Raw genomic sequence first — 144,179 nt, 5'->3', positions numbered from 1 at the left:
GGTACAGTTGTATGGTCTTGTATCCCATGTTTTCTGTGTAGAAAAAAGCTTGAGTCTACCAGGAATCAACCCTTTTACACTGAATACATCTACTGAAATTTTCATTCAGTGAAGTATAAAAAAGGTACAGAGATACAGCAGAAGTCCTGACATATTTTTGGAGATTTCCATATTTAGGCTGCAGCTACCCTCTGAGGGGAAAGGAGATGATACACAAGAGAGAGCGTGGTTTTAATAAGACGAATACAAAACAGGAGTTGGTTAAGTGTGAGTGTGTGCGTGTGTGTGCCTTTGCATGTTGTACTTGTGCTAATTTGGGGCGGTTTGCCTTTGTGTTAGCATTTCTTTATTAGATTTGGTGAGGGAATCTGGTTGAGAACGAGAGGTTATGAAGTCACAAACACAGGGATGGATACAAATAGAAATGCAGGGCGGAGGAGGGATGATAGGGATAGTTAAAGAGAGAAAGCCTTTGTATCCCTGAGGATTGCAGAAGATACAGACCTGAATATTAACTCACAGAGACCCTATAGAGCTTTAATTATTGATTACCGATGAGCATTCACAGCCAAAGCCAACACGTACTCCATGAACAATCATCTGAAAGGATATTATAATGCAAGGGCTCTGACGTGTACAATACCTGGAAATAAAAAAAAAAATCATTCCATATACTGTACATTTTTTACATAAGTCGTAAGAGACCCAGAACGTTGAAATCTTGAAGCAAAACCTTGTGTAATCCTCAAAGGGAAGCTTTGAAAGAGAAATGCTAGGAGATGGTAAAATAGCACTGCTCAGGTCAGTTTTTATGACGAGCATTTTTCTCAAGGTTAGATTACAGCTTGCTGTAGTGGGGAAGACGAACTAAAGTAGCTCTGGAGCAAAATACAGTAATAAACGGAAGAATATTTCTGTTCTGTGCCATGTGAGACACCTGTGACTGTCTTCATCTGAGAGTTTTGCCTCTCATTAGCTTACTGATTCCGTCACACTGCATTTTGGTGGACGATTACTAACGTTTAATCTCATTTGTCTAATTGGAAGCTTGCTCTCACACGCTGCAAACGTAGGCTGAAAGCTATTGCAGTGGCCCCGAGGTAGCTCAGCGATAACCTCTCCATTTTTTTCCCGTGCTGAAATTCAACTTAGCTCCAGTGACTTCATTTCACACTCCATCTCCCTTCCAGTCACATATACTCAACGGACGCGGAACGCACAACCAGGCACACAGATACACAAGTGCAAAACACACAGGTATATTGACGTGGACTTGAGTGCGCGGGCGAGTCCGATTACAATCGAAGACATTTTCAGAGAATATTTGAATTACAAACAATCAACCTACACAAATTAGGTTGCCACGCATGGAGGAGCAGAGCTTGATGTATGCGTTATTACATTCAACAGCTGTGAGTGTATTTTTCCTTTCTAATATTGTATGATTGCTTTTGCATTTTTTTCTCCAATTGAAATGTAACACTAACAGAGTGACAAGAGCTATTTCAGCTGCTTGAGCACATGGTGTACAAGGAAAATACACGATGGAGTGTCAAACTTTGATTAATTTGGCACGGCACGACAAACCTACAAACTGGGAAACCCGCAATGCTGCGTAGTTCCATCCCATCTGTTAGCGAGCTCAGAGTAGCAGGCACTTGGACTCCATCTCTGTCCTCATGGTGCTGAGTGGCCGTGCAGCGCAGTGATCATGTTCAGCCTGACCTCAGTGTGGCCATATCAGTGTAGATGGCACTTTACAGCACAGAGCCACTCAGAACCCTGAAAGCCTATAACACGTAAAAAAAACACAGGACAACGTTTGAGGGTTGTGGCCATAGGAGAGAGCACAGATGTAATATGTAATAATGTCTCTACATTGAAAGGCTTGTTATCATTCAACAGACTCATCCTTCTCTCAATTACATGTGAGACTCAGTGACAATGACAGACCAGTGAACCTGAGCTACAAATTATTGTTACAAGATGACTCAAGAGTGTTGAGTGATTACTAATCCACCAGTAGGAATAAACTTGCATTTGCTGAAGCTAAATACTGTGTGCGTAATAAAGAAAATGAAATGTTGAGTCATAAACAATCAGAGTTGAATAATGAATATTGGGTTTATGTGTGTATAGGTAATTTACTTTTTTTTTCTATTTACCAAGTTGTAACGATTAGGAAAAACTTGTTAGGCTCAAAACGGTTTTTCTTCTTGTTCCTTCAAGTTGGATGCTTCCTCTTCACTGTGCAGAATGATGTATGTTCAGAGTTTGACACTTCAAGGCTGTTTTCATATCAATCTCAACTTATGGACAGCTAGTGTCCATAAATTAAACATTTAAAATGCAAAAAATATTTACATTTTTATAGATTCTGGATTTTTCATTGAGGTAGACGGAGTACAGGTCATTCGAAGAAATATTAATAATCTGAATTTTAAAAAATCAAATCAATTCTTGTTTATTTCTGTTTGATCAATAAATGCATTACTGAAAACTGCACAACAAAAGAAAACCTATTTCTGATTGGTATATGGCGATAGAAATTTACATACACACACTTTTAACTTATCTAATAGAAAACACTTCATTTTATTTTTAACATCATGACAGCTTCTTTGTTTAATATTCAGTTCAATTTGTTTTGAGTTCATACGACATCAATCTCATCATTATCTCCTTACTGCAGTTTGGATTTTTATTACAGCTACATTACAGACTGAAGAACATAATTTACTGCATCTCTCTAAGAGGTTATTTTATGTGAGAGAAAAAAAAGTGTTAGTGGAGCTTTGAGTTGAGATTATGTTGTCACAGTACAGTCAGGTAGTTGTGTTGAAGCTGAGCTGCTGCTGTCAGCAAGTATGCCGCTGTTCCAATTGCAGAATGACCTACTGTGTCCTCCCATCCTCGGAAGTTTGTACTTCTGAGTCAAACTTGCCGAACTAGCAAGTACGCAAGTCCAAACTTGGCATACTTGGTATTAGAAAGGTCCTATGATTGATTTTGTGTGTGTGTGGGCGCAACAATTGATATACAGTATATTCATGAATATATGGTGCATACAATTGTTTGTAATGATAAATCTCTCTGTCAAAGAAGACACCATATATTTTTGTCCCAGGTGCGATTTTATTGTCCCAGTGAAAATGGGACAAACTTAATTTCAAGTGCTACACAGACCTTTAATATTGTTAAAGAAAAAAAGAAAAGAATGAAAAACATGTCAGTGAGCCTCACTGTTGCACTGGGTGACATGTTCTTTTGTCCCTGAAGAGAGTGATTATCATAGCTTGTTTAGAAACAGCTCCAGAGTAAAAACAGATAAGATTATAACACTGAAGAGTGAGGTTCCTCGTATGGCAGACTGCATTTCCACACACGTGCTGGGTTACAATCTTATCGCTATTTTAACTCTCTGGAGCCGTTTCTAAACAAACTACAGTAGCCACTGTCTTCGGGGACAAAGGAATATGTCACCCAGTGCAGCGCTGTGGCTCGTTGACGAGTTTTTAATAGCTTCTGGACAACAACGGAGCCCTACTGCACAGAGGAACAAGATATATCAATGTTTGGATGCATGCACACTACTTTCAAGTAGCTGCTCCATGCATGAGATTTGCTGACAGTAAGAAAAATATAGAAAATCAACAGCCAAATCCTTTAAAGGAATAGTTTGACATTTTAGCTTATACACTCATTAGCTTTCTATCTGAGAGTGAGATGAAGAGATTGATGCCACTTGCAAGTCTGTTATGTATAACACTATACTGTAGCTAGAAGGTGATTAGCCTAGCTTAGCATTAAGACTCAAAGCAGGGACAAAACGTTTAGCCTTTGTCTCTCCAGAGGTCAAAACTCCGACCAGCACCTCTAATGCTGACTAATTAACATTATCATCTTGTTTGTTTGAGCTGTACTGAAACGTGAAAATGAGAATATGTGGTTTTATGGTTCCTTAGATGTTGTAACTATATTTCTTGGCATTAATAAGTGAGCTTGAGGTGTTGGCAGGCAGCTTTTTTTGTTTAAACTTTTGGAGGGAGCTAGACTATTTCCCCCCCTGCTTCCAGAAAGTGAATGACCACATTTCCTTTAAGAGGAATAAAAGGCATAAACTGTATCTTAAGTGAACTTTTACTATATGTTCCAAATGCTCTGACCCAGCAAATTAAGCTTAGAGGTGATGAGTAATCACTGAAAGCTCAATCTTGATTAGCCATTAACAGTTTAATACAAAAGGCTTTTAAATGTGTTGGGGTGGTGGGGTGAGCTTTAAAGGGAGTCACATGGTGCCTGCGGTGTGTGTGTCCTTCAGGCAGTCTGTGTGTGTGTGTGAGTGTGAATGTATGTGTGTGTGTGTGTGTGTGTGTGTGTGTGTGTGTGTGTGTGTGTGTGTGTGCGTGCGTGCGTGTGTGTGTGTGTATGTGACACCATCTGTGGCCTGGTCACCCGCCCAGTTTTTCTGCCAACGGCTCCCTTGGAGGAAAGATGTTAAGAATGCATGTTGAGACTCATTGTTGACCCCCCCAACACACATGAGCAGGTACACAGATCATATATTAGGAGGATATTTCAATACATTTTAAGGACAGCGTTTCTGTTGACGTTAATTCCATGCGTGCTTTTGACATCAACTATCATGACGACTTTTCAAATCATCTCCATGGCACAAACATTCAGGGCTAAAGCTGTTTAAGAAGCTCGTATTTACTTCTTAATGTCCACCCCCCGCCCACCACCCATTTATTCCTCTCTCTCCCTATTCTCCCCTCTCTCTCTGTTGCGTGCCACCAAATCCCGGAGCAAGACGGAAGAGTCGGGGTTTCACCCAACTGTTCCTATCAGATCAAAGAGATGAATATGAGCTTTTAAAAAGGGCTCAGTCTCTTCAATCCCATTCAGCAATGCAGTTTTCCTGACAGCTGTGAGGCTGAGGAAGGGTTTTGCTGAAGAACAGGCCCCAGAAATCACTCTAATGCTGTGTCTGCTCATAAATAGTGGAGCGCTATAAACTTATCTTTTTTACTGTTGGGGGGAGAACATTTACAGTATTTCATTATGGATGTTAGAGAGAGAACAGATATCAGTGTTATGATGTGACTGAGCTTTTGCTGCTGGAAATGAGAGAGAGGTCCGTGTCGAGTGTTGAGTTTGCTACAGTATGGTAATGGCCATCTGTTGGTAGTGCAGCAGTGCAGTAAACTACCTCTGATAGTCAGACAAGATGAGACACGCACACACACAAATCTAAACCTTGGAAAACATACATTCCACAAAGATGACCTCTCTAGTCAAAATGATACATGTGTTTTCCAAGGGTTGTCTATAATGCTCTGGGGTGAGTCAGACAGGGGACAGAAAGGGATTGAGCTTCGGCTTGAGGATGCTCGTGAATTCACATTGTTGACATCATAAAAATGTTTAGAGGACACACACACTCTGTATGTTTGGCCTGCACGGGCAACTGTGTCTCCAAGACATTATGTTTATACACTACTCATTTGCAACAGCAAATTAAGTTTTGGAGGAAACATGATGCAGCCGAATTTATATTACCAGTCCACCACTTTGGTTCAGACTGAAATATCACAACAGTTATTGGATGGATTGCCATGAAATTGTGTATAGACGTGTATGTTCTTCAGTCAACTAGCTCCCTTTTCCTCTGGGGCCACCAAAGTTTTGATATGTCGTTTTTGACAACATACCTGCAAAATTAATGCCACTCCAATTAGCTTCGCTGTGTTTAATGCGAATTAGCAAATGGTAACATGCTAAACAATACACATGCTAAACAAGAGCATGTTAGCAGGACATTCAGTTCAAAGCACCGCTATGCTTACAGCCAAACAGTGCTGCTATAGCAGTAGACTCCTCGTCTTGTTAATCAACAATAAGAAAATACTATTTATTAGAAAGTAAAGCATGATTCAAGCTTTCTATAAGCTTTTGTTTTTTTGCTTTGATTCTGAAAAAGTCAAAAGTGACTCGAGGCATTAGACACAACATGTTAACTTTATGGTCGTTTTCCCAAAATCATAATGGTTCCCTGCCTTTGGGCTTCTGTTGGAAAAACTTGCGTCCTGAACCGTGTGTAACCTCTCTGTGTGTGGAAGAACATGTTGCCTCTGGATGTATGATCCAGGTAACATTAACATGTCCTATTAAAACATAATATCCTAAACAAATTGGTGTTATTGAAATGTAATTTCTTGGGTCGGCACAGGTCTCCAGACAATTCTGCTATGTCTATCAACAGCCTTAAAGTTAATCAGGTCTTAAGTAATGAAATGAATTTCATGACATGCAGTAAACAGTAAAATGTAATAAGCAGTAAAAACAACCAAATTGATAAGATATAAAAGCCATAGACATGCACATACTTGAAATTAACGCTGTAATTACACATGTACCTCTGTTCCCTTCTTTGTTTTACTGCATTTTTGTTGTAAATTTTGACACTGACAGGTTTCTACAGACCAGACTATAAAGTACTGTATATATCTGTTACTAACAGCGAGTTGTGTTACACTTCAGCGTGCTTGACCTTTTTATTTATCTTCTCTGATGGTGTTGAACAGCTCAGGGTTATAAGCATTATTAGTCAAGACTGCAGCTGTTATAAATAGCGGCAGAGACCTAAAAGCAAAGTACAAGTCAGCAGGAGTACAGTTTAAAAGATAAATATGTAGGACTTTAGACTATTACTACTAGAATTTCAGCTTTCTGAATTAGTCCTAAATGTTTAATTTTTTTTCAGAAATCCAGTGAAAACAGAATTTGGCTACTATTAATAAAGCCTAAACGTCTGCAATTCTGCCCCAGCGCAACTGGGTCTAATGGTATTGATGAATACTGTATTGTATGTATTTATGCAGAGTATATAACTTACTTAAAGTCATATCATACACATTATAATATATTCAAATTCAGATTTACTATTAGTCATCACACACAATATTAAAATTACAATACATGTATTACAATGTATAATAATACAGATCATTTTGTCCTTAAATTGCTTCATCTTACACACACAGACCTGCTGCACAGATATAATTATAGTTAACAGTCCTCTTGAAGAAGGTTAAATGTTAATCTAAAATCATTCACAAATGTGTGACAATGAGTGACAAAACAAACAACCCTATATCCAAATGGGAAGGGATGAGACAAAACAGCTCATTAGAATCATTTCTGTCTTTTCTTTTCTTCCATTCAATCGCTGCAAACTACAAACACAAGAACGTCATTCATCAATTTTTTTAATGAAACACTTCACTGCATCTTGTGGTGTGGAAAAAGCAGCTGTTAGCCCAGCTTCATTAGTAAGAAGTCCAGCACCAGAGATACATTTCTTTAGTAACAAAAGTGTATTTCCACAAATGCAGAAAATGATTATAAGTAGCAGACGCAGTGAGACTAAAAATGAAATAGGAATCAGCAAGGCTATGGCAGCAAATTCGACGGATATACTAAGTGAGATATTAATGTGTTTGTACAAATAGTAAATTATACATGGAATTAAGAGTGTCAAGTTCAAATTCATATTCATACTGTACATAGCCGGTGTTATACTGTGAAAGAAAGCCATTTATCCTGCTCATATTTAGAGGTTTGCTGTGTCAGAGAATGTAGCCGATTTCTCTCAACATGTACTCTGAATATCTTTCTACATGATGATACTGTACGGCTGAGACTGTGCTTTACCGATATAAAGGGAACAACTGAATTACAAACAGTTTCATCAGATACTGTCATGCGGTCTCCATGTATGCAGTGTACAGCATGAGTGAGATTGTGAGCATAAAAGAAAGAACGAGATCAGCTCCTACCGCTTCATGGCATTTGATCCAAAATACTCAAGGTCAATTGGAAGTGTCTCACAGCTCTTCTGTATCTGTAGCCTTCAGATGGGAGGGAAAGGACTATCGCTTTGTTCTGATTCACTTCTTCAGCTTTTGGACCGTGAACTCTGTATAGACAAATCCCTATTATTAGCCCTTTGATATACTGTAGCTTGGCACTTGCCAGAATGTCATGGCGGTTTTGCTGAACAGTGTGAAGTGACATGCATGCAGTGGGATGAGATGAGAGTAAAAAAAACAAAACAAAAAACACATCAAAACAAAAAACATCAAACAAAAAAAAAAGCAAAATCATGCACACACTCGCACGCACTTGCTCATGGAGACACATACGTGCATACACAAAAACACAAACACAAGCCAAGGAGCAATATTTAGATTTTGAGGCTGATGTTATTAAGCATATTTGGAGCATTTGTACACTTTACTTTATGCCACTCTGTTTTCTGAGGGTAACTGGCATCTTTTTTTATATAAAATGAAGAGATGACTGTCTCCATGGGCAAAAGTACACCAGGGCAGCAGAAGAAGAAATGGAGGCAAGTGTGAGTCTAATTTCCCATGGTGTACAACCCTGTACTCTGTGCTGTGCTGGTTGTGGTGGTGTTGACTGATGAAGCCTGACTACCTATGATGGCCTTCACACCAAGGTCCTGAGCACTCCTTCCCCCAGCTCTAACACACACAGACCACATGCTTCATTATAACCTCACCACATTTTTCAGCTTCCCTTTATTTTGACTCCAGATTCCAACTTCTCACTCTTCATGTATACCAAGATACTTTCCTACCTCCTAGTCCCACTATCATAACTAGTTTTTATTTTTTTTATTTTATTTTTTTTAATTGTGAACAAATCTCATGTGCAGAGCCAAACTAACACTATATTTGATTCCCCTGTGCCACTGAAAATGAGCCACAGTGTTACTCTGGGAGACATGTTTTTTCACCACGAAGGCAATGGCTACCATAGAAATAGCTCCAAAGACTAACAACAGTTGTAACACACATTTTCAGGCTCCTGATAGTAGTTATGTGTATAGCAGATGCTGCTGAGCATGCCAGGGAACACAATTTCGTTAACAGAACTTCACAACCTCTCTGTACTGGGAAAATTAGTGTAACATAAAGTCAAGAGGTTGTAATATTTAGCACAACAAGCTAGCAAAGCTCTGTTTACTGATCTGAACAAGCAGATCAAAAAAACCAAAATAATTACAAAAACAGAAACCGCCAATAAAATTCAAGAAAAACAGGAAAAGTTATCTGATAAAAGTATGTTTTATGAAGAGATTTAAAAGAGGTGACGGATTCTGCTGACCTGATTTCCTCAGGCTGCTCGTTCCATAGCTTCGGCGCTCTGACTGCCAATACTCTGGGGTTATTTTGATGGTCAGAGATAAGTTCAGAGAACCACTGTGCTCTTGTATTCTTTACCATATTATTACAGTGGAGTAATAACTCCTTTATAGCCTGGAGATCTGATTTCTTTCATCTCCGCTATGCTCTCTTACACTCAGACTTACAGCTACGAATCCCAAAGCTGCCATTTCTAGACACCCATACTCATGTAAAGGTTGACTGTGTAGAGGAAATCAGACCACCATCTCAATTTCAACTCATGCCACCACTTTCAAAATAAAAGATCAATTGGAGAACCTTTCTACACAGAACGGAACAATTACACAACACTTACCACAACATTCAACATATTAAGATCTCTGCTAGTGCACACTAAAGACAGGACGCCCGCGGAGAGAACTACTGGATGGTGTATGACATCCACATCACACACAGCATAAACATTATATCAGTGAAACAGCCAGGACCTCGGGCAAGAGACTAAATGAACACCAGAAACAGGCACCATCGTCAGTCTGTGAGGAGATCATAACTGTTCAGTTATATATATATCCAGTTAGAAATCAGTGTTAATTGTTGGTTTGATCAACAAAAGAACCATAAACATCTTTATTTATTTATTAGAATGTTTTTTTGTTTTTTTTTAATGTTTGTTTTCATGATCTGTTTCCACCATTAACTTTTATTATAAACAAAACTAAAGTCAGGGAGCGTCTGCCTGTCTGTCAGCAAGAAACACATATTAAACACATTTACATTTTACATCATTTAGTGTCATTTCCATTCAGTCACATGTGAGGCTGAAAATCCCTGATCGTCGGGTTTGTTATGAGTTACATAATTTCCATTTTCGCTGAAACGTTTAGCCTAATAGATAATTTCCAGAGTTTTCAAAGGACACTCAAATCATATTCTGGATTATTAAATAAGGAATTTACAATCAGAATATCAATAAATACAGGCACAAATAATTAATAAATAATACAAACGTATTCTGCCAGTAGAAATGATTCCTGTGCTTCTGAGCAGGATACAGTATAGATACAGAATGCAAGAGTTTTATTCATATGCAGGTGCTTGTGAAACAGGTAACAGGCTTTAGAGAGAGAACCTCAGCTCTGGCGGTGATAACTGTGTTAGCACAGTGCATGTGTACAGCCACAAACTCTATCAAAAGTGTGTTGAGCTGTCAAAGCTGACTAACAGCTGATCCAGCTGTGATCAGCTGCCGCCATCATCATAAACTGATGTCGCTTCACATGATAGAAAGGACATCTCATTTCTCTGAAACATATTGCCTTGTTTCTTCTCTAGTCACATGTTTTCTTGCGTCTCTCCACGCATTATTGGTAGGAGGGATTAAGACGCAAGGAAAAGACACAGTTGAGGGAAATGTGGATGCAATGAAAGGGAACTGAGATGAGTGGACAGCCACACAAAGGTCATAGAAGCTACTCTCATCTGATGTTAGAGAGCATCTTTGAACAGAGAATACAGGTTATTACCCCCTGCCCATATACGAACACCTTCTATTAGGGGTGGGTGATATGGAAAAAATATCATACTGCCATTTTTAAAGCAAGGCCACGAGCCACGATCTTATCGCGATTTTTTTTCATGTTGGTTTACTATTTTGCAAGTTACTGAGAGTGCTCACGATTCAAAAAACATTATTGACTATCATATAGTAACAGAAATTTGTCTTGGGTTAGAGGCTCACAAACAACATAAAAACATGCCCCACTGAAAGACTTGCATAAAATTACATTAAAACACAAACAATTCCATAAATAAACTAGAGCAGGTGTGCAAAGCTGCAATTAAAAAGCAGTGACAGTGTATTTGGACTTGTTTGAAATGGATATTGCAGTAAAATCAAACTAATTTCACAGCTGAAAAGCAAACAGTAAATAACAGGTCCGCTCTCAACAAAGTCTTAATATTAGTATAAGTGCAAATGTGCAATGACAGCAATATTTTTCTACCCACCAGCAGCAGTTTTTTATATTTTGTAAATTAACAACATGACAAAATAACAAAAAGGGGAACTCACATACCTGTGTAAAACACATAAAAGTCAGTACAGCGACCTCTTATGACCAGTCTAGAAATGCACACCTTTAAAAAGAAGGGTACATAACAACAAACTGCATCAGAAACGGTCTCCACGCTCTGGTAGCCTAGCTTAAAAACAGCGACCTAACCCGCTACTCTGAAGTGCTGTACATGACAAATAAAATAAACATTCACACTAGAGCAAACATTATACTAATAAAATATAACATATGTGACCCATACAAAATATAATTTGTACTTATATTTAGCGTTTTTACATTTTTACACACTATTAACAAGAACTCGTACTTACCTCTCCTCTCCAGGGCTAGAAGCCGAGTGAGGAAAAGTACCGCGAAACAACAGGAAGTGACGTCGCCGAAATGTCAAAGGTCACACAATAAAAAATAAAACTAACAAAATAAAAGGTCCCCAAAAGAAATACAAAAACGGGATTTTTACATGAAAACTAACCGCAAAACGTGAACAGAAATATAAAATTGGCTTTTGGTGAAATATAAACCATCTTATTTATACATTGGTTACACAAATAACTTACTGGTTGGACAGTCTCACAGTTTATTACATCTGATGTGTAGAAGCGTTGATAGTTTGCCCAACATATCACACCAGAGCTGACATTAGCTAGCTAGCACCATGAAAGAAGTTAGTGCTACCAGTTAGCAGCCGAGCTAACAGCTAAACAGTTTAACTACAGCTCAGCTGTCAGATTAACATGATGTGAAGCAGCTGAACTTCCTAGCAGGACATTAAAACTGTTGTAGATTTCCCGACCAAACTGGAGATGGTAGAAGGTTGCCGCCATCTTGGTGTTGTTACCTGACTCCTGCTAGCAGACAGCACTGTGTCACAGAGCTGAGCTGATACAATGTGCACTGTAGAGCAATCCTAACGATCTCTCTGTAAAGGCAGATCATGGAGACATTTCAATCGTTCACAATCTAATATCACACCCTTACCTTCTATCAACATGACAACACTTATTTGACAACTGACCAAACTCCATCTGCTGAAGAAGACTGTGATTGTGGTCAAAAGTCGTCGAAAAAGCATACAAGTCATACATAAAACAATATAATAATAAATATATATACTGTATACTAAATTATAAATAACACATGCAATATTTGTGTATGTATAATAAATAAATAAAAATATAACATAAATAAATTAAACACTGAAACAAAACTCTCAAGCACATCATGAATCATCACTTGAATGGTTTCAGTGTCTGTGTTCATATCACTTATGTAATTTGCCCAACAGTCAGTTCTCCTTAAAACTCATATTCCTTTAATGTATCTTGTCCTGTTAACAGAGTCTGCTGAGAAAATACCACAGATGGTCAGTCATCACAACAAAAGCAAAAATGAAGTGAGATGATGCTTGAAACACTCTGTAGACACTATGTAATTAGGAATCAGGCCGTCAAAAGAAAATGAGGAATAAACTAAAGGTGTCCCATCAGCCAGCACCAGTCCTCTTACAGTAAATATTCCCGACTTCTCTCTGACAAGAGCAATTATGCATTTATAATCACTAGTGTTATGCAACTAAATGGGTTACTGGTACATGAATAATTTGTATTTGATACTCAGCCATCGCCCGAGTTCTCTTTTTTGCCATAGTTTTAATCCCATTTCACAAGTTCCCACTTTACTGTTTTTCAAATGGTTGTGTTATTATTTCAAGAGGTATGGTAGTATTGGTATTGGTCACAGTTGCAGACTGATTATGAACTGTAAAATACTCAAAGCCATCCTTTCAGCAATCTGGGTCTCACTGTCTCAACTACTTAAACAGCTTTGTATAAGAAGACACTGAATCACTTTTGTTTTTATTCAAATCCAGGTGTGTGTGTGTGTGTGTGTGTGTGTGTGTGTGTGTGTGTGTGTGTGTGTGTGTGTGTGTGTGTGTGTGTGTGTGTGTGTGTGTGTGTGTGTGTGTGTGTGTGTGTGTGTGTGTGTGTGTGTGGGATTAAAGAAGGATGTGCAGATAGTCAGTTTGCTGGTTTTACTACATACTGTGGATTGCAACAACACCATCAACAGCCTTTTCTACTGTCATTACAGTGACTACCTTTAAATTAATTAATAAAACTCTATGCTGCCCTCTTTTTCAGAGGGCAGCATAGAGTTTAATTTTGATTAGTTACAGAAGGTACAAAGGAGCGCAGGGCCAACAAGCCAGACTCCTTCTCTGTTCATTATTTACACTTTAAATTATTAATTTAATAGCAATATTGCACAAGAACATGCTTTAAACTCATGATTAATATTAGCTGGTTAACTAGCCTGCACTGATGATTATTTAAGTAAAGAAAGAACATAGTATAACTCTTATAGAGTCCATTTCAGACCTGTAAATTTGTTTTGACAAAAACAAAAAGCTAACACTGTTACTAACAAGTGGGAAACAGTTTAAACCAATAATGCTAAAGTCACTTTAAATTAGGAAATTCTAATTCTAAGAGGAGGCTGTGTGTAGCAGGCAGGGTCAAATACAAATGAATACAGAAAAGTGACTTTTGTTCAGATATAATTCAGGCTAATAGAAAACTGAAACACTTAAAAGTCATCCAATCTCAAAACTCTAAGGGATCATATGGCTGCTATGAGCTTGTCGACCTACTTAAATTGCTAAATTATAATCTTACACAAGAGAGAAAGACTAGTCTAGACTGTGGGAATAACATCCACTGACCAGCGGAGGAGAGTGAGACCACCCACTTCTGCGCTTGTTTGCAAACATTATACTTTAAAAAAAATGATTTTATTCATCAACACCCAAAAAGCTGATGTGAAAACATGAAAGAATGCATAAAAATAATAGACACGGGCGCTGTGCTGCATTGAAAGTAATTCCAAGTCAATCCTGCTAAACTCAGCTGAAAAATATCACACTCTAACAGATTCCCACAACCTTGCCTCATAGGTGTTACTGCTCAGTGTAATTTTACTATATTCTCATTGTAGTCCTATTTCAGGACAATTTGATGCAATATCATGACAATACCATTTAAATTGATATTTTGATTTATTTTTTTAAATTGAATGTTTTCATTAAAAAACTTTCAATTTCTTCCTGACAGCAAAATATACCACTTCACTTTAGCTTGCTGTTTACATGAGTGTAGCATATACATGTGTTATGCATGAGGACACCAAATGTCTACGTGCATTTGTTATGTGTTTATCTTTCTGTGGGTTTGGACTCTAATGAGATGTCCAACTGTGGCAGGCATCTTAAAAAGTTGCTCCCTTTATTATAGAGATGTGAGGGTGACAATTGTAGCAAAAAGACAAGTGTCAGCAACACACACACACACACACACACACACACTCACACACACACACACACACACACACACACACACACACACACACACACACACACACACACACACACACACACACACACACACACACACACACACACACACTCTAGGTTTTGATTGTGTAGTGTGGGAGCTGCCCCTCTCCCTCTGCAGTATGTAATTAGCAATGCCATCTGTATGCTGTGGGCTGTCAGAGACTCAGAGGTGAGGACAGCACAGGAGGAGCACGGCTGTCCATCCTCATTTACACTCAAATCATCACTTCGGCCTATTCATTGCCTTTTTTCATTACTCCTCTGCTCTTTTCTCTGGAAAATGTTCTCTCAGATTATGTCATCAACTGCAAACTGCTCTATTTCCTCTGTAGTGGCATGCTATCTCTCTGTCCTCTTTGTGAGGTATTCAACCCTTCAAATGTCAATTCACAGCTGGCTTTACTTCACCGTGCCACATTCTTCTTCTCTGCTCAGCCTCATCCATCACATTTTCATGCATCTGGTGATTTCACATCTTTCTCTTTCTGTGTCATGTTGTCTGTCATTCCATCTCTGTCCTCCTCCTCCTGTCTATATCTGTCTTTAAGTGTCTCTGTACTTCTCTCTCTCTCTCTCTCTCTCTCTCTCTCTCTCTCTCTCTCTCTCTCTCTCTCTCTCTCTCTCTCTCTCTCTCTCTCTCTCTCTCTCTCTCTCTCTCTCTCTCTCTCTCTCTCTCTCTCTCTCTCTCTCTCTCTCTCTCTCTCTCTCTCTCTCTCTCTCTCTCTCCCCCTTTGGGCTCCAGGCAGCAGTGTTGGACTCTCAGAGGAGAAGTACAGGTTTAAATGACGGGCTTGTTAACGGGGTCACTGATAATTCTGCTAATTAGCTGCCATATCACCTTGAGCTGCAGTCCCAGCAGCCAGATAAGGCAGACAGTGAATGAGTGAGAATGAGAGAAGGAAGATGGAAAAGAAACAAACCCTCAAATTCTGGCAGCACCTAAAAAGACCATCACTCCAGCCGAGAGACAATCTAATCTACAATATCTATTAAATATTATAACAAATGCAGCACTGTACTTTCACTTCCCACTGTAACATTAAATACTGCATATTTTCAAGTTTTACAAAAAGTTAATTATGTCTGTAATGACAAAATTGTATGCAGTATTTCATTTTTAAGTTGTCTCTGAGAAAATAATGAACCAATTTAATCACCTGTTATGAAAAAAATTGTACAAAAAACACTAATTTGCTTTAAATCAAATTAGTGCCATATTAGATTTAATGCTGTAATGAACACTAAAACACACTCCCGCACAGTGGCTGTTAATGATATTGATATAGTTATTTGTGTGAGTGCTGACAATTAGCATGGGTCTCTAAAAAAAATTGACAAAGCTTGTCGTTTGGCTGGAGGGCAAAATCATCACGTAATTAACCTGTTCAAAATCAATACACAGCAGGCTGTATGCAAAATGAGAAGACATGTGCCTTATTAGCAGCAGATTTCAAAGACTGCTTATTCCATTGTGCTATTGGCCGCTCAGGGAGTCAACAGACCTCCTATTGGTCCGTGCAACTTGTTAATGAGCTTCAGATGTCCACTTCACTCAGCGGGATTATCGAGGTGTTTAATATTGATATCAGCCGTACTAATTACATCCTATTAATTATGGAATAAATAATTGAAAGCAAAAACTATACTCCAGTTAGTGTAATTAAAGAAGACTAATTAATGCATTAATTGATTTTATGTTAATCTAATTTTCCATGAAATTGAAAGAATCTTGGGAGAATGACGCAGAGTGAAGTACGGGCCCTTGGACAAGGTCGACGTGATTTGATTTGATTACAAATACTCCATGAAGTGGCAGCGGTGTGCACGCTCGCACTAACAAAGCAGGAAAAGTTGAAGAATGATGTTTGATTAAAGAGTGATGCGGAAGTTCATGTCAACTGGGGCTGTTCTAAAGGCACACTCATGTGGATACTCAACGAGCATACCATTTTTTCCCATTTCTGCCTTGTACTTTTTCCTAATTGGGGAGCACGGTAAAACCGGATGGCGCCCTTTCATCAATTATACTCCGGAGAGCATCCTTCCCAACCGGAGGGATTTTATCTCATAAACCCAAAACACAGAAATAGTAGAAAATGGTGGAAATGCACAAACGAGTGGAATGGAGGCACATATCTGAGGGCTAGATGAGCCTTTGTTCTAAAAAAGAGAAAGAAGATGAAAAAACGTTCCTCGTCTGGGATCTGGGTCAGAGCTCTGTGTTGCAGCGCCGAGTGTTTCTCTGTGGCTCTGTACCGCACGCTGTAATAACTGTATCTGTCTCTGGATAGGCTATGAGACGAATCTCCCTGGCAAAGCAGCACTGACTAGATCAAGTACCCGGGATTCTGAGTCTACTACTGTAATATGCAAACAGCAATCAGAATTAAAATTCACACACTCGCACGCACACACATGCTCAGCCTGGGTCATAATATGCTGTTACACAGAGCCAATGAGGCGAGCAGACATATCAGGTTATGAGACAGTGAGCAGGCCAGCGGAGGCAGAAGGTTCCTGCTTGCCTGATCTGTTTTCCCCCTATAACACCACAAGAGGGATTCTCAGAGTCAGCAGCGACACAGACTTCTCCTCTCCTTTAAGTTTCACCTTCCAACTGGACTCGGCCTCGCCTGGCATCAGCATGAATGAGCGCTATTAGATTAGCGGCGCTGTGAGCCGGCCAAACCCCCTTCTCCAAACTGCATTATGAGGAAGCTTGTCTTAGTGCGACTTTGCCTTCGCAGGTCACTACACTCATTTTTGTGGGCAAGGACTGAAACACATACACATTTAATTCCCTAACATATGCTGTCAAATAATACAAGTACTCAGGACGCACGCACGCACACACACACGCACACACACGCACACGCACACACACGCACACACACACACACACACACACACACACACACACACACACACACAAGAAACTGCTGCAGTATAACAGAAGAAACAGAGGTGTTTGATTGACATTAGCGACGCGACTGTAGATCTAATTTTCTCGGTTTGGTGGAGAGGAACAGCGATGGAGAACACAGCAAATCAGCCTGTCAGTCAAAGTGGCTACCTGCCCCTGCTCTGCCGCCACACACCAGCGTTCCCTGCAGCAGAGCCGGAGCAGGAAAAACAGCAGCACAACAGGTACGTCAGTCGTGTCGCTGAAGCAGAAACGATTAATCCACATGTTGTTATCACTAATATATTGTTTTAATTGAACCAATCATTTGCAGAAATTATAATGAGGAATAATTCGGTGAATGGGAACAAAAATGGAGGCTTTATTGTTCCCATTTCAAAGCTATTGCATTTGCTATTGCATTTGCAGTGATCCGGTTCCTTGACTTTTTCCAAGTTTTGCTGATAAAGAAAGAAACACCCACATGTTGTTAACCTGATTGTTGCCGTAAATAGCAACAGTGTCTTTTTTTTCTCTCTCTATGACATGAGGTTATCATCAGGCTTTAAGTTTGAATTGATTGCAAGTAAAGATTGTCAGTTGATTCTTAATCTAACAAATCCTTTGGGGAGGGGTTAAACAAGGTGTATCTGATCGATTTAGCTGCTTATAGAGGAGGACGTAGTGAGGAGGAGGGGGGGCAGTGGGGCCCCTGAGGCAGACAGAATAAGATTTCAGTGCTAGGTATCTGCTGTAGCTCGGCTTGCGGTAAGGAAGCAGGTGTCATATAGGCTGTTATCAGCAGAGTAGGACTGTTCCCCTGCATCTCTGATATCTCAGTTTTATCATCAGTATAAACAAAAGGCCCTTTGAACAATAAAAAAAATGCCTGAAGGTGAGAATGGCCATCTTACTGGCTTCGTCTTCCTTCATTCTCTTTTCCTTTTTATTCCTCTTGGTTGTCACAGTACAAGGACTGAAAAAGGAAATGTAGCCACTCCTCACTGACAGCCCACACAGATTCTAATCTTTTCTCATTTGTACGTTCCTGTTTAAAGACCCTTTGTCACAGGTGACCACAGGTGAAGGACATCACCGTCTCTGCTCTATCTCGTTTTTCCCCCCTCTTTTTCCCTGTTAAGTGATGAAAGGTGAGACCCTGAAAGAATACCATACAGGGGTTTTGAAATCTAATTTAAAATCAAATTTTCTGTCGCCAGCTTTAAGAGGATCCCGAAAAAGCTCAAGACTTTATTCAAAACTAAAGAGATGCAAGGGTATGTCGTTTGAACTGTGGGCTGAATTGGGCCACCAGAGCAGACCGGTGTACTGTAGGTGAACTGGACTGAATGATGGTGACTCAATACTTGGTGGATGGATGGTTTGAATGGATGTAAATACTTTGGCTAAACAAGCATCTTACTCCCTCATTTACAGTAGTTTGTGCTGGGAAGTAGCACTTTCCTTCGTGTATAGATATCTCCTTGACTTCTGCTTTCATTAACCTCTCAGTGCGCTCCATCAGACAGAGGGGAATGTGCTACAATAATATCCCAGTGACGACACATGGGTCAGGACCCCTCTGATCCTGCGAGGGGAGAATATCTCATTAAGAGCGAAAGCCTCTGGGACACTAAAGCAATTTGGCTTGCCCTCTGTTCTCAGGAACCAATTAAAACATTAGCCTAAACTATCGCGGAGCTCACAGATGTTGATACGTGGCCATGACAGTTGTGTGCATAACACTGAAAAGTCAAAGCTGTAGCAGTGACTCCCAAGGCTAAAACAATAATCAGAGAAGTTGACAAAAACATTGCATAATGTAAATTAAAACAGCTATCGGGAGAAAATGAGAACTGCACACTCACTATGCATCTGATCCATGTGTTTTGGATTGTGTGACTTTTTGATTGTTTGTGTGGCCATATAGTGTGTATGTACTGTATATCCTTAAGCCAAAATCGTCAAACTTATTAAACTTATTATGCATCCACCCTTTTTATATTCAAATATGAGGAGAGTAACATAAATCCAATGAAGAAACCTCAGTTCAGAACCTAAAAGTTGCTTCCTGAATGCTTTCTCCAACAGAGTTTTCGCTCCATTTTCCATCCCAAGATTTGATTCCAGTCTATTAAACTGGCTTCCAGGCCAGCTGAGAAAGTCTCAACAGCTTCATTCTGTGCTAATGAAGCGCAGCCTGTCCATAACCAAATTTCAGTCTATGAAATTTCTGGATAATGCTGCCCTATGTGGAGACTGGTCCTCAATCTTTCCCTCCAATCTCTAACTCAATTCAACAATTACATGCAAATACTCCACAGATTCAGATCACGGACGCATAACTGTGGAGAAAGTAGAAAGTTAAAATCAGGATCAGAAATGTAATGATCATAAAAGAGAATAACTGAATTGATACATGCAGATTTTGTCATTCATCCTTTTTCTTGCACTACAGCTTGGAACATTTACTTATGTCTTCTAAAAGTTTTCACATTTATGCCAATAAAATCTAACATTTGAAAGACTTCATGTCCATAGAATAATTGTAAAAGTCTACACTATAAAGTCTGTATCATTTGATATAATCTTTTCAGTCACACAGCAAAAAACCCATCAGGTGCTTGAAATTCAAAAATCTCTCAAAAAATCTGATTACTCATGAACACTCCTTCAGAGGTGAATATGCTTCGCTGCTGTTCCTTTATGATCTATAATCAGAGGTGAATCTGACCTCCCCTGGAAAATTACAAGGGGATGCAGAATCCTTGACTCAAGCTCCGCTACCAAACCATCAGTATGTTCTTCCTCATGTCAGAACAATATTTACAACCATTCAGAAACATCGCTGTCAGAGTGCGGCACAGAGAAAAACATTTAAGCATCACCTCTGACCGTGGGGTGCCTCCTAGTTGATATGATTGACAGGAGATGAGTGCAAATATGCTGAGTCCACAGGGCATCTCCATGACAATGTCACTGCGAGATCATGTGATGACAGTCCAGAGTTGTGGGTCGTCACCCCATGACCCCCGAGCTGAATAAATTGAGGAGATTCAAATTGAAAACCTGCAACTTGCTGGAGTGAATGACAGACAGAGGCTGAAGCATCAAACATCAAACACATGAACCCAGTCAAAACGTTGCAGTGCCATGCTATTTTTGACTTTTTACCATTGCACTACCAGAGTCAGGCCTCCATTTCACCCATAGCACCCAACATCACTGCCAAAAGCATGTCTTTGTCCAAGACCCTTAACAGCTACAGATCAGTGCTCCAGACACAGTGATTTCTGGCTGACCCAGTGTACTGTGACCCTGCAATGGAGGATACATCTATGTGTGTGTCTGTGTTTGTCTCACTAAAAGAGTATCAATGTTTTTTTAACAAAAAAATCATTTTTAATTGCATTTGTTGTTTGTTTGTTTTTCTTTTACAAAGACACATCATTTAAACCAGGCATACACTACATTGGTTAATACTTTGTTTTACTAGAAAAAGTAAGAATACACTGTAATCATTATCAGAAAAACAGTATTATACATTCATTCCAGCAGCTCTGTGAGGCTGTACAAAGGTGGCAGTAGTACGATTTGCTGTCAGCCATTGGTTTGCATCGGAGGCAGTTTGAAGCCCAGAGATGTAGTTTATGGTTGGCGCTATCTTTTCCTTTTGGAGCCAGGAAATTCCAAATTAAGAGTGCAAAGTGTTGCCATTCATATTATGAAAACACGCCTGCTACCTTGGACCAAAACAAATGCTAGTTTACTGGGAACACTTGGTGCAACTGAGCTAAACACTTGTACTGTGTGTACTGCTAACATTACTTTATTTAAATTGTGATAACAGGGCATGTATCATAATCAAGTGACATTAAACTTAGTGAACTATTGCACCAACGTGTCTGACTCCTGGAGCCAGGGAGAGCAGGAGGTGATCCAACCAATCCTTACCTAATCACAAAAAAAATATCAAGGTAGGAAACAGTCAGTGAATCACCAGAGTCTGTACCAAATTTCATAGCAACCCACCCAACATTTAAGATATTTCAGTCTGGACCACACTGGTGGACCAACCGAAAAACATAAAATGAACATATAGTTGTATACATTTAAATGAAAATTAAAAGGTGCAGTGTGTACAATTTAGGGGTATCTAATTCAGGGCGCACTCACACTAGGCCTGGTTGGCTTGAACCATGCCAGAGCACAATTGTCCCCCCTCCCCACTCCACCGCTGGTCTGCGCTCAAACTGTACAGTATATATAACGATCTGGGCCCGGGCACGCTTTCATCATCACAGTGCGATTTGTTTTTGTGTTGGTGAAAAAGCTGTCACCGTTTTACTCCTTTTGGCTTACTTTGAGTCATTTTGGGCGAGGCAACAGATGTTGAGGGAGGAATTTGCAGCTTTACTCGCCGACTACAATTCACGTTCATCAACAAGGTGAGACCCAGACCCATTATTAATTATTATGCCGGTTTGTTGCTATGGCGACAGTCGCAAAATTGAAGTCATGTTCAACTTTCTGTGCCCGAGTCCAACTGAACCGTGCCCAAGCACAACTTTTCATCCGGGCCGGGCACGGTTCAGCGTTCCGTGCCCAGGCACAGTTCGGAGCGATCACACTAGTCAAATGAACCGGGTTTCAGGGCTCAAACGTGCTCGGGCAACGGCACGGATCACCTAGTGTGAGTGCGCCCTAAAAAATACTTATGAATATTATATTCCATTTCTGCTAGATTCCACTTAATTTTACTCACTGCACCTTTAAATAGAATTCTAGTTACTTTGTCGTCTTATCAAATGATTTGTATTTCCTGCAGAGAGAGTGGCTCTCCATATGAAAGACAATATTAAAACCATAATTGGGTATAATCAGTTAATCTGTTGTGTAACTGATACAGGCTCACGTGATGGCACACACACACATACAGACAGAAAAAACCCACGCAAACATACACATTCATACACCCTAACACATTTACACACACGTACAATCATACACACAATACGATCCCTCTTGGCTATCTATGACCCAAATCCTCTATGAACCCCTCCCTCTTGGCTCCTCCAGTTCTGTTTTCTCTCAGTCTGTCTTTCTGGCAAGGGATTGGGACCTTATACATTCACTCATGATTTTCTTTTTCAGTGTCAATTTTATACAAACCTAGACGCAAGCACACATTTCATCAAAGTACAATAAACATTTTTTTCCTCTCCCTAATTTTTCTTCATCTACTATATCCCTGTTGATGTGACGGAAATAAACTCACAAATTCGCGCTCTGTTGTCTAGTCAGTCAATAATGTTGTTCAACTCCATCTTTCTCATCTCTTTTCAGAAACATCTTGTAACACTGTATCACTGCTCTCACCTCTGACTCTGCGTGTAGAAGAAGAACCGGTGTCCAGGAGGGAGAGAGGCTGCTGGGGCTACAAAGGGTTAAATGCTGGCTCTGACCCCGACTGATCACCCTGCTGAGTCTATAATGCCACCCATAGACCGAGGGCACGGGGAGACACACATGGCTCTGCTTTGAGAATATAAACTAGGAGAGACTTCTGTGGGTTGCAGGGGGAAACATAGAGAAGGGATTTCAAAGAAAGTCTTCTGAGAGCTGCCATATGCTCAATAAGCCCTTTAACGTCTGCACTCTTTACCATTAACCATTACCGGGATGATATCCACAGAACGAATAGACATCTCCAGCCTTCAGAACTTTCCTCTTTGACTGCTTTAAGTGCCCGTACAAGATACATTTTCTAAAGCATTTGAAAGCAAGATCCAAATGTCTTGTTTTTAGTTTTCTTTTAATTAAAATGAAATTGCTTGTTTGCTTGAATGGTTATTATGAATGTACAATACATTGTACGTGTGCCACTTTAGTGATTGAATGCTCACACACAGTAGGCCTCTACAAACACAATGGCACAAAGGTCAGCGTAAATCAACACGATGACTCACAAGCAAACACGACCAGGATAGACAACAAAGCTCTAATCAGCTGCTCATCCTTTCTGGAAATTACTCTATTACATGAGCAACTCTCTGATGAAGTAAGGAGACAAGCAGCAGGGAGATAATACACTCTTGCTCACTATTGCGGGGTTACTAATATCCACTCTGGACTGGCATTGATGAATGAGACTCCTTGGCTATTTGGAGGTGTATTGAGCGTGAGGTAAGAGAGAAAAGAATGCGGAGAATGGAATAAGGCAGTTGGGTGATTATCCAAAGGTTTGCTTAAATGGCTCCTCTGATAGTTATTTCAAATATCTATTGTTACACCGGGCGCTGTACAGTGTTTGAATGTAGGATCTTTTATTATTCTCATGGCAGATATCCAGAAACTCCAGGAGAGGGAGGGTATTCTTTCCCCAGACATTGTTTCACTGGGCGATCTTTTCATGCATTGCTCTATTATTACGTTTTTGTTTTTTTGAGGTTTCAACAAAGCTGTTGTTTTATATATCCTCTCAGCAGCAGTCAATATTTTATCACTCATCTGAATTAAACCAAGCCATGAAATCTGCATATGCACAACCTAGACTAATGCAACTACTGAGGGGTTGAAGTACCTACATTTTGTGGTACGTTCAGGCCCCCTAAGTATTATATAGCTTGCTATAAACAGTTCAATTATTCACAGGGAGCCAGAAGTGGAAAATAACTAAGTACATTTACTCAAGTATATCTCTGTGTGAGATATATTCAGTTCACTTCAGTAAAAAATTTCCTCACTCAACTTCCCCCTCAGATTTATCTTGTGACAGATTGGGAACCACTGAATTAAACTACTGAAGTAGTTAAAATAAGCTTCACCTCGACCAGCCTCAATGTAAAATGCTACTGACACATTGTTGTTTGTTATCCATAATTAGGGTTAGGTACTGAGGTCGGTACTTTTAAACATTTGAACATCATTCTACTAAACTCAGTCATGATGTCATCATGTGTAACTCTATAATAGCGCTACAGCTACACAGATGCATTGTGGGAAAACAGGCCTAACAACAGCAACACATGAAGAAATATGATTAGAAGAAATATGGTTAATAAAGGCTAAATAAACCATGTAAATATATTGTTATATATATTTTGCACTTTTATATATGTTTTCTCACATTTTCTTTCTAATAATTGCACCCTTCATATTTATATATATCTTTATTGTTTTGATTTATTTTTTATGTGTTTGAAATGTATCTTTGCTGGACAGGTACCATGAACATTTCACTACACATTTTACTGTGTATAATTGCGTTGATAATTATAGTCTATTCTTATATGTTCATATTTTAATACTTTTATATTGTTTTTAAAATGTTCGAAATAAATAGTCAACAAAATTTAAAGTACTTACTTTAAATTTTTTGAAAAAATGTTGGGACTTTTTAAGTACCAAAATTAAGTACCATTGAGTACCGATACTGATCACCGAGTACTGGTATCGGTTAAAATGTGAAAGGTACCCAACCCTATAATAGTAATGGAATATACAGTACCAGTTTGGTTGGTTGGTTTGGACATATATCACATACAAGTGAATGGGAAGGTATGTCCAAACTTTTAATATTTAATATTGAATTTGATACTTTAAGTACATTTTGCTGATAACAATCTTTCCATTGTCGTCTTGGTGCTTTTACTTAAGTAAATAATCTGATTACTTTTCGCACCATTGCTTTGTTAGAATAGGAGAGACAATTATGTGTCCCAGATGCCAGTTAACATTAAGGGCCCCATTTTAACGATCTATAGCGCATGGCGTGAAGCGTGTTGCGCAAGTGCCTTTGGGGCGTGTCCAAATCCACTTTTGCTATTTTAACTGCGGAAAAACGGTCAATGCGCCAGGCACATGGTCCAAAAGGGTTGGACTTGAGTCCCCTCATTAATCATGGGTGTGTTTTGGGCGTAACATGCAGTAAACCAATCAGAGTGTTATCTCCTATTCCCTTTAATATCCAGTGTGTGGTTATACTGTAGCAACCACCTGGTGTCATTATCTGATTTAATAAACAGTGAGTGGCTGTGCGTAATGGCACTGCGCTCTGTGCAGCATCTCAGAGGCTGCAGACTTATCAACATATCAGTCCTACAGTATAAACAGCTGTGGATAACAGACTCTGTAAGAACCGCCCACATTCATTAACAGATTAATACAGATGTTTTAACCACAGATGTTCAGATGATTTTCTTGTTGATAAAATCAATAAGTGGAAGCGGAGCGGCTTTTCTCCAGAAGCAGACGTGGTTCTGGGACCCATTCTCCACAAAAACACAAAGAACTAACTTTGTGGTGCATATTTTCACGTCTCCTCCTGTCAGGTCACCGTGCATGCAGCTGCACAACACACAGACATTGTGGCGCTTTGTTTTTATTTGTTTATCTTTTAATTACAGTTTTAGTTCTCTTTAAAATTTGTTTTGTTCAGTCATGGAGTAACAGGTAAACTCAGCAGGGTTTTAATTCTTGAAAGTATGGAAACCTGATCAATGACACCACCAATGCGCCTGACCACACCTCATTTTGAGATCAACATGCCTATGGGCGCACAGACCGGTGCAAGTGCATTTGCTACTTAGACAACGCGGGCGCAGGGCGAGAAAATGACAACTGCGTCAGGGAAACTAACAAAGACACATGCATCACGTCCACCATCCACTGTGCACCGACCTCAAGATAGGGCCCTAAACCTCCAGATTACATCAGCTACTATCATAATAACTAAGAGGCTATAGGGATGCATCTACAGACACTTTGCATTATTGATTCATCTATGGGATTTTTTTTTTTTTTTTAAGTCTGAAACATTTAACCAAATGTTTGACCAAATCAGCATCTGTGTAAAAAAGGTCAGTGTAAATCAACACAATGACTCACAAGCAAACACGACAGGACTGACAACAAAGCTCTAATCAGTTGCTCAGCCTTTCTGGAAGTGACTCCATTACATGAGCAACACGGTGAAGTACAGAGACAAGCAGCAAGAACATAATACACTCTTAATTAATAATAGAACATAGTAAAAAAAAAAATCCTTTCAAAAGCTCCCAGAGCTCAATAGACATTGTCTTGTTTTGTTGATCCAACAGCCCAAAATACAAAGATATTCTATTTACAGTGATGTAAAACATTTCATAGATTAATAAATTATTAATTTTCTGTATTGTGACAAACCCACTTATCAAGAAATGGTTTGAGTTGTACAATAACACGTCATTGTTTGTGTAATATAGTACATAGCTGGTTTTCATAGCAGCTCTGGGACAAATAAAATAAAGTATCTTCCAAGTTCCTTCAGAAGGTGAGTAATACACAATACCTCAGAGTAGCAAATTAAAGAAATCTGTCATTCATGCCATGAATGTTGGTGCATTACAAAGAAGAAAGAACATACTGTGTGAGGTGCGGCATATTTTATACTTCTGCATGGCACACTTCTGCCTGTTTAAAGTAAAGCTCTTCTCAATTTGACCTCATGGCTATTCTAAGGATGTGAGAGCACCTTCTCAGATCTATAAATGGGTGTCTCATAATGAGTATGATGACACCAAGCAGAAATACTCCTGTGTTTCATCAGGGAACTCATTCAATCTGATTTATTCTATTCTTCTGTGGCAGATGCACTGTAGGAATGTCCTTTGTTCAAAAGGATTGTTAAATCACCTTTGGAAAAACTCAGATACTGGTGTGGGAAAGTCGGACTTTCAACATTCCAAACATTTCCAAATCCTTTTTTGTTTGATATGTTGCATCTTTCATAGTCACTATAGAGTATGTTACATCATCATTAGCCTTGTTACAGAAGGTTGTGAGATTTTAAAATGTTATTTTTTTGTACTGAATGACAGGTTAACAATTTTTCAAGTATGTCTTACAACAGTCTGCTGCTCAAATGAACATTGAAACAGGTTTTCCTTGCCACAGTCATTCTACTGTTCATACTGTATTACCATTAGAAGATCTCTTCATAATGCACATAAAATGTAAGTGATGGGGAACAAAATCCACACTCGTCCTACTGTGTTTAAATTAATTTAAAAGTCTAAAGCTAATATGAAGCTTCAGTCGTCCAAATTTGTCAAATTAATCTTTTTAAAGCCAAAGTCCCTCTTTTTGTTACTATACTTCCACCAAAGGTCAACAAGGAAACTCTGTCAGAGGAAACACAAAGAGGGAATTTAATGCTAAAAAGACAGTAAATGTGGCAGGTATCCACTTGATATGACTAACTCAGACTGCTGAAGCCTCATATGAGCTTCGCATCAACTTTTAAATGCATTTTTACATAAACAGACTGTGGACACACTGTGGTTTTTGGCTCCCATCACTTACATTTAAAGAACATTTGAAGGGGATCGTTTAACAGCCAGTGTGAACAGGAGGAATGATTACAGTAAAGAAAGTGTTCATATGGGCACCTGACTTGTTTTGAGGCAGACAAAATGTGAACCCTGTTCTTTAAAGGTGCAGTGTGTAGAATTTAGTGGCATCTAGTGGAACAGACACAGCAGAAATTGAATATTTACAAGTATGTTTCAATTAGTGTATAATGTATAATGTAATATCTACATACCCAATCCACAGAGCCCACCATGTTGCACCATTATGTTTCTGCAGTAGAAAACTGTTGTTTGGTGTTTTTTTGCAAGTTTTGCAGCCACCAAAGGTTGTCCTACACACTTAGAGGGAGAGGGTAGGTGGGGTATTCAGTTTGTTACAATCTGAAACATCACTGCTAGATGTCACTAAATCCTACAGACCTTAATACAAAACATATTCAAATCTACAAAAGGCATACAAAGTTTTCTTGGGTTTTATTTTTTTTTTGCTAAGTCGTAGTCGACCTGATTATCACTTAAATAACTGAGCAACAAATAATAATAGATTTTGTTCTTCTGAATAAGCATCACAGTGTGTTGTATTGTCATTACTGCAGCTTGTGCATGGAGGAAAGTTATGATGATTAATATTGCCCCTGCATGAGCCTGAGTGATGGAGCTTGACATGAATGCTCCGCTGCACGTCGCCCCTGGTTAACCCTACAGCCATACAGGTTGTGACAGAGAGCAACTGCAGACGGGCTAACAGGCCTCTTCAATGCTCCAGGTTTTCCCTGCTTCTGCCACATGCTGTTTCAAGTCTAAATGTTGAGGGTTTTGAGGGTTAATTCTTATAGTATATAAAGTACCATCAACAGTTTCAATACTTAGTATTACACCACATTTTTAAATATACATGCAAAAAACAGAACAGAATGTAAATGCCAGAAAATGTTAAGAGTTAAAATATGAAAATAAAACGGTAGGAGCACTAATAAAGAGGATGAGATGAAGGCTGACGGAAAGAGGATTTTGAATAAATAATGACACTGCAAGATCTGCTTCTACTTTCACTTCTTTAGAGGTTTCACCTCATGGCTGCCACCCACTATTATACCAGCTTTAATAAATCACTATGCTAATAAAGTGAATAATGCTGATAATGGAAACACAGCCACAGGAAGGCAGAGTGGTGTTTCTGATACATTTGCTTACATACAGATACGTACTTTTACTTGCACTCGATTATGAAAAAAATGTTCACAATTTTTCAACCTGTGTATTTCTGTTTTTTTAAATATTGATTTGTTCCCCAGCAAAGCTAAAACTCTAGCTTTCTGTTTGAGGAGTGTGTTGAGTATGTTTTTTAGTCTAATAACTTACAAAACCGATCCATCTAGCACTGAGCATCGCTATGGCACTTTTTTATACTACCTAACTATGTTATACTGCTGTATGCAACAAAACTGTGTGCAAACACATGAAAGAGAATGTCACTGTATGTTCACACAAAATAAAAAGTGAATTTGAGGTGGCACGACTGCACAAAAAGTCAATGGGAAGATGTGAGTTGGAGCAAATTTGCCCATAGTGAATTGATGCAAATTGATGCAAATTGATGCAAAGATGCGTTTGCACATATCCCACAGCTTTAAGACTCTGCTTTATAAACGTACAGAAACTACAAGGAAAAGGAGAGAGACTAGAGGGCAATAACAGAAAAAAACAAAGTTTCTGATTAGTTCTGCGTTCAATTAAAAACTGATCTGGACATGAACACACAGGCACTTTCGCACAGATATGACCAGTGAGTTTGTTGCTATCTATCTTACAGTTACTGCTGAAACAAGTTATTGTTACATTATATTGTTAATAAATTATTTAAATTTGACAGGAAGGCCTAAAGCCTGATTAATGCTTCTGCGTCGGAACAACGGCGTAGCTACGCCGTCGGGCACGGTTGTTCCGACGCTGTCGTTGACCTTTTCGAAGTTCTGCATCAAGGGAACGCGTTGCTCTGCAATTTACCGCCATGCCGCTATGGGGTGTGACTGTGTGTGTGTGTGTGTGTGTGTGTGTGTGTGTGTGTGAGTGTGTGTGTGTGTGTGTGTGTGTGTGTGTGTGTGTGTGTAATCCGTTTATCTTCCGGTCACAGTAGACAATGGCGACCGAGGTAGAGCGGGTATGTTTGGAGTTGGAGCTCATCGATATCATAAACTGTATATAAGAAATGGACGTAACATCTGTGATCTGGATTGTGGACTGCTGCTCGGAAGCCAAATGTGTCGGATCTGAGCAGTGCCATCTTGAAAATTTCAGGTGCATGCCGGTAAAAATAAAAACACAGATTCTACTTATATGGGCATCAGGAGGGGCATGAGGTGCCCTCCTGAACCTGTGAACCAATCAACCTGTCAAACACGACGTAGCCACGCCCTAATGCATACCCTGCTTTATCGTCAAATATAAAATCAGGGAGGCCAGAATTTCACAAATGAACATCATAATGCATTGAAGAAGGCTTTAAACTAGCAATTGAGACCTTAAACACATTTTGAAAACGTTTACTGAGGTTAGAAATCAAGTGAGAAGTTGATGAATTCTCCATTGACTTGTATTGAGACGGAAGTCCTTTTGACAACAAAACGCCACCCCCTGGTGGCCTTTTGATAGAATGCAGTTTTAAGTTAATTCCGCGTTGGCATCATTTCAGAGGACCGCAACTCCCCGCCTGATCGATATTGAAGAACAAATCATTTTATTGCAAATGTTGAGGGGCAGGCGACAGAAAAGACGTTTGAGGAGGTGGTCTGTAGAAAAAAAACAGGATAAAGCAACTGCCGGAGGAACTGACGTGTTGAGCAAACCAATCACAGCCCTTGCGGTCTACGTTGCTGTGACACGTAGTTAGGATTTTTTGGAGGTGCACGTCAGGCTACGGCGTAGGGGTCCGAGTCGACGCAGAGGGCTACACGTAGCTACACCGTCGACGTGACGCAGAAGTATAAATCAAGCTTTAGTGTGGTACACTGCAAACAACTGATGGAGATTATATCACTCATGACTAGTCAAAAAATGGCATAAGTATCTGTGCTAAAAGGACACAAAAAAAGATTGACAACCGAATGGAATCGTGACCTTAAAATCGAAAATGTAATCGAATCGAGGATTTGGAGAATTGTGACACCTCTAATTATAACATATTTTGAAATATTCCACCAGTTTAAATTTTTATTCATAGCAACAATGTGACAAACTGGGTATTCTTCGTGTGTTGCTTTCGACTCATGGTTGTGTAGATGGAGGTAGCAGGAAGAGCGCCAGGGTTTAGAGCCAATTTTGACATAGTGGTCAAACCGTGTAATTACATGATGCTACTGGGCCCAAAAATACTTTTTCTCATACACTTACATAGTAGAAGAGGCATCTGTAAATCATCATGTTTTGTTGTTTTTTTTAGAGCATCACACCCCCCAGGAAATGGTTAATTTCACTATCAGAATTTGATGTATTTGGTTCAACTAAAACTAGGAAGTCTTTAGTGAGCATGCTCAATGGGCACATTTGGCACATAGAGCGTGTACAGTATAAATTCAGTAAGTGGCTTTTTTGGCTTCTTTGCCATTGAGCAGCTTTCAGAGGAACGAGCATCGGCCTCCGACGCTGTATCCAGTTCTCTGTGTACATCCATGCGGATGGAGGACAGCATCTAGCAGCATTGCTCTCTGCCACAGTGAGACAGTAGTATTTGATGCTAACACTTGAGGGCACCAGATTAAAAATTCAAAGTATAAACAGTGTCTCTAAAGTTGAGGAAGTTTTAGCATGTTAAGCAAATTTTTATCTTGGTTAAAGAAGTTCTGTATATCTTAGTGATGTTACTATCATTACAAATAATACATCTTTTGGTGAGGTACAGACAATAAAAAGCCGCAAGCGGCGGTGGCGGGCCCTCGCTCACCCATGCCACCGCGGGGCCTGAGGCATGGCGGGGCTGTGGCGTGAAGCAGAAAGTGAGAAAAAACCTGGAAGGAGGCCAAAAATGCAATGTTTCGTTCATCCAGTAGGGGGCAGTCACAGGTAGTTACACATATGGTCTGGTGTGGTCTGGTGTGTTCAGGGCGGCCACTCATCAGTCATGTGAAGTTTGGAGTGAATTGGACAAAGCATGAAGGAGTTATGAGAGGTTGATGGTTCATCCACCAGGGGGCAGTCAGCACATGTGGTGTGGTGCGTTCAGGGGCGGCCCCTCATCACTCATGTGAAGTTTGGAGTGAATCGGACAAAGCAAGAGGGAGTTATGAGCATTTGATGGTTCATCCACCAGGGGGCAGTAATGGGATGCGTGCAGGTGTGTTCAGGGTCCCTCATCACACATGTGAAGTTTCGTGGAAATGGGACAAAGCATGAGGGAGTTATGAGCAGTTGATGGTTCATCCACCAGGGGGCAGTAATGGGATGCATGCAGATGTGTTCAGGGTCAGTCCCTCATCACACATGTGAAGTTTCGTGGAAATCGGACAATGTTGATGCAAAAAATGGCACTTCCTGTTTCCACTAGGGGGCGACATGAGCGACACCCCTATCAGATGGAAGAGGTCTCCACCCTGGACCTGTGTATCAATTTTCATGATGATACGTGTTCAATAAAGCCATCAACAAGCCAAACGTATTTTCATGGCGAGGAATTGATGGTAGCCACGCCCCCACAGGGACGCCATTACTCGTAGCTTCACAGTGTTCATAATGTAGCTTCACCAACTGGTTCTGCATGTTTTAGAAGTAGAATGAAGTTGATGGGGTCAACTATGTATTTTTCATGAATTTAAGTTCACTTCCTGTTACCACCGGGGGGCGCTATGAGTTACGTGAGAAGTTAATATATCGGGACGTTCAGGGCGGAGCCATCATCATGTCCAGCAAGTTTGAAGCTGATTGGATGAAGTATGTGGGCGTGAGAGCCACTCGTATGTACATGGCGAGCACGCCAAAGTTAGTTGAGCCCTGGCAGACACACCCTTTGACCTACGGATGCGCAGATCACAACTTAAGCTCAGCTAGGTCTGGAGATGTTGCGTACCTAATTTGAACTTGATCGGGCGAACGCTGTGGGAGGAGTTAATTTTAGGCGGGAAAAATCAAACCCAAAATGGCCGACTTCCTGTTGGGTTGAGGTCATGAGGTCAAGAGGCTTTTTTGCATATGTGGGTATAATACATATGTGTACCGAATTTTGCGAGCATAGGACAAAGTTAGCAAAATTCCCTATGGGCATTTTTGGACTTTGTAGGGGGCGCTATTCCACCATTCTGCGTCGACCATGTGCGACCACCCAAAAATATCGAATTTCGGATGAGGCCGGACGGCCGTGCAAAAGTATAAGCATTTTCGCATTTGGGAAAGGGGCGAAATTGGGGCACAAAATGTCGGAAGAATAATAATAATAATAATAATAATAATAATAATAATAATAATAATAATAATAATAATAAACATTACAATTTCAATAGGGCTTTCGCCAGGCGACTTGCAGTCGCCGCTCGGGCCCTAATAATAATAATAAACATTACAATTTCAATAGGGCTTTCGCCAGGCGACTTGCAGTGGCCGCTCGGGCCCTAATAAACATTACAATTTCAATAGGGCTTTCGCCAGGCGACTTGCAGTCGCCGCTCGGGCCCTTATAATCACATACCCTACATGCATTTGTTATTGTATGCATGTCTTAAATATAATTTTTGTATTTATGTTGATCACCTTATACTGATGCCACAAGTCAGAACATCCTTGAGCAGATGACACTGTGTATAAAGGTCTGATTACAGGTCATGTTATCTTCCTCTGCCCATGTATATGCCTTCGTCATCCAACTCTTACATGTTTTCTCCTCTTCATTGGACATTTCCTCAGTGTCTTTCCATCTCTTGCGCTGCAGTCGTTTGTTTCTGGCTGTCTTTGATCATGAGCTGAGGAGGACAGTAATCTACTGGAAGCCAAGTGTTTATATCTAGGACAGCTGAGAATTGGGTCACACATGATTTCTGCTGCCCTGGGCCCACATGGGCGCTACCTCAAAGTTTCCTAATGATTGTCTCCTTCTCTACTGTGCTCAAGTTTGTCAACAATGACTTGGCAGAATGGATGTAAATGTCCAGCCAAGTGTCAAGGTGAGACCACGATAAAAGACAGATGTTCTGCATTATTCTCTATGCGCTATTTAAATCAATAGCATGGCAGCAGGCCAACCTTAAAGGGGATTACAGTGATTTAAAGTAACAGCCTATTTACTGCCTGCATCTGCTTTATATCATATATTCAGTGTTTTACCATCCACTGATTTTTGGACATTTTTAAAATACAGATGTCACAGTGTGAAACGTGGCGTGATAGGCTGAATGACTCAACCAACAAACATATGAAATAAAAGAGATGAATGTGATTTTATGTACAGTTTGTAAAGTGACAGGTTTTCAGATGTTATTTCATGAGGATGACTTGGTTGAAAGTAATCAGAGCGTAATGCAGTCACTGGGTAAAAAGGTATTGTCTCCTATTTATGGGACTGAAATAATCTATGAACATAAACATTGTTATGAAAATACTCAACTTTGGCACTATGAAAGAAAATAAAATCAAATTTGCCGAAATGGATTATCCAGCGAGGAGCAGTTTTTCAAAACTGGAAGCAGTTTTTTAAACTGTAAATTAAATGAATGGGCTGCGGTGAAAGCAGGAAAATGAGCTACAACACCAGAGATTATGGAAAGGAGAGGGACGAACTATGCAACTGGTACAAAAGTCTCCCCATTTTATACTATTTCATCCTTTAAAGTGAAGACCCATGGGTGTGATTGTACACATTGCCCATACCCTTTTATACAGGCTATATATTTTCTAGTTTCTCGCACTTGTGGCAGACAATAGCCAGAAAATATTCCAAAATATTCAAAGAACCTATTGCTGAGTTTCATCAAAGACCACAATGAAGCAGAGAAGTGTTGCTGTTTCCCCTCTACGTGGTTTGTCACATTCTATATAATGAAATAGTGCTTTGAAATTTGCCCTGCAGATACAAAGCAGCAGGATGTCTAGTTGGCTATTTTGAAAAGGTAATCCCACTGCTGATCAGTAATGTAGAGAGACATAGGGAGGCTAAGAGGAACTGATATGTAGGTCTTTTAAGTTATAATGTCTTCTGTGTAAGGTTGCTCTGTCTTCACTCCACTGGGCAGGCCACCAACAGACAGCAAACTGGCCAGGCAGACTGCACATTGATGTCAGAGGCACGTGTGCTCCCGCAGATGTGCCGGTAATTATGGGGGAATGAATAGTGATGTTTTAAGAGGAGATCACGGGCAATTATAGTGATTTAAAGCAATGGAGCCGGGCCCTGAACACACACCTTCTAATTACCAGCCGAGATCTCAGATCTCACAGAGAGCACAAGAGATTTGGCATGTTTGCATAATCAAACAAAGGCTGCTGTATGATGTTTATCTTTCAATATTTGAAGGTCTCGATTCTGCTCGCTCTTGATAGTGCATTTCATCTGTGATGTGTTTGCGCCTTCGCAGCCGTTGTTGACGCTGTTAATGACTTTGAAGGAGCTTGATGATATATTTAGCTGCTAATCAGGCTAAATTAATCTAAAATCATTTGGAAATTTTGTTGTATTCCAATAGCTTGCGGGAATACATTAGATAAGGAGTTTGTGTGAGGGGGTATCCACAAGAGGCCAAAACAGGGATATAATTTCATTTGATTGCCACACTCATCAAGACCAAATGAAGATTAATGAACACATGATGGAGGATTGAAAATAATAATATTGCCGTTGTCTTTAGGGCTCTAATTTGTTTGAGAACATGCTGTCACGCTACAGAGGGCTTATTGGCATTTGCTAATGGACTGCTCATTGCAATGGAGACAAGGAGGGGGGCTGTTGTATGGGCTAGTAAGGCCACAATCTATAAAAAAAAAAAGTAAGAATAACAAGTGGTGTGGACGTGTTTTTATGAGGTACGTTAGAAACAACTGCAATGAAGAGAAACTGAAACATAAGAATGTGTGAGCACAAGTCAGCTATTGCATGAGGAGGTGGTGGCCAATTCCTTAAATAACTTGTTCATTGATCGCAGCAAGTAGATGCAGTATTGATAGTGTTGTTTGCCCAAAGGACCCAGATCCACTAATAATTAATTGCAATAGAATAAGGAGGCAGGGCATCTATACTGCATTGCAGCTCTACATTGGAGATACAATATATTACAGTTTATGTTCAACCCTGTCTTTTATATAATTTGCAAATTATCAAATACCTGATGCTGCCTCTGTTATATTTTGTATCACCACAATGAGGAAACCACATTGCAATGCTGCAAAAATAATATCAACAACAATATGCTCATACCAACTGAAGTGTGGTTATGTTTAGGCAGACACAATATATGGCTAAGGTAAGATCAAGACCTTGTTTTAAGACTGGAAAAAGTCAACAGTGACTTGAAGGACAAAAACTTTACTAACATTTAATCAAAACTGCTCTATTTTCTTCCTAACCTTGCTCCTGTCTTTGCTTCTGTTGCCTTAATCTACCCTCTCTTAGGGCTCCAACTGACTATTTCATTATCAATTCATCTGTTGATTATCTTCAACTAATCAATTAGTTGTTTGGTCCGTAAATTGTCAGACAATACTGAAAAATGTTGAGCATTCTTTCCCAAAGCCGAAGATGATGTCCTTAAATGTCTTCTTTTGTTTCGCTGCTGGAAAGGTTGTTGTGTGACACAGTTGCCCTGTTGTGGCAAAGCCAAGCGAGTAGTAGCTCCCAGTCTTTAAAGTGAAGTCAGTGAGGAAGTGCATTCGCTCTAATGGCCCGTTTAAGTCTGTTTTTTGCCAGTGAAAATTTGCATTTGGCATTATGACAGTTAACTATAAACTGTAAATGCATCGTGTCCTACACAAGCTAGAAGCTACATTTCTGGCTCCAAAAATCACAGATGGCAACAGTCAAATCCAAGATGGCAACAGTCAAATTGTTACAATTGAGGAATCAAAATGGCAGTCCATGAACCAATGGGTGACGTCTTGGTGCCTGCGTCCATGTTTTTTACAGTCTATGTGCAAAGCAACAGAAATTTCAGCAGAACATGGAGTGAAGCAGACTTAACTGCAGTTGTGTACAACTCTGACGAACTGTAAGTAGAAACAATTGTTGAGGCCTGAATGGAACATTTAGTGTTTATTTTACCAATGCTGTTAGATTCCCCCACATCTGCTGAGATCATTTACTCCCCATATGTTTCACATAGTGCTAATGATAGTTTAGTTGCTCCTGCCTGCTAAACCATTGACATCGTTGTTCTTTTAATTATGTCAAAAGGTTGGAGGTCTGTGTATTTTGCAACTTAAAAGAGTTGCTAGTATTATTCATTTATTGCATTTTAAAACTGGTTTAATGTAACTTTACTGTGCTGCTGTTCTGGACGACAACCCAAGGTGAACATCATTATTATCCATACAACACCTAAACAGTATTGAGTGAATACCTATTACATTACCACCAAATGTAATCCCAGCAGCAATTAAAGGACAGCTTCAAGATTTTTCAAGTCTGTCTTAAAACATATGAATACTGAAAGAGTTTTCCTTGCTGTAATCATTCCTCTTGTTTATAATGACTATTAAAAGATCCCCTTTAAATGCACTTTCAATGCATGTGATGGAGGCCAAAATGTGTGTGTCAACACAGTCAATGTGGACACACTGTGGATAGACTGCCTTTATAATGTATTTAAAGGTTTATCTGAAGCTTATATGAGGATTCAGCAGTCTGAGTTAGTCATATCAGTGTTTCCCTGTTGAGCTGTGGTGGAAGTATAATAACAAAAAGAGGGACTTTGGCACTAAAATGACCGTAACATTGAAAGACATCTAGTTGATAGGACGGTTGAAGCTTCATATTAGCTTTAGATAAACTTTTAAATACATTTTTACAAGGAAGCAGGTGCATTATTGCATTATCAAGTGCATTATGAAAGGATCTCCAATGGTCAGTATGAATAGGAGGAATGATCATGGAAAGGAAAACATGTTTCAATGTTAATTTGGTCATCTGACTATCGTTTAAAGACAGACTTGGAAAAATTGTGAACCCGTCCAGTTTCCCTCAAAAAGTAACCGGCTAAACAAATTTCTAGCGCTCATTTCTAAATAACTTAATTTTAAATTAATAATTTATAGGAGATGTTGACTCATATCCAAACAATCAACTATTTAAAAGAACATTGGCTTTAGAGGTCCACTGCATTAAAAACTCATGACAAAGCTTTATGTTCAGGCCTCATCTGAGATTTTCGGGGTATATTCATTACATGAAGATTCTGTTGTCGTAGACTTCAGCCTCCAGAAGTGTTCCACTGCAGAGTGTACAGCCTGCGCAATCTATACTGCAGCACAATATATACTTCAGCATGACACTGATATTCACAAACCTCCCTTTGTGTGTGTGTGTGTTTCCCAAAGACTGAATAAACTAATCAGTCCATGCTGCTCAAACAAGTACTTCACTATATTCTACCGACAATCCTTGTGAATTCATTAGATGGAAATCTCAACCATTTACTAGTACAATCCCTCATTACGCAAAGTCATTTTAGAGGACAAACCTGAGACTAGGCTGAAGCCATACTCAGCATCATTCGCAGAGATAAGCTTCTGTATAATGGGCTACAATCATTGTCTCCCTCCTCTCATCTGTTTAAAGCGAGCAACATTCAGTGTTTGTACGAGGCACAAGTCAATAACGCCATGCTTGTGAATATGAGTTATTAATAACGCTGTGCTCTTGATGCTCATGCCCTAGGTTCTCACCGGCTGACACTGCAGCTGCACAATGTGTTCTTCAGAATAACGCTGTCTAAATTGCAAGTACGGAGATGACTGAGGTTTATGAGTTCTGTCACAGTCAGGGCCGAGGGATCACGTCCAACACGCGGCTAGGATGAAATGTGTGATTTGAAAGGAAGGAGATGACAACCCTATTATTTCCTGAGTCATCAAGTATCCACTCTAATACTTTCCGTCTGTCCTTCATCCCATCTCTCTATTTACTCTCACTGTGTTTAAAAATGTAAGCCTGACTCAGTTGCTGTTTTATTAACTTCAGCATAAGATACATTAGAAATTGAAAAGACAGAACTTAGTATGTGGAAGTCATCTGTCCTGAGTTGAATGTCGTATGCAGTACAGTGTCTAACACTGTTATTTTCATCCTATCCCAGCCAAAAGGTTCACACAGGAGGGCTTCTGCATACACACACATTTATGCACAAAGAGCAATAATTCTGCTGCTACTTTACTCATCGCTGGGGGATAATGTGTAGGTGGGTCCTCTGGGCAACTTCTGATCCCTCACACCACCCGACACAGAGAGAGAACGAGAAAGTGAATGAAAGAGAAACAAGAGCGAGACAGTGAAAAAGATGGTGTGTGTGTGTGTGTGTGTGTGTGTGTGTGTGTGTGTGTGTGTGTGTGTGTACACATTTAAGAGAGAGGAAGGTTATGTAAGGGATGTAAAACAAAAAACAAAACAAGCAATCTGTTAACATCTTTCTTGACCTTTGGAAAATTACATATTCTGTTATAAGGTAGACTCATTGCTTATAAAACAGGATAATATAAATTAAACCATGCAGAGGTGTCGCAGTCTGGCTCGACCTCTCTTCCTCCAGCTGCATTCTCGCCTCCACAGGTCCCTTAGTTGCCATTCTCCACCAATCAAGCAGATACCAACAGCCTTGTCTCATTGCTATCCAGACCTACCATTTCCGTCTGCCCTGCAGTCACTGCAATCACCTCATTACCCTCACCTGATCTTCTCCGCCCAGCTCCCCACCTGCACCTCATTACCTCATCAGCCACTTACTTCATATAGTAGCCCAGATCCTTGGTTCCCTTGTCAGATTGTTATTTGTCAGTACTTTGGAGCATCTGTTTTCTGTATCCTGTCACTTAGACCTGCCAGCCTGTCTAGACTTCTCCCTGCAACTCTGTGGACTTAATACAACTGCTGTTTGGACTGTCTGCACTTGCCACCCATGCTTGTGAGCTTTCATATCTTCTTTTTTGACAATAAACGTACTGAACTGTCCCTTCCCACCTCAGTAGTCTGCATTTGGGACCTTCCCCTGCTGCCTAATACACATCATCTGTGACAGGACTATTTCTGAGTTCAAGATTCTGGAGGAAATGGAGAGACAAATTTTTAAGGAGGCACAGAGCAAGTCAGTATGCCAGGCATTACGGTTGGCTATAAATTAGCAACAAGACTTGCATTACAGCCTGAGGTATTTTTCAAATAATACTCGGACACAGAGATATGAGAGACAAGAGGGAGGAATGTCCACACAGTTATTTTACAATTTGTCAGGCAGGTCAGTCACGTTGCTCTAAACCTCTTTGTATTACAATAATGACCTTAAAGTTTAAAAATTAATCTTTTTCATTCAACATTTGGATTGACCAGGCATTGTCTTATTTGTCGAGAGGTTATTTACTCACACACAAACACTGCATAGCACAGTGCACCTTCTTTAAATTGTTGTAGTTCAATCGGCCAACTCACGTGAAAGACATTGATTATGTGAATATGAAGTGTAGATCGGGCACCAGCTGTGTGGCCACCCCACAACAAAGCACCGAACATCTCAGAAAGGACCATGTCTAGTCTAATCTAGTTAACTTGAACATATTAAATAAAGAAACATTCATGGCATGATTCAGACGAGCAGATTATTATCAGGATATGTGCAGCTAGCTGAAATGGATGAAAATGTTGGTGAGATATGAAGAATAGGAAAGTAGCTGTCACATAAACTAATTGCATTGAGTTTAAATACTTGAAAGCTGAGCTTAGTATGACACACAACTACTGTAAGAAACACATGTAGAAACAGAAAAGAAGAAATTGTGGATCAAGTAGCCAGTGTTTGGAGCAAGGCACAAAATTAGCACCACTAACCAGTCGAATACTGGTAAAATATGCAAGTGGCTGGTAGATTTTTTTCACTCACCAACTAAAAAAACAACCCTCATCAAACAATCACAATATTAAAACTAGAGTATAGATTTTTTTCTTTTAATGCTGCCCATGTTTTGACCTCTCGCTGTATTGTCTTTGTCTGTATGCAGTATTTGTCTATATATTCACACCTTTTAAAGTTGCTCTGTTTTAGACCCAAAGAGGAAATCACTGCATGCCCTAATGCCCTTTATAGTTGTACGGCCTCTCATCTATCAGCTGCAAAACTGAATCAGACATGAAAATCTGTGATGAGCCACCTCCAGTGAACCAACATGCTTTACACAAGTAGTGTCACTGTGGAGGCTAACACGTTGGGACTGGTGATGTATGATCAACCGTAGGACAGAACAACAGCGTAAATCAAACCCTACCAGCTTTGTCGGTAACAAGATATTGATTTGGATCCTTGCCCAATCGAATGATGATAGTTGTCTGCTTGGTTTGGCCAACTGACAACAGTGAGTTGATGTTCTTTTCTTTTTTTTTTAAACATTCCTCTCTTGCTGTTTCTCTCTTAGTCTCATCCATGCCAGACATCTCTTCCGGGAGACTCGAGAGAGTGGTAGGGGCATCTGAGACATGGCATGGAGATAAGGGTTATAGTGCTCAACAGACAGTGTCTGTCTCCAAACCCCTACGCCAGATGGACACTGTCTGCCAGGGAAATGGCCAATCCCCTAGGTTCACACGTGCAAATTCACACATGCATAAACATACATTAGATAATATATCAGGATACTTTAGCTTACTGCTATGTTACATATATTTTTTATTCCAAAAGATGTGCAATATTAATGAGGTTAACAAAAAACTAAATCCATACTGTACTGTTGAAAAATCTGCTGATTCGATCTGCTGACACATGCCACAGAAGTTGAAGCCAAAGGCAATGAAAGCTCTACGACAGTAAAAGGCATAAAGACGTCTAAGCCATATGTGTTTTTCATGTCCATATGTGATTTTGTTGTCCATCCGATTGTTGGCAAACACTGACTGCTACATGGAAGCCAATGGAGGCCAGGAAACTGAAAAACTAAGCCTGTGCTGGATGATATCTGATATCTGCCTAGCCCCTTCTTTTCCAGGGGGAGATGTAACGGTCTGTGAGCCCCCCAGATCCACAGACAGATGGAGACACTCCCTTCTCCCCCCCCCCCCCCCCCCTTCCCATTCTCCCAGGCGGAGCCATTCATCCTGCCCCAGGGAACATATGTGCTGCTTCTAGGAGGAAGTGCAATATCTCATATAAGGGCCAACTTTGAGATCTGGCATATTTCCCGATGGGCATTTTATTGTTCTGTTGGACCTTCTGTTTTGATGGGCAGGCTTGGATTCAGTGCCCATGTAACAGACACAAAGGGCACACTCAGACCTCCTCTGTGGTGCCAAACTTCTACTAAAAGTAAATGTGAAACTGAAGAATTGATACAGTACACACAGAGGAAAGACTACGAGCTATGATGATCCTGCCTGTCAGCAGATTAGGAAACAACGCTCAGCCCAGTAGAACATAGTGCAAAATGATTGGCCCTTTCACATTGCCGTTGAGAGCCAATTACCTAATCCAATATTCCTTTCACTTTTACATTGACTGAGGATGATTAAATGCCATTCCCATCCAGGTAGTGAGACATTAAATGGCTCCACCTCTGCTACTTTACAGCTCTTCTTTTAATTTCTTTAAAGATAAAAGAACTGAAAAAACTGAAAGGTACTTGCAAAGGTAATGATGAAGTTAACCTAGGATTGACTTTAGGATATTAGTTGTTGTAAAACCTTATTCTTTGTCAATTTGGAAAACTTCTTAAAACTGCTAAAGAACAAGTGATTTTGTGTCAGAGATGCAGCTTTCCTGAGCGTCAAACTATGACTGATTTATTTTTTTTGTCTTCACTCTAGCAGTAATAATATATTGAATCTATAGTTTGCCGACCACTTGAATAGTGCTCACATTACCATAACAATGAGGCAAATTATTACTTTCACTTAGCAAAAATACTGGCAGGGGACCAAGATAATCGGTGGATTACAGGATGTCAGTGGTCGCAATAGGCCTGTAGACCTTCAGGCTATCAAAACATTCAGAGGCCATCAATCAAGAGAAGAACCAGACACTTCACCATCACTGTTCAATTCCCCACATTTAACATCTGTAAATCTGCTAAATTAAAGTTAAATATGCTAAATATGTTTTAAGGTGCTTTTTAATTGTTCACTCCCAGAGAAACTATTCTGGCACCTGTGATTGTAAGATTTTCTGTTCTGCAGTTGTTTCTTGTAAAAATGAAGGCTAGCCTTCAGATCCAACCAATCACAGAAAATGACACCCTGGGAAATTTGAGAAATGTCAAAACAACCACTCTGGCTGAGCCCTGATTTCACATATTGCATATAAAGTGCACTGTAACTGCTCGATTATGAACCACATCATCAAAGTGGGTAATGTCATGTTGCAATACAGAAAAAAGCATTTACGGGTTCAGTATGGATAAATGTAAATCTTCGTTGCATCTTATTGCAACAAACTGTCAGCATTAAGCAATTCATGTTTCTATCACGTTTATGCAAAAATAAAAAAAAATGTTTTAATTTATCATGTATTTAAGGCCAGTCTGGACTAACTCTATTTTGTGAGGATTAAGAAACTTGACCAACACCAAATGATCACACAACACGTTTTAAAAACAACCAACAGGGAAAATAGAGAAGGTTAGTTGACTAGAAACCACTTAATGGTATTTGTACTTGGTACTATGTTATTTTGTATTATTGTGTGCATTTTGAGTTGTCTATTGCTTGTTTGCAGTTTTGCTTTGCATGTTGGGTTTGCTTTATGTATTCCTTTGCACATAATTTTGTCTTGGTCGGCATATGTCCTCAGGTCATTACAGATTGTCTGCACCTGTGTTTGATTAACTCTGGAAAGCACCAATTCCTGCAGTACCTGTCAGTGGCAGCATGGATGGAGACAGAAAAAGTTGATGATGGCACAGATGGCTTCCTAAGACCACATCAGGAGGAGAACAAATGAGCTGGGGAGCAGCATGCCTTGGCCTGCAGTTCAGGTAAGGACCAGGCATCCCTCTGAGCATTCCTGTGGGCGCTGCGGCAAATTCGCAGGAGAGAGCTCAGCAGTGCTGCCACACCATGGCTCACTCCACAGACTCCATAGCCCAGTATCATTGCCACCAGGGGCAACAGAGAGGGGAAGCAAAGAGATATAACCAAGTGAGGAAGCAGGGGAAGAGGGACTGGGAAGCCAGGTAGCCTATATCCAAATGCTCAGGTTGTAGACATTTCAAGTATTTATTTCCCTTTTTTTGACTTGGACTTTAAAGACTCCATCCTGCTTCCTGAACGTTTAATCAAGGTATTAATTAATTGGTCTAAAAGTGGCTGTATCTCCAGTTTTTAAATTATTCTTTATCATGCATAGGAATGTTTTTATTTTTTCTACATTTTGTTGTTTTTGTTTATTTATTTTGGTTTTCCATTATTTATATTTATTTTTTAAATGAGCTAGTGCCATACTTTTAAGTATTGTAATATTTTTTAACCACATTAGTCTTTGTGCCCTTACTCTCTCCCGATATAAAGAAACTGTGTACTATTTATATTTTAATAGCATCCCCACTCCCTTGCCACATGTAAGCAAATAAATGCTTATAAATTATACATCCTTTAAATTCCCTAATATTGTGGATGTATCTTTATCAGGAAAATGTGGTCCTCTGAATCATGTGAAATCTGAGATGTAAAAAAACTTGGGACAAAAACACCTGCCAAACAAATGTAATGTTATAGCAGCCCAGCATTCTACCTAAGATCACTACTGCATGACAAAAAATTTAGTAGTAACCAAAGGTAGTTATCTAGAGATACTGTGTGGGGAACTTTATATTGTGTTTTTGAAGGTAGCAGATTGGTATATTTGTAGAGAAATTTGGACCAAGGGCAAGCCTGGGGTGAGCACAGATCATACAACTCGTCATGGTTCATGACTGAGTGCGATGCTAAGAGGGAGCATGGAAAATTACCACACAGCAAATTAACTCGGCAGAGTGTGATTAAAAATAATTTTTGTGAAGCTAATTTGCACTTACTGTAGCATAAAATTAAGGTTGCTTTGGAACAGTTGGTTCAATTTTCAGAGGACCATCAGGACTTTTGAAAATTTAATGAGGATCCAAATTGCCTCTTTCTCTTCCGTCCACATCATGTATTTGTGACAACCCAGCACTGTTTCTGTCTGTTAAAGACTAAAGAGCCATATAGCAGTAGCCCATTAATACACTCAGTAAACATGCAGGCAGAATATAAGAGCTGCATTAGGTTTATATTTGCTTCAATGACCCCCTCAGTCTTTTCTAATGTCTAATTTTGACTACAGAGGACCACAATCTGCAAAGAAGTGCTACGTGTCACACCACTCATCCATCTTGTGATATCCAGAGAATGGGTCCAGGTTACAAAGGTTAAAGATAGGTAAAGGGTTAAATAGATGACCTTTCAACTCTTGACTCCAGTTACCACAGAGGGCAAGCATAAATATTGTCATGACAGTTTCTTTAGAAATCACACCACAGCATCATCCATCCCACTCACATAATCTTTTCCAAAGCTCAGATGGCATTTAAGGAGAGAGGGAGAAAAAAAAAATCCATATCGAATGTAATATAATCTTAATGAATATGCATGTAATCTGCCATGAAAAAATGGCCTGTGGCGGTACAATTCTCACTCATCACAGTTAAAAGTTTTTTGGGGGTGAAATCTGATGTAGCTGATGTTCAGTTTTGGTGATCGACCTGAGAGCCTTGCACATAGTGCGTGTGCGGTACCTTTCCCTCGTGTGGTTGACACACAGATTGGCCTACTTGAAGGAAAGAGAGTGGATCTTTTATGAGCTCCTCATGATAAGGCGGGAGACATTAGGGTGACGAGTGTTCAACCCATCCTCCTCATGGTCATTGTGTGGAAGAGAAATGTTAGAAGATGACAGCAGAGAGTGTAAGCAGAATATAATCATCCTTTACCTCAGCGTGGCCTCTATCCTATACCCTAGTTCTAGACCTCCAAATCACTGCCAACATCTCAGATGTCTTCAGTGATTGAAATAGGCCTGATGTCTGTATCCTATGGACAGCTGTTCCAATCAGTTGGAGAAATACTCATCCAATCAGAGTTTGTCGGTGGGGGTGACGAACCTTGTGAGATGTCTAGCTACCCAGCTGCATTAAGGAAAAATAGCAACCGAAAAATAGCAAACTGTTGTAAGTCCATTAGCAGAAAAATACCTTATTTTGACCGATGTAAAAAAACTGATATTGCAGTTTCCTTGTCAACTGCAAAATGATTTTACCAGGATGGATATGTCATTTGCTACTAATTTGTTGGGACAAAATACAACAGCCCCTTCCATCAAGAGGTTAAACCACTTAATGTCAGTGAAAGAAGATCAAAAATCATGCCACATGATAACTGACAAAGCTGTCAATTTGTCTTTAAAGTATTATTATAGAAAATGTAAACTACACAAGTGGCCTCTCAAAGTGAAAAATGTTCATGCAGAGAGCACCATAATTCAAAAATAAAGGGGAGATCTGAGTTCTGGTCTTTTCTTACAAGTACTTCAAAACATTGCAGCAGGATCAGAAACATCTGAGTCCAGATCTGTGGTTGTGGATAACCTTGTACCTGCAGTGAGTCATCCGCTGAGGGCATGTTTCTGCCTCAGGTTGGACACCCATAGTTGAAAGTGCTGTCTTAAAGCGATGGATATGAAAGGCCTGAACTTCAATGAGTAAGTGTAAAAAGAACAGTGTCAGAGGGAGTAAACAGCAAGGGAGGAAGGTGGCTTTTACAGAACTAAAGTATTTTTAAACAGAATATTTGATACAATTTGTTAATATTATACCACAACTTTACAAATTTCAAGCTGTTTCTTTGTGTTGTCTCATTTTAGGATTTTCTCCCAAAAAAGTAGTAAGACCTACACTAGCGTTGCATCAAAAACATGGCCTCCTCACTGATTTCAATGAGACCCTAGATGGGTCTGGCAAAAAATGCAGAATTATCCAACAAAAAAGTTTGACCTTGCTCAACTTGTGCAGCAACCCTATGTCTTCATTGGCCAGGTAGAAATAAATGAAATATTTATTGTGAAGTATTTTAATGTCACCCAATAGTGAATAAGGAATATATTACAGACAAATCATTTTGACAACATAACAGTGTTCTGTTGTCCTTTTCAGTTCTAAACACTGTAAAGTAACTATATTATTCATCAATTTGGTTTTAACAGCCATCACCTTTTGTTCAGCATTCAGGGTCATTGTGGCCAAAAAAAAGGGTGGCACAGGGTTTCAGTGACCATGATATAGAGCATTACCCCTTCCACATTGTGGTCATTCCCAAGGCCTCAGAGCTACAGGCCTAGCTGATCTCAGCTGGCACTCCCTCTCTACTCTGTGAGTAAGTCTCTTCCACCCAAAGTTAATTTTTAATGACACACTTTGTTATGTGGGTCCATAGGGGGCCCTTAGTGGCTGCGCTTTAATAAAGAGAGTTTCACTGCTTGTTCCCTTCTGAGAAGGCTTCATTAAAACCGGTAACGGAAAAAAGGTCTTTGAAGCCCCAGATTTGAGCCTATCCAGACTTTATATTTCTCTGTCCACCTGTCTGTCTGGTATTTTATGAGTTTATTTTTATTTTTATATCAATGGATGCGATAAACAAACAAGATATTTTGAAGGACAGATGATGTGACCCCCTAAGGGCCAATTCATAACTGTATTGGAGTGTGTGTGTGTGTGTGTGTGTGTGTGTGTGTGTGTGTGTGTGTGTGTGTGTGTGTGTGTGTGTGTGTGTGTGTGTGTGTGTGTGTGTGTGTGTGTGTGTGTGTGTGTGTGTGTGTGATGTGGGTCCAAGGGGAATTTGATGTGGTTGGGGTAGGGAGCAAGGGTACACATACACTATCAATCTTAATCAATAATCGTTTATCATTATCTTATGATATCCCACCACATCAGTGCCACAATCTATATCCCTCAGTTCACAACAAATAGGAACATGACTATGCTTTTGAAGCTGAACCCCTGTACAACACTTTAAACCTGTAAGAGTTAATTGTCTTAGTTAGAAAGAAATCATTGCATAAAAACAGACTGATTAATTTGGTGTCTTAAGCCACTCAAGAATGTGTTTCCATGGTAACAATTAATAATACCTGACAACAGACAAAATGATGGAAACATGGTTCAGATTTTGGTTTGCTATTGTTGTTGTGGAGCAGGCACAGACAACGGGAAAGGGTTTGTAGACCCTTGGAAATGAATTTTCTGCTTGTGACTGTAGTCTGCTGATGTTGGCAAGCTCCTCTTCCAACAGATGAAGGTATGTGTGAATATAGAGGTTCTTCAAACACTAATCTGAAATTGGTTATGACAAAGGCCATGGGCAAAAATAGCATTAACTTACCACTATCAGCTTGGCAAGTGTAGTTTTGGTGATTTGCAGTTGACGTCTAGCCATGTTTTCAGACTGGACTAAATGCCATTGAAAAGTTTTATGTTATAAAATAAAATCTTATATCAATACAATTTTGTTTACTATATTGTGAACATGTAATAAGCTCTACATATTGTAATATTTCTTGGCAAAATGTTTCAAAGGTAGAATCTTTTACATACATTAGTGTTACTGCATGGGTTTACAACTGAGATACCATGTTGGCTTGTTTACTTCTAAACACAACCAATGCTTGCACATTGTACCCTATAAGAATACAGAATGATGTCATCAAGGGAATAAAAGAACAAGGAGTGTATTTTTCTGTAGAAAATGTGCCGTGTATCAAACTCTCCGAACTCTACCTGCCAACAAACAATACCACAGATCATGTATAATGCATAACTTGTTGCCATTTGGTGAGTTAAAACCACATGTTCATTGTTTTTTGCATTTCATTCTAACACTATAAACCATATTATAATTATCAAACAACTATAAAATAGTAGCTACACTAAATAGTTTTCTATGTGATAAGTGAGTGATTTCAAATACAGACTAGTTGAGCCCTCCAGGATCAGCAGTTTATTGTGTACTGCCATGGAAACATTTGTCAGTGGGGGTGAAGCATCACCTCTGTTTTAAATGGAGCGAGTGGACAAAGTGCTCATCAAAAAGCAAGCTTAGCCTCAGCATCAAAGCCATAACAGATCAGTCTGACTGTGCCCGTAACAGCCTGTGGACTGATTTCTATTTGAATTACCCGGGCCAGATTTTCCACGAAAATGGGTAAATATTAAATAAAGGATGTGGTATTTTTTCGCACTCCCAAGAGCCTTGCCTCTCTCCCACTAATGTCAACAAAGAACTAGCAGAATGACACAACACAACAAAAACGTTGCTATATGACTAGAAACACCCTGCAGATGTTAGCTCTTCAGCTAATGAGACAGCTAGCTGCCATGGTCGACCACAACACATTTCATAACAAAACACTGTTGCAATGACCAGTTGGCCACTCCAAAGCATGCACACAGCTAAAACATTATTTCCTCAACAAAGAAGCATGAAACACGCTCCAGAGCCAAGCAGAACATAACTTACCCTGTTTGTTTTTTTTCTGTTGGTAGTCCAAAGGTGTTAATAAGCACAAATTTCACAACAAAACCGCAGCACATTGCCTCTCAGTCACAGAGCGTTGTTTTCCTACCACCGCCTGTTGGCCCCTGGACACAGCTTGTTGCTTCCCAGCTACAGCTCACTGGGACTAAGGGTGCTTATTAAACATGGTTTGTAAAAACAAAATTTAAAAAATGGCGGTTTGCAGGTCGGGTCAGGTTCGGGTAGTTAAATGCATATCTTTCCTGGTTGGGCTTTGCGTATTCCCTCGTACCAGTCAGCAGCCACAGTGCAACGAGAGCCTCTGTGTTTGTGTGCAAGTGTACAGAAGCAGGTTTAAGTTGGGGGGGCATCACCTGCAATAGTCTTGCACTACTTGCACGAGCGCGAGCATGCAAGCTTAACGGCCACAGGTGTCGCTAATGAGAGGCAATGTCTGATTCCTACATATAGAACCTTTAAACTACCCGCAGTGATGTAGTTTTTATTGAATTTGTAGATTAAATAGGGCTCATTTTCAATCAGAAAAAGATGTCAGCTGCATAACTCACAATATTAGATACAGGTTGTAGTACCTGCTTTTAATGATGTAGAGAAAACTTTGAAGTTAAGTGGAGCTGCTGTTAATTGTTTTCTATTGCTGTGAAGACTTGTACTTCTGTTCACTGCCAGAATGAACACCTGGCTCTTGGCTTGTTGCTATAATAAAGAGGAAAACAGATTGCAGCTGTGCTATAGCTGTATTTGTAAATTAATAAATATCTTCTACAGGCTGCAACTGCATTTAATTGCTGGAATTGATTAGACAGTTTATCGGACGTGTCTCCTTCCTCTTCTCTCATCTGTGAAAAGATGTAATTTTCCTTTCCCACACTTCTCCATCGAGAAAATCATTACAGAACAGAATGATAAGAAAACTAAATGAATGCTATCAGTAAGCTGGGGGAGAAAATGTTGTTATTTAAGGACTGGACGACTTAAATGGGACTGGTTAATGGTAATAAGCCAGCGGCAATAATAGCCAAACATTATAAACTGGCCTTTAGTAGATTGATTATTATCTCATGTAAATCTCCTATATGAGCAAAACGGTAACTAGTTTAATCATGAAGCAAAAAAGATTATTTTAGGTGGTGATTACACTACAGATCTGTTACATATTTCTACTATGGTTTAGAGAAGAACTGTCGAGGCAAATTACACCCAATTTATCAGAATAAATCACACACTAAGGAATGCAAAAAAGAGCATCCCAACCCCATGCTGAGATACAATAAATTTAACATATTATGTTTGTAAAACAAAATTAGTGTGTTTTGTATATGCATGTCTGTGCCTTCAGGAAGTGAAAAATATATATTTTTTTAAATCTATTCCTTTGGTTCCTGCTGGTATAGAGATCACAGACTCAGACACAAACGGAATTTTACCGATGGAAGCTCTGAAGCTGTGACTTCAGATGGGAAATATAAAATATGAAAATATCAAATATGGAATGAGTATATATAGTGGGAATAATTATTTAAAGTATTAGCATTATTATTTCAGTTCTTACAGGTATTAGCTCTTCTAAGGATGAGTTTTGAATTTTGTTTTATCAAGGGAAATGTAAAATGTTAAAAAGAAAAGACACAAAAAACAGGATCACATTAATTTCAACGATGCTGTATAAGCATTTACTATTTTAATTCTTGATCTCCTATACAGTCGCCCTCCTGCTACTGTTGTTTAACAGTGTGTGTTTCATAGCACATAGCTGTTTCATAACAATGGGAAAATTGAATGATATATTGTGATAGGCATTATGTGTCTCACGCAGGCTTTGTGTGCACTGCAGTGGCAGCGTTCTGTGTACTGTTCATGTGATTTTGCACTCCCTCCTCACAGGAGGGGAAGAGCTGATTGCAGTGTTCTCCTTGTCTTTTTCAATAAGCCCAGCACTGTCGCCTCCTCTTTCGCTCAAACTCGTGTGTGGAGTGACTGTCAACCCGCCAAGGTCCATTCATTCCAGCACACACCACATCCAAAGTCCCTGCATCACAGTTCCTCCTGCAGCTCACTCTCAGCTCACAGTCACGTTCCACAGCTTTGAACTTGAATTTAGCTCACCTCCAGTCTCTTTCCACTTCCCCATCCCCACTCTCCTCCCAATCTTACAACCCCCCCCACACTCCTTCCCTCCAGCTCCACTCGGGGCTACATGATAACACACTTTGGAGGGAACCGCTTTCCCCCAGAGCAGCCCAAACTGCAAGCATATTCACTCCATCATAACAGCACTGTAGCAAAACTGCTGTCACGCCGAGTTTGCCATGCTAATGTGGCTCTAGGCGCCACTACCCTATCCTTTAAAATACTGTGATGTAGGTGTGCGGAGTGTTTTGTGGGTGCTGGAAGGAAGGGGGGTTGTTTGGAGAGGTTAAATAGCACAATGCAGGGCGAGGGATTGAATATATGGAGGATGGTGTGGAAAGAGACTGAAGTTGGTTCACATCAAGGGAGCAGCCCCTCTTATAGCTGGAAGCAGTTCAAGTTGCAGCAAGATAAGCAGTGCTCGATGCATGGCAACATGTTTCTCTAGCTAGCTCCTCCTATTCTCCTCCATCTACCCTTTGAGAAGGTTGAGAGAAGAGGCTTCAAAGGACTTGACTGACACCTGGTAACGCTTTGAACCATGTCCTTGAACTGTCATTTGGAAAGACACTCCCTTTAATAAGCCACTTTAAAACATCATGAATCAGGACAGATGTAGTCAGATAGTAACATCTCAACACTGGCTCATTCTTACACCAGTACAGGTGGATAAAAACAGACACAGAGTGTTCTCTGCTGCAGCAACAGCGAGACACTGATGAAAGTAACGAGGATCTTACCTTCCTCCAAATGAGCAATTACTTCTTACTGGCAACATGTTGCAGTTGCAAGTAAAATCATTGCGACACCAAGGAGGGCTTTCAGCCGATTACCAATACCACAGTTTTCCAGGTTACAGGCTCCCATTTATTCTAATGCGCATGCGGGACACATGAAACTCCTCCTGGCTGCTGCACCTGCTGATGTTTCATAAAAACCTAGAAATGGTATCAAATAGCTTGTATACACTTCATAAATATCTTGAAATGAGCTATCTAAAAGTTAACCACCTCTTCCAGCACTCCTCACATATAGTAACGCTATAATTTAACTAGGTGTGTAAAGATACATCGATCTACATCAATACATCGATTCAATGTTCAACGAGCCAACAGTGCCGATGCAAATTAAAACGTCGATCAGACATCGATCATCATCTTTAAGACCCGCGTTTATTTTTAAATTCCCCTGGCACATCGGTCTCCACCCGAGCATGCACAGCTCCACAGAAAATGCAAGTGGCACCATGGCAAACGGCCAGTAAAAAAAAGTCTGTGAAGATATTCTGACCAGCTTTTTTCCACAATAACTAAACCACAACTCTAAAAAATGCGATGATTATCACTGCTGTGATTTCACAATATGTCTGTAGCCGGATTAGAGGCAAGTCTATCATCAAATGCTCACCTGGCCACACAGAAACTCATCCTCCACGGCACGGTAGATGCCGCAGTTTTGAAAGAGAAGCAAAAATCTTGCTTTAATGTATAAAAATATTTAATGTTCTTTCGGTTTAACTTTATAGGATGTGAACATTTTAAAGCTCAATACATCAAAATGTGGCACTTTAACTATTTTTTTTAAGAATAGGCTAAATTAATTTTCATTTAAATGTCAGAATGCTCAGAAATAAAAATGTCAAATGATATTTTAGTTGCTTTCTGTGATTTGATATGAATAGAAGTGATTGTGTTAAATCAGCATGTGATATTGTCTCACATCTATCGCTGGCTCCTGAATCAAATCAAATCCAAATCTTATTGTGGCAGACTTTGTGATATCAGCAAACATCGAATCGTTGTCCATTGAATCTATATATCGTATTGTGAAGAAAATTTAACGAGAGTTTTTATCCAGTCTGTTTGATTGCTTTTTCTTCCTGTCTATTTCTCATTATTTTCTCTTTCTATGGACACTCTTGTTGTAGATACTTGTAGATCTTGATATCATCTTCAACAGCATTCTTCAATGTTGCACTTTGGCCAATCAGTGCATCGTCTGTGCTGTTGATAATCCCTTACAAGAGGTTCCCACTTGTGCCGCCTGTGTGTAAGCGTGATATACAAGCAACCCTGCCAAAACCAGAAGCAGGTCAGGAGTGAAATTTACCATCAGGTTGTTGGTGGGATGGAAAATAGATGATTGTTAATTCATGTTCATGATGAATAAATGATTGGCTCCAGTGTTGGGGGTTAGGCCTAAAGGCATGGGGCATATGTTGAATGAGGAGGGGCACAGATGCTCCTATGGGCCAGAGGGCTGATAGGCAAACTTAAGAGGGACAGAGAGGAGACACTGGGGCAAGCGTGAGAGAGGAAGATAGAATGTGAGGCAAAGGCAAATAGAATAGAGAGGCATGCTTACCCTGCCATAAAAGCCAACTCTGGTCCCCACTGTGCAGAACTAACCCCATAACTCGGCCCCCGAACCCAACGTCTGAAGTGCCAGTTCACCACGTGGGCCTGAAGAGACGCTGCTTTAAGAAGTGTGCCTCTGAGGATTAGGTCCTGTCCTACTCTGACCTTCAACAAAAGTAAACAGCTTACAGAGGGAAACTTCTGCACCCCTGCAAGTGACTATATTGACCTGAGAGACAGAGATACAGACAAAACACAGGTGCTGATGCCGGTCTACACCCTTAAGAATACCTTTAAAACATATCAGTGTTCCTAATCACACACATGCAACACACACAAATGTAGAAATGTACACATTCTGCAGAGCTACCCCTGGAGCATTGAGAGGATCTCAGCTCCATCTACTGGTGGCTGTGTGAATTAGTCACTCCACTGTGGCTGAGAGGAAATAAACGCCAACTCAGTTCCCTAAAATCATTTTGTCCTCCATCCCTGCCAAGTCTCCGTCTTTCTATTTAAGCCTCCTTGACGATGATGACGATGATGATTATTACCTGCAGTTTGCCAGTGCAGCAGCAAGGTATCCTCTATCATCCATAAAGACCATCTATTAAGGAGGAAGAAAGTAGTTTCAAATTAAGTTTGAGATCAAATTTGATATCAGGCATTACACAAAGTGATGCCTGTTCAAAATGTAGTTCAATTATATTTTGAAAGATTTTGACTGTACAAATCAGGTTTCCTTTATTTTAAAAAGGTATTGAAAGCTGAACTTAGCTCAGCATGAATACTGCTATACAAAGAACTCAATTATTTCTCCACAATATCAAACCAATTCCCTGTGCATTTTGTTTTACCATTTCAACCTTGATTGACATATTGACAGGATATGTTTAATATGACTAAAGAAATCAGAAACAAAAAAACCCAAAACAGTTAAGTACTTTTTGTTTCTTATTCAAGGTCATTTCTAAATATTTGCCAACATGACAGTTTGCTATGATTCTTCCTTATTCTTACAAAGCATTCTTTCTTGACGCAGGTACTTCAAGTAATTAAAGGAGACCTTCAAGCGGTATCTGAGGTCATTTCAAGTAATCATTGATTTGTAGGAGACTGATGTTATAAATACATATCAGACAAACAATATTACACAACTTCACACTGTCACATGGGGGAAGTTTGAAGCTGGTGTCTCAATTATTTCGACTATACTCTGTAGATGTAACACTGTTTCTCATTAGATTCTGCTGGCTGTGTGATTTTTCTATTCTTATCACCGCCGAGAGCAGAACAGCAGAATAATAAAATCGATTGTGTAGCTACTTGTGAAACTGGTCCTCCCCGCAGCAGGAACTTCCGGGATATTTCCTGTGATTAAGTTTTTAGTTGACGTGACACCCAACATTTTAATGTAGAGGTTTCTGATATTATTAACAGAATATTTACACAGGTAAAGTGGACACTAGATTACTGTCTCTTTGAATCAGCGTAGTAGTTATGCATCAATATATGTCTGCGTGTGTTAAGATTCTCCCATCTTGCTGAAATTACAGTCAAATACATCAATTTGTTATCAATGGAAACAGCTGCTCAAAAAATGGTAATCAGCTGCGAGGACATGCTGAGAACAGTGACAAGACAAATCTTCTTCTCGCACACGTCTTTTTAGAAACCACAACGTGGTCCCCTGCAGTCACTATCTGCAACTAGATCAGAAAATGAATTGCTGCTGTATAAAGGATTCCCTCCTTCCTCCTACAGCTCCCCACACTGCATTATAGAACAAAGTGTAAAGCAAAGCACTGGTGTTTATTCTACATGAGAACAGGGCAACAACACAAGAAGCTCTAATAATGTTGTTCATGCCTGCATTTTGTCTTTGTAAAGGAAGATAGTTTATCTGTGTGTATATGACTTTTCTGATGAGGAAAACATGATGGCATTACACACTCAGTTTCAGAGGGCGGTAGTAAAGGGCTAATAACTTCGCTAAGGACGAGATCCAACCTAATTTGCCCCATACAAATTCCCCGTGGTGACTGCACCTACAAGACAACCATATTAATGTTGAGTGTGCGTGAGCCTATGTGGTCTCATGGAACAATATTCAGTGTGTGTGGCTCTCAAGGACAGAAAGAGATATCTGTGTAAAGAAAGAGAAAGAAGAAACAACAACAAAAAAAGTAAAAAGGAGAGAGATGTGATTCAGTATTACTAATCTCTTTGATATCCACACTGTGACGTTCTGTACCAGGCTGAGAAACGCCAAAATTATTCTTTTCGTCTTTTATTCATGACCTCCGGGACATCCTGTCTTACCCTCTTACTGCTCCAAGTCAAACTCAATCTCCCTCCTCTCTCCCTCCCCTCTCTCTGCTCCTCTCTTGCAATCTCCTCATTCTTTCTTTTCCCGTCTTATCATCCCCCCTGTGTGATATCTCACTGAGCTCGAGCATTCATATTTACATAAAATGTGCCATATCAGGGCGGGAAAAAGAAGCAGCCCTAAGAGCATTAGCATGTACATTTTTATATGATTATAATTACATAATGACTGGTAATTAAGCATTGATGGAAATAATGTGTATTTGAGAAATGAATTATGAACATATTTTTAATTTATGAATAATGAATGGGTTGCAATTACATTAAATTACTGTGTGTGTGTGTGTGTGTGTGTGTGTGTGTGTGTGTGTGTGTGTGTGTGTGTGTGTGTGTGTGTGTGTGTGTGTGTGTGTGTGTGTGTGTTGGTTTAAATGTTATTGTACATACAATATTTTACAACATTTCAAAGTTACTGAACTTTTCAAAGTTATTTTATTTGTGCAAGCTAGATTAGACAGAATATGGTTAGATTAATGTTTAAAATATGTTTCAGATCATGAGTTTATTTATAAATCTATTCAAACTGATTTTCCATAAATAAATTCACAGGTTAAGCACCTTAATAAATATATTTGTGATCAATTTCCTGTTTATTGCATTCATTTTAGAAGCTTGTGGGTTAGATAGGGTGAAATAACTGATTTCAAATAGAAGACAAATATTTGATTGTGTTTACCTGTTGAAATCTGGAGCTATTAAAAGTTCAATGTCATCACACTGTTTTCAGTTCAGCCACAGTGTAAATGCAGCTTCTGGGAAAATAAATCATCTTGAACCACAACAGCTTTACTACTGCACACCATGATAGAGATGGTTTATATTATAGCTGTGTTCCTCTTGACTAGGAAAAGTTCTCAAGTGAAATTGTTTCATGTTGGTATCTTTTATGCACAATAACTGTGGTGTGAATACTGTAAATGAGTTTGTTTGTTCAGCGCCTCAAGGTTGTGCAGTCCAGTAACCCACCATGTGGTCAACATTAAACAAGAGAAAACCTTGAGCAAAAACTGCCTGTTTTTGCTTAAAGTTTCAAAAACAGACAGTTAATGTGACATACAGATAAGGTTTTTGTTGATTTTATTACAGGTGTTCCTAAAACACCAAAATAGGACCATAACTTTATTTATAATGCTTGTTTTAACAGCCTTAAAGGATAAGTCTGTATTTCTTACATCAATACTGTAATTGTTCCTGCAGTCCAGACTGGCCTGTAAGAAATCCCTTCCTAAACTGATATTAATGTAAGTGATGACAGACATCCTTTACACTCCTTTCTTTGTGCAAAAATGTATTTTAAAGTTCAGCTGAAGCTAATTAATCTTCAACAGTCTGAGATAAACACACCAAGTTATCTTTCAAAATGATTTGTCTTCCATGGACAGTGTTTTCTGTCTGAGCAAGATCAGAGAGACAGTAACACCAAGCCAACATGTGTTACTAAAAAGACCAACTAACTCAGACAACTGAAGCTTCATACTAGCCTTGGCTGTGGATGTACTTTGTACTGAAGATTTAGACTCTCGTCACTTGCATTTAAATTGCTTTAAGAATCGATTTCTTTGTAGCCAGCCTGTGTTGACAATAATGTTCAGTATTTAGGGTGGAAATGTGATGCTGAAAGGTTTTGAATCCTAAAAGGACTCCTCTGTATTGTTAAAAAAAAAAACAGGTCAAAACTGACGCAGCAGAGGCCAAGATGCCCTGACTTCTAGTAAGCTTCCTCTGCTTGGTAAATCCCCACATCTTTTAAACTCCATGTCTCGACCTGGGTTATTTTCTCAGACTTAAGAAAGTTCCCTCCAGAAAACCAACAGGAATCACAGTAAACAACATTTCCACAGGGTGAGTATTACTCGTAAATAGCAGTGCAATGACATGTGAAGAGGACTACATGTATACAACCGGCAGAATGCCCCTTTAACAGATACAGTACATCCCATCCATCCCGCCTAAATTCTTGGGTGAACAGTTTAGCAGCAGAGAACATGAATTCAAAGGTCTGTAACAATGGAGCGAATCAGGTTTGTGTAAATGTCAAATGACTAACAATCAATACAGGCAGACATTTGAGGCGTTTGGTCTTTTCAGCCTAAGTTTAATTCAATAATATTCACAGCGGGTTCCTGAGCAATTGTTATTGATAGCTACTGATTGCCCAACAATGAGCTCGTACAGGCAGTTCTGCAGATTTGTTGCTCCTGAAGTGCATTTCTAGTGTTAGTATTTCAGGATGTTTTTACTTTTAGAGAAACATTTTTTTCCAGAACAATTTTGTACTTGATGAGATTGAAGTGTAAGTGTGTGTGTGTGTGTGTGTGTGTGTGTTCAGGTTCACTCTCTTTATATTTTGGCCACTTCTACAGTTTTCACAATAGAAAATCGTTCTCCTTCTCAAAGTAATCACAACTTGTGATTGAAACCCAATAAACCTGAAACTTTCTTAAGGTTATGTTGAGCTGTCACTCACAACATCCAAATAAATCAGTTCTGTTATTGTGTTTGAAGTGGGTTAAGGCGACATGGGCTCTGGTTGATGATGCTATTAACGTCAACATTTGTATTTGTTAGTCAGGATCTTTTCTGGTAAAAAGGTGGAAGTCATATGTCGGGTTAAAAAAAACAACTACTGTTGCCACGACGACAAGAGTTGCCTAACTTTAAGAAAGTACTAACCACATTTCAAGTGACCATTTTAGTCCAAACCTGGATCTTTCCCTAAAAGTAAGCAAGTGTTTTTTTGTGCCAACACCTAACAGTGATTTCTAAAGCAGCATATTACGCTCCAACGGGTCATTCTGGAGAACATTGCACGTGTTGCTACGGGTCATTCTAGAGAACATTGCACGTGTTGCTACGGTTTAGCCAACTCATGAGCAGTTTCAGTCTCTTTTCATTTATCCAACAACTTTCTGATTGTTCTTGCCTTCCTCTGCTGGGTCACATAACACAACACAGGCAGCAAGGTCAGCAAGGTCCAGTTTGACAGGAGCATCAAACAGAAGATCCCCCTCACCTTGTTTCATGCCTCTGTGCCCCTCTGTTGATGTATGTGTTGAAGCAAAAATATATATGCATCTGTGAGCTGCCAGCTGTATGGATGGCCCCCAGCTGCTTAAAGCTGTCACTTCTGCAGTGACCCTCGCAATCACTCTCTTCACTTACCAAAATTAGAGGGGACAAAATGTCATGTCACTCTGCCCACATTGTAGAGTCTCGGCTGTCTGCAGCATCAACAGTCTCTCACACAGCTGATGTTCTGTCCCCATCTGCCTGAGACAGAATAAAGAGATCATTTTGGCATTAAAATGTATGACTGACAAAGGTCAGTTTTGATAACCATTAAAGTCCACACAGTACTATTATTCACCTTGCTCTTTTCATTCTGTAGAAAAGCTTTGTGTCAGATGCTTTCATACAGACATTTTGGACTTCCATTTGGAGCTTGTATCCACTCACATACACATAATGTCTGTTAATGTTACTTCAGCAGTCTGATCGGTGAATGACGTCTGTGCTTGTACTCGGGTTTCAATGATTATATAGGCATATGAATTTGATTTGGATGGATGGATGGATGGATGGATAACAGTATATAAAAAACATAGAATGTACTTCTGTCATAGGTGCAAATGGCCTCACATGTTTGTAAAGAAGCACAATTCTCAGTCAAAAGGTAACACTGACCCTTCACTGTTTTTAAGTGCTGGCGCATCACTTGAAGACTCAATTGGACAACTTGTAACCTCTAAACTGCCATTTCAGCCTCAGAGCACTTTGCTGTGTGTGGCCTTAAAGCTTCCATCAGGTGTAGCCTGACCCATGTGGTTGGACAGTTGGTGAGGTTGACAGTAACTGGGACCTACGCCATAACAATGCCTGCTCTGAAAAGCCCTTCTGTCTTACCTCTAACCCCCTGACATATCTACAGGACAGCATTCACTTGTTAATCCCATCTGTGGCTGCAGAGACGTGTATGCGAGAGCAAACAGCTGATGCTCTTACATAGAAATATATGCAGACATTTTTGCCATTTTCAAAAACCTCTGTTCTGTGTCTATTTGTTTAATTATCCTACTCTTTCATCCTCTTTAACCTCAAAACACACACACACATGAAACAGTCTAGAAAAACAAAAGACACGACAGAAAGAAGCAACAACAAATTAATATTTGCAGAGTGTTTAGAATGCAGCACATCCCGTGCAGGTCGGGCTCAGACAGATGCTCATGAATACAATTGTAACTAGGAAGTTATGTGTGGCGAAGTTTTGAAGAGCTCAAGGTCACTTCTTGTTTATTTGCACTTAGTCACATATATGCTGTCAAACCGCTGACTACCTTGCTGACCCACCTGTTCTAGTGTTGGCATACCAACATGACAGTAACTGTATTTCATTTGAATCATCATTTTGTTTTTCAACCCCCATTAAAATTCGGAAGTCTACTGTAGTTAACATATACTTTATTCTTATATAATAGTATTCTCCTTGAATAGTTTGTATTTTTTGTCCACTAATTAGACAAGGTTACTGCACAATTTAATGCCAATTAATTAATAAATAAAAGTGTTATCTATTAGCTGGTTTGTAAAAAAGCAGAGCTGCTGAAAGCCAACAAAACAAATGAATGAAAACTGACTCATGTATACATCAATGAGTAAAGAAAGAGAGGAATTCAAAATAGTCATTGTACAAATCTTATCTTAAGAGAGGGTCTACTTTTACCGCAGTGGGAACACATAGCATGGGAATTGGGAGGAAGTAGACGACTTTGTGGGTGTGTTGTAATAGGCGCTGAACTTTTCCAAACCCATAATTAGTCGGTGTCCATTCTCACTTTCTTATTCTCCCTCTCTTTCTCTGTGTTCAGCAAGGAGAAAACAAACAACACCCAGTAAAAAGAGAGAAGGTTGGCATCCAAAAATAACACATCTTGTGATCATTAAAAAGGAGAAAGTGGAGAAACAGCTGCTTACAACAAAATGAACACATTAACACTAGCACTCTAAAATGTGCAATCACAGAGGCCCAAAAGAGACAGCTGTCTGCCTTTAATTACAATGACGTCCATCTTCTCTTTTGCTTTTTTCCACCTTTCCTGCAACTTTCTAGACTCTACTTGAGTTGAATGTAGATCTCTGTGCATCTCTAAGTCTTGTCCTGTGTTCCTGATACTCAACCATAAACCATACTAACCATATTAAAGCAATAGCTCGACATTTAGTGAAATGTGCTTACTCGCTTTCTTGTTGTGAAGATTTATATCACTCTGTCCGTTAATTATGAAGTTACCACCAGCAGTTGATTCGCTTAGCTTAGCACAAAAACTGGAGACGGGACAAATAGGTAGCCTGACTCTGCCCAAACTAAAAGACCCCCTGCAGACATTTTTAATGACATATCTAAAAAATACTCAGTTGTTAATAATACACAAGTTCCATTACCTTGTTTAAATTGTTAACATGATGTTGAGACTGACTGAGGAAGGGATTGTACAGCATATTGTTCCTAAAATGCAGTCAAATGATGAACAGAGAGAATGACTAATGAGGAGGAGGCTTGAATTTTACAGGAATGATGCTTAATTACATACAAAGCTGCCATTTAGAGTCTATTGTCTTGCCTGCATGTTGGCAGACCTCAGTACAATGTGTTGACTGCATCCTTCCTTTTCCTTTCTTGATTTGTTTTTCTTACCCCATTTCGAGGGTTACACGGCATAACCATTGTGAAGCCTTTATAATTTCCCTCAGTAATCAGTCAGTTCTTTTTTTGCTTTTTTTTTGTGGCAAAGCTTTAATCAAACATCTCATAGCCTCCACCAGCCAGAAATGTGTTATTCCGGCAGAAACACAAAAAAGCATGCAATTACTCCCAGAGGACCTGTCCCTCCTCTCCGCTACAGCTGCAGAAAAGAAGGCACGATTCCAAACACGTCCTCCTCCTCCTTTCTCCTCTCTTTCCTTTCTTCTGCGTGCTGGAAAATAAGATCACCCAATCCAACCATAATGACAGAGGATGCCAAAGAAGTGTTTTGTAATGCACACTAGAGAGAGAGAGACACTGAGGTTACTGGTCTCTTCCTCTATGGAAACATCATGTTAATAATGGGGGGTTATCCTATAATTGTACATGCCATTTGTATAAAGGTTAACATTTGAGGTATAAATATATCTTGCGGAGGACATTTATTTTGAATCTAATTAAAGAATAAACATAACTCAACTGTGCCTTTATTGCTTTTTCATGTATGAAAACTTGTTTTATGGTATGTTACCGTGAGTGGACGAGAGAAAGAGCTGAATGCGTGCAACACAATGTGTGACAAGCTATTTCAAGGTAACTGTGGCAAAAAGGGGAATCGCCCATCCTGACGTTACAGCGTTGAAATGTTCTCCGACATAAATTGCTCTCTCTTAAAACATGTACTCATTACTTTCAACATCAAATGCGATGGGGAAGCACCGCGGGGCTTCCAAATGACCCAGACAGTAAAACAACAAAGAAAACTAAAAAGCTCCTTAGCTGCAAGAAATGGAAAATTGAAACTTCTTTAGATCATGTAGCTCAAACAGATGATGTACATTAGGGCTGTCACTTTATATTCGATATTTAAACATTCATTGGAACATGACGTGAAAAAATCATATTCGAACTTTAAAATGTCACTCGATTGCATTAGACCATTTGTTTTATTTTGTTGTTTGCCATCTCATCCAGCAGTGGGCACTCCAAAAGTTTTGTAGGCTATAGCATGCCCCCTCTTGACCCATCTGTAAATTAAACAAATGATATATTTTGGAAATGGAAGACACGCAGAGCAGCCACCTTGACCCCAAATCATCTGAAAGCAGTTGTCTGGAAATATTTTGGATTCTACGCCGTGGATGATAAGGTCTGTGTGTAAAATAATGTTAATTCGTCTGAGGCGCTAATTTAGGGGTTTTCTGGATCTGGGAAGTAGGTTTATTTCATAAATTTTATAGGCTATTTCAGCATATGAATTTATGACAGACCGCCACAGCGCTTCGACAGGACGGTCCTGTTAATACATTCATGGTGATTACTGTATATATTGAGCCCCAAAAATTACGCCTGAGAGCGGGAGGACACTTAATAAAATGTTTTGGGGGGATTGGCAGGTATCGCAGATATTCAATTAAATTCAAACAAATTGCGTGACATTTGGTTTCATTCGAAATTGTTTTTTGACAAAAAAACATTATCATTATTATTATTATCATTATCATTATCATTATCATTATCATACCAGCAAAGGTCAACAGAAAAAGTGCTCTATTTTTTCAAAATGTACATGTTTTGTTATGGCATATATTTAGCATCACACTTCTATAACACTGCCAGACTCACAATGAATACTGTGATCTAATAATTTATACAAATCTGTTGCACTCATGTCATATACTGGTGGAGTTTTCATGAGTTTTAAATAGCATCCACGCAAACTTCCAAAGCATAATCAAAACTAGGAAGCTCTGACTTTCCTGTAAACTATAATATTAAAACCCTAAAGATCAAACAAATATGGATGCTGTCGTTCAAGGTGATTTAACACAAATCTAAAGGATACTGTGCCATGCTGTCAGTGCACAGTATTCTTAAACCTTACTTGACTAACTTGGTAATCATACAACCATCTTGAGTTGTCTGATGATAACATTACCAAATCATATATCCATCCATCATATGACACAAACACACCACAAAGCCAGTTTCATGCTGTAAAAGCTGTGCTGATGGGAATCAGGCTGTTGTGGAAAAAAAAAGAAAGAAAAAAAAGGCATGTTAAAATAATGGAAGAGGACCATGAGGGATTTGACATGAGGGACTTGAGGGATTTTGTTTTAACTCTCCACAGAGACATTGTTTATTTAACTCACAGTTTCAGCAGACATTGAAAAGATACTTGTAAAACTAGCCTGAGTTCAGATGAGATAAGCTTTACATTGTTGCATGTCTTGTAAAAAGACTGATGGCCTTTAGTTAAAACCAGGCGGGGAGTTCCGCTCCTCTGAAATGAAGCCAACGCGGAAGTAACTTAAAACTGCATTCTATCAAAAGGCCACCAGGGGGCGACCGTTTTGGTGTCAAAAGGACTTCCGTCTCTATACAAGTCAATGGAGAATTCACCAACTTCTCACTTGATTTCTAACCTCAGTAAACGTTTTCAAAATGTGTTTATGATCTCAATCGCTAGTTTAAAGCCTTCTTCAATGCAATATGATGTTCATTTGTGAAATTTTGGCCTCCCTGATTTTATATTTGACGATAAAGCAGGGTATGCATTAGGGCGTGGCTACGTCGTGATTGTCAGGTTGATTGATTCACAGGTTCAGGAGCGCGGACAGATAGACTGCAGGAAATAGCCGTGAACTTGTTTCACACCAACAGTTTTCTCTGGAGTTTTGTGGTTGTAGTTAGTCGTAACAGCTAACTTGGTTAGCATCACCAGGTTGCCGGTGTAGACTGTGGTAGATCCAGCCCTCGCAACCTCCCCATCTCCATCATCACCCGCTCCCATATAAGTAGAATCCTTGTTTTTATTTTTCCTGACATGCACCTGAAATTTTCAAGATGGCGCTGCTCAGATCCGAAACTATTGGCCTCCGAGCAGCAGTCCACAAAACGGATGTTACGTCCATTTCTTATATACAGTCTATGGCTAAAACACATTTGTTTTTGCCCACAATAAATAAAAGACTATTGATATAATGTGAGTGCCAGTATTCTGTTTGTTTTATTACACTATATAGCCAACAATGAAGGGGGAAAAAAAGAAAGAAAAAAAACCATCTCACCTGTCCACAAAAATTGTGTGCGTTTGGTCAGGTCTATAGTTTTGGGTTTACTTGGTTGAATAAATTCAGATATCCACATACTTTTAGCCATGCAATTGATATCTGAGAGAACATGCTAGTTAGAAATAAGGGTAATTGTTTTTGCACATATAATACAAACTGTTTAACTGTACTAATTAAGTAGGAACAAAACCAAGACTAAGAAATCTTGAAAAGTATCCTATGTGGCTAAAATCAAGATTTAAACTCAACAACCGATGAAGAAAAGGCAGCCGGAGAGACAGAAGAAATCCTGTTGGTTTCAGACTTTAAGTTCCACTTCTTAAATGCAGGAAAAACAAAAGAGGAATCAGAACCTTCCTAACCATTAATATCACAAACAACTGTGACAACTGAAATTGACATATACCATCTTGTCTGCAGCCGCTTCTTTTCTTAGGACAAGCAACCTTACTTTAACTCCGTACTTTTTGCATAGCTCCCTCTGGAATATATGGAAGCCCATTTCCGCCAGAAAAAAAACAAAAAACAACTTAGCTTTGATAATAAAAAAAAATCCTCCAAGTAAATTTAAATTATGAGATAAAAAGGTCATAATTATGAGATAAAAAAGCCAAAATTATGAGATAAAAACAGTCAAAATTATGAGATAAAAAGTCAAAATTATGAGATTAGAAAGTCAAAATTATGAAATAAGAGGTGCGAATGCGCCTCAATGGCAGTGTGACTATTTATCTCATAATTATGACTTTTTATCTCATAATTTCGAAAGTTTTATCTTTTTTTTTTCTGGCGCGAATGGGCTTCCATAGACAAAACATGACTTTGTCTAACTATTTTCACATAATGTACTCCCAAAGACCTGTAAAGTGTGTATTTTCCAAGCCACCATACCAGCTTTGCCATCACAAATCCAACCTGGATTCATTTGACTTGTCTCATGATGAAGACAATATGTATTCTTCAAAGTTCAAACCCTGCAGCATTAGCAGATGTAGCCAATGTGTGTGAGCCAGTGTTAAAAAAAGCATCGTAAATTGAAAGGGAAAGTTGCACTTAACCATATACTGTAAATAAAATAATAAAAAATGGATGTAGCCACCGCGATGTAATCAACTGGTTAACCCAGAAGTTTTCCTCTTGACAACTGAAACTTTTGGAGATATAAGTGACGGCAGCTAGCAGCAAAGGTAAGCATATTTGGAAAGGATAATGGAGGTGACCCTTAAGTTAGCTGCTAGCCTAATTAGCGCGGTTCATTTGTAGTCTGTGGTTAACTATCATAATGCTAATGCTAATTTCCCCAGCGAAAAACAGCCTTAAAATCACTATAACAAAATGTACTTACCATAAAAGAACGTCACACTCATTGGAGACTCGTTAGGGGGTTTTAATCTAACCATACGCCGACCGACACTTCTTTAGGCGACCAAAATGTTACAATAAACTTCCATGAACTGAAAACACACTGAAATAGACGGTTTGGCTGCGTCTATTCTCCGGGTCAACGCCGCGGTTACCTTACCGAGCTACCGTCGTAGAGACATGTTGCTGCTGACACACCCAGCTGTCAACCAAAGCTGCCACGCCCTAAATTGTGCATTACTTTATGCCTTAATAATATTTAAACGGTTGAGTTATACAAAAATTTAAAATTGTCGTATCGTATAATATTGTTGCAAAACTAATAACACCTAATAGGCCTGACAGTTTGACCAGTTTAAGTCGCCATCATAATTGACAGGTCAGTTCCATTATATAAATAATACCCCTGCAATCAAATAAAAGCCCTGAATTAAAAATGCCACTTAAGTAAAAGCATGTAAGTATTATCAACAAAATTAAGAGTGTTATATTATTGCAGTATATTATTTAGTTTTCTTTTATCACGACAAAATAAACGTAAGAGAATTTTAATGTTAGTTATTCATCAGTGTGGAGCCAATTTTACATACTTTGAGTAGTACTAGTTTTAGAATTGCATCATATTTTAAAAGTGTATCATGTTTTCGTAATAATAATGATTTTTTTTTAAAAATCAATATAACATCATTCACATACGAATGCAGCTCAACTGGCATAACACGTTATCAGAAAAGAGCAGACAAATTAAACAACAAAATATAACATTGTATGTAAAATCTGAAAAGTAACTAGTAAGTATAAGTGGCAAATGAATGTCTGAATGAATGTAGTAAAAGTAAATGTATGAGCTAAAAGTACAATATTTCCCTTTGAAAATATAGTGGGGTAGAAGTCAATGTACTTGGTTACTTTCCACCACTTCTGACAAACAGGCGCTGTCACTCATCAAAACTTAAGTTAAACTACGATCTGAGATGTCGTTGCCTATATGGAGATAAACCCTCACCTAATAACCATTCTTTATTGTTTATATTTTGATGTGAAAAGAAGTCTCATTGACACTTTAAACCCCTTTGTATGTTTTCACCGTGCTGCTTGTGAACACACCCCCGACCCACACGCTGTCTCAGCGGTAGATTTGGATTGGCCTGGCTAACTTACTCGTTGAGGAAAATGGGAGACGACCTGGGTGACGAGTGGTGGGCAAACCAGGCTAATTCAGGTATCTCTCTTAGCTCTAGTGTCTTTATTTACTGGTGTGTCTGAGACTTGTGGTCCGTTTGGTTTCGGTGTAACTCTGAACGCTGGGTTGTTGTCGCTGGTCGTAATGACATGTGTGTTGGTTGTTGCTAACTCTATGCTAACGTTAGCTAACCATCGAGTAGCTGTTCACTTCTGGGGCTAACGTGCTGTGAACCGTTAACATCAGCCGCCATAGTAACATGTCTAAAACACAAAGTACCGACATGTGTGTGTCACTTGACCCTGGTTTGTTAAGGACATGGAAAGTTAGGGTTGGTTGCCGGAGTTGTTCCGAGCAGTTTTCCATACATGTGTGAACACGTGTGTGTGTGTGTGTGTGTGTGAGAGAGAGAGAGTGAGTGAGTGAGTGTGTCTGTTTGTGAGTGTATCTGTCTGTGTGTGTTCACGTTATCCTAACATTGCCCGCCGTGCCATATACCTTCCCCGAAAAGTTCACTCTCCTCAACATCTTTCTTAAATCTCCGTTATGCTCATCCATATAACCAACAGAGGAACCTTCCTGAAGCTCATATTGTTTAATGAACTCTGCATACCAATAGAGGGCAGTCATGTACTCTTAAGGATTATTGACCTGATTGAGACATCAAAGTGTAGTTGCCTTGCTTACCCAAGTAAAATGCATCATCAGATGATCATTAAAGTAAATCGTTTTTAATTGGACTTGTTCGGACATACGGACACATCCTTTCTCTTCTCTTGCTCTTCTCTCATTTATACACACACACACATTTGTGAAGAGCTGTGACAGGAGATGAGTCAGCGTTTGAATCTAACCCAGCTCAGCAAACAATTTAACATTTAATATCCCAGTAATTATGTTTTCCCTTCTTCATTTCATGTTAAACCTACAATATAGTAACATATATGAAGATATTGTTTGTAGTGTGGACAAATAAATGGTCTGCAAGCTGTTTACCGTCACAAGTGAGCAGCTACTTTCAATTTGACAGTTTTTTGGTTGATGTTTGGCTTTTCCTGTTTTTCATACATGAGAAAAACTGTTTGGTGACATGGATTTATTCTTGTGGAAAATATATGGTCAGTCACTACAGTAAATTTTTGGAAACTGAGTAACCATTTGTGGCCAATTCTGATGATCAATTAATCGTTTTGAGTTGGGGTTTTTTTGTTAAGAAAAAATGTTGAAGACACAGGAACGTTGGACATCCTCAAGTCAGTCTTTCCCCTGCATATATCATTGGAGGTTTTTCATTCTCCTGTCTGTACTGAGAGCTCTGTTGCCTCTTCTCAGTGCTGTGTCCTTTGGTCTTGGTGATCTGTGTTGGACCAGGTGTCTGCAGTAACCCCAGAGGAATCTGATTATAGAAAAGAGACATAAGTACTTGTTTGCATAACAAGCTTCAATCACAAAGCCTTTCCATTGAGGCTATTGTGGTCCAGCTCGGTATCAGGGCCAACCTGTGATTGGTTTTCACTTTATGGCTTAACATGTGTATCCCAGCCATAAAGACAATTATAGTAGATTGGGAGGCACGCAGACGTACACAACCCTAATTAATTGATGGATATCCTCATTTGTTGAAGTTGCCTCTTTTTTTAAAAATTAAATGAAAGCAACATGCATCCAAACCAAGCTACAGATGAAGGAACATATTGTTTTATTTCACAGTGTAAGACTTAACCCTTCATGAGATTGCTTTGACATGTACTTTTTATTTAGAGACATGTCTGTTTCTTGTACTATGTTGACCTCTTCACCTTGACTGACGTCTCACCTGTGCTTGGATTTGTATCATTGAAGCACTTGACAGAAAAGGCTGTGAGGGTGACTGGAAATTGACAAGACAGAAAAAGGAGGGTTGAAGTCTGTTAGAGCATGGGATTAACTTTGAAGTTAGACTCGCCTGGGCAATAAAGCAATAGCGATATGTACCATCATTAGACTCGATCTATAGCAATTACAAAAATTGTTTGATTGAATGTTTGATAGTTGCGCTTAAATGCAGCCATGAAAGCACATAATGAATACTCAGAGGTCAGTTGCATGACCAAAATCATAAGTGTGCTGGTATCCCTTGATAAGGGAGAGTGCTGTGCATGACGTGCACACAGCCAATCATTTAACATGTGTAACGTTTGTCTGGCCATTGATGAGTGACACAACAGAAGAAAAAAAATGTGGGGTTAAATTTAACCTTTTTTTCCTGGTCTTTATTAAAAACAGGTGTATAAAAACAATTATCTATTGACTGAAATGACATCATGATACATTTTTCAGCTTTAGTGCCCAGACCCACTTTGAAGTAGTGAAGAATGATGAGGAGATTAATTTCCAAACTGCGTAACTTTTATGGTGATGAGTCTTGTGGATCTCACTAATGACAAAGATTCTCGTGAGAGCCTCCGTCACGCTGCAGACTTCCCAAAACCGTCATCGAATGCCTCATCTGGTTTCCACCTTACCAAATGGTGATCTCATGGCGGTAAAGGTTTCTCCCTGTTTGTCATCATATACCCGCTATGTCGGCTCACTGCCAGCCTATCAAACCACGGGAGACCTTGTAGTGTTCCCCAACACTGTCAGCCAGCTTTTTTTAATTTAGATGACACATTGCCTCACAGCTTTGGCAACAAGATACAGTATATGAAAAGGCAATTTAAGTGCTAATTTTGGGCCATTTATTTCAGTCACACTAATTAACCATATATTTAGCTGTATTTTTCAAAAGTTGACATCATTCGAATTGGCTGAGCTGGTAAAGATCATCAATTGGTTCCTCTTATTAAAAAGTTTTTTGACAGAAAAGTCTCATTTAGATTTAGCAGAAGTTTCATGTGTTATGGTTATTTGTGTGATTTGAGAAGTTGGACACATTGCTCTAAAATATTTCTCCTAGATTTATAAGGTTCTTTTAATTTTCCAGTATTTTGTTACATTGTTTTTCTGTTATCATTGGCGACAATTTACTTCTTACCTTCAAAATTCTGACTAGATCTTCTTCCCCTGTGTGCCATACACAGCAATTTGAGCAATTGAAGGCTTCCATTTGCATAGGATTATCATTTAAATGACACTAGAACACTGACATACCAATTTAGATGGTGGTAATTTCATGTTTTTCATGTGGAACAGGAAACAAATAGGAAAATGCAATAAAGTAAGGGAATCAGCACAACCGTGTAAAACTAAACTTTTAAAATGATGCCACAAGATATTATGTAACAGTGGGAGGTGTGACTGGCAGGAGATATATGTTGATTTTTTATTTTTTTTTATTGTAAATGAGAGCAAGCAGATGACATTTGTTGAATAGGTTTATCCAGTTGTTGTTGTTGTTTTCAAATGTATTAAGACTCTAATAGCTAGAATTTTAGTAGAAGTCTTTTAGTAGTCTCTATCCCACAAAACCAGAACAACCCCACCAAGTTGTATTGTGTCAAAAAAAACAGTTTTCCTGTACACATTTGAAAGGGGGTTTCTCTTACACACACATACATACAGAGAGAGTTAGGACTTTTTGTGTAGTTGGGATCGTAGATGACTCAACTTTTGAATCAAACTCAGCAATCACAAACCTTTTCTATGTCATTTGTACCACATGTATCTGTCCACCAAAAGTTTTGAGTGGTTTGGGGGGGGCTGGGTTGTGTTGTGTTTTATTTTATATTGTTCACCAAGGAGTCGACCCTGGAAGAAAAAAAAATCTATCTAACTAAGGTTCTGCCATTATCTATGTATTCTTTGCTTTGCTCTCTGGTTAGCAACCTGTAGCTCTGTTGATATTAAACCCCTCTCAGAAGTAGTCAAGGTGAATAAATGAGAACAACATAATGACTTTTTAATGAACATCAAAAAAAAAAAAGAAAAACATTAATGAAACATAAATGTATACATCACATATAAAGTTGGGATGGTCTCCCTTGGTATTTATACAAGCACTACACACACATATATACAATTGATAAGAGGCTTTTAAATTCAGTCTGTGGATACACTAACCAGATCAGGCTGTACAGAGGCTCTTTAAGGACAAACTTTACACATCTGTTATTTGATGGTTGTTACTTAATAGAACAAACTCAGGGTTATCTTCAGAAGAAGTGTATCGTTTTAGTTGTCTAGTCCAGGAATGTGACATCAAACATAATATGTCCAGAGTATATTTTTACCTAATCACAAAGGCCACTTACTGTTATATTTGAGGAGTGTGATGCTGGAGAGGTTGCAGGAGATATAGTGATGCTACTGGTAATCTTGCCAACACCTTTGACATGGCAGCCATTAGCAAGGACTTGAGTCCTTTGCTCATGTCGGAGGTAGTACGGGCCGACAGACTGTGGGATGCTGTGGGTCATACCATTCAGAGACTGGACATATGGGCTCCCCAGGTGAATATGGATCTTATTGTCCTCTGCAGTGATGATACTGGGGCTTGTGTCTGTGCTGTTGGATTTCTGACGTTGCCAGCTGTTTCCCCGCTCTGGCGTCTTGCAGAAGACAGCCTGGCTCACGACTTCCGTTGGCTCTGGAGAACAAGTCCTGACTGTTACGATCTGAATGGGGGAGTTGTTGTTGTCAGGTGTCACAGAGCGTGATGAATTTGGACTTAACACCCGACTGACGGGCGTGCCGTTAAGTGGGGAGACAGTGCGATCAGGACTTGAAGGTGGGGTTTTAGCAGCAGGCAGAGCCGAATTCTGGATTATTGTAATTCTCTGTTTAGGTGAGGCTCCGCTCGTTGGGATGACGGCTGTGCTGGTGTAAGATGTGGCCGTGTCTGCAGTGGGGCTGCTAATCTCGAGTGTGGCCGTGTTGAGAGTGTGGTGTGGTGTCACCTTGATGTGCAGAGGCTGCCCCGGTGTGTGTGTTAACATCATCACCTCTCCATTAACCGTTTGGTGCATATTTATGCTGTTGGCTGAATGGCTGCTGTATTGACTGGTGTTGTTATTTGCACTGTTTATGCTGTTAAAGTTGTTGACAAGAGTTGAACCACTACTGTTGAGGACTTCTGCATTATGGTTGGGATCCTGGTCATCATTTTCTTCATCTGATTTCTCATTCACTGAAGGAACTTGGCAGCTGTATTCAGGAGGCAGACTGTCTGCTGGCTCAGTTTGCACCTCTTTGGTGGTCTGATAAAGGTCTGAAAAGTGCTTACTGTTTGCACTGGGTGTCGAATTTTTGGTTTGTCTGTACCTGTCAAGCTCAATACTCAGTTCCTTCATCTCTCTGGCCAGCTCTTTGTTCCTGGCTTCTTGTTGGGTCAACTTGCTCTGCAGCGTGGAGTGATCTGTCTGGACCCTGCAGATGGACTCCTCAGTTCCCATCAGCTTCTGGAGTTTCTCCTTCAGGGTATCTACCTCTCTGCCTAACAGTCTGGACTTCACCTGCTCCCTCTGAAGACGACAAAGGAGAAGGTGTTCCTGGTTGACCTCCTGCTTCTCTGCCTGCTGATACCCAGAAAGCTCCCTTTTAGCCAGCTCTAGCTCCTCCATTAGAGCCTTGGACCTCCTCTGTTCATCCGTGAACTTCCTCTCCAGGGACTTGAAGTCTTCCTCCACCTTCACCAGTTCTCTCTCCAACACCTCCTTGTCCTGGAGTCTTTTTTGCAGCCGATCTAGTTCCTGGGTCAGTTCTTTGACTTTGTTGTCTGTTTGGCAGTGATGGTTAGTGATGTTCGGGATAGAGCTGTGCATGTACTTCTCCTCTTTTTCTTTTTTGTTTTCCAAGACCTGTAACCGTTTCTTCATTATGGTTATTTTACACTGTAGTTCCCCATTCCTCTTTTCCTCTGTCATTAGCCTGGCTTGGAGTTCGTCCTTGTCTTTCGCTATGCCCTTAATCATTTCCTCTAGCTCTGCCTTAGACCTCAGCACCTGCTGCTTCTCGTCTCTCAGTCTTTCTGTCATTGTTGCCAAATTGCTTTGCTCATATGTATTTCCCTCCCTCCTGCTGAGTTTTTGCTCAGCTTGCCGGAGCCTCTCTGCCATCGTCTTTCTGTCGTCCACCAACGCTACAGTCAGTGACCTGAGCTTGGCCAGGTCTTGTCTTATCACTGCTTCACTCTTCTCCAGTTGGCTTTCAACAGCCTCTAGCTCTCTCACCCTGACCTTCAGAGTGTCCACCTCACCGGACAACATCTTGCTAACATCCCTCTCTTTTTCCAAGCTGCCTCTCAGAATACTACAGTCCTGTTTGCTCTTGCCTAAAGCCTCCTCTATCCTGTCCAATTCGTTGATTCTACCATTGAGCTTATCGACTTCAACCTTCAGGCCACAACAGTATTTGGTCTCCCTCACTAGTCTGCGGTCCAGGTCTCGACATTGGTCTCTGATGCGTATCAGCTCCTCATCCTTCCCCTCCATTACCACCACCCTCCTCCTCAGTACCTCCACCTCTGACAGCAAGCTCGGGGTCCCTGTTTCTCGCTCATTGAGCTCTCGAAGTTCTTTGTCTGCCCTCCTCAAGACACCCCTAGTCCCCTCCAGATCATCAATCCGATGGCCGAGTAACACCAGCTGCTGTCTGAGCTGTTGATTCTGAATCCCGTCATCAGCTAGTTCAGCTGTCATGGTGTGCCAGGTTTGGTGAAAGATGTTAACTTGGTTGTGTCGCTCCACCTCTAGACGCAGTGATTTCAGCCGCTTGTCCTCTTTTGCACTGGGGTAAGCAGCACTGACCTCCAGCGTGACGTAGTTAGTGATGGTAGTCAGTTTTGTGACACGATGCCTCTGTTCCTCCAGCAGCTCGCTCAAACGTTGTTGTTCCTTCACAACCAGCAGTGCAAAAGCCTTCAGCTCAATCAGCTCTTCTTTCAGAGTTGATACTTCTCTTTCACTTTTCCTCTCCTTTATCTCCTGGTATTGTCTCTGCTTTACAATCAGGAGCTTGAGTCTGTCAAGAGAAACAAATGACAAACAGAATAGTTGCTTGGGTTTATTGTGTAATTGACTCATTTCAGTCATCAAAAACATTTAGTAGTGTTTATACTTAACATGTTGGCTACAACTTTTAAACACAAATCATTTCCTAAGTTGTGTATTTCCTGCATAAACATTTATTTTAATTTTCAGAAGAATTTGAATCACTATTTCCTCCCTACTGAAATATGTGTGGAAACATGGGACTTTTTTCTCTTTTGCCTGTGTGTGTGTGTGTGTGTGTGTGTGTGTGTGTGTGTGTGTGTGTGTGTGTGTGTGTGTGTGTGTGTGTGTGTGTGTGTGTGTGTGTGTGTGTGTGTGTGTGTGTGTGTGTGTGTGTGTGTGTGTGTGTGTGTGTGTGTGTGTGTGTGTGTGTGTGTGTGTGTGTGTAAAACCCTAAGACATGTAGTTATGCCTGTATTTCCAACTATATTGTTGTGCACTTCTCTGTAGGTAGCATGCTCTTTGTAGGATGTTTTGACTAGCACGGCAGATGGTCCCTTGGCAGGGAGTGTTAATTAATTAAGAAGTTCCTCTACCCTTGAGTACCCACAACACCGCATCCAATCACCCTCCTTCTGTGCACCTCGAAAGCACCTCAAATGCTACCCCCTTTCCAGCCAGGAGAGGCAGGAATTCCCCCCTGTTCCATAAGTAATTACAGACCAGCTACATTTACCAAGCGCTGTCACTCCTCACATTTCCCCAGATGCATACCAGTAATGTACAAATGCATTTCATACACACAAGTGTTAATCTCATTTACCAAAACTATGACTAAATATGTTCGTCAACGACCTTTCTTTCCATGACCAAGACGAGATGATGACAAGACAGCACAGGCATCAAATACTAGCATCAACATACAGTATTCTTGACCAAAGGAAAAAGTAGATAAAATATTATAGACTGTTTTTTTTTCTTCTAAATTACAATCCAAATATCCTGTTTATTGGATGGCATGTGCTGCATGCCATATCAGGACTACACCAGCACAATGAGCACATCAACTATTTTACAGAGAGCAATTTAACATTAAAGGTTCTACACGTAATTGTAAAGCAATTAACATGTATTAATAGTTTTTTATTACCAATGAGTGAACAGGTTGTAATGTAACTTAAAAAACGAGACCTTCCCCGACTTTCTCAGTTCTATGTAACACCTTGTGGCCTGATCTCTATGTGAAGGACCCAGGCCAAGATTTTTTTTGTGACATTTTTGCTTACTCCCAAGTGCCTTGCCTCTCTTCCCACTTGCGTCAACAAACAAGCAGCATATAGACACAACAACACAAAAAAAACGACTAGAAACCCTGCAGATACTAGCTCTCCATCTAAAGATGGCTAGCTGCTTCAGTCAACCAGAACACATTTTACAACAAAACGCCCCCACAATGACTGATGACAGGGAGTTTAAGACATTTTGCTGAAACACAGTGCAAAACACAGTGTTAGAGATCTTTCATGTAATTAAGACAAGTGTAAGCGAGGAAAAATGCGTGCAGTAGCAATAGTTGGTATATTGACTGCAGCTCACATAACTGCCACCAGTGTCACTAATGAAAAGGAATTTCTGATTCTCACAAATACAACCTTTTTTCTTACAATGAGGCTCAGAAATAAAACAAATGCATTGCTTTATTATACGGGAAACAATGTGGCCATAAAATAGCTGGGAAGAATACCAAAAACCTGAAAAGGCACGTTACAGCTCTCGCCACAAAGACATTGAGGTAGGTTAACGTCTTAGTGGTAATGTTAGGTTGTTTTTTAAAAGTTTTTTTGTAAGGCAGTGGTGTTATATTGCGTAGGTTGTGTTTTATAGCCAAACCAAACTCATTTAGCTTGGCTACCAGATTGTTGTGAAAGAGATCAAAATGAACAGAAAAGGCAACATAGGATTGAGTTTAGTCTCTGGTATATGACTCTCAACAACTGGACATTGCTAACATTAAATGGTTTTCATATATGGGTCAATGACGTATAAGGATTTAGAACATCTCAATTGTAGAATAATAAAAACAAGCATATCTAATGCAGTAGTTCAAACATTCAGAATGTTGTGTACCTGAAGATCCATATTATACATTTGAAATTAAGTGATTTTAGTGGGTTTTTCAAGATTAATTGGCACTGGCCTTTAAAAAGAGTCATGTGGTGCGACCACGATTCATCTTGAAATAAATTAATTTACTTAACACGCTTCACATCTTTTTTTTACAAGTTTTCAGTAATATAAAGTGTTTGGAAACAAAGTTTTTTTTTTTTTTTTTTAAATCTTTGTAAATGATGGTCTTTTATTTATATAAGACATTTCAAGATGAATCATGGTCGCACCAAATGACTTTTTTTTCAGGCCAGTGCCAATTAATCTTGAAAAACCCCCACTAAAATCACTTTCAAATTGTAATATGAATTGTCAGGTACACAACATTCTGAATGTTTGAACCACTGCATTAGATATGCTTGTTTTTATTATTTAAAATTGAGTTGTTGAAAATCCTTATACGTCATTGACCCATATACTTTTATACTGAGAAAAAGTAGATGCCCAATCAGCTTAGCTGGCTAACCTTTTGCTTGGAGTCATGTTATGCAGACCATTTTCAGTGTAAGTTTTCTAGGTAGTTTGTGTATCATTCTCCAAGCACTAAAAACTTTTACAGCATGTAGTCTGGAAATATAGCACCAAAATACAACAATTCACAAGCTGTAAACTTTTGTCAGGGCAAAAAAATGTTTTTTTTTAAACTATACTAAAATAGTTAAGTTTTCTTTGAATAAGATAAGACTAAAATGTCCAGACATTTAGTCAACTAAAACTTGACTTAAAAACAGGATGAGGTTGATTTAAATATGATAAAAACTAACAGGAATATTTGTAGACCAAGGTTAGATTTAAAAAAAACCTGAAAAATATAGCTTGCAAAATGTATTTAACAAAGTGTACATTTTTGTGTTGCATTATTGCAAGTGAGACACACAAGTGATTCGTCACCAGACCATTTTTATTACTCTGGATTCGTTTTCTAATGAGTTTGTGTCCAAGTTGAAAAGCTCTGTAGAACACCTAATGTTAAGTGCAAAATATTAGATTGCATATTAAGCTTTTCAAGTAAACACTATACAAATTTAGAAATTTTACATTTTGAGGATCTTTTACTGTTGAGACAGGATTTCACTTACAGTAATAACATATATAGTTGAGTGGGTAAAAATAGTTATGATCTGTTGTTCTGAATTGAAAGGTTGGTCATATTCCTCCAAAACATAATTGATACATTGATTTTTATATGGTCACACGTAAAATTGTGAGTATTGTCTTGTCAATGATGCTCCTATAAAAAGCTAATAATTGCAAAGTATGATCAATTAAGTTATTAAAAATGAAATGCTAAAGTTTTCACTGTAAAAGTTTCAGAGTGAAACTCAAATTTCTTTCTGTTGATATACAATTTAGATTCCTGTTGAAGTGCACTTGGATTATTTGGTATCAACTTGGAGTTGTAAGACTGTCTAATCTATGGAAAATTGTCCAACAGTCTGTCCGTTTCAGCTCATCTTGCAGTAACAAAGCAACTTTAAAGTGAAACATGTTTCTAAATGCACATTTGTATCATCCTGCTGTTCACAAGTCTTGTGATTGTTCTTACCTGTGCTGTTGGTTTCTGTCCTTTTTTATAAAATCCTCAGAGAATGAATTGTCTGTACTCTTTCACCTCTCCCGTTCCCGGGGATCCCAGTGATGTGGACATTCCATCCGGAAAACCAAACATTATGAGAAGTGCTCTGCACACTGAGTCTCACTCGCAGTCAGTGGCGCCCATTACATCATCAGCTAGTCCTTATATGGGACTGTACAGGCTCTACTGCTGTGTGTGTGTGTGTGTGTGTGTGTGTGTGTGTGTGTGTGTGTGTGTGTGTGTGTGTGTGTGTGTGTGTGTGTGTGTGTGTGTGTGTGTGTGTGTGTGTGTGTGTGTGTGTGTGTGTGTGTGTGTGTGTGTGTGTGTGTGTGTGTGTGTTTACTGGAGTTCAGCCCATTCCAGATGAGGTCACTGTGTAGCCTTGCCAAAGAGGCTAATGGGAAGGACAGAATGTGTTTGTGTGTGCGCGAAGAAAGCTAAAGCTTCAATCACAATTCAAAGCAGATAGGCTCTCAGTTTGCAGGATTAGCCGCACAAACATGTTAACCATGCTGCATAAGTGAGAGGCCTGACTTGGCGTGTCCTAGGAATTCTAGCTCATCTAGAAGCATGCATTATATGTTTTGTGTGTGTTTGTGGCATTCACATACATTTTAAGAAGAGACATGTTTTGTGTGTTATTGCTGCTTTGCCTGGGGCCTGATAACCTGACTGTGAGATTACATCATCAGTTCATCGACCCACAATTACATCCATATGTCTCTCTTTCTTCTTTCCCCACATCCCCTTTATATGTCTTCTTCGTTTTGTTCCTTTTCTTGCTTTCTGGGTTTATGGTATAAATTGCACATTTTCTTTTGTGCTCACATTTGTTTTCTTTCTCTTGGCATTATCAGTTTCCTCTATATCTGTCGGTTTGTCTGTAGTGTTACTCAAGTCAAATCTACAGTATGTGCCCAGTGGGGCAGTGAGGGATGACTGATAATACTTTCATCATTTTTCTTGCATGTCTCATGAGTCACAACAAGAACGAGAAACGATAATGGAAAAAGACGTGAACCCTAATAAATATTTTGGCTTGCTAGATCATAGTAGTACCAATGCTGCTGGAGAGAAACAAACATATAGCTCTTTGTGACGCATGTTCCCCTCCAGGAGCAATTACTTGCATTGTGACTTCTATTTCTAGCTTTCATTGGGAAATATACCTCTGGTGTTTTTGTTTATTGTTGTTTTGTTTTTGTTTTTTGTCAAGCAAATTCATCTCGTCCCAAATTAGATTAGATGTATATCTCCTGTGAGTTTCTGTCAGCACACAAGTATTTCCAAAACAGCTTAAATGAAACAGTTCAAACTTCACTATTTGGACATTTACGTTCAAAAGCCTTTTTACACCCAGCATGAATATCTGTGCAGATTGTTCATATCTTTTAAAGAAATATATTTCATAGTGTGTAGTGAACAGTGTTAAACATTTGTGCCGCGGAAGTTCATGTTCATGTTTCTTGCTCAAAGATGGGCTAATATAATCATTCAGACGTGTCAGAGACAGAAACAAGAAGTCACTTAGTTTATGTAAGTAAGCAAATGTGGTAAAAATGTCTGTATGATTATTGAAAGTTTCTGTGAGCTCCAGATTTAGCAGTTCTGAGTTGAATTAACACTCTTTATAAGAGGGGAAATGTTGATAATCATTTTTAAACATAAGGATAGTCAAGTCTCATTAAATCACTATATCAGCTGTGAGTTTGAAACTAGTGTTTTTATTTCAAAGCACTCTGGATATCAGTCTGTTGTTTTTAAGCCAACAATGTAGTCAGAAGAAGAGAGTCCGTCTCCTGTCTGGAGAGCTCGATAATGATGACTTCTTCAGCAGAAAACTTTGACAGAACAAGTTTGTTCTGTTTACATTTTTATTGTTATTTACACAGCTGTGTATTTTTTTAAGCAAGAGAGGAAAACCTGTAATTGTACTCGATAAGTCTGTTATTGTTGTTGGTTAAAACAACTGAAGGGGCATTTTCAGAGAGGCCTATATTTAATTCTTACAAACTATTTATTTTATATAATTTTTCACTTACATGTTGATATATTGTGTAGCTGTATATTTTCAAACAGGGAATGAAGCCGTGGCGTTGCTTTTTATTTTGATCACAGTCTGTTTCAATAAAAGTGGTTGTGACATATCACATGTGGCTTTAGCTTACAACTGAACATTTAGCCCACGTCATAGAAAATACCAAGATAAATACTGTGTATCGACATTCAGCCTAAAAATACCAAGATATGATTTTTGGTCCATATCGCCCAAGCCTAGTATGGATAATAAATCAGCCTACTCAATTATTCTGTCTTTCCTCTAAAGACTCTTCTCACAAAGTGCTCAGTAAGATGAGATATTTCTCTTGTTGTGGAATGTGAGAACGACCCTTCACATTTCTTGCCATTCCTATCCAAAGACCGACTCCCAAATCCAGAGTCCACCAGGTCCATTGAGGAGGAGCTGGCATCTGCAGTGCTTGTCCTCAATTACAAGCATGAGCCGATCCCTCAAAGGCATTTCCAAGAAAAGCCTCAAACTTTGCCGATATGTAATATTCCCCCTTATGTAAGTGGAGCTCTCTCTCCTGTGTTGCCATAGCCCCTATTTTCATTCAGGGGTATAATTTTACAATATTGAGTTGTTTTTTTTAGCTTCTGCCTTGAAAACAGAGCACAACCAAACTTTTTAGCTGTTACAGAATTAACATTTAGTAGCTACTACTGAGCTAATCTGCCAGGGGTGGAAACAGTGATGGACAGCTAAATATGGGAAATTTGCTACTAATATTTTTCTATTGCTCTTTGTCAAAGATAAAAGGTTCATTCAAAAAGGCTAAATTAATCCGAGTAGTTTGCTGAACAGGAACCAGATCCAAAATGGACCCACTGATCAGAACCCATCCCTATCGTCTGCCACGTGTCACCACGCTGGAGAGCTTTTCCTCATCGACATCTTAATTTAGATCATCTGCATTCCTCTCCTACATGTGTGTGTAACACTTATTGATGCCGTATTGGGAGTGAAAACATTTTAAAAGCGGTTTGCAGCTGTAGGGTTAGTGTATTTGAAGTGTTTGTGATTCAGAACCCAAGTAGGCAGAGGAGAGCATGGATGTCTTTTTAAGTGTTGAACATGTGTGTGTGGTTAATGCTGAGACGCTGTCAAACCATCGGAAACACACACACAGGCTTAGAGCATGTTCTGATAGCTGAGGTCGGAACAACCAGATCGCTGCATTGTGATGTGCAGATGTAATCATCCTTTGACACGCAACGGGGATCTTCAAATGGCACAAGTGATTATATGCCGTGACTGGAATTTACTGTATAGTTCACAGCTAAAATAGGTCATCTGCTTTGCACATGGCACCTCATGGAGCTACTTTTTAAGGGAAATGAAAAAGACAGAGGGGTGCTGATTTTAAGCCAGGCTGAGTAGCTCTCTTGGCTCAGAGCGTACGCTTTGAAAAGAAACTGGGAGGGAGATTGAAAGATAGAGCTGAAGAGGATTTGGAGCAGGAGTGGAAATTCTTTCAGTTAAATATTTAGGCTACTGCAGAGCAAGATGTAAGAAGGGCAGGATGGAGAGAGGGAGATGAAAGGGACCGGCGTATCACCATGTGCCTTGTATTGTTTACCCTGTGGATAAATTCAGGCATTGACTCAGCTCAAACCTATTTGTGCCAAGCTCAGAGACGCTGGTGTGCAGTAGGGAATACAAAGAAAGGGAATATAAACAGTTTTTCAAGTATACCTAAGAGTAGATATAAATACACAGGCAGGAAAATAATAATGTGTGGATTGATTTGCAATGTGCAATGATGATTAGGTCATTTAATGGGTTTAAATGGACAAGAATAGAGACTGCAACTGTTATTTTCCAAATTGATCGTTTTGACCGAAAATATATGCAGATTAATTTTCCACGCATTGACTGATTAATTTGCCAATCGTGTCAGCTGTAGATAATAGGCCAACGTAGTGAAGATAAGGAAAGGGTAAAGTTGTGACATCGAGATACTTTGGTCAATCTAACATTGCAACAACGTCACAGTTTATTAATTTGATCCATTAATACTTCAGTGAAGCTCAAAGTGATGTTTTAGATGTTGCTCTTACAGGGAATTCGTAGAGGAGGACCGACAGGGAGATGAAAATCCTCTGTGTTCGAGAAGTCAAGAATGTATGAGCCACACAGGGTTCACACCGCACCACAGACATGCTGTCTACTCATGTATTAATCATCATTAGACCAAGATTAACCACAGTGCCTTCATGTGTGCATGTTTAGGGTTTCCACATTGTATTTGAACAGACAGAATTCTAGTAAACTTAATCACTTTACTGTCATGACTATTTTTGGTCTTTAATTGCATGTGTGCCTGTGGTGGATCAGTAAAGTGTTTGCACTTTGGCATACAGATGCAGACAACTAGTCTCCTCCCAAGGCTGAGAGCCCGGTGCAGGTCCGGTCTCTACACAGCTAGATTACAGAGTTGATGCTGGTGGTACATGAACCGAGACAACCAGGAACTTGAACAGAATAGCCCTGTCGTGGGCCTCAAATTGCATAGGAGAACGAGTAACCACCTTCATGTTAGACATCTGAATGGGCTTTCTGTTTGTGAAGGGAATCTTTATACCCAGCAGCAAACCCTCAGCACATTTGCTTAGTTTAGAAGAAGGTTTGATCCTGTGCTGTGCGGTATTGTTAAATTGGGGCAGAAGGATGCCAATTTCAAATGTACAAGTATTTCTATGTGAGTGCATGTTTATGTGTTTACAAGGGAGAGTGAACAGAGCCAGGCTGGCCATAAGGCCAAACCAAGTACAGGATGTAATGGGCTGTGTCTGAGTAGAGTAACTTTTAGTACAGTCTTGAGGTCACATATGGCGCTTTTCCACTACACCGTTCCAGCACGACTCGCCTCGGCTCGGTTCCTTTTTCTATTACAAAAAAGTACCTACTCAACGTGGGTGGGGTCGTCATAGTGACTTCGTTTTATACGCGACACAAAACACATAAACAATGGAGGACATTGAGGCAGTGGTGTACTTGCTGCTGTATGTGGCTTTTTGTCTCACACAAAGCAAGAAAATTGAGCCGTATGGTTGTAACTATGGTTGTAACGCTGCTGCCGGTATTTAAAAATGCCGGGTTTGATTCTTGTGTGGGACGGCTCATGACGCTTCCAGCGACAACTACCAATCAGCGGCCAGCAGTGTGTCGACGTCACATTTTAGTACCGGCTTGGCTCGCTTGGAACCTCACCAGAGCAGGTACTAAAAAAGGACCAGGTACCAGGTACTTTCCCTAGTTGAAACGCAAAAAAGAACCGAGGCGAGTTGAGGCGAGTCGTGCTGGAACGGTGTAGTGGAAAAGCGCCAATACTCTGTCTGGTAGAAATGCAGCGGCCAACAGTGCCTTGCTGTCTCGCTCAGCCATAAAGAGCATTACAGACCAACATAGACTAAAAGAATCTAAGCCCGCACAAGTGTACATGACAGAGCTCAGATCTGGCTTGTTCCACCGTGCTGAAATACTTTAATCCTTTCGCCTCTTCTACACTAGCTGTAAATCCTCATCTGTTTTACTACAGGAGGGACTCTGTGGATATTTCTACAATTCTAGCTTCAGTGAAGGGCTGTCAAGTTAGTAGGAGCTATGAAATATGTGTTGTCCTTGCTTAGGTATTCATGTGAACCGCTTGGGTTTGGTTCACCAACCTCTCTCTGTCCTCCTCCAGTAGAGTGGTAAGGCAGCTACTCTTGTGGATATAAGCCCTGTGGCTCCTCTCTTGCTCCTCTAGCCTGCGCAAAGCATCACTGTGAGAGCGGGACACATCCAGAAGCTGCTCCAGTATCCGTGTAGATGACTGCTTCTGTGCCTCCATCACATAATTCAGCTGCGAAGAAAACGGAAAACAACACAGGGGGTAATGAACAGGAAGATATGTGTGTACCTTGATTTGTATAAGGTCTGTCAGGAGTCGCAGGAGTGCCTGTAAAGTATATTTAGTGTATGTGGTAAATGAAGGTCTGAGGGTTTGTTTGCCTGATGCAGACTTAAGCATCTGTGTAGTGTAGGTTGCTGCAGACAATATCTATAATTCTTAGCAAAGATCATCATCTCCAGTCACACAGACCTAGTGAAATGTAGCCAGTTATTTAGATATTCTGACACGGGCAGTGGGATTTAACCGTAAATGAACAAGGACCTTTTTTTTTTCTTTTTTTCTTTTGTTCAAGTGAAAAAAATTATAAAATCCAACTGAAATTAAATTGTATTTTCTGCTCTGTAAATCACTTGTCCTGTCTTCTCCTTTGAGAAAAAAACTAAATTATTTGGTTTCATTATGGCTCCCCCTAGTTTTGCATTAATTTGATGAAATAGTGTTCTGTTATCCGTATACATAGATGGAGACTATTTCGACACAGCAAATCAAATCATGAAAGCCTGATAGTATCATGCTACAACAACCACCCACACTAACTTTCCTGCTAAAGTCTCCTTCTTATGTAACTTACAAACTTGAACACACATCTTGTCCTGCACCTTAGCTTGTTGAACAAGCTACCAAACAAACATAGACAGACAAACATGCATAATCACTGCAGACGAATAGAGCCAATACAGTCAACACATGTAGTGCAAAATAACAGATTTGTGCAATGATGCAGTAATAATTGATGCTCTTTTGTCAGACAGTAATGCATTCACCTCATTAAATTTGACTATCCACTCCATATGGTGTCTAATTTCTTACTATTGGCTGTTGTTACCTCAGAAATCGGTTTTCCGAACACATCCTGCAGGTGGTCCTGCTGGGCCTGTAGGGAGTCCCTCTGCAGGGCATGGAGCACCTTCTCCAGTCCGCTAAAACCATAGTGGGCTCCCAGTAGACCTGAATCTGTCTTCTCCGATTTTAACACCGTAATCACCTCATCTCTAGCCTGATATGACAAACAATGCAACAGAACGTGAGCTACATTTAGCTACAGATGGAATAAGTAAAGTGAGCAAATCATCGTACCTGTAGCTCTCCCTCCAGAATACTGAGCAGAAACAACATGTCATCTCGGGATAGGTCTTCTCTTGTGTGTCTGCTCTCCCACTTCTGTCTCTGATCTCGCCTGTTATCCCTCTGAAAAGGGCTTTTGGGGGGTTGAATGGGCTGGATGGAAGGCTCCATGTTTTGCTTCTGTGGATCACCTCGATTCCAAGCAACTTTTTTGCTGCTTTTACCAGGGGGATGCATTCATAGGAGGAACAGGAGAATGGGAAATTATTGTAGGTGTCAGCTGAACACAGGGACAAATAGAAATGTGGGCCTCCAATCAAAGAGGTTAGACAGGGTCGCGTAATTTGTCTTTACAGTACAAGTGGTTATTGTGTGGCTTTAATAAGAAACCAGCTGATGCAGATTATATAAGCCTTTATGAGCTAATCCAAAACCCAATCCAAGTCAGAAGGCCTCTTGTCATAACAGTTAGTGTTCCTGAAACGGATAGGCCTGTGCCTGGCATTACTTTGTGTTGGGCTTATGTCATCTCATAGCCTGTCTCTTAGCACATTTACAGCAATCAAAGTCAGCTTTGCAGACAAAAGGACTAGAGGTTGCCAGAGAAGGGGGCCTTAATTACTGACCATGTGAGTTAGATGTGTGTGTGCATATATGTGGTGGAATCATATTAGCTAAACTGTTTGCTAGCCAGCAACACTGACTTAGTGTTCTCCCATATTTAGAGAGGGAGAGCAAGCAGGTTCATATTAGTGAGAGATGATGTCATCGCTTTGCTCTTCAGCTCTGCTTCTCCAGTCCAAACTCTCAGTCTCAGGGAACGCCTTTTATTGCCTAGTTGTTGGTCAAGTTTCTTTAGATAAGTTACTGAAGGACCTTGTGTTTACCAACATGTTGAAATTGAGAAGAGCAATTAATTGATGTCAGGGCTGTCACTTTTTATTTGAAATTCGAACTTTGGTTTGAACGTGGGGAAAAATTAAATATTCAAACTCTGATGACCTGTTCAAAGTACAGAGTTTATAAGAGCAACGTACCATTTTAAGTAGTTTTCCTTTTGAGCCAGTAGAGGGCACTATTAAAATTCACAATCAGCTTGACCTATAGCATGTTTTTTGACCTGTCAGTAAACTAAACTAATAAATAAAAATGAACTGGACACTAGTGAGCAAAGCTTTGTTCATCAGATAATCATGACGCCAAAGCTTCTTTTGGTTTTACACTGTAGATGGCAAAATGGAAACTTCTCAAATACACCCGTACATGTTCAAACCGAAATCTGATCCGAAAACTTAGCATGAACAGATCAACAGATGACCATTTATGGGCATTTGCAAACAATCTCATGTCACAAGGAGGAAGTAGAGGAAACATTGTGCATTCCTGTCACTTTTTGTAACTTAAACCATGTTTCACACAGCCAACATCATATGAGCATAAAACAGAAAATAACAAAAAGTATGGAATGTCCCCCTGAAACTAGTGGTGAAGGGCTCCTCAGACCATTTTACAGTGCTTGATTGAATCATTAAAGAGGGAAAGCATTCAGTCTCTTTTTTTCAGCCTCCTACTCTGTTTTCTCAGTTGTCCTTTCTCTTCCACAAGTGCACATACACACTTGCCGGCAGTACCTCATTGTAGTCATCATGTCCTGAGAGCAACCTTGGGTCCCTCTAAACAAGATTAATACAGGTACATGAGGGACAAACATTGGGCAAGAAAAACCAAACATATAGCGAGCCCTTTTAGCTGGTTCCAAACTGTAGTGTGAATACCGTGAGAGTGTTGGCTCAGTAGATTGTTTCTGAATACCAGTATTTTTCTGTCGGCCTCTGTGTGTAAAGAAAGAGTGATGTTCTCTCCACAGCCTCCCTCCCTTTCTCTTGATACCCTCTCTGTATCAATCAGGAAGACAGATGAAGCTGTCTTTGCTGTCCCCGCGTTCCTTTGCTCCACTTGTTTACAGCGACAGGAAGGGATAATGAAAGCTCTTAACACAATTGCTGGGGAGTTTTCATGAGGTCCCTTTAAACTATCAAGACTTACTCAGGAATCATTCACAGACCCGAGGCCGGCCTCCAACACACTTAACTACATGAATTCAAAACAATGATATCATCTTTTTTTATTTGATATTCATTGTCCAGCGGCCCAGAGTCAAAGATAGCAAATGGTTGAGGTTTTGGACTAAAGAGAACCTTCATCAGTCAGATTGAATAGGTTTAGCCTCGGGTTGCTATAGATCAAGATAAGACATGTAGCAGCGCTGATTAGAGTAACTCAGCAGTGGCCTTGGAGTGTGTTTTCCGTGGGCATACATTTCTTTTCTGTGCCCATCTGATGGTCCTGTTAATGACAGCAGTCGAGCCATGACTCGTGCTGCTGTTTCCTTGCCCTTGGCCTCCAGCTGACTAATGCTGACAAGACCCTAACCACCTCACAATTTTCTTTCTCAAACTCACAGATGACACAAGTCAGACTCGGCTCTTTCTGTATTGTGTTTAGGCCGTCTAGACAAGCACATACATAGTAATGTCTAAGTCCAAACTTAGACAATGCCAGCCAATGTAAATCCTCTAAACTTAAGTTCTGGCTGAGAGACAGTCAGCCTTAATAATGGTTGCCAGGGTTGCCTCACTGAGGACTGTCTGCCGGCAGGCAGATTGGCAACTGCACATGTGGCAGGCCGCCCCTGTTTATTTATCTGAACACCACCCAGAGCTGCATGCCTGCATCCCTCCCGCCTGCCCTGAAGGGCACTGGCTGCCCTCAGAGTAAAACAACACTTCCAAAAATGTAGCTCACTCTCACTGTTCTGGTCCACACACACAGGTGGGATTTTAACAGTATGGCTGTGGCTGATGGTTTGTTAAACCTGCTCTTTCGCATTTTTAAACCAGCTCTGTAATCACATCAAACCAAGATGTGTCACCTTTATATTTAACTATCAATAAAACACTGAGTGGCCCTGTCTGGACCTTTTTTCAGATTGTCTATACTCCAGGAGTCTCACAAAGATTAGTGGCTTCATTTTTTTTTTAGAATTTACCGCAAAAGCAAGAAGAAACCCACTAACAAATCGGCTACATTTGAAAATCATGTCAAAAATGAGCTCAGCAAATGTTTTATGATGAGAAAAATGCATTGAACATGTTTGCCTCAAGAATGGACACAAAGTATTTTTGTTGAGAAATGGTAAATGTAAACGGAAACGTTTAAAACTCCACATGGTACCTTTTTAAATTATAAGCATAAACCTTTTATTTCACATTTACTCATATTTACTGTGGCACACTTGACATGAAAACATCTGACACTAAACTCATTTTTTGTGGGTTTTTCTCATTTGAGTTCAGTGTTACTGATTTTGTGTCATCTGGTGTTCTCAAGGAATATCTCAAGTGGCATTACAAGAAACATTTCAGAGTGTATACAGTGTTTGAAATTTATTGTTGAAAAAACAATATTTTCTCCACTGAGCCTTCTTCCCCCCGTAGGAGTAAACAGAACCGCCAGTGATCCCCAGGTAATTTAAGTTTGAGACCCTTGCTATAACTATTCATCTCCCATGAGCAGATTATATCCACTTTATAACCACCTGTCATGGCAGGCCAGTTCAGTCAGTGCCCCGAAGTCCTCTTTGGCCTCCAGTTTCTAGGGTCAAGTTCGCACAGCACTCTGTAATTTGCATTTTGCACGGCTGATGTATGTTTTGGCAGGAGCACAATACTGCAGGCATGGTTGGTAAGAGTGTTGTTACAGAGAAATTATACAGTAAGCAAGCCAGCTACAGAGCGAGGGAGAGCCTATAAATGTATTTTGTCACCAGAAATGAACCACGGTTGTATTTTATGATTATATGTCTGGTTAGGCTACTCTAAATGCTTTATACACTGAAAATAACTTTAGCATAAAGACAGAGTTTATTAGATTGCAATCAGTTGCCTTTGCTGCTGTTGTTATAATCACTCTCCCTAATGACTCTCTAAAAGCTGTTTGAGAAGGCTAAACTATTGAATTTTCATTGCCAGAGCATTTACTACAGTTTAGAGTAGATTTTCCATGTTGACTCAGTATAATGTCTTTGTTTTTATCATGAAACTAATGATAGCTCTGCTGCAATTCTTTACCTCTATTAGATGATATTGTATGTGGTACTGCATACATCATTTTTGAGTGGAGGAGAAATAAGGGAACTACAAAATGCTCGTGAAATATGGTTTTGCATGTGTGAACTTCTTGCATGTTGTAGTGATGTTTCCTGTGCCAGTCATTTTCTGCCGTAACTAAGGTACATTACATGGTAACCATAAATATTGAAAGCAAAACAGTAACCATTAGGCGGGCGGTGGTGTAATGAAATACGGCCTATGTTGTTATGCTCTGATGTAAACTGTCCTCCAGAAGTTACTTTTGTTCATCAAGACTTCCTCGACAGAGAGTTGCTCATTGAAAAATGAAGATGAGAAATTCTACAATTCACCATTTTGTGTGTATGGGTGTTTGTGGATGTGCACACTTAAGCCCCAGAGGGGCATCAGAGATGCTACTCTGTAGCATCTCTGATGCTAGATTCCACATGTATTGCATCAGAGTTGTGTGCTGATGATTGATAGAGAACGAAGGACGAGAACAGTGTTACGAATATCATCTGTATGATAACTGCCACTGGAAGATTTAGAGGAGAATAAGGACAGATGAAAAGATTAGATGTGTAGGTAAAACAAATGTGGGAGGGAGACTGAGCTGCAGTCATGTTAACAGGAGGAGTGGAGTCAAAAGTCTAGTTATTTAAGGTGAAGTTTGGCAGCTATAAATGTTTTGGGCCACCTACAGCACCAACATTACATAAGTTGCAATGTGCTGTCAAGGCATTCCAAGGTGAGGAAAGAGTTTCTTCCTTTGGTGCTTGTGAAAGCTTAAAAGCTTTGGGTTATTTACATAACCAAGTGTCTCTGATTAGATCATTGTGCGTGACATCATCAGAAGCAGAGGCGAGCCAGGATTGGCTGGAATCAGACACATGGATGTTGGAGTGTAACTGAGACGAGACAGTCTAGTTTTCTATTAATGACTGACCGTGCTTCTGTGACCGAGTCAGATCACAGTTCACTTTATAAACCAGAGGCTTGGTTTGTTATAGAGGGGAGCAATGTGCATTGTTTTAGAACAAGAAAAGCATTTGGTTTATTGACTCAGATTTTATAAATTAATAAGGGTTCAGTCTGCTTTCTGTGCATGCCCAAGTACATTTATAAAAGTAAACTTCTTGTTGCCACAAGTGTTGTACAGCCCGTCTTGTGTTGAGTATCCAAAACATGGTTGTGAGCAAAGTGGTTGTCCTTATTGTGCATCCAATGCCCCTCCTGCTGGTGATATTCTATATCTGCATTTTTTTGTGTCAAAATGATTGGCCTTAAAAACAAATAAGACTAAATCAACAGTAACAAGCCCCAACAGGAGCAAGGACAGCCAATTAACTGTTACAACATCTACCACTATCCCTCACTTGGCAAGCTTTTAAATCTTTTATTTCATCTCCAATTAGCCAGTCTAAAAGATCTGCTCCTGGATTAGTCTCCCAACAACCAAAACAGCAACAAGTAATTGAATACAAAGTCAAAATGTCCAGACAATGGAAATAATAAGTTGAACAACTGAATTTGTATCCAGACTGGTAATCTTTTCTCCCGGAGAGTCATTCCACTATGGCCTGCTTGTTAAATTTGTGCGTGCAGCCTAAAGTCCCCATTGATTTAACAATAACACATACTCAATTGTGGCTTGAGAGAGGAAGCTGCATGCCTCCAAAACCAATAACTCTTACACCCACACACCCCTCTCCCAACCCTTCCAAGATCAGGCAATTGGTACACGTCTTGAGATGAGTTATTGATTGTTAAAGCAACCAGAGAATTGTTTTCACGGAAAATATCACATTGTTTTTTACAGAAGCACCAATTTAACAACATAAATGATGTATGATATCCGCCTCAAGCAGGTTACATGAGTGTGGGGGGCTGGGGATGGCCATGCCTGTTTATAATGGGATGTTTTTAGGTTGCCGGTGGATAAAAGGTTTAATTGGTTTGTCTTATCCCTCTGTACAGGCCTAAATGGTATCTGTAATCAGACTAACAGTGTAAACTGTGATGGTGATTAAGTGCTTTTCTGAAGGTCACGGCCAACATAATTGTAAGCGAGTTGTGTAGGCGCTGTGCCAGCGGACACGTCACGCTTTAAACCGTCCACACCTGAGTGCTATTTGTCTGGAACCGACCGAACAATCAACAGTTTCCTGTAACCAGACGATTGATCCTCATTACGTCCAGTCAGCGCCATTGACCATCCATTAAAACCAGTTACCTCTATTGATCGCCCATTAAACCGGGCTGCTGCATTTTCCTGCATCTGAGCCCTATCCACTAACATTGACTTTCATTGATCTACGGTTATCTGAGATGTTGGCTTATTGCCTTGTGTGCATCTGAAAGCATGCTTCCTCCTGACCCCACCATCTGGAACGATCGTGGCTTGGAGGATATTGGGGGTTAGGGGACTCTTGAGATATTGACCATCTGATTGGTCAGGTTGGCCTTACAGCAGCTTTTCTTTTGTTCTTGGATTATATACTCATCTGTCGGTTCTTTTCTTTACTGACTAGGTGTAAGAATCACTAGAGGCCCCTTTTAGATAAATAATCAATCATTTTTTATATTGCCTAAGGTATGACTTTTGGCAACAATCTATAAATGCAATATTATGCAGGAAGCAATACAAAGTACCGAAGAGAGATTTTTTTCATCTCCCTTAATGTGTACAATACCTGTCCAATCTAGTGCTATCATGCAATAAAAAGAAATTAAAGAGCAGAAACATAACAAATGCAGATGCATCTATAGGTGTTGTGCATGATACAGTTAACATCCTGTCATATTCTGTGACATTTATAGAAATGCTGATCTGGCCCAGTTGACCTCAATTCTGAATCAAAATGTCAAGAGGAAAAGTGACTCGAAAGAATTTGTTGTTGGGGCATAGAAGGACATTTGAGAGTTCAGTGCAAAAATAAATCGACAGGTCTGGAGAAATTTGGGAAAAAGCCTGAATACCTAACCAACAACGTGAGGTTGACCTGTGCCTCTGTTATGCTGTCCTGAAATGATTTGGGTCTACTCGTCCCCTTTGGTGGAAAGTGTCACTGCAAATCAATACAAAGTTATACCGAGTAATCACATTTATCTTGTAATCGCACTGTCTGGTCCTGATGTGGGTGCTCTCTCCAAACATGATGATTCACCATCCACGGGGCACAAGGGGTCACTCAAAGGTCTGATAAGTATGACAGCAATGTGAGTCATATGCTATGGCCCTCACAGTCACCATGTTATGACGCACTCCTCACCACTGTCATCAAAACATTTCAAAGAAGGAATGTCTTTTGGAAGAATTGTTTATCCCTCCGGTAGAGTTTGCAGACTCTACCCCAAGATGCATTGAGGCTATTCTGGGGAACCACAGTGGCACAAAACCTTACAAAGACACTTAAATGTTGGTTTTTGGCCTTTTCTTGGCTCGTCACCCACCTGCATGTCCATTATGTTGGACTGTTCTACACCACATTTACGACTTATTCGGTGCCTGTAAATGTGGAGGGTAATGACCAGCTAGGTGCATCAGCTTGCTTGTCAAGTCCCCTGCCTCATGGTTTGATCATCTGTCTGTGCCTCACCATGCATGTAAGGCTTTAGTAAGACAGTTGCTAATTACGGTAGTCACAACAGGGTGAGCACAGGTATGAATGGTGGCTGAATTTCATTCAGCTGGCTCAGTCTCAGGCTCCTGGTATTGTTCACGCTGGCTCTCCGTCACAGCTTACTGGGACACTTGAATAGAGCGAAGCTATTGTTAACGTTACTGCTAACACTTCTCTTCCAATGATAAGTACAGTGAAAAGGGCCTATTTAATGACTGATAATTACATATTTGTTGTTTGAGTATTACTAGATAAAAACAGTTTTCGTCTTTAAGGATAGATTCAACACTCGACTAACACTGCAGCTCAGGTTAGTTGTAGGTTAGAAAAAAATACAGTTTACCGTGGTTTCATTCATTTCGTCCGAGCACAATATTTACAAGGGGAGCTTTAAATTTATAGGGGCCTCGAGGGCCACACTTACCCATGATTGTATTGTCATTGTCATGGTAAAGTACAGATGACACACTTTGTGATGCAAGCCAACTGATTAAAAGCCAGTATAGATATCAAAGTCACAAGCTTTCTTACATATGCTAATGATAAGTCAGTTCCCTTTGTGATACTACCTAGCCTCAGTCTGTTTAAATGTTAGGTTCACCCAAATTACAAAAAAAACAAAAACATTTTCCTATTTTAACTCTAGTATCATCTATCCATGTAGGTAGTTTAATTTGATATTGAACCACGTCTGATGATTTTCTGCCTCTGTTGCAATAGAGGTAAATGGAAACATACGCAGATAAAAGTGTAAACAGCCTTCGACTTTTAAAACTCTGCACGTACACCTTTCTGCACAGTGAAGGCCAAACGTCCAAGTGAAGTAACAATAAGAAGACTTAGTTCTGAGTGAAGGGGGAATTTAAGGTCGGTGTAGCTGCCTTGTCAGCGCCCTCCACTCATATGAAGCCTGGGTTTGGTTAACTTCTGAACTCACAAGGTTTATTGTAGAGAACAGTGTTTCACAGCTAATTTAACACAGAGCAGCAATGTCAGGTAATTGTTTTTTTGTGTTGTCTACTCAAGCATATAAAATGAGCCTGTAGCGCATGCAAATCACATTAGAAATGTGAACTAATTTTAAGATTTGACCCCACAAGCTCAACACTTTAACCTGCTGATTATACAGAAATTAAAGGGCGCTTGCTGTAAAATGTTTGCCACAAATACCCCCTCAAAGCCGCATCCACAATATCACACCCCCAACTTTACTGGTGAACAAAAGCCAAAGAGGTCCAACAGGCAAATACCAGTACTAGCAGGGAAAAACCTTACCTGCTGCAGGACAGGTGGACCACTCACTGATCATACAGGCCTGAGCTTTGCTTTGATTATGATCCATTTATCTCCAATATCATTGCCTGAAGTCTCTCTCTCTGTCATACATCTTTCCTTTTCCCTTTGTTCTTGTTTCATTGGTCTTTGGCACCAGTGTATCCTCCACTCTTCCCAGTCCAGAATGAGAGAAACAGGAGAGAGAGAGAGTGGGGAATGGTTGGTTTGATCCATCAATAGTGGGGGTGGTCTTTCAACAGAAGGAGTGCACGGCTGGACAGATGACTGTAAGGACGAGGGTGAAGATAAAAGTCTAGCAGTGAGGGATGAAGTGAAGGAGTGAGAAGAGAGGAGCACAGCTGGCAGGCATCAATCCATCACATTCTCGGTTGTTTTATATGGCCCGAGAATATAATAGCTCCAGGGAAGCGGAAGAGAAGGAAGACGGGGGGATGGTGTGATAGAACAGATTGGATGGGATGAATCGATGTGAGATGGGAAATAAGACGATAAAACAGGAAATCTGGGTTCAGGTGTTGGATGGTTAATGTGTGGTGTATGTTTCAGGAGAGCTCTTGGAGTTTATCAGTAACCCACTGCGGCAGGTCAGAGACATGTTCAGGTGGTGCTTGTCACTGTGTTATACTGAGCATTCATAGGTGTAATGGTATGAAAATCATAACTTGTTTTGTTGCTTGAATATAAAACTTGCTAAGAAATTAAGCTGCATGCACACAGAACAAGAAACTCCAGTTATTCTGACTTGGTAGGACACGTGGTTGACTTCACTGCTAGCCTTTAAGTAACATATTAAAGTAACTTAAATTAGCTACTTTTGCAGTGTTACATAATGAAGCATATTCATCTACAAGTGAAAGCAAAGACAAACAATCTGAGTATTGTTCCTTTGAAATTCACTGAGATTTTACTTTTTATGTACTTTATACTGATAGTGATTTAATGATGGTGGCTTTGCAGCCATTTTGCCAACCATTAACGCTTTTGTAGTTCCTTCATCAAGTGGGAGATATTATTGATGACATTCTTGGTTTCTGAGACCATTCTTTATAACTACTAGGCTGAAATTAATGACTTTTCTGACTCAATTGCTTAATTTTACAGTTTTAATGATATGATGTGAATGCAGCATCCTGCAACTTCTTCCAGTTGTGTTTCGGCTCAAAAGGGTGATTCAACACTTCATCAGTTGCCTTCCATTTGTGGTTAATAATTTGTTGCTACTGATTTGGCATTAAGTTCAACCTGCTTGAAATATCAACTCATAGAGCTTCAAACACTGAATAAGATAAAGAGGCAATATTACCAGTATTTTAAAAGTGAACATTCAGGACAGGCACAGCAATAAAACCTCCACATTTGTTGTTGAGTTCAGTCTAGAATTGTTTTTTAAAGCTGAATTTTGAGCAAGTGTGCAGATATGCCAAGAAGTCTGAACATGGCCTCCTAGCATAAGACAATAGGTATGCACTGAGAAGTGTTAGTAGCAACAGAGAGGCTAAATATAACCATATGCTTTAATCGAGGACTGCAGCGTTGTTGTTATCTCAGGTGACGTTTATGTGTTTCTGCTTTACTTAGTTTCTTCTTGAACTCAAACCAGATGTAAAGGAACCCTAAATCCAAAATGGTATTGATGAAATTTCTACCTGCTTTTTTTTTTTTTTGTTAAAGATGCTTCTGAAGTGGAGGAGGAGACGGAACAAGAGAAACTTCCAGCAGCAAAACCAAACACACAGACAAAACCAGAGAAGAGGAAGAGGATAGAAGAAAAAACAGTGAAGGCAAAGAAGAAGAAAAAGAATGAACAGGTATAACCTTACACCCACTCTGTTTTTCGTAGTTCTCTTAACTATAAAACCTTTTTATTCAACCCCATTGTACTGTTGTCAGCATAGTATACTGTTAGATATCAGAAAATGATCTGTCTCATGTAGAATATAATGAATCAGACTTAAATATAACAATGGACATTGGACTTTTACAAAGTAAGCAATACATAGTAAATTCTTTAAAGTATACATTTCTTACTTCTGCAGATTATTCAGGTTTTATTTCTTAAAAATATTGTAAAATAAATTCAAAACACTGTTATACAGTATATCATATCCAATTGTTTTTTAATGATTTATGTTTTCTGCATGTATTGTTGTCACAGAAAGAGGTCGTAACTCCTCAGAAGAAAGAGACTGAGGATGAAAAGTCAGAGAAACCCAAAAGAAAGAGGAAGGTGAGTGTGTGGACTCGGTGACGACACCTGCTGTTGTAAACAGTTATTGTTGCATAGACAGTCACTGATATGAACATCTAATTTGTTTTGCAGAAGAAAAAGAAGACAATTACAGATGTTTTGGCCTCCTCAGAGCCAAAGCCAGGCTGTCCAGCAGACCTGCAGAACCTGGTTGCACAGTATTTCTCAGACAAGCGCTCTGTTATCGAGCAGGAGGAGCTCAAATTGCATGGTGAGTCAGGACGAGTCCACTTTAACAGTCAATATTTGCTGATCTGTTGTTTTCATCAAGGTCACTGTCTGCCCTCTCGCATCCTCCAGACTCCTGTTTCCTGTCCAGTAATGACCTGACACACAGCTTCTCCTCGTACCTGAAACAGAGTGAGCTGTGTTCTAAATCCAGTTTATAAATCTTATATTAACTGTTTACTTCTGGACACACGAGTTTCACTTTTGTTGTCTTTTTCCTGTTATGTTTAGTTTGTCCCAAATGGTCGAAGATTCAAAAGCAGCACACAGACAAGAGTTCTGTGGTTCTGCTCATCGTCTGTAGCTCGGCTCTCCGAACCATCGAGCTCATCAAGTAAGTGAATCATCTGGGATGTTTGTATTTCCTGCAATACATTACTTATGCATTTGATTAACAGGAGAGAGATTTGTGTTGTTCTTCCCAGGCAGCTGACAGCCTTCAAGGGTGAAGCCAAGGCATTAAAGCTTTTTGCGAAACACATCAAGGTAGTAGACAGTTACTCATCACGATGCATGTGGTTTGCGTGGTTCAATCAGAACAGCATTAACTGTCGTGTTTGTGTGTTCACAGGTGGAGGAGCAGGTGAAGCTGCTGCAGAAGGGCATCACACACATTGGAGTCGGGACACCTGGCAGGATCAGTGCTCTTATTGAGAATGGTATGTGTGGGCACTGTGAACCATCAAAGCTTTTAAAGCCTTCTTATCATATCCAGTGGAAATTTAGATTTGTATTATCTTTTTCCACCCAGACGGTTTGAACTTGCAGGCGTTGCGCTACCTGGTTCTGGACTGGAACTGGAGGGACCAGAAGCTCAGAAGGATGGTGGACATTCCTGAGGTGAGCTGCTGCCCCCTGCTGGGATGAAATATGATTGGCTTGCTGCATGATTCTATACATTTTTTTAATTTGATATTTGACATTTCTGCATGTCTATTTCAGATCAAACTGGACTTTTTTAAGCTGCTGGAGAGTGGTATCCTCAGTAGCTGCAAAGAAGACAAAGTTAAAATTGGACTATTTTAACTGCACATTGTAAACTTCACCATGTGCTGATCATTTACACCACAACTTCATGTTCAAAGTGCCGTACTGATGTGCCTCCACAACATGCTGAGGGGCCTCTTCCTGTTTGTTTTCCCTTTTGTGTCAGTGTGAAACCTGCGCTATGCTTTTACTATTTTCAGAGGCTGTGTCAAATCTGTGATGTTGTTTGTTCACTCTTGTAGTCCAACGCGATGTCCCAGTGTGATGGATTGAATAAATGGACTCTGAATGAAACCGGCATCCTTCTGTTTGTTTACTCTGACCTTGGGCAGTCCCTCCCACAGAGAATGTGAGGTCATGAGTTTACTTGCCCACTAGGAAGTCCCATTTATCATAACATCCTTTGATAAAACATTTAAAAGCAGCACTAAGGGGGCGCAAAACCAACAGTTTTTCTCCAACAGCAAATTAGAATAAAGATATAAAATAATCTTCTGTGTTATTTTGATGCACATTAACAGAAAAACATTTGTCTTGATGGACAGAAGCAATAAAACAAAAGAAAATGGAACTAACAGAGAACAGAAAGAGGTAGTTAGGTAAGAGATTGTGGTTAATGAGTTACAGGCCAGTATGGTTTCAACGCCCTGCAAGGCCTGCTGGGAAAATCTCTTGGCAGGCAGAGTTGTGTAAGTGTAGAGATATCGCTGAAGTAAAGAACAGGAAGAGAGCAGCGTCTTCGAATACACTTATTGGATCTGCAAACTTCCTCTCCTGTCCTCAACCGAAGGTTCCTCTCATGGGCACAGCGAAGGCTAAGTCTGGGCCCTTGGCTCGGAGGCCAGACAACTCTGCTTTCAAACAGCAGAGGCTCCCTGCCTGGTCTCCCATGCTAACAGCTAACACTGTGCTGCCATTCTTCTATTTTATGGCTTTGATATGTATGCTGCTGGGAGTGTGGCTTCTTCTTACTGTGCAGACCATACAGGAAATAAAGGTGAGAGTGTGTTTCTGAGAACTGTGCCAGCTTATTTAGTACTGTTTTTGACAAGTGGAAGTATTCTAGTGTAAAATACACAAAGTGTGTGTGTGTGTGTGTGTGAGAGAGAGAGAGAAACAGAGAGGAAGAGCGCGAATGGCCTTGTGTGCAATAAAAAAGGGAGTGACAAAGAGTACGGATCCAAGGTTATGTTTTGAATTATGGTAAACAGGAACAGTTTATTCTCCATTTATTCTGTTCATTAATTAACTCTCTCCTGTCCTCTCAGCTGGACTACACAGAGGCCGGGTCGTGTAATGAATGCTTTGAAATGCGTAAAAATGTGAGCAACGCAGAAAAGAGCTGCACTTGCACAGTGATGTTCAACGTTGAGAAAGCCTTCAAGGTAATAGTCTGAGTGTGACAAACATCCAGTTTGACAAAAGAGTTTCAAACACGCCATGGTTTCTGATGCTTTATCATAGAGATGATTTAATTAACATGTGACCTAAGTATTGTTAAAAGCTTTACAATCTTATAAATGTTCCTTGAGTTGAGGTTATTTTGTCAAACTGTTGTATTTCGTAACTTTTTATGCTCAAACATGAAGTGAATTAGACACAGAATTCAGCCTTGCATTTCTGTTTGCACACATATGCTGATAATGTGCACCCTGCTGCTGTCCCAGGGAGATGTCTTTTTCTATTATGGCCTCCAAAACTTCCACCAGAACCTCCGCAGATACATGGACTCCAGAGATGATGGACAGATGGTTGGCAGGACACAAAACTTAAAGGTAGCGCCACAATATTTTGTATTCATTTTCATATAATTGTAAGGAAGCTTCACTTGATGACAGCTGCAAATACTGCAACAAATGCACATTTGTCTCCATGTGAGAAGCTTGTTTGAGCCTGATGGTGTTTCATGCACTATAAACATTGTCAAATAATGTCTATGGGTGTCTCTGTAAACCGTGTTCCCTGACTAGGACCCCAGCACATACTGCAAGCCATTTATTACAGGCAAAGATGGACTTCCCATTGCTCCCTGTGGTGCTGTGGCCAACAGTATCTTCAATGGTAAGCACCACTCCTAATACACTTCAACTGTCACATCCATCCTTCACTTTCTCCTCAATGCTCCCTCTCGACTCATCTGTTCTCCCAGATTCCTTCAAGTTCACGTACCATGGGATGTATGCGGTCCCTCTGTTACGGAGCGGTATCACCTGGTACACTGACAAAAACATCAAGTACCGGAACCCAACAGTTGACAACTTGACACTGACTGAGGTGTTTCAAGGTACATGGGAATATATACCCTTGATCAAACACAGAATGTCAGTTTCTTACCTTCTACCTGTTCTGTAATATTTTAACTACTCACCATGCCTGATGTGTGATCACTCCACAGGGACAACACAGCCACCGTACTGGAATAAACCTGTGTACGAGCTTGACCCCCTCGAGCCGACCAACAACGGCTTCATCAATGATGACCTGATCATTTGGATGAGGGAAGCAGCCTTCCCCAATTTCAAAAAGCTCTATGGGGTTTTATACAGAGCAAACACGCCATTCACTGAGGGGCTACCAGAAGGGCAATACAGCATCGACATAACCTACAGTATCCTTCCACTGGTGTCACAGATTTTGAAGGGAATATTTGTAGGGCTGTAAGAAGTTGCCGCTACAGGAAAGTGAGACATGCTTAACGTGTGTCCCATTGTGTGCATTTGTTTCCACAGCCTTAGCGTCTATTTTAAGACCATTGAGCTTCTCTTTGTGATCGCCTATTTTCAGCCTTGACCTCTGCCCTTCCAGACTTCCCCGTGCAGTACTTCCAAGGCAGAAAGGAAGTGGTGCTGACCACACTGACTTGGTTCGGAGGTCAGAACCATTTCCTTCCCATTGCTTACCTAGTAACCAGCAGCCTGCTCCTACTGATAGCCGTCACCCTCACCACGGTTTGGTGGAAGTTCGGAAAGGATGGAAAGAATATGGAGGAATGAAGGGTGAGGAAGTGGTGCAGAGGAGTGAAAGGGTGGAAAACTCAAAAGCAGCTGAAAATTGTGCAGCTTAGGAGAGATGACAAGAACATTGAATGAAGATGTAAGTAAATGCAGGATAAGGAGAATGGGTTAAAAATAATGTTAATTTGGTAAATTCTGTGTGTCAAAAATCAGTCATGATCAAATAACCTGTGTGATGGCTTTTAGTGTGATGTTGTTGCTCGCATGCCTAGTTGTGTTGGTGTTAATATTCCATTATACTTGATAAATGTTTGCATTCTTAAACATACATCATTTTGTTTATAGACAAAAAATGTCATTAATAATTACTGGTATCCAGTCACAATAGTGTTGAGGCTGTTTTTTCGTGTGGCAGAACTACACTACACAAATGTTAAACGGTGCATGTTTGTAGAAGGTTTCCAATTACAGCAATGAGATTAGCAACTGCAGCCAGCACTGGCTCAACATTGTTCTTACATGCTTATACATGATAAATAAAGTAGAAGTAGTATGAAATAGATTCACTATATCTTAAATCAGTAGTCAGGTGTCTATATGAACATTGAAACAGGTTTAATCGTTCCTCCTGTTTATACTAGACATTAAAAGATTCCCTCTAAATGCACTTACAGTTTAGGTGATGGGGGCCAAACACAGCCATTGTTATGAGCAAAAATCTACTGAAAAGTTTAATTGAAACTAATTTAAGGCTACAGCCATCCAAATTAGACAATTATCAAGAGGATATCTTCCAAAGTTAGGACATTTTGTAAGAAAAAATAGTTTCCCTGGACAGTGAGTCCATGCTGAGCTGCTGCAGAGGAAGAATAACAAAAACACTAACTTTGGAAGATATCCACTGGATTAAGCTAATTAGATTGCTGCAGTATCATTAAACCTTTGAGTACAGTTTTGCGAGGAAGAAGGAATGATCATAGCAAGTAAAATCTGTTTCAGTGGATATATGGGCACCTCATAATTGTTTTAAGACAGACGTGAAAAATTGTGAACCTGTCTTTAGAATTGATACTAATAGATTAGTGATGGTGGATTATAGCAGAGGAGAGGAGGGTGTTTAGATTAGTTTCTTTCCTATCAAGGTTAAAAAAAAGTTTTTTTTAAAAACTATTTAATTGCAAATTACTGTAGTTTCTGTGTGATTGTGAAGTCAAATGTAAAAAGATAACACATAGATGTAATAGATACATAGAAAGCCATCAGTTATTGTTTATGTTGTGGGTTTTCAGTAAATGTGTTCTTTTGACGACAGCTGGTGATTGTAATAAAGCATTTTCTTTTAAAAATTCTTTATTTCTCTATGTACAATCAGTGAGAGCCACATCAACAGCTCCTCTGTGAGCAGGGAGCACCAAAAACTATGCATGTAGATTGCCTTGGTTATCGAGTGCAGCTGTGTGAACAACACAGCAAACCCTCCTCCAGGCTCCAGGTTGCTGTTCTCTAAAGTTGTAAAGCAGCTCATTCCATTTTTCTCCTCCATCTGCACTCCTGCCGCCAAGTGTTTGGTCACATCTGTACCACAGGAGGAGGACAAGAGAGGAATGCAGTCTACTGTGGACTTTTTAATTACCACCGGTGCTACAGACAAACATGTCCTACAACCACTATAAGCCATATGATAACCAGTCCAAAAAGAACACAGACACAAGGAAGTAACAAGTCACACCCAATTACGACAGATCGAACACCCATTTCAACACGAGACAGACACGATGCAAGAAAAATGTTTAAAAATTTCAGGACAAACATACAGGAAACTCAGACACCAGAGGGTGTTACTACGAAACTATCAGTTTCTAACAAATTATCCCATTTTTCTCTGTACCTTTTTCCTAGGACACATCGCCCACTAAGCTTTTAAAAATGATGCATTACTTACATTAAGACTGTTTGTTTTAACGTGTATTTGGCTAAACTTTTGATGTTGGCACCATCGTGAACATTGGATCTGCTGTAAATCAACATTGCGTCAACAGAGAAGGCAACATTTGGTCTTCAGTACTACAAGAAGTTTTCTCTTTGGATCGATCCTCCCGATCAGCCTATTCAAGTTCACACACACAACAAACGGGATTCATCAGCCGCGAACAAGACGCAAACCTCCCCAACCTTCCCAACCACAACAGTGCAACCACACGTGTTTGATCTGTGAGGGCAGCGGTGGGCAATTTCTTAAAGAGTATCTCCTTGTCAGCAGGATGTGAAATAAAAAATAAATAAAATCATTTGAGAATTTTAACAGGTTTGCAATAATGGAATTACAAGAACTATACACAATTTCAAGTCATGCTTTTAAACAAGGTAAGACAAAACGTACCGTGGAAAACTAGAGTTTCTCAAGAAAGGAGGAATTCTTTGACCTTGGGTGAGGGCTACGTAACATGCAATCAATTCAATAAGATCACCCTCAGATTTGAAGAATGTAACTCACCGCATACATTTCAGTTGAACCTGGTTCAGTATGTAACAGAATAATAATGGAATAATGGAAATCACAGTTTCAAATAATGCATGAACTAGTAAAAATCACAGAACAGGGACAAAGTCTTTATCAAATAGTAGTCAGCTCTCTTCTTTCTTTTTTTTTCTCCATCCTCCGTCCATCCAACTTTGACTCTCACGTCTGGCACAAACACATTCATCTTTGTGGTTTCAGTGATAGGACTGTAATGGCACTACACAAGCAGATTGTGGCCATGCAGAAACAATTAGGCAATACAGACATCTCCAGATGAATCTAAAGCTAAAGTAGTGTTCATTCAAGGCTCGAGCCCCGTCTCCAGGGCTCACAGCTTCACGCCTCCTCCTCCTCTTCTATCAACCCTCTTAGCCTATTAGGTTGCAGTGGCAGAGAGGGGCAGATTAAGGCCATGTGCATCCCGACTCACAGCTCTTTAGCTCTGTTCCGTCTGCTTCTGAGTGCTACTCTGAGGCACCTGATAGGTCAGGTCCTCAGTGGGCGTGGCCTGTCCAGTGGCATTTTTGGGCGTATCATACGCCAACCTCCCTGAGTGGCCACTGTCTGTCCGTGTGAGCAGGGAGGGGGGCCCGGCACCCATGAAACTACACACTGTGGAGGGCTGGTTCAAAGAGGAGCCCCCTGATGGGTGGCAGCCCATATCCACCACAATGGGTGTAGCATATTCAGCTCCTGAAGCTGGCAGGGGTTCTGCATAGGCGTGGTACATGTCTGGTGAGATGGGGGCGTCGTACAGGTCAGGATCTGTGTATCCCGGGTCAGGCCCCTCGTCTGGTTTAAAGGTTGATCGCGCACCTAATGTTGTAACACCACTCACCAGGGGCTGGGCGTATTCTGAAAAGAGAGCATGTCACAGTGTAATAACAGTTTATACTTCAGCTACACTGTCAGCAACATGATCAACAATTCACAAGAAGAACAATAACTGAACGTGCAAAAAGTAGATTTTCATGAAGAATTTTCTATAAGTGCAATGTATTGAAACAATACTGTATGCATGGAAGCTATAGTATATCACTTTGCTGCAGCAAAGCCACAGGGCCACAGATAAAAACATTGTTACACACAAACACATAAGTACACCATTTTATACACTCAAACTAGTATTTATAAAAACTGAATGTAAACCTCATGTGTATTTCAGACCAGACCATAGACAGGGTTTATCAGTAAAATGCCCATCAAAGGCTTATTAACTTCATTTTGATGAATAACTGATGAATGCAATCTATTTTTTTAAATGTCTTAAATCTAGATTTGGTTTAAAGAGCAATGCAGAACAAAACTTCATCAATATGTAAAAAGATCATTAAGGCTGTGCTCACATCTATTTATACTCAACTGTCAGAGGGGACATCAGGTCTGTTCACATCTGCCCAGTTTTACAATAACAGATAAAACAAAACCACATGCTGCTTTTTAAATGTGACAAAAACAATTTCTGTCCCTGTACATTTACAGAGTGTTATGCATTTATTGTGTGCAAATACTTTGATAATACAAAAGGAAAGACTTAAGAAAAAAATACACGAATTGACAGTTAAAATTTAAAAAAGTAATCAATAAAAGATGAAAACTGCAGTGTTGGGGTGGTATGTGTCCATGTCAGGTGCTGTTTAAATCACCCGGAGTCTTGGTTAACATATCAAATAAGCTTCAACAGTCATAATAATAAACAGCATGTACCTGCAGGCTCAGCATGTAGTCGGGGTACAGCACCTCTCCCAGTTAGCCGGCCCACCTCACTGCTGCTGTATCGAACTGAATCGTCCGTCTCCACCATCTTGGATGGCAGCAGCTGCTTCATGCTTTTCCACCAGTCTGCAGCAAATTCACAGCGAGTTGTAACTAGAAACCCCTCATGAAACAGAACTAATAAGCTATCCTGCAGAGCCATGACCTACCTGTACGATCCCAGTGTGGAAGATCATACATTCCTTCAGAACTCTTTTTTCTATAAAGAAAGAAATATTTAAGTCATGGAGGGCAACGCTATCATTTTTTTTTTTACAAGACTCCAAGTGCCCACGAAGAAGACGTACCTGTTCCTCCAGTGCCACGCACAAACCACAATCACGATGAGAGCAGTCAGAACCATGACCAACACGGGTACCAGAACTGCTGCCAGGGCCACATCTAAGAGCAAAACCACTACAATGAACACCAGACGACCAACATCACTATGAGGGGTGAAACAAGCCGTATCAAAAATATGACGCACCTTTGCCTGTGTGAGGAGGCATAGTGGTGTTTCTGATATCTGGGGTGTGTGTGGTCTGGTTAAGCTGAGGTGGCCGTTTTTTATTGACGGGAGGTGGAGTGAAACGAGAGGGTGACCTCGGTTCAGGCGTCCATCTCACTGTCAAAAATAAATTAAAAAACGAACATCTTAGATTGAAAGGATAGAAAATGTTGAATTTATTTGGAACTTAAAATATGATACCTGTTTACCTGCAGGAACTTGGCAGCCAAGCAGCTCCAACTTGAGAGCGATTCTCTGGTTCCATGAGGTTGGATTTATCCTCACAAAGCGGGCCTTGATTGGAGGGATGAAGTTATTCCTGACCTCATCCAGGTAGTTGGTGTTGCCTCTGAAAATCTACCATAACATGGGAACAAACACTCTTATTTGTGCCAGTGATTTAACCCCGGTTGTAGGCCGGTAGTAGTACTTAAGAATTAAAAAATGTTCACCGGAGCAATTCTTGTTTTAAGACTGAACAAATCCACTATAAGCTGTAAGCCGATTAATTCCTAACTTGGCAAACTAATAACTACTTTCCTCCACACAAAAGAGCCTGTAAGACTTCCAGCAGATAGCAGCTCATAGACAGCACTTCCAGCCTTACAACCCTGCCACTAAATCCATATCCATTCATTATTAATGCCCAAGTGTCCTGATTTGTCTACCACAGCACTTAACTCAAACCACTGACTGCTCCCATTTCCTGCCATAAACATCCCTTCATCAATACTAGTTACTATGGAAACAATCCAAGTATGTGTCCCTGCAGCCTTCTACAGTGACATTTTTGTCCATTTGCACCAATTTGAAAAAAAAAAAAAACAGACATGAAAGCCAGTGACGTAATTGTTGAGCGAGCAGGGTTTATTGATTTTGTGCTTGCATTACCTTGTCTTGTGTAGAATTAGATTCCTTGTAGCTGTACCACTGCTGGCCGTCATGACTGTACCGTACCCGGTATGCTGAAAGATGGTACGGGTATTCCCTCAGGGTAGAGCCAGTGGTGGTGATGCCTTGATGGACAGCAGAGAAACAGATGATGTACAGTAGCTTTGACTGTGAGTTTAGTATGTTAAACCACGGGCAACATTTTCCTGGAAAGCCTTATTCTGAGCTTAGTTAAGGGGGCATATCATGCTTTTTGGTGATTTTCTATCATTTTTATGCTGTCATGTCAGATGTCAATGTTAAAATAGTCCAATGTCCAAAACATACGGTGAACATATGTAAAAAGATCCCTGAAAGACAAAAGCTCAGGCTTCAGTCTGCTCTGAACACTCATTACCTCTACTTCCCCATCGAACAGACATCATATTGTTCACACATGCCAATAAAATGTTCCTTCATGTAGCCTTTGTTGCTAAGACTGTGGCTAAGGTTTTTCCACGGGTTGTGTGTGTTGTTCACTTCATTGCTATTATTATTATTTCAGAGTGGACTTGAGAAGTTTGTATTTCGAGTTAAGAATGAGAAAAAGAAGTGAAATCTTACTACTACTGTTTGTTTACTCAGCTTCTGGAGGCTACGTTAACAATGTGAAAGTCAACTTCTGGACACTAACCAATCACAACAGTTTCGGGCCTTAATAGACATGAGCTAAAACGTTTGTCTCAGACAGAGGCTGCATAAAGGGACAGTATAAGATACGTTTTTTGAACTGTAAATGATGCAATGGTATTCCAGCAGAGCCCCAGAATATTAAAATAGACCTGTAAATGTGCAGGATATGTCCCCTTTAATTAAAGATCAATTCAAGATAGTGGTTAAAGTGTATAGCAATACCAGTGAGTGTGTTTTTGTTTGTATATGAATGTCTAGTGTACCTGTGATCCTCTTCTCCCTCTTCAGATCGACCTGCAGCCACTGCTGTTGGTCACTCTGAGAAGGCGCCCAAGGCAGCCCCTCCTTTTTTAGCCGTGCCCCTGATGACGCCCACACACTGTGCTGACCAATGATGTTGTTCCACTCCCACTCAGACGAAGCAGAGAGCTGAGTGTCTGCAACACCGCCGGACTGTAATCCCAGAGTTCCATAGCAGCCTGCAATCGTTAATGATAAGAATAACTGTTTAGGAAATTCAGTTAGATTTAGTGCACAAGGCCTGAACAGCATTCTAAATAATTCCAGAGGTCCATTTGAATAAAAGATGAAGGATTCCTGCTCATAACCCAGACACAGTAGTCCAGATGTACAATTGAGTTTTTCTGCCTGTGTCTACATTAGAGATTTCAGGTCAGACATTAACAGCAATCACGTTTGAACTGTGAGCCTGTGTTAAAACAGAAAGTAATTTCCTCCAGATTTTTTTGTTGCAGACCAATAAAAAATACAGTCATGGCAAGATCTGCACTTAATTAAAATTACAGATGCTGATGGTAATAATTACATTTACAGGACTTCCCCCAGCAAAACAGCTCTTAATGGCGCTTGAGTGAAAAAACAACTCACCGTTGGTCTTGAAGGTGAAGAGACTGTTTGACAAAGTTCCTCTGAGGAAGGAAGAGATGTGTGAGATTAGACGATCAAGAATACGCTAAATTAAAAGCTAATGAAGGACACAACCAAAACAACAAGCACCAAGTACACAGGATGAGGAGGAGTCATACACCAAAAGTACATGAAGATCAGAGTGTGGCAGGTTTGTGTGCTGTAGAGCCTGCAGCTCTTACCCAGTGGAAGTGACATTGTTAGCCAGTGTGCTCTCATAGTGAGGGATGCCTTTGCTGCTGACCACGCTGATCCTCCCTCCCACAGCGTTGGATACTACACCTGCATGGATGGCTGCCACACAGAGAGGAGACGACTGCAGAATGAAAAGAGAGGAGTGAAATTAAAGTGAGGGATTCTGGTTATGCACATTCCTATTACACCATGAGGGATTCTGGTTATGCACATTCCTATTACACCAAATAAATCACAGAAACTAAAACTGTCTTGTGCATTTGTGCGATGAATATTAGGCATATTAAACTTACTACACATTATAAAGTCAGGGTTTTGTTCAAGACACTATTTTGATGTGTGTTTATGATCCCTCACTTTACCTCTTGTGTAGATGAAAATAAATGTAATGAAGTTTACATTTGTAGTTTAGTGAAACGTCTGAACAACTATTACAAAGGGGGCCAAGAATTTTGCTACCGACATTCTTATGTGCAAATTTTAGCACGCTTTATTAATTGTCATTGTGTGCATGTTAGCATTAGCATTTAGCTCAAAGCAATGCTGTGCCTTATTGGTGCTGCTGCTTCACAGAGCATGGATGTAGAATCTTAGATTGATTTGATTGATTGAACAATTGCTGAAATGATTAATTAATGATCAAAATAGTGCTTTTTTTCCTGTCGAACCATTAACTGAATATTACACTAATCATTTCAGCTTGTCCCTGTGATTGCTATCATTTGTGTGATGCATCTTAAAATGCTTTATAGGATTGCTGGTGTTGAAATTGAAAACACTAGTGCGACCCGTCAAAAGCCTAAAGCCTTGCATACTGTACAGGTTGTCCTTTTACTGGAGGGACTTTCCAGTGTAAAATATTGCTGTTATGAAATTGGGTGGCATCAGATCGGTGCATAGATATGTGTACTTGCCGATACATGATCCAGCATTTTAGGTAGAATCGGAGGCATTCACTGATACTGATATGGGAACATTTCCAGGTAAGTCAGGCAGCACTGTCTTTACGTGTGATCACAGAGAGCAAACTCTTAACCTTCAGACCATGGCAGTTAAAGGCTTAAAGGCATGATGTCACTGCTCTGTAGAGAGAATACCGAGTGGCACTGGTAATGATTCACCGCCAGCCGCATTCCAGTCCAAACCTGCTGCCACATCACTGAGAAACAGACAAAAGCCTGATTCCACTCTGGCCACAAGCTCCTTCCCATGAACAGCTGGGTGAGTGAGGTGGAAATTTATTACTGGAAAAAAGCCTACACTGGAATCCACAGCTGACGAGATGGTGTGAAAACTGGGGTGACCCAGTGACGAGTATGCATACACATATGCATTTATTCACAAACACACACACACACACACAGAGCAGTCAGTGCTGCCACAAGCAATCAACACTTGCCCTGTGACTCTTAAACTTCCCAAAAGCACACACCACATCCTACGGAGGCCATACACAAACCACTAACACAAACACCAAGTTCTGCTCCAAACCACTGCACCCTGCCTCCAACAGAGCACATACATACATACATACATACATACATACATACATACATACATACATACATACATACATACATACATACATACATACATACATACATACATACATACATACATACATACATACATACATACATACATACATACATACATACATACATACATACATACATACATACATACATACATACATACATACATACATACATACATACATACATACATACATACATACATACATACATACATACATACATACATACATACATACATACATACATACATACATACATACATACATACATACATACATACATACATACATACATACATACATACATACATACATACATACATACATACATACATACATACATACATACATACATACATACATACATACATACATACATACATACATACATACATACATACATACATACATACATACATACATACATACATACATACATACATACATACATACATACATACATACATACATACATACATACATACATACATACATACATACATACATACATACATACATACATACATACATACATACATACATACATACATACATACATACATACATACATACATACATACATACATACATACATACATACATACATACATACATACATACATACATACATACATACATACATACATACATACATACATACATACATACATACATACATACATACATACATACATACATACATACATACATACATACATACATACATACATACATACATACATACATACATACATACATACATACATACATACATACATACATACATACATACATACATACATACATACATACATACATACATACATACATACATACATACATACATACATACATACATACATACATACATACATACATACATACATACATACATACATACATACATACATACATACATACATACATACATACATACATACATACATACATACATACATACATACATACATACATACATACATACATACGATAAGCTGGATGTGGCAATTACATTTTTAAATTAAAAAGAAAATTACATTTTAAGAAGAGAGAGCAAGCTGCAGGGTCTGGTCCGGGTAGGGCAACTGTGTGACAGAGACTGAAGTATGCAGAACAGTACTGTATCAAGCCCACACAATCGGCATAATATTACAGTCTTGGGACACGCATACACCCCTAAAAAGGACAAGCATGAATCAGTCACAGGCAGACGTGCAAAAAAATGACAAACAAAAAACTAAACACCCAGGCATGCACACAAAGGTTTTCTCCAACTTCTCAATCACACTGACTCACTCTCCAGAACACACACACACACTTACACGCATGGCTCTGCTCAGCACCCTCTTGCAGCTGGACTGGATTAGAGGGCTATTATTCTCGGCCAAACTATTATCTCACCTCCCTTTCACCCCCTGACCCAGCCCCTCCTCTGTTCCTGTGGGGCACCTCACTCCCTGAAGCACACCCCGCCGCTCCTCCCTGTCCTCCATCGGCTAGCCAACACCCCTCCCTCCTTCAAGAACCCCGAACTCTTAGCATGAAGTCACCAGTCGGAGACTTGGCGCCCATGACCTCACGCGCAGCGGGGGCGCTGTGAGGTCATCAGTCCAGGACTAGCATACCACGGAGCGAGGGGCCCGTTTACACAAGGAAGAGGGAGAAGCCTTCGATGAGTCAAACTGAAAGATATGCAGACTTGCAGCTCAGAAGTAGATGGTGACAAAAGACAAAAGTAATGGAGCAAGGTCAGAACGGCATGAGTAAGCAAATGCTGATGGTCTGGCGGTTCCTGTGGGGTTACGTTGGGAATCACGATCAAACAGCAGGAGACTGGTGGGCACTATGACTCATCTGGGACAATGGCTAGCAACACTATGGAAGAACACACACACACACACATATATAATGTGTATGTAGGGATGTCCTGAGGATCAAAGTTGGGGTTGATCCATGCTTATTTTAATGAACTGGTATCTGCTAAAATAAACCCTATTTAATGATGATTCTTTCTTTACTCATTTTTGAATTTGTTCCACCCTCTCGTCTCACCACCAGCTTGGGTTGGATTGCCAGGTATCCCAGCATGTTTTATGCAGCAAATTAGTAGCTTCCCATATACAATGAATGAGCGTGGATTGGGTTTCCAATCAGTTTGTGTATGGTGGGGCTGAACCGTGCTCTTGACAGCCGGGCTCTACAGTGTTTCTCCTGTATATACAAGTGAAAATTGTGTGTGAATACAGAAAATTATTCCTGACACCTGTTAACGAATCTGTTACCTCTCCTCTCTTTTTTAAGTACAGAACGGCAAACTAACGCAGGCAGCAACGTGTGTGGTAGGGTTTATGTGCTCTCTGCAGGCCCATGTTTGAAATAAACTGAAGATCGTTTATGAGGGAGGGTCGTGCACTCTGTAACACCTCTGTGTAATCACTTATGGAGTATTTCTGTAGTTAAAACTCCAACAGAGTGATATGTCTTTTTCTAGAGAGGATTCCATCAATTTCAGGAGTCACTTCCTCTCAATTCAACTTTCATTAATATCATATAATTATTGTAATATTCAAGCTATAATTCATTAACTGTGTGTACTTGCCTCTCGGTATCCATTGGGTATAGTTCCAGAAATCTCCTCAGTGGATGTCAAGCAGCCCGCTGGACAGAATTTACTAGGAAGAGAGAAACACACAATAAACATCAGACAGCCTGATCACTACACAAATATCCACACAAAGCAAACATTATTTACCTAAACTCTGCCTCTGGGAAGTCAGTTCCTTTGTCCAAGCAGGTGATTAGATCTGCAAAAGGCAAACAAACAGTGTCAGAGCGGGTTTCTCTGCATTTGTTTCTCTCTCTCTGGCTAAACACAACTATTTACATTTACGGATTTTCTCACAGAAAAATGTTACAATTGGCTTGATATGAAACATAGTAGTGGTGCTCTATCAGGTCAGAGGCGAGGCGGTGGTGGTGATGCCAGAGATAAAGATGATGATTCTCTGTCACTTTTCTAATGTCGGATGTTAAACATAGTTGAAACTTGAACGCATGTAAAAATGCCCCAACAGTCAAAAGCCAGGACATCAGCCTGCTCTGTTTGCAAAGTTATCACTATTTCCCCATAAAACCAACATCAAATTTTACCCACAAGCCCACAAACTACCCGTAGCATTTATTACAAAAGGCAAAAGTAATGCAGTGTGGCACAGCAGTGTTTTGAGCTAAATGCTAACAATAGCATGTATTATGTTTAGCAGGTATATAATGTTTACAATGTTTCCCACCTTAGTTAACAAGTGTTAGCATGTTACCATACATTGGACAAATTAAAACAGAATGACACAACCTGGTGATGATTCCCTGACTACATGAAAAATTTGCCAATCCATGGATCAACATGTTGGACAGACTGACCAGCACTGCCATGCTGCTACCATGGCAACTTATTAAATCAGTTATCAAAGTTGTGGCTGATTAATTTTCCATCAACTCATTTCAGCTCCATTTCAAACAACTCAAAGTTATACAACACAAAAGAATGTGTGAGCCGAGTGGTTCCTAATGACATAAGTGTTTCATTGATGAGGCACACCACATGTCCAACAGGATGGGGTCGGATTTTCCTGGGAATTCTATGAAAAACCGAGCGGAGGTGGTCGTTCCTGGTGAGTCTTGACCACATTATCAAAAAAAAAAAAAAAAAAACTTCTATCTGGTAAACCAACCATGTGAGTCAAACTAACAAATACCCCCAACCAGCAAAAGTAACCATGGTGACTGATTAAGTTAGCTGTGTGCACTGTCCACCCACACTCCTCTGCGTGATCAGTTACAAGACCAGTAAAATGCGTGCGGACGAACACATTTTAGTACTTTGGTGAAAAAAGCTCCTGTAGCCGGGCTCACTGACGACCTTGTTTGTCTTCCAGTCATACCCAGATGACCACGGAGACAGAATTACTTCTCTCCTGCACACACGCCACTGTCTTCCTCTTCTTGTGGCTTCAATTATCTGTTTATGTGAAATCACTGAAAATGTTCCACATGACAAAGCGTGCCCTTCAAAATGGCAATCACACAGTACTCATCAACAATATTTTTATTGAAAAGAACATCCAATTTTAGACATTGAAGTTGTTTCTTTGTCTCCCGGACTACCGTGCACAATAATTCGGAGTGGGTATTCCTCTAACAGCCACATAAGATCCACACTATCAAGCATCAAACTGTCACAGTTTTGCAAGAGTCTTCTGAGGGGAGAGAAGTGCTGATAACTTATCATCTGTTTTTAGAGCCAAAACTCAAAGATGATGAAATAAAGTGTTTTGTTAAGTTCTATAAAACGTTCTTTGGCTGTAGATGGATTTGTATCTCTCAAGTAAAGCATGCAACTGACGCAAGTGCTTTAATAGCAGGCTGATTACTCCATTAGTCAATCAAGAGAAAATAAATCTGTAACAAGACTGATAATCAATTAATCATACCAGTCATTTATCAAGCTTCTCCGATCCACTTTGACATTTTTCTCTATTCATTGTAAATTGGATATTTTGATTTTGCACTGTAGGTTGGACCAATAAGAGTAATTTTTGCTCTGAAAGATTGTGATGACCAATCACTGTGAGCGTTCTTCGGTTTAATGTTACATGTGACACAACAACAATCCCCTGCCTTAGTGCTTCATTTCCTTGTTAACAGGTGGAGATAAATGCTTAATTCCACTACTGCCCTAAAAAGGATGTTTCACAGCTTTTTTTTTTAATAAGGTTCGAATCACAGTGTATGGGATTCTTGATATCAGCTAATTATTTTCTTTCATGCGCCACTGTTAAGTGGGTGTGAAAAAGAATTTTCACAGATAATAATGTAGCATATGGGCATGTCTGCTATCACACTTCTTCAGTAATATCATTTCACATTAGAGAAAGGCTGGAGGGGAAACCTCATAGTAAAACCACAAAATACAACTGCTTTCTTCTCAATTTCTCTCACTTCCTCTCAACTCTCTTCCTCCTCCTTCTTTTTGTCGAGCATTTCGGATATTTCTCACTCTTCTCACTTCTAGAAATGTCTGTCTGCGATCTCCACCATCCCTCTCTGCTCTCTTTCACCAGCTGCACTCAACTTTAAAGAACAGTAAAAAACAACAAACAACAAACACACTAAAGTCGGTCTAGATTCACAGATTATCACGTAGGCATGGAGGTCTGATGAGCTGCTATCTGACAAAACCCTGACTCAGACACTTCTAAGCAGCAACTGAGAAATCTTCTTCAACAGCTACACACACACACACACGCTGGTGCCACCCCACTGTATTCAGTACTGTCTGTTCAATCATTTAAAAGGAGAAAAAGACATTCACGATCCTTATTAGCATGATGACTCTGCATACTGCAGCTGGAATCCCACATATGTGGCTGATCAGAATGTAACGTTTACAGCAGAGCGGCTCTTTATCTCTTCAGTGTGTTTAAATACACTCAACGGGAAGCAAACACCGCATCGTAAATGCTCCTCTCATTTGGCCTCCAGCACTGTTACCACAAAACTGCACACAGCCCTCCATTCAGCTCAAGTCATCTAACTGCACACACTGTTTGCTTACGGGACAATGGGACGTGTTCTGTATATAATCTACTTTTAACCCTAATATACAGTGGCTCTGACATGCAGGGCACAAAGACAAAACTAAACATTTATGATTCTCAATTAAGCGTACTACAATTTTTTCAATTAATCATTTTGCACAATTCACAATTTCCTAGAGCCCGAGGTGATGTCTTGAAATGTCATTTATCGTCCAACCTACACTCTATAACTCAGATATTCTCCATTCACTATAATGTAAGATGAGGAAAAGCAACACATTCTAATATTAAAGAATCTCAAATCAAATAATTTACAATTTTTGCTTAAAAAAAGACCTAAACAATTGTTTAATTATCAAAATACTCACACTTGATTAATTGACTTATCGTTGCAGCTCTACTTCTTTTGTCTACCAACAGTCATTCGATGCACAGAGATAGAAAATTCATGAGAGCAGTAAATCATCACATATTTAAAAAGCCAGAATCAGTGAGAAATGACTTGTTGTTGATTCATCTTCTGCTGATCAGCTCACCTTTTCCAATACTACATGGCAACGCAACAGGACATGATTTGAGAATACCTCCAATGTGGTTGTGTGGTCTGCCTTGTCGTGTGTGTGAAATGCTGTTTTGCTTTGTCCAATGCTGCAACCATAAACATCACACACACACACACACACACACACACACACACACACACACACACACACACACACACACACACACACACACACACACACACACACACACACACACACACACACACACACACACACACTTTCCAGAACAATCTATTCACATTAGAAAAGCTGACACTGAGGAGGTGGTGCTGAACGGAACAGCTGTAATCAGCCTCACATTAAACTTTAACTCGATCAGTGACACACATGGTCTCCAGAGCAACTCTTTACACCTGGGGCCAAAACAGAAATGTAACCAAGCTTGACATTAAGATGACTTCAACTAAACATCATTCCAGTCTGTTACACCTCTATCACATGACCGTCCCTGCAGGCTGGGACCTACGGGGAAGCGGGGGCCCTGATGATCAACACATGAGACGCAGACAGTAGAACGAGCTGCTACCTGTGTGTTCAGTGGTGGAGTAGGATAGGTAGAATCCATGTCCCGTGGTGTGGGTCCCACTCATGAACTGGACCGTGACCTGGTTGCCAGTGGACTCGATAAGCTCTTTCACCTTCAGACCCAAACCGCAGTACTTCACTGTAGCACATCACAGGCAGACACAGGAGACGCAGGACAAAAAGGGTTTGGGTTAGTTACAATATTTAACTTACTATCATTACAGTTTTAATCACTGATGACTCAGATTGGAGGCGTTCCCATCAGCACACTAGCATGGGACCGACTATATCTGGATGTTTATCATGTGACCACTACATTGTCAGTCGCTGCATTTACATGCACTTTAGTAACCTGTACTGTCAGCATGCTGCAGCAAATTGATCTTTTTAAACATTGTATAAGCAAACACTTCAGAAAATAAGTGCTGCTATGACAACAGCACAGAGGGATGACAAGAAAGATTATTTCTCGTGCTGTGGCCGTGGCAACGCATCTTTGTTTAAGTTTCACCTTAAATTAAAATGTTTAAAAAAGACTTCCACACATCAAAACCAATTTGATAAACTCAAAATTGTCCTTGTCCTAAATCTGACAATGCAACAAATAAATTGGTTTAGCAGCTGATCATTATTTATTAAGATCAGGCATATATTAAGTGTATAATACAAATCACTAGAGATGCAATGATTTGGTGATTAATCGATTAGTTGTCCATTTTTACATCCATTAATCATTTGGATTCATTTTTGAGAAAAAGAAATCCAAATTCTCTTATTCCAGTTTCTAAAAATGTTTTTCATAACATAAATAACAAAACATCTAGTCAATTAATCAAGAAAATACTTTACAAATTATTCAATGATGAAAATAATCATTAGTTGCAACCTGTGTATCTTTCAGAAAGTGATGCAGGTCTCACAGTAAGCCAGTTATTGCAGCACATTATAATATATTCTCCAATTTCCTGACATAACCTGTAACCTAGTAACCAGTTATCTGGTTTTTACTGTGCATGTAAACATACAGACAGTGACAAGAGTACGGAAGATACTGAGACGCATACTGTCTGAAAAATGGCTGGTTTGAGATTAAAAGCACTTTATTTTGGTGCTCTTACAAACTTTAATGGACTTTCAGCTGATATAACAGCAAATAGATATTAGCATTTTCATTTTGGCAGCAACTTTCTCCCCTTCACCCAACTAAGACCAGGCTGTTAACTGCTTGTCACTCTCACCCATCTCGCTCCTCTCGTGTCCGATGCCGTTGTAGAGGCGGAGGTAGTTGACCTGACAGTCACTGTCTTCTATGTCCAGCTCAGCAAAGCGAAAGTGGATCCTATTTCCGCGAGGCACGCTGATCTCCCACTCACACACCGTGTTATTTGGGTATGTCCCTGGATAACCCAGAGAGGACAGAGTCCCACTGCTGGGGCCAAGCACACTGGGGCCACAGCCATCACCTGCAGAACAACACAAACAGATGTCAGGAAGTTAAAGGATAAATCTGATAATAGTCTATTATTGTCAACAAATCTCATTTACAGACTAAAACCAACAATTAATTATTCCTACGATCAAATATTGTCTACCTTAAAGCCTGAAATAGCTTATTCCTCTGTTCCTTAGACTTCCATTGTTGTCTAAGAACTATTAAAACACATTAATGAACCATACAGTAGCACTAGGTGATATATTCCTTCATTACAATAAACAGACACACTTTTCTTATTTAATCTACACCACATACGTCAGGTCACTGCCATAAATACTTGCGCACCAAATGTGGATTAATTTAAGACTGAAAATAGTCCCCAATAAAATCACAATTTATTCTGGATAGTTTAACATTTGCTAGTAACTACAGGCCAAATTACTGGGTTTAAAATGAATATAAATCTGTGACCCATGTATGTCTTTCAGAAAGAAATGGTAAGACACAGGCCCCCAATTCAGTTGTATGGGGTTACAGGGCTGAGGCTATTCAATCATCTTACAAGCATTTCTGACTAAGCACCTTAACACTTGGTTGGTCTTTACATGAGATTTGTTGACAAAAAATACATCATCATCAGTCTTATCCTTAATATTCTGTATTTTTAGGTTCAGGTTTAAAAAAGGAGGGTCTCCACATGTGTTGAGAGAGACCTTCCAGCTTACATGCAGACAATACGCTTCTTCTAGTCCATCTATAAATGTTCCATTAGTAACTCAGTTTCCTTTAGGACACACAGGGAAGTAAGGCAGTGTAATACATTTTAACTAAGGTTGTGACAATTAGTTGATTAATCAATCTGCACATTTATCTGCAACTGCTTTGATAACTGATTAATTGTTTAAGCAATGTGAGATTGTTTTATTTGCTATCATTATATGCTGACTGTCTTTAGGTTTATGACTGTTGTTTGGACAAAACAAGACATTTGGTGACATCACCTAATGCTCAGGGAATGCAAGATAAACATTATAATAATATTTTTTAGACCAAAATGTTAAGTTAAATCAGAAAATAACCAGCAAATTAAAGTATCATGAAAATAATTGTTACTTGCAGCTCTAATCTACCTTCTTTTTATTTTTCAAGGATTTGTATAACATGGGATTTGTTTGGGTTTCTTTCCGTAGGTATGTACATCACTTCGGGTTTAAGTAGAATAGGCCTTTCCTTCTCTTTGTGTTAGTGTGACCTGTTAATCATCAGGTCGTGTGGGTTGACTCCTGTACAGGCTGATGTGTTCTGGTGCCAGACATTGAGCACCAAACTGAATGCAAATGTGGGGTATAAAAATGCAAGTCACTTTAGGTGAACGCGTACTGAATAAATGTAATGTTATTAGGTTCAGCAGAAAGAAAAGCATTACGTTAGTTTTGGGTTTCATAGGCAAAAGTTTTAGCTGTGCTGGTGAGAACATCAACTAATTTTGACCAAGGCGTAACATGCAAGAAGCAGCCGTCTGATTGCATTTGTTTCTGGCAGTTAAAATTCAATTTTACAAAACGTGTGACCTAAGACTTCTTTTTGGGGAGACGTTTGTTTTTCTGTGTGTTGATGCTGTGGGCCTATGGCTCTGAGATAACACTCAACAGTCACGCTTCATGGTGCTAAGTGGATGTTCTGTCAGCCTGGTGTTACGTAAGAGCTTCTCGGTGGACATTATCCAGATGAACAGGACAAAAACAAAAGCTGCTTCCCTCGCTCTGACTCATAAATGTTAGTGAACAACTGCATGGTATTCAGTTCAGATTACCTTCCTAAAGTCACTCTCTCATGGTCAAAAACAAACCACAATACAACTCAATTCAATAAGAAATGAAGCCTATGTTTCCATCATTAGACCTGCTGAGAACACTGAAAATAAACAAGGTATTTCAAGAGAGAAACTCAATGATAATTCATTTGAAATTTAAAGTTATGACAAACTGTGTCCACGTGTTTACAGTCATACCCCCACTGCCACCCCACCCCCAATCTCTAGCCACCTGAGTTTGGCTGTCTGCTTTAAAACCTACAAAATGTTCGTTTTATAGGTTCAGTGTGTTGTAACAAACCCGTCACCTGTCAAACATATCATGTTGGTCGAGTATATAATATGAGGAATACGGTAAATGCGAAAAAAGGTGTAACTAAAGCGAGAAACAAGGCCACAAGCTCCCAAATGTGCTGTCGTCTGGTACAGTCAATTTAAAACCAGACTCCGTTAAAAAAAACAGGCAATTTGAAGGTGCCTCGCTTATTTAGAAACCTGAATAACTAAAAAGGGCTATACTTGAAGCTTTTAACAGCTCATTGAAAGCCACGGTTTAATTCGGCTAACAACTGATACTCCTAGGAGCAGTTGCTCCTCAACAAGGAACCGGTTTTCCTGGTTTAACTGCCCCACTCTTCCACCAAATACACCGATGACGGGCGGCGGCGAGCTGCGTAAATCAAGCAGAATTCCACGTACACACGGCCATGTAAGGTAGGCTTTAAGTTTGGTGCACAGCAACAATAAGTTATCTCTACACATCTAAACGCCTGTGTTTAACCACTATGGCCGCGTGTCCTCTCGGTTACACACACACACACAGACAAACACACATACACACACACAAAACACACGACTCCAGTTGTCACCGCAGCTGTGCGGGGCACCAACCTTTCTGAGCTCGACAGCCCTCCGTGGTGAGAATGATGAGAATCGACAGGACGAGGACCCCGGCCCCTGTCGGTCCCCTGCCCACCATTACCGCTCTGCCCATAGCAGCCTGCAGTCTGAATGCATAATGCTCGCTTCTGGACCGGCTGCACCGCTTTCAACCTGTACCGAAGAACATTCAAAAATAAAACAAAACTAATCCGAGAGGGGCGAGATCGCGCGTGGTTCCCTCTCTAGGATGTATTGTGTTTCCCGTTTCACGATCCAGTGGTTAGCGACACTCTCACTATGGAGGCAACTGCTCAACACACATACACACATACATACATACACACGCATCCAAGCTGTGGAGCCACTTCCTCCACTGAGGCTCCTCCTATTGTGCTGGAGCTGGATGTGCTCTGAAAAATCCCAAATCTACACCCCCCTCAAAGTCTTCACCACAGTACTACAATAAAAAAAAAACATCATAAGCTCCACCTTATTAACATCTGCAAACCAGAGTTATTATAACTTTGTATTTCTCATGAGTTTTTATTTATAGAAAGCAAATTATTGTAATTGATGTTTTCAGTTCAGTTTTGTTAATATCCAGATTGAGTTTGCTCGATTCAGTTTAGTTTTTATTAGTTTCAGTATACGTTTTGATTGTTTATTGTTTTTTTAATTATCATATGTTTCAGTAGCAAGATTTAACAAGTTCCGTATAGTTATTACAATACAAATACAATGCTTTGTGAAGGTCATTCACTCACCTCATGTGCCAGTGGGGTCCAGGGGCCTCCAGGAGTAAGCCCCCAGCAATAAGGAGAATCATTAAGTAACACAATGATCATTCTTACTGGTGAAACAATTTAACTCCAGATAATCAATATGTTAAAAACATTTCTCTCAAGATTCCAAGTTTTTCTCAAAGTATTACTTTTGTCTCAAAATATTTGGACTTTATTCTCAAAAGCTCAGATTTTGCTCCTAACTGTGGCCCAAATACTAATACAGATAAACACAAGATTGCAAACTCCTGGTCCTGACATGTAATTCAGAATGAAAACACAATAAAGCTAAATACTCATGTGTTAGACAGGGCCTGTTTAACTGTAGCCTCATAATCTTAATACATTTTCCCATTAATCACTACTAGTAAAAAGCATGGATAGAGAAATCAAATTCTCTACAGAGACAGAGAGAGGACTCACGTGTCATTTTGAACTAAAGACATGTTGACATCATAGTAGGAAAATTAAAATAAATGAGGGCTGAATCCCATTTAGCTGCTTCAATTTCAGGGTGCTGGTGTTTTTTCTGCTCACTGTCACACTGTCATGGCTGAATGTGACACTTTAATACAGTTATTATTAAAGGATTGTTTCATTTTTTTTCATGTCAGTGATGGGGAACAAAATCCACAGTTGAGTTCAATTCAGTGCAAACTTACACATACAAAGCTTATCTGAAATTAATATGAGACTTCAGCAGTGTGAGTTAATCAGATTAAGTGGCTATCTTCCATAGTTACAGTCCTCTTTGTATTTTCCTTGACAGTGTTTTTGTGCTGAGCTGCAGCAGAGGGATAATCACACAACAACATTTTTTACTAAAAACACTGTAACTTTAGAAGATGGCCATTTCATGTGATGACCTCAGACTGCTGAAATCTCATAATAACATCAGAAAAACACTGGACTGCATTTTTTTCACAGGAGGAGGACTATAGATTTTGTACCTGATCTCGTATATTAGTAGTGTGTTATGAAGGGATTTCTTATTATGAAATAAATGAATGAATATAGTAAGAAAAAAAACTGTGCCGATGTTCATCAGCACTGTGAATTTGGCCTTTTGTCCCAATCCCATTTCAGTGTTAAATTATTAAACAGCATCATAATGTTGTAAGTGGTCTAAAGGATGTTGGTTTTTACTGGAGACCTAAAGTGTTCCATGTTAGATAAGACATAAATAATCAGAAAAATTACACAATATAACAATTAAATTGTAATATTATCCAATATTGTTCACAAATAAGTTTTATGCAGGTCTCTTTTTCTTTTTTTTTCTTTTTTATTCCACAGCACAGTTTTTTCCAATGAATGTTTTATTTAAATTAGTATATACAGTACAGTTCCTACAGTGTTACTGTACTATCTATTATGTTTCGACACTCGTACATTGTAGCATAATGTACTATTACAGATGCATCTCTCTCAAAAAGGTTACTGCTTTTAATTTCAAATACTGTAACTGATATCCTGCACTTTCATTAACACATTGTACTCTAATTTGTACTTTGCACCTCCTTTTATTTAAGTGTTTTTTTTCTATATTTACATTAGTTATTTATTTATTTATACTTTTTAAAAATGTTGTATATTTTTATTTGTCTGTACTTAACATGTATACAGCACATTTCTACTAGGCTACATATGTTTATTTAAAGTATATTGGTAGATACACATTTCCTTTAGGATCTACACTCACTGAGCACTTTATTAGGAACACCTGTGCATTCTAATGCAATCAAATACAACAGCTCTGCCATAAAAGCTACTTTCACACTTTCACAAAGCTTATACATTTTCAGTTTTTGTTGACATTGTCAGGAAGGTGATACTTCTGCTATATGTTTATTTTTTATAGTGGGTGGTAGTGATGGTGTGCATTATACTGAGAAGCATATCTAATATCTTTTTTTCACCCAATTAACATACTTGAGAGAGTTAAATATGAACTTATCTTAAAGTAAAAAAATATTAAGTATAACATAACATGCATATTAAGAACAAATTAAGCATAAATACTTCAAAATGTTCAAAAAAATCGTCCTGATCCTCATGTCGATCGTCATTCACTTATGTAATAACTCCTGTGTGTTCCTGGGACTCAGTTGTTTCATAAAGCATAAAGAATTTCTATGAGCTAATAAACTTTTAGCTGTTTCTTACCCACCCACCCCGCGTTATTCCAGTAATGTGTTTCTTTGTTTTCTTTCTGTGCACCCAAATCTGGCTCTGAATCTTGCTTGGTAAAAAGGCAACCCTTTACAGACTTATTAAAGTGATACTAAACAGAAAGAAGTTGATTGTGGTTGATTAACGACTGGCTGGCACACATCATGGGAATTTTCAAAATATCCAAAAAAAATGTCAAGATACTTAAGAAATATCCAGATATTATTGTTCTAAATTACAGCCTCACTTGGCAAAGAACTTAGATGTGATGCAACTGTCAGGGTAACCAATAGTAACCTGTAGCAACAAACATAGTTTTTAGCCTGTAGCCCGTGAGTAATATGTCTGATGATTCAGAGTTTTTGTTTTTTTTACACTAGATGGATGACCCTGTGTGTGTGTGTGTGTGTGTGTGTGTGTGTGTGTGTGTGTGTGTGTGTGTGTGTGTGTGTGTGTGTGTGTGTGTGTGTGTGTGTGTGTGTGTGTGTGTGTGTGTGTGTGCGTGTGCGTTTGCGCACGTGTGTGTGTTTCTACATCTCTTTGTGCAGTGTGCAGATGTGCAGGGTGTAAGTCAGAGAAGCAGCCAGACAGTTACTCGTGCTGTAATTGTCCATAACTCTGTTCTCTCCCCTACACGCCTCTCATCTCTGTCTTTCTGTTTTACATCCTCTATCTTTATTTCTATCACACATTTGTACAAGGGAAATTCCAATACATTCATAGAACTTATCCCGAGTGACATCGTCACAAATTCCCCTAAAAGTCCAATAAAGATAACATACTATAAGCAGGTTTGGAGAAAATAATATAAATGCATGCCCAATGTAATGCAGGCCAGTGGGACAGCCCTGCAGCAAATAGTTTATTTCTCAATATTACTTTTTTAGACTGCGTCAGATGTCAATTTTTACATATGCTAATTCTTGTGGTTGTTTATGGTGGTGATGATATTGTATTGTGTTATGTCCTACAGTTTTAAAAAAAATAGTTGAATTTATTCAGCACCTTTCTCAACAAATATTGATATTGTTATTGTATATTATTTATATTAATCCTGTAAAACTGTTAATACAAGTAGTGATTTGATGCAGGGCTACTATATTCAACTTTAATGCATTAAATTCCACCCTGTCTAATAACAGGTCAAAATTCTACAATTTCTTCAGACTTGCTGCCTCTTCTTCGCATTTAATGTTGTTATAGGTTTAAAACCGGCATCATTTTCAGCCCAGAGGTTTTGCCAGTATAAATAATAGGCATTGTATTGGTTGGATGTTGCTTTGACATAAATATGATTTATTTTACAAGGAAAAAAAGTGTAGTAGAAATACACATCCAATAAACGTCAAACAGGTGCTGGACTAAAGAAAAATCGCAATAAAGAAAGAGAAAAAAACCAAACAAATCTAGCAATATTGAACACGAGACGGCTACTGGCCTGATGTATTTCTATTGTGATTTGAGGGTCCTTTCTATATTTCTTTGTGTCATATATTTCTATATATATGTTTACTATTTATTATTGTTGTCTTTACACACGTGTGTTGGCACAATATGTTGATCAGCGGTAGAAAGGGTTTTGTATATATATCATGTGACTGTCATGCGGCCGGAGTCTATGATCTATTTAAGATGGTGACTGCATCTAAAGCTGCTACAGAGTGCAGACCATCATCTTTCTTTTTTACAAGAACAAAAAGTCTCAAGTCAAAGCAGCTTCCACAGACACATTATTAATGCACACTGTTTTCTTGTCTCTTGGAGTTACACAGTGGGTTTCTGACCTCATTAATTCAGTGATACTAGCTAAAGAGCTACTAAACATTAATAAATTTAACCAGCTGTCTTCATAAATATTGTGTTACACTGTTATTTTGTGAGAAAGGGAGTCCACTCCTGAAGAGTTGCTGAAACTAGATTGTGCCACTCGGTGGTCACAAAGTATTATAACAAGGAGGCAGCAGTTGGCCGTTTTTATGCAGACCCTCGATTTGGTTGTCTTAAAACATCAGTTTTATATGCATTTAGTTCATATCCAGCTGTACTAGAACAACTAATGCTAGCCAAAAATTTCTTGACATCACATATAGTTACAGAATTGTTACAGATGTTACTTGATTATTAATGCTTTTTCCCTTTACTGTTCCCCATCTCAGATCATTTGATAAACGCTTGGTACAGTGTTCTGGGGAAAATAAAGTTTGTGAGAGTGAGTGAGTCAGTAACAGTTAGTCATCACATGTTAAGGTCGTGTTTGTACCTGCTGCTAGTGGGTTAATTCTGAATGCATTTTCATTTGATGGACATTTTTCTATGCAATTCACTTTTATTACGAAATGACATGCATGCTGAAGCACAGGACATTTTTTCATGGTAAATAACAAACATTTTCATATTCATTCATATGGCCAGAACGGATGGTTAGATGGTAACCATAGATTACCATCTGTTCCATATCTATGGAATATGTAGGATGGACAGATAGTCTCTATGTATGTTTTTTGTCAGTGTGGGTGTAACATTAGTATTGACTCTTATAAGAAGTCTTGGTGGTATCAATAGGTGACGTATCAACCTTCATAGTTGTATGTGTATTTCAGTGTGTTCAGTGACTGCTGAACACTGAAAAAACGGACACATTATGACAAACACAACCTTTAAAAGAAATAATCCAAAGAGCATATGGTACAAGGTTATAAATGATATCGATCTTTGGGATGGGAAATTAATGGAAATTCCTGCAGACGTTTGAAGTCTCAGCATGTAGCTGTTCTTGGCTGGTCAGCTCTGGAAGGTCAACAGATGCAGGGGAAACCTGACTGGTTTTCTAATTCTAACTCTGCTGCAAAGGGACGATTGGACTTTGAAGAATTCCACCAAGGTCCTGACAGTGACCACAAGGTCAATAGTTTCCATAGTGATACCAACCCGAGGGTGCTCTGAAAGCAAGACTGGTTTTCAATGGACCTCTATGATGAATCCAAATAAATTGCAGGAGTGTGTGAAGAACTGAATGTAAAGTATTTGATATATAATCAGGGAATATATTTTATTTAATGTGTTGCTATGAAAACTTGTGTTGTGAGTCAAGTTACAGATCATCTGATCTATTCCTGGGAGTAAACTGTGTGCACTAATTAATATGTCCACTGGGAGTCGCTATAGGGCACAGACAAGTGCATCACAGTCACCAGTAAATTATTCTTCCCCTGCTTAGTGATTTAAAAACCTTACAGCAGCTTCCTGCTTTCTAGAAATGTCTTCCCATTACCTCATATTTACAAAATGAAGAAAAGTAGACAGTTGCATCTTTTGAGCTCTTTGGCCAATATACTGCCAATATCTGGAAATATTTTATTTAATATTTAATTTCAGGGGTCAGAGTCAGGCCTGCATTACCAGATAAATGAAAACCAAATTTCCTGACTAATGTCCTAATTAAGTTAATTCCAGGTTATTTCACAGTTACAGGTTCAGGAGCTTTAAGGTATTTTAAATTGGATAAACGGCCTTGACTGCTTGTCTTTGGTTACTTTGGGAATCTTTTTGTTGTTGATTTTAGAGCTATTAGTTAAAGAAAATGGATTTGAGTTGCTTTTTTTGTCAATAAAAATACTATGTAATAAGATATTTCGAGTTTACAAGCTTTAATTTAGTTTATTTTGGGAGATTTTAGCTATGGATTTGAGATTTATTGTAAAGTTTGATTGAATTTGTGGTCATAACAAACGTTTGTATATGATCATGATATGAGATAATCTGATATCTGATATAAAAGTACAATTTTGGGGTAACATTATGCTTTTATCACATGATAATTCAAACACCGTAGATATTGTACCTTGACCAGCTGTAGCACCGAAACATTTCTTTCACATTATTACATCAGTAATTTAACAGAAACACCATTTTTCATAATCAATACTTTTACTTTTTCTGTTATTTTTCTGATAGAATTTTTTTGATTTCACAACTTGTAATGAATCATTTTTACATTGGTCTATTGCTATTTTTTCTTTTACTTAAAGATCTGAATACACCACTGTATATGTGTTTGTGTATGAGGACATATTGTACAGAACATACTATAAAATTAACATACAGAGCTTAAGGGGAGATTTAAACTAACCTCATTAATTATATTAATCTCTTGTTTGGTTCAGCAGAGGTACTTTGGATAGGTAGATATTTTTTAATTAACCATCAAATAATTTTCTCTCACCTCTTCCAGTTTCTCTTTAATCTGATTAAGGGTTACCACAGCAGTAGACCTCCTGTTTGACATTGCCGTTGAAAGCTGTCTGGGTGATGTTATATAGCAGCATTGCACACATGTGTTTCAACTCTGATTAATGTGTCCAAATGATTATTTTTTTCTCCCTCTGATTTATGTTCAACATAATCAGTGTGGCTTTGGCCATTCAGACAACAGAATCCCTGTGTGAGTCTTTCAGAGAGTGACTGAATCAGCAAGTGTTTTCCATGCATGTGTACCTTTGTTTGTGTGCATGTGTCTCAGTGTATACATGAGTGCGTGTGAGTTATGTGTCATCCTCCATCTATCATCACAGACGCTGGGCAGAGGAACAGTACAGTTTAAGTGTGTAATGGTCTGCGGTTGTCTGTGGTTTTAGAGATGTGGAAGGAAACATGGTTTTCTAGCTACCGGTTTCTTCAATATTTTTCTGTACCATTAAATAAACATGTGTGACTTGATGAGTCCGTTTCAGTATCCTGCCCATGGCCTTATGGGAGATCGTAGCTGGTGGTCCACCACTGTGTTACCATTAACCACAGTGTCTGTTCACACCACAGCACCCTCCAGTGGGACAGTAGACATATGTTCATACAACACATACTCAGCTTCCTGAATACCTCCTTGCAGACACCGGCACAATCACACAAATAGACAGTTTATGGAAGACATACCAACAGGAGTAATCAGACCCAGTGCACAGATGGTTATCTTTTAACTCGGCAAATGTGCTGTAGTGTTCAATGGGAGCTTTGGGAACAAGCTCTTTTTATATGAAGACTAAATAATCAGCACCAGACTCTTCAAACCGGGGGTGACTGTAAATGATGGATGTCATTTTGCCTTAAAAAGGATTCCTCCTGCTGTGGGGAATACACACGAAGAAACATGTGGACAAGGAGCCCATTCAACATTATGTGCATACCTAAAACACACAAGCACAAAAATCCAAGGAGACATCAGTAGTTCAGGTTTTGTGTGACAGTTTGATGAGATAGGACAGGGAAGCACATTCACATCACGTGTATCTACACAAATCTTAACCCTTTTAACCTATTTTCTACGGTTTATTTACTATTTGAGTTCGCATTCACTAGATGTGCCAATCATCTGTCAAACACAGTGATGCCAGCCACTAAACCAGAGAAAAAAGGAAAGCATTTAAATGTGATCAAAAATGAATCAATTTCCTCTAAAGATGCAATATTGTAGATCTACAATGGTCAAATTTAAAATAGAGTTCCCTGCATCAACATAATCATCTAGGATTAAGAATTTCTGATTTAATGGAGACTCCTCTCTGTCCATCTTTCTTCTTTCTCTTCTTCTTTCTGAGCACCAGTATTAATTGTCATTATTTGTTTTACACACACTAGTACTACTACAGAAGAGAAGAGATTCGGTCATTCACAGTATATAATATCTAAATGACGTAAACACATATCAGGAGTTCAATCCACAACACACTGTATGTACATGCCTAACATTTAGTTTTGAACAGTTGAACTAAAAACAAGAAAAATTGTCTTAAAGGTGAAATAACAGCAGATGCCGGATACACTGGATGCAAATGAAATGGCTGATTTTGGCTTCTGTTTTTTGTTTTTTTTACCAGCATTTCCCATTAGCAGCTGAGTAGTTTTGAGAATTATAATCATTGTAGATCAGACACTGATCTCAGAGCAGGCGGGTCTTATATGACCTCTGACCTTTTCTTTGACTAGGTCTTTTGCTCCGATTGAAGAGGAATGCTGTGTGTGCTTCTTTCCTGTGTTGGCGATTGCCACATGGCACATATACACCCATCCACATGCACATAAACAGTGTGCACATAAACTGAAGTGCCACCAAATGTTAATTTAATGAATATCTGTGTTTTTTGTCTGAACCTGCATGCCGTTTTTAAATGCATGGTTATTAATGTTAGTAACATATAGTATGTTGTATTTAGATCAACTAGTAAGAGTTTATTTTGTTGTTAAATAAAGGTTGTACACTGAATGACCAGAAAAATAGCCAACATCTTTGAGGCTGTGGTGTTCATCAACAAGTTTCTATTTTTTTTGTTTTTGTTTCTCAGTGTACAGTAATGCATAGATGTTCAGAATGTGATCGAGGCATTTAAATGCAGAAGTTTAACAATCGTAGTTGGGTTGAATGTGGGAAAGGATTTTGAAACAGATTTTTAAAACTGTGGCTTTCTGTAAGTGTTATAGTCTTGGTTCAAGGTCCAGAGCTTCTCTTGTGGCTAAAATACTTGGACCTGAGCTGGACTAGCTCTGTCTAACTGCCCAAGATCCATTCTCAGCTCTCTGGGCACATTCCTGGTCCAGGTGCTGTGTATTTTCTTTTTCATTCTGCATGAGCCTCCCATGTAAACTCTGCAGGATAAATTCATTTATTATTCAAACACACAATAAAAAGTTTCATCTCTCTGGCAACCAGCCCGGGACATCATGTTTTTTTAGATATACTGATGAAATCGTCTGGCCAGAAGAAGAATCTTCTTCTTCAGAAGAATGGAAAACATTAGCTAAGGGAAAATGTGTTTGTTAACTCATATAATTAGACATAGTTTTCCAATGACAAAGGCAGCAGGCCATACTTTATTTATACTCAAACACAGCTCACATTTTTAGGTGGTACAGTTTGTTTCACTGTCCATTTTTAATGGGGGAAGAGAAGCATATTTTATGGGTGTTCATCTTCCAAGACAGAATAAATAAACTGCAATATCTATCCTTCTCCCAAGGTTCAGGGGTCAACTTGTAGGAGGTCCCTTTTGCTACACTAAACTCCGTTGTACTGTATATGGAACATATTTGCATGTGTGTGTGTGTGTGTGTGTGTGTGTGTGTGGTCTAATGTTTTGATATGTACAGAGTGTGTTTCACAGCAGCTTTCCAACACATTGTTTACAATACACGTTTTATTGTAAGGTCTCCCAAGTAGCAAGTAGCAGTCCTGGAATATGTTAGTGATTGATTGATGGATAGAGAAAAGAATGCCTTGAATAGTGAAAGACAGCAGGCCGTCACTGTGTGTATAGTCATATATTTTATCCAGTACTGCCTCATAACTTACTGCACAATTCTCTCTAAATGTAGGTGCTGGGTGTGTCATGTCAAGGATAGAGTTGAAAAGTGGGTGCCCATGGGTTTTAGTATATCTACTAATAGACAACGTTGTGTGAGTCAAGCAGGGATTAATTATTGGCTTTCAAATAGAAGGCCTGGTGTTATTCACAAATTTTCAGTGTGCCAAAAAAATTCCTTTTGAAAAGACCAAAACTAACAATATGTTGTTCAGTACTTTCCTACCGTCTGTCTGCACCTCAGTGCCAACCCTATTGGTTGAAGGTAAACCATTGAAAAATACAGTCTAGTTTGATTGTTAAACAGGCTAATTGATTTCCCTAAAATGATGAGGCACTAGTCTTCAATGAACATTACTCAAAGTAGATAAGTAGAGTAGAAACTAAATTCATTAGGGACTATTTTTTAGCAGCAGATTGTTTAGCTTTTAGTTTCATTTCTTCAGTTTATTTGGAGAAAGACCCACAAACAGCAGACTGCTGGTGTGGGAGTTTAGGTTGCTGACATGAATTTGGCCAGGGATCATTGATGCATGTTGTTCCCTATTTCTCTTTTCCCTTGTCCCCTATTAACTTTAACAACGACATAAAATGCCCCAGAAATACTACTATAAGTTTTCGTTATAATGAAATGCAGTGGTGTGGCTCATTTTTGCAGTTTAGTACTTTTTGGACAACACTGGACAGAGAATTAATCTATATCAGCCTTTGGAAACACAGACAATACTTTTTGGAATCATTGAGTTCTCCACCACCCAAGATGTCTGCCATCACCAATAAATTGAAGGTGCACGGCATGCTCAAGTATCGTTAAAAGCCATTTGATATACTCTACAGGGTGCGTCCTTCATTGTGGAGACAGACAGCTGGCACTTGTGCTTTAGCAGAAACTGTCCAGAATATATTCCATGTGGTCTAATTTGGTTTCTCCATGATGAAAAATGTATATAATACAAATTGGGGCTAATGTCTGTCTAATCTTGCTACCATGACAATTAATCTCTCACTGTGGTAACGACACTACTGGCATCATTTTGTTGCATTATTAAATGCAATATTGTGGTTTGATGGTTTAAGGTGGTTTGGCTTTGGTGGTGAGTCTGCACTCACGCTGAGAAGAGAACTGTAAAAACTGTTTACAGAACCGGAGAACTAGAGTGAGGTTTTGGCATGAGCAACGGCACATTTGGGCTTGGTTTGGTGTTCCCTTAGTGTCTTATGTTCAGCGTGTTCTGTCATTATGAAACAATGCACCTGACAAAGTTCTCAATAAGTCTCACTGAATGCCTGTTTTGACATGCATGTAACCGAAAATGCCCGAGGTGTTTGAGACGAAGAAATGATTCAGCAGGATTCAGGAATTATATATGGGGAGTAAAACATTTACAAAAATACTTACAGAGGAAAAGGAACAAAAGAGGACTGTGCCCTTAAGTGTTGTATCTTTTAATAAGTGTTTGATCTCCAGTTGGTAGTAGAATTAACACCCATAAAATAAAAAAGCTACGGGCCATCAAATTCAAGCTGCTTTGATTAACCCCTGGTGTCCTTTTATCCCTGCTAGCAGCAGTTAGTTAATTGATCATTTTGTTCCTCATAGCAACCATGAACCATTTTGGAAGATCTGTGACAAAGAACATATTGGCTGGCATTTTTCATCTACTCTCTAAATGACCTTGTTGGAATTAAATTAGTTCTCCTGCTGTAACCAAGCTTGGCATTACTAGCTGTCTGAGGCTAATGTGTTGCTAATAGCCTACAACACTCTAGAGCTGTTCTAACGTTTCAATCATGCTCTGAGCTCCATGTTGACCAAGTGATCTGTCTGCAGATTGTGGGCCGCCACACCGTTATTTCACGTTTCCTGGTGGAAATCCCAATTTTACATCATTGTGTGTGTGTGTGTGTGTGTGTGTGTGTGTGTGTGTGTGTGTGTGTGTGTGTGTGTGTGTGTGTGTGTGTGTGTGTGTGTTTTTATAATGATGCATTTTCATTGATCATAATGAAAGTAATCATGGAATTTGAAACAAAAGCGATGAAAAGTGATTTATGTTGATTTAATGATCTACTCCACACAGCACTTTCATAACCAGACTGCGGAGGTCAGACAGAAGGGAAACATTGTGTCTTTCCCAAAGCCTGTCGTAACTAATTTCACACTATGTTGTAAGACTGAATGATTTCCACATTCACATAGACAGTTTTCATCTGTCATAAGGGGCAACTGCCAACCATAACACAAACATTTATGCTGTCAGTGTGAATGTGTTCAGCGCCACTCTGCCTTTGCAGCAATGGAGCTCAAGAGGTCAACACATTAATCAGCAGCTGGGTTTGTCTACAGTTTACTCTTTGGTAAGCAATAAACTAACAGAAACTCATCTTTTTTTTTGCACAATTGCTGACAGATGTTTACATCTATAAAATGTTGAGAATTGCATTGTGGGATTGTAAGCAGAAAGTAGCGCAAATGCCACGGACACCACTTTTTTCAACCATTGTGGATTTTTTGAGAACGCTATAAGCGGTTACATTCAAACACTCAAATGAAGCAGTGAATCATAGAGCAATAGGGAGTGATGCTGAACACTGTTGAGCTAAGTGTTCGGATATTTTATGTATTTATTTGGACCCTATGAATATATTTACAAGATTTTGGTGTTCCACTTGCAGTGGGGATATTTCACTCCTCCATCCTGAGGGACAGTGTAACTAATTTAAAGTTCTTTAAATCTTTTTTTATGGGATCTGATCTTTTAATATAAAGTTTGTGTTTCATTCAGTTCTGTTTTCACTGTTTCACAATTGCTTCCAAATCTTCAAATTTCAAACTTTATTGGAAGTGTGTTTAGCTTTCTGCAGCAGTAAGGGCAGACGAGCTAATACTATTAAAGCCACTACTGTTATTGCACTACTGCCACCACTACTACACTGCTGCTGGTGGTGCTGCTACTGTTACTACTACTGCTGACTAAGTTAATTATCTTGCTGCCACAGTGACAACATATCAGTTTGAGTGACATTATTGTCAGTTTATTTCTGCTGTTGCATAATAAAACCAAAAAAAATGAAATAAAAAATAAGGATTGCTTTATATTCTTCCACTTTCCTCTTCAGGAACTCTGTAATTACTGACTGCTGTCATAAAATATGTTATGTATATAAAAAGTTTATGTGTATAAAATTCCATAAAAATGTAAACAAACAATTTGGCACAGACAGACTAGTAAAAAAGACTTTTGTTCCATGTCTCAGTTTTGAGAATACATTTTGGGGCTATACTTTTCTTTCAAGCATATTATATCTGGCATACTTGCCTGCCATGTTGGAGCCTCTGGTATGACATTTAATGATGGCAACAGAGAGTGTAGGATGGAATAACACAGCGTAGTGCAGTGGTCTGCCTAATATATATGAGCCTTTTGGGACTATGGACTGTACATTAACTGTTCTCCCTGACTACAAGTGCCAACATTTACAGTCATTATAGAGATTATTTCAATGTGCTTTCAGTCGCAAAGTGGATATTAAATAGGGCTTTTGTGTAAACCGAGCTCCGGTTGACAGAAACCATAATGGGTGGGTTGGTTTTAGAGTATAGAATGCATGAAATAAAGTGAAGTAGAATATAAATACACTCATTGTCCACGGTTTGGTGTTACTGTCAACATGTGGCGCTCTTTCCGATTCTACACTTTTTGTTTATTTGGTAGACAATATAGCAATCTCAAATTAAGTCTGATTCCTCGCCCAGATTAAGTCGGTTTATTTCTTGTGTTGATATTTATAGCTTGAAGAAACTCTGCAAGAAAACTGTGTTTCGTCATTTATCCAGTAATACTGATGTTGCATCTAATACGCATTTCAGTTATTTTGATGTGTATCATTTTCTGTTTCTTCACTTGCAGGATGTTTGCCATCTTTTCAATGCACTAAATGCATTAAATATGTTGTTCTTTGTTTAGTATACTGTGATCTCAGCCTGACTCCATGGGGGGACATGGCAAACTGCTTAAGCCAGAGCTGTCTTGTCCCCCATATGCTGTATCCCAGCATGCTATCTGTTTGTCCCAGGTCAACACTGAGTCCTATGAGCATTCTTCACATACTAACACCTCACTGCAGAATACCCTACCCACAATGCCTTTCAGCAAGCACCTGTGTTTATGGCCCAATACCTTACCCTTTCACCCAGTGGGAAATACAGCTTTATTTTTTAGTTGTGGAAAAAAGTAGTAGATAACAGCAAAAGGACTCAACAGGAGGAGGGTCAATTTCATAAGAAATTGTTGTATGTTAGGAACAACCCTGTGAGTCATACTTTGTCTTTATATGTACTAAGGTTTGTGCAAGAACCAGATCATTTGTACTGATCATTTATCCAGGAGGAGCATAAAGTGAACAATTTGATTTGTACTCACCCACCAGCCCTGGCTGGTACTGCCTCCAGAACATAGCCATATACTCGCACTCTTAAGGCCTTCTCCTGCTCAGCTTGTATATTACCAAACTGACAACCGGACACAAATAAATGAAAGCATAAACAATCTTAAATAGTGTTACAAACTAACTTAGTTACCGTCTGAAAAAGTTTAGATTTAAGCATTGTGGATAGTGATAAAATAGCCGGACTCAAAGTGTTGCCTGGTAGACTAATGTCTGCGATGGGACATCCTCATGCCTTTAAATTATCCTTAAAGAGGAGATAAAACATACCCAGGGAAAAATTATGTGAATCACAAATGTTGATTGATAGAGCTGGTATCAAATCCCACCTCTCTTCAAAATGTAAGAATTGGCAAAAAGCTACGAAAACTATTAATCACACATAAGGCAAACATAAAAATGTTATTTTTAAGGGCCATTTGTGTTATACAGTATGTGTATGTATATGTGCATGTGTGCATGTGTGCACACTATGCCTGACTGGTCACTTGGTATGAATTGGAAGTAGAAGACTGAAGAATTCTTGGCGAGCCAAAATGCAAGAGAGTATTTCTGTACTCAATCTGATTTACAGAGCTAAATGTACATTTTCATGTCAAATGTCAAGTTAATGAGTGAATTTTTATTTTATTCAGGAAATACTAAACAGAGTATGATCTAAGAGTTTTTTGAGAGTTGAATGAGCAGAAAGGAGAAGATAAAAGAAGAGGAAAATGCTGCAGATTTGTGAGTGATAGTGATTGTTTTTTCAGCCTGGGACTGCTATGTATTTCTCTGTCCATGCATGACTTTGAATAACCTTTTACCCCTCCTCCACTGAAGCTTTAAATATGTTTACCTGTCGCTCTGTTGTGTCTCCCATGCACCTTAAATCTGACCATTAAATCAAACAGGACAGACATCTACAGACTGTCTGTCTCCCTCTGACTTTTCTCGCAGTATATCACTAATATGATTTTGTCTGTTTGCCAAGCCGTGTGTGCAGGTGATATAGAAGGGAGGCAGTCATACCATAGTGTGATGTGGGAGTATGTGGGGTTCTGTACATATGTGTGACTGTGGAGTGTTTTGAATTATCCTGTAGGTGTGACTTTACATTCTCATAAAGAGTTTCCCCAATCACAAAACAAGTGTGCAGGGGTCACAAAAGCAGAAACATGTTAAAAGAATAGTTCAATATTTGTGGGAACTGTGTTTATCTGCTTTGTGAAAGTTAAATGAATAAACTTGTATGTTCGAGTTTAATTGCCTTGAACATGGAGCTGGAGTCCAAACATGGTGAGCGTAGCTTTTTATGAAGTTTGGAAATGGGAAACAGCCTGGTTCTATCCAAAGTGAAAAAATAGACCACAAGCTGTATTATTTACACATTGAACCCCGTTTGTTTAACACACACATAGATACAAATGTGAAAATGACAATTGGTTGTTTAAGGGCACGCAATCCACAGAGTTTAACCATTCCAGCAGCCCTTTCATGTAGCATTTCTGGCTTTAGCATGAGTTCCCAAGTATAGTTGGTTGGTTTTGGTCTCTGTATAGCCACACAGTCACTGCATCTCATTGTTAGTTGCTTTTTCCATTTTTACCCTTCTGTTTATGTACGAGTTGAGAGAATGCGATACAACATGTTAATTATTCAGCTGTAAAATTGTTGGTGGGCAACTTTAGGAAGTGACTTTGCCCAGCCAGAGAATTAGTCTGACTCATAACCCTTCTTCTGTACCTCATGAATAACACTATCAAAAAACATTCATGGACATCTCTATTGAACAGAGGTCTTTCCATTAAAAACCATCTGACAAGGTTGATCCATTCTGTTTGTTTTTGATGTTGTGTCACGTGTTTTATTTGGATACACTCATGTTTTTATATGGAGGCCAGGAGAGAGAGAGCCCTTTGAATCAGACTCGACCCACCAGGCCACCTCATGCCTTGTAAACCCTTTGTCCGTCTCTTTCAGTGTGGTGATGTCATCGTTGGACAGCCCTGGGTGAGAGACTGGAATGTTAGAGCCTGTTGATTGAGCATAGGATCGTGGGTGCTATGTGTGTGTGTGTGTGTGTGTGTGTGTGTGTGTGTGTGTGTGTGTGTGTGTGTGTGTGTGTGTGTGTGTGTGTGTGTGTGTGTGTGTGTGTGTGTGTGTGTGTGTGTGTGTGTGTGTGTGTTTAACATGAGGAATGAAGAGACTGCACATGTGTTTGTGCATGTGTACACTTATGTGGATGTATGGAGGCTTTGGTGCAACACTGCTGTGTGGAGGCTTGTCTTCAGTCCAGCTGAGAGCGGGGGAGTGTGTGTACAGTCACTGCAAACTTACAAAAATTAAATAAGGCCACTACTGACTTAGAGTCACAGATATATGTATGGCAGGATGACTATGTGATTGTGATTGAGTGTAGACTGTTTGGAGTCATAATGGCTGGTCATGGTGTGACCGTGGAAAGCCTCCAGTGAGGGCTTCATTACACATTTAGTTCCTCTTGGGTAGAGAATTCACCAAAATATTTGATCAAGTAGTTTGTGTTTTCTTTAACCCAAATTCTATAGTGTGTACAAACACTGTTCACATGACAAATGACTGACAATTTAGAAATATAGTAAAGGTTATGGGATTTTGACCTTATTGGAACGTATCACTCTTCATGCCCACAGTTCGCATATGTTTCTCGGGGCGGAGGTCTATGAGAGAGGGAGGTGGTGGTGGTACGAGTCCTGGGAGCGCCTCTGCCAGAGCAACAAGGTTGTTTTCATAAAAAACTGAATAACAAACCTCTGGCCTTGTTGGTGGTGAGAGGGGCATTTTTGAAGTGACACAGGGGGCTCTTAAAAGCAGTGATTTATTGCTGGACCCATAGTAGGGGGCAAAGAACGAGAAGTACCCACCCTGAGTGTAGCAGGTGTGGGCTGAACAGCATGGTCGTCACAACTAGAAGTGAAGGGGGCAGGGACTGAACTAATTTTAAGGCAACTAAAAGTTATGTAGGCAAAGTGTGGAACATTTGTTTTACTGCTTGAGGGTGCAGGATTAATTAAAGTGATAGCAAGTGGTAGAGAATAGACAACCATTACTCTTGAGACATCAATTATTCGCCGTTATTATAAGCTGCTAGCCTATCTGGTGTTTAGGTAATACAAACATGTGCTTACATCGAAAACATATCATCATCTTATGAAGTCTTATTTGTGTGTTTTTGACCCTGAAAAGTCTTGTTTGTGAAAAATATTGGTGTCATTGCCTGTAAAAATGAATTTGTTTCAAAAATTTGAAGAAATGAGGGTCAGTATCGTTAACAAAGTAAGGCAAATGGTGGAGCTAGCATCACGGAAAATGACATTTATCAATTCTCAAAAAATCGTTATTGGTAACAGAAATTGGCAACATGAATGTCTGTACAAAATGTCATGCCAATCAATCCAACAGTTTGACAGAGATGTATTTTTCAGGATCAAGAACTGGACCAACAAACCTACATTCCCATCCCTAGAGCATCACTAAATAAGTCTTGATAAGAAAGAGACACATGCAGTGTTCTGTTGTGGCAGCGTCCATACAAACATGATTTGAATAGTATAATGATTATTATTCCTGACATAGTTTGGTGTTTCTTGCTTTACTGCTCTCCATTGTTCCTGTGGGTTAGTTCAGTGGGACCTAAGGTCAGAGAAGGAAGGTCAAGGTTCACTCTTCTGGGCACTGGGGTAAAAGTTCAAAATAGTAAAAGCCTAAAAAGAAAGAAGCTGATCACACACTTGTTGAAAAGCAATGTCGGTATAACCCTGATTTACTTGTTGTCCTCTGAAAGGATCCCCCGGTAGCTGGATGCCTCTAGGTGACATCATGAAGAGGTAAATATTAACCCAGCGTGAGATCGGAATCTGGTATTTTTCAGTATTTGGATAATGATGCAGCAAAGGGACGCTCTTTTATTAAAGAAAACACTTGTTCCATGGCTGACAAGGTAGGTAATATACTCTGTCTATCCCATATTTGTGACACTGATTAATGGATTACTCATATTTTTGGGTGCCTAAATTCCACAGTGCTATGTCCCTACAGGCGAGGTGACATGGACACTTTCCGATGTTAACTCCTGTTTGCACTGCAAATTCCAGGATTGCCTCATGGTGAAGAGGAAAGAAGTTAGGAATGTGGAGGCCTTACAGACTCAGATGTCGTAAACTCATCTGAAAATGTGACGGGGCTATGGGACAGCAACTTTTGAACTGTTAAAACCAGATTCTTGACGGTGAGTTACTGTGGTGATGGCCTGACTGTCTCAGCTTTATGACTGTAAAATGTAAACTCTGCAAATATTTGTAAATGCAACTACATTTGCCATGCTGCACTGAAGCACGGCCAGTGAGCTGCTGGGACCCTGTAGGCCTTTTTGACAACATGTGTATGCATGCAAGGTCACAGAAAATAGTCTGTGAAAGTTGGTGACCAAGACCAAGAAGTGATAAATAGCAGGTTGGGCACAGATTGCTTCGTATTTTACAAATACATCTGATAAGAACACTTCATTAAGATTAGCACACACTGACACTCTATTCAAATGCAATTCTCTCTGTCATCTACTTGTTTGGACAATTAATAAGCAGTATTTATGGTGCAACCAAATTAGTGTTTTTGTTCAGCCGCTAAGTACTCCACTGGAGTGCGAAAACACAAATACCTAGTGTAACTCACATCAGGGGTTCTGGACAATGTCAGGCATAATACGCATCATAAACTTTCTCAGGGCACAGAGAAGGTTTGCCAACTGGTGGGAAAACAAAGCCACTCTATCTTATGTGCTGTGTGCAATTCTGTGTTTGGATAAGCGTGTGTGTATACACGAGGGCTAAATATATGTGTGACCTGTACTTGCATTTGTGTGTGGATTCTGCAGTAGTCGTGCTCTCTGTTTATGTCCCAAGTTGGGAAGTGACTGAGCCATGTTCTTATTTTATTCTCATTGAGCAGGGAACAGCATCGTGTGTCTGCCACATGCTTCTACTCCTCAGGCTGTCGCCATGTGGAAGACAAACTGCACAGCTTTAACTCTCAAATATGATAATAAGCTGATTGACTGCAGAGCAAAATAAAGAGTAAATGGGAGAAAGTCCTTCAATCTTATCTTGCTCAGATGTTAAATATTCTCTCAAATTTCCCATGTATGCACTACATTTGAAATCTTGTAGAACATCTTATAAGTCTTCTTCATCCCTAACATTTACTATTTTAATTACATAATCTATTCTTAAAAAAGGCCCTAAAACTTAATTCAGTGTCACAAACAGAGACCTGGACATCTGCTCGTGTCTGTATCAACTACACGGTCGCCAATAAAGTTGGAATAAAATATTTTTTACCTCTTTCCATGAAATAATTGTGACAATGAGATGTATTCTTGATAGATAAAGTGTATACATTCTCAAAATTGTATTGATCAATCTCATTATATCTGGTCAAAGGTGATTACTGATGTGTATAAATAGAAAATAAAAAGAGGAATGTGTCTGAAAACAAAATTATTCCAACTTTATGGGCGACCGTGTACTTGTCTCCTCACACGTAAAAATCAACAGAAATGATATTTTGTAGCTGTTTGAATAGTTCTTCATACTTGTATACTTATACTTATATGGCCAATTTATGTTGTGTATGTATGTGATATGCAGAATGTAAAAGTAAAATGTATTAAATCCGTATGAAAGCAAACAGAATCACCAGAATTGCCCTGATATTACAGGTTTTTCCCTGTATTCAAAAAGCATATACATATTGAACCTGCACTGATTGATAAGATTGATCACAACACAAGCTGTAAACACACAGCAGACATATTATCACCCTATAAAGTTATGGCAAACTTCTCAGCAATCAAATGCATTTTTACTATTGCTATTTATTTGTAAATAGTGTAAAATGTGTCTTTGGTTGTGTAAAATGTGCATTTTTTCTTTGGCTGCCTGACTAATGTAAGTCCATTATTTCATCTGCTATTAATTCCTGAGAAACACATCTGGCTCTTTAGATTCTAAATACTCCACCATGTTCACAAACTGTGGCAGTGGTGGCGAAGTGCGGCCGCCACGAGTTTACATAAAGAGTACATGGCAACTCGCCGCAGGCCGCTTTTCACCTCTCTTCGGTGTGTTCCCCGCATTACACATAATCATTTTGTCTTTTGCCAATATGAAAATATTGATGAGTGCAACTTTATGTTAACTATAGATGTGAACTTCATCAGGAATAAGAACAAACTGCATGCTGACATGAATCAAAGTAGTGCGTATGATAGCCTGAGAATAACAGGACTAAATTTGTATGCAGGGTTTACTTTCACATACAGCAGCTTACAGTACAGCAGGTGCAAGGCGGCTGGTGAGGGGCCGTTGTTAGGCCCATTGAGTCTTCATTAATGGAACAGGAAGAGAATTGAAGCACGAGGGCAAACACACACAACTCATTACCCCCTGGCTATCGTGTACCTTTCACACCGCAACTCAAAGTGTGTGCCTGGGTGTGTGTGTGTGTGTGTGTGTGTGTGTGTGTGTGTGAAAGGGAGAGTTTGTGGTGCATTTATTGCATTTATATGAGTTTTGTGTTTGAGTGGGCGGGCAGGGAACAATTACAAGCTATGCTCCTTAAAGTATTTAAACTGAAAGTTGTGGGTTATATTACATACAGTACCAGTCAAAAACCTAAACACACTCATTCATGTTAATGGGAAGGTGCGTCCAAACTTTTGATGAGTACTGTATATAAACTTCATAGTAATGTAGCTTTAAACTGATCGACTGATCAATTAATAAAGGACAATGACTTTCAATCATTTTCACACAGATAGCATAGAGACACTGATGCACTATTGCATACACTCATACAGTAACGAAATTTGTGAGACTAATGAACATCATTGCATCATCACAAACGATTGACAGTCCTCATTTACCAAATCAGTTCGGGACCAGTGAGCTGACTAAACTGACACTTGGCTGTTGGAGAGTGAACAGGGCATCCACCCTTTTACACCACTGTGTCACTTTGGAACCGCATTCAACCACCGCCTCTCTCACACACGCACACTTTAAGCCACCTTCGGTCCCGACACAGTGCTGGCCTCTGTTCTGTATCTAAAATCATGAGAGGAAAGAGCCGGGTCATTTACGTGAAGGAAATAAAAGAGAAGACACACTCATAGCAGAGGTATAGTACAGTACAGAGAGTCATGCCGTATGTACATAGTGTATATAGTTACCATGCAGACACGTCAGAGTTACTAAGTTGTTGTAGACAGGTGTCAAACTGCCCTGGAAAGTGTCTGTCGTCACACTCAACAAAGAACCTCTGAGAAAAAGAATATATTTAGTCTGTGGCTGTGATTGAATGCTGCGTCTAAGTGCTCATCAGGCAGCTTTTCACCACGTATAATGCTGACTTAATTTTTCACACTTTTGCTATGACAGGTATAAAAGCATGGATGTTATTTTTCCTTCTGCTTTTAGCAGAATACAGATGCAACCTTACATTGATGGATGATCCTCACATGATTGAAAGAAAAACTCAAAAGCATTTTATGAGTTATTACAAGTATATGGTATGCAGTGGGAGAAGACATACTCTCATTACACAACTGAAGATAAAACACACTATTATAAGATAAGAGAGTGAGAGAAGTGGACATTTTACTTTAGTATTAGAAGTGAAACATGTGTATGTACAAAGGAATGTACATATGTATGTATGTATGTATGTATGTATGTATGTATGTATGTATGTATGTATGTATGTATGTATGTATGTATGTATGTATGTATGTATGTATGTATGTATGTATGTATGTATGTATGTATGTATGTATGTATGTATGTATGTATGTAGTATGTATGTATGTATGTATGTATGTATGTATGTATGTATGTATGTATGTATGTATGTATGTGGGTCAATGACGTATAAGGATTTTCAACAACTCAATTTTAGAATAAAAAAACAAGCATATCTAATGCAGTAGTTCAAACATTCAGAATGTTGTGTACCTGACAATTCATATTACAATTTGAAAGTGATTTTAGTGGGGGTTTTTCAAGATTAATTGGCACTGGCCTGAAAAAAAAAGTCATTTGGTGCGACCATGATTCATCTTGAAATATCTTTTCTAAATAAAAGATCATCATTTACAAAAATTAAAAAAAAAATTAAAATACTTTGTTTCCAAACACTTTATATTACTGAAAACTTGTAAAAAAAAAGATGTGAAGCGTGTTAAGTAAATTGATTTATTTCAAGATGAATCATGGTCGCACCACATGACTCTTTTTAAGGCCAGTGCCAATTAATCTTGAAAAACCCACTAAAATCACTTAATTTCAAATGTATAATATGGATCTTCAGTTACACAACATTCTGAATGTTTGAACTACTGCATTAGATATGCTTGTTTTTTATTATTCTACAATTGAGTTGTTCTAAATCCTTATACGTCATTGACCCATGTATGTATGTATGTATGTATGTATGTATGTATGTATGTATGTATGTATATATGTATGTATGTATGTATGTATGTATGTATGTATGTATGTATGTATGTATGTATGTA

General features: G+C 39.5%; 4 protein-coding genes across 4 annotated transcripts; 2 read left to right on the top strand and 2 right to left on the bottom strand.

The window, feature by feature from the left end:
• The first annotated feature begins 67,830 nt into the window (after window positions 1-67,830).
• cmss1 (cms1 ribosomal small subunit homolog) lies at window positions 67,831-98,179 on the top strand. The gene is made up of 10 exons (XM_062431973.1): window positions 67,831-67,911; window positions 96,271-96,407; window positions 96,755-96,826; window positions 96,920-97,058; window positions 97,148-97,207; window positions 97,307-97,409; window positions 97,501-97,561; window positions 97,647-97,734; window positions 97,827-97,915; window positions 98,018-98,179. Exons 1-10 carry the CDS (start codon window positions 67,863-67,865, stop codon window positions 98,099-98,101), a joined length of 882 nt encoding a protein of 293 aa, XP_062287957.1. The 5' UTR covers window positions 67,831-67,862; the 3' UTR covers window positions 98,102-98,179.
• On the bottom strand, window positions 71,800-85,718 carry LOC133993292 (filamin A-interacting protein 1-like). Its single transcript, XM_062432204.1, has 4 exons — window positions 85,560-85,718; window positions 85,309-85,479; window positions 84,253-84,431; window positions 71,800-74,811 (listed from the first exon to the last, which is right to left on the bottom strand). Exons 1-4 carry the CDS (start codon window positions 85,716-85,718, stop codon window positions 72,084-72,086), a joined length of 3,237 nt encoding a protein of 1,078 aa, XP_062288188.1. The 3' UTR covers window positions 71,800-72,083.
• A 556-nt stretch (window positions 98,180-98,735) lies between the features above and the next one.
• tmem30c (transmembrane protein 30C) lies at window positions 98,736-103,154 on the top strand. The gene is made up of 7 exons (XM_062431185.1): window positions 98,736-99,059; window positions 99,331-99,447; window positions 99,730-99,837; window positions 100,033-100,123; window positions 100,212-100,346; window positions 100,458-100,670; window positions 100,868-103,154. Exons 1-7 carry the CDS (start codon window positions 98,862-98,864, stop codon window positions 101,053-101,055), a joined length of 1,050 nt encoding a protein of 349 aa, XP_062287169.1. The 5' UTR covers window positions 98,736-98,861; the 3' UTR covers window positions 101,056-103,154.
• Window positions 103,155-103,300: 146 nt separating this feature from the next.
• dcbld2 (discoidin, CUB and LCCL domain containing 2) lies at window positions 103,301-121,176 on the bottom strand. Its single transcript, XM_062431184.1, has 15 exons — window positions 120,847-121,176; window positions 117,946-118,170; window positions 116,709-116,846; window positions 112,775-112,826; window positions 112,622-112,694; window positions 108,473-108,606; window positions 108,252-108,292; window positions 107,627-107,842; window positions 106,692-106,816; window positions 106,010-106,157; window positions 105,780-105,917; window positions 105,601-105,694; window positions 105,463-105,512; window positions 105,245-105,379; window positions 103,301-104,392 (listed from the first exon to the last, which is right to left on the bottom strand). Exons 1-15 carry the CDS (start codon window positions 120,947-120,949, stop codon window positions 103,974-103,976), a joined length of 2,091 nt encoding a protein of 696 aa, XP_062287168.1. The 5' UTR covers window positions 120,950-121,176; the 3' UTR covers window positions 103,301-103,973.
• Between the last annotated feature and the right edge of the window lie 23,003 nt (window positions 121,177-144,179).

Source organism: Scomber scombrus, chromosome 13, assembly GCF_963691925.1.
Source record: "Scomber scombrus chromosome 13, fScoSco1.1, whole genome shotgun sequence".
Classification (NCBI taxonomy): Eukaryota; Metazoa; Chordata; class Actinopteri; order Scombriformes; family Scombridae; genus Scomber; species Scomber scombrus.
This window is presented reverse-complemented; position numbering and strand designations above follow the sequence as displayed.

Coding starts and splice junctions, on each gene's coding strand:
- cmss1 (XM_062431973.1), top strand. CDS start 67,863: ATGGGAGACGACCTGGGTGACGAGTGGTGGGCAAACCAGGCTAATTCA. Junction 96,827..96,919: donor AACCCAAAAGAAAGAGGAAG/GTGAGTGTGTGG, acceptor TTTGTTTTGCAG/AAGAAAAAGAAGACAATTAC. Junction 97,059..97,147: donor GGAGGAGCTCAAATTGCATG/GTGAGTCAGGAC, acceptor CGCATCCTCCAG/ACTCCTGTTTCCTGTCCAGT.
- dcbld2 (XM_062431184.1), bottom strand. CDS start 120,949: ATGGGCAGAGCGGTAATGGTGGGCAGGGGACCGACAGGGGCCGGGGTC. Junction 108,293..108,472: donor AACAATGTCACTTCCACTGG/GTAAGAGCTGCA, acceptor TTCCTTCCTCAG/AGGAACTTTGTCAAACAGTC. Junction 105,695..105,779: donor GCCTCCTCACACAGGCAAAG/GTGCGTCATATT, acceptor TTTTGCTCTTAG/ATGTGGCCCTGGCAGCAGTT.
- tmem30c (XM_062431185.1), top strand. CDS start 98,862: ATGGGCACAGCGAAGGCTAAGTCTGGGCCCTTGGCTCGGAGGCCAGAC. Junction 100,347..100,457: donor ACTGACTGAGGTGTTTCAAG/GTACATGGGAAT, acceptor ATCACTCCACAG/GGACAACACAGCCACCGTAC. Junction 100,671..100,867: donor CAGCATCGACATAACCTACA/GTATCCTTCCAC, acceptor CTGCCCTTCCAG/ACTTCCCCGTGCAGTACTTC.
- LOC133993292 (XM_062432204.1), bottom strand. CDS start 85,718: ATGGAGCCTTCCATCCAGCCCATTCAACCCCCCAAAAGCCCTTTTCAG. Junction 84,432..85,308: donor TCGGAAAACCGATTTCTGAG/GTAACAACAGCC, acceptor TTTTCTTCGCAG/CTGAATTATGTGATGGAGGC. Junction 74,812..84,252: donor CTGGAGGAGGACAGAGAGAG/GTTGGTGAACCA, acceptor TTCTCTTGACAG/ACTCAAGCTCCTGATTGTAA.